At 41.9% G+C, this 143,505-nt stretch overlaps 8 protein-coding genes across 12 annotated transcripts in view; 6 read left to right on the top strand and 2 right to left on the bottom strand.

The window, feature by feature from the left end:
- rspo1 (R-spondin 1) overlaps positions 1–7,491 on the bottom strand; it is a 15,744-nt gene extending 8,253 nt beyond the window's left edge. Inside the window, exons 1-2 of the mRNA XM_079561846.1 lie at positions 7,297–7,491; positions 1,554–1,858 (exon numbers count right to left, since the gene is read on the bottom strand). Of these exons, the coding sequence (XP_079417972.1) occupies positions 1,554–1,644 (91 nt within the window). The 5' untranslated portion in view covers positions 1,645–1,858; positions 7,297–7,491. The remainder of the gene's footprint in view (positions 1–1,553; positions 1,859–7,296) is intronic.
- A 19,330-nt stretch (positions 7,492–26,821) lies between these two features.
- Positions 26,822–34,908, top strand: gnl2 (G protein nucleolar 2). Its single transcript, XM_079561152.1, has 16 exons — positions 26,822–27,022; positions 27,272–27,356; positions 27,446–27,540; positions 28,466–28,605; positions 28,822–29,006; positions 29,086–29,152; positions 29,672–29,830; positions 29,908–30,021; positions 30,317–30,445; positions 31,136–31,240; positions 31,398–31,556; positions 31,687–31,794; positions 33,283–33,752; positions 33,974–34,062; positions 34,440–34,507; positions 34,593–34,908. The coding sequence occupies exons 1-16, from the start codon at positions 26,959–26,961 to the stop codon at positions 34,734–34,736; spliced, it is 2,181 nt and encodes a 726-aa protein (XP_079417278.1). The 5' UTR covers positions 26,822–26,958; the 3' UTR covers positions 34,737–34,908.
- An 18-nt stretch (positions 34,909–34,926) lies between these two features.
- dnali1 (dynein, axonemal, light intermediate chain 1) lies at positions 34,927–37,807 on the bottom strand. Its single transcript, XM_079561153.1, has 6 exons — positions 37,655–37,807; positions 37,159–37,280; positions 36,896–37,065; positions 36,491–36,669; positions 35,148–35,312; positions 34,927–35,057 (listed from the first exon to the last, which is right to left on the bottom strand). Exons 1-6 carry the CDS (start codon positions 37,733–37,735, stop codon positions 35,022–35,024), a joined length of 753 nt encoding a protein of 250 aa, XP_079417279.1. The 5' UTR covers positions 37,736–37,807; the 3' UTR covers positions 34,927–35,021.
- Positions 37,808–38,208: 401 nt separating this feature from the next.
- snip1 (Smad nuclear interacting protein) lies at positions 38,209–43,326 on the top strand. The gene is made up of 4 exons (XM_079560698.1): positions 38,209–38,476; positions 38,540–38,669; positions 40,692–41,266; positions 42,666–43,326. Exons 1-4 carry the CDS (start codon positions 38,319–38,321, stop codon positions 42,949–42,951), a joined length of 1,149 nt encoding a protein of 382 aa, XP_079416824.1. The 5' UTR covers positions 38,209–38,318; the 3' UTR covers positions 42,952–43,326.
- A 505-nt stretch (positions 43,327–43,831) lies between these two features.
- On the top strand, positions 43,832–60,359 carry LOC306966949 (mitogen-activated protein kinase kinase kinase 5). Its single transcript, XM_079561809.1, has 28 exons — positions 43,832–44,247; positions 44,325–44,464; positions 45,297–45,484; positions 45,617–45,785; positions 47,031–47,137; positions 47,290–47,460; positions 47,528–47,640; positions 48,434–48,593; positions 48,748–48,898; positions 48,980–49,084; positions 49,225–49,274; positions 49,383–49,478; positions 49,993–50,077; positions 51,234–51,367; positions 51,669–51,796; positions 54,008–54,144; positions 54,305–54,410; positions 54,495–54,652; positions 54,922–55,120; positions 55,193–55,364; positions 56,176–56,341; positions 56,804–56,989; positions 57,076–57,181; positions 57,871–58,090; positions 58,224–58,339; positions 59,364–59,464; positions 59,541–59,617; positions 60,211–60,359. Exons 1-28 carry the CDS (start codon positions 43,911–43,913, stop codon positions 60,305–60,307), a joined length of 3,975 nt encoding a protein of 1,324 aa, XP_079417935.1. The 5' UTR covers positions 43,832–43,910; the 3' UTR covers positions 60,308–60,359.
- An 11,015-nt stretch (positions 60,360–71,374) lies between these two features.
- Positions 71,375–106,155, top strand: map7d1a (MAP7 domain containing 1a). 2 transcript variants are annotated; one of them, XM_079562360.1, is made up of 18 exons: positions 71,375–71,775; positions 83,492–83,686; positions 86,298–86,366; positions 89,395–89,558; positions 90,055–90,166; positions 93,231–93,338; positions 93,729–93,851; positions 93,927–94,072; positions 94,165–94,295; positions 94,715–94,935; positions 95,260–95,533; positions 95,956–96,136; positions 96,946–97,050; positions 102,091–102,141; positions 102,219–102,273; positions 103,337–103,409; positions 103,689–103,924; positions 105,467–106,154. In XM_079562360.1, the coding sequence occupies exons 1-18, from the start codon at positions 71,706–71,708 to the stop codon at positions 105,475–105,477; spliced, it is 2,325 nt and encodes a 774-aa protein (XP_079418486.1). In that variant the 5' UTR covers positions 71,375–71,705; the 3' UTR covers positions 105,478–106,154. The 2 variants fall into 2 exon arrangements, with proteins under 2 accessions (XP_079418486.1, XP_079418487.1); XM_079562361.1 differs by lacking the exon at positions 93,231–93,338 and having other exon boundaries at positions 105,467–106,155.
- Positions 106,156–126,774: 20,619 nt separating this feature from the next.
- thrap3a (thyroid hormone receptor associated protein 3a) lies at positions 126,775–136,438 on the top strand. Of its 4 annotated transcripts, none has more exons than XM_079561263.1 (11): positions 126,775–126,893; positions 129,772–129,889; positions 130,930–131,760; positions 131,926–132,489; positions 132,561–132,733; positions 132,924–133,035; positions 133,583–133,667; positions 134,159–134,337; positions 134,409–134,571; positions 134,653–134,781; positions 136,160–136,438. In XM_079561263.1, the coding sequence occupies exons 2-11, from the start codon at positions 129,780–129,782 to the stop codon at positions 136,352–136,354; spliced, it is 2,541 nt and encodes an 846-aa protein (XP_079417389.1). In that variant the 5' UTR covers positions 126,775–126,893; positions 129,772–129,779; the 3' UTR covers positions 136,355–136,438. The 4 variants fall into 4 exon arrangements, with proteins under 4 accessions (XP_079417389.1, XP_079417391.1, XP_079417390.1 ...); XM_079561265.1 differs by lacking the exon at positions 126,775–126,893 and adding an exon at positions 128,585–128,834; XM_079561264.1 differs by lacking the exon at positions 126,775–126,893 and having other exon boundaries at positions 129,731–129,889.
- Positions 136,439–143,259: 6,821 nt separating this feature from the next.
- Positions 143,260–143,505, top strand: part of sh3d21 (SH3 domain containing 21) — a gene marked incomplete at its 5' end in the record, with an annotated part of 8,369 nt that continues 8,123 nt past the window's right edge. The window contains one exon of the mRNA XM_079560697.1: positions 143,260–143,263. Within this exon, the coding sequence (XP_079416823.1) occupies positions 143,260–143,263 (4 nt within the window). The remainder of the gene's footprint in view (positions 143,264–143,505) is intronic.

Here is a 143,505-nt window from a genome sequence, read left to right as displayed (position 1 = left end):
GCGGTTTTGTTTAGATTGGTTTGCTTTGAGTACATCAGCGGCTTGGTTTAGTTTGAGTACCTCAGTGGTTTGGTTTAGTTTGGTTTAGTTTGAGTACCTCAAAGGTTTGGTTTGGTTTGGTTTAGTTTGAGTACCTCAAAGGTTTGGTTTGGTTTGGTTTGGTTTGGTTTAGTTTGAGTACCTCAGTGGTTTGGTTTAGTTTAGATTGAGTACCTCAGTGGTTTGGTTTGGTTTGGATTGAGTACCTCAGCGGTTTGGTTTAGTTTAGTTTGGTTTGGTTTGGATTGAGTACCTCAGTGGTTTGGTTTAGTTTGAGTACCTCAGTGGTTTGGCTTGGTTTAGTTTAGTTTGAGTACCTCGGTGGTTTGGTTTGGTTTGGTTTGGTTCAGTTTAGTTTGAGTACCTCAGCGGTTTCCTTTGGTTTGGATTGAGTACCTTAGCGGTTTGGTTTGGTTTGGATTGAGTACCTCAGTGGTTTGGTTTGAGTAAACAGCTTGTTCCTCCGTTTTGTAAACGAGGAGCGCCTCCAAGTGGAGGTTTACCATCTTATTTGGCAACACAGACTGACACAGTGACCAATGGGTCGTCATCACCAGCAGCTGTGCATAAAAACCCACTTTATTCGTAGAACCACAGCTGATGGTGAGGGTCGCATTACAAATGAAATGTTCTTAAAGAAAGTAAAATCAAACCAGATCAGATTTAATCTATTCTACTTGATTTGATTCTAGGCATGCATTACGTTTCTCCAGCTCAGTTAGATGACACATGTTCAAGGTCTCTATTTTTAATCCATTGTTTGATTCCATTTGCTGAAGCTCTGCTTGGTGTTGACCAAAAGCTGCCTTTGTGTGAAGGAAGAAATATTTCAAAGCTAACACTAACACCAGCAGACAAGAAGCTTGATCTTTGTGGTTGCACCAGGTCCAAATATGCTTCCAGCAACACTTCACCCACAGAGGCGAGCTGTAGAGTAGCAATGCAGGCACAAGAAGTGGATTTGAAAAAGAATCCATCAAAATCCTTTTGCAAAGAAGCCTAATGTCAATATAAGTTCAGAACAAACTGACGGAGGATGGAGTGTCCAGACCGCACTATATATCACTTGAAATTACTGTTCATACCATCAGTATGTCAAAATGAATTAATAATTCTGCCGATGTGCTGGAAGTGGAGCTGAAAGGTGATGCCGTTGACAGTTGCCAAAATCATTCGTCAGACTCAAGTCCTAAGCTAACATTCCTTCAAAATGATTTTACTCAAATAGAAGGAAAAAGTATTGACCTATCAATGAATGCTGCCGACTGTGGATAAAGCGGAATTAAACCCAAGTATTGTGTAAAAATAAATAAATAAACCATACCCCATACAATTTAATTAAGCTTTTATCACTTACAGGTTTACTCACTGTCTAAAGAGTAACCAAACAGGAGTACTGTGCCAATCCATAAAAGCATCATAAACAAGCATGCACAGTGGCCTTCCTCCACCTCCGTGCACGTTCCCTACACTATCGGATCAAGCCGATATGTGGCGAACACTGCAGGACTCACCCCGTCTCTGGCGTCGGACTTTGTAGAGCCTGTCACTGAGACCCATGGAGCTGAGGAAGACAGTCGCCAGCACCAAGAGTCCTAGCTGCATAGTCTCTGGTCGGGCCCCCCTCAGCACCGGGCGATCAGCTGACAGGGCTCTGTGATAGTTCTGCAGTCGTCCGTGGTGGCCCACCCTTCCTCTCCTCTGTCAGCCTGGATCTGTCTCACTGTCAAAAGGGGGGGATGCAGCGCTGGTTACATGTCCAAACAAGCCCCGCGGCACAGTGAACCTTGGCACTAGAGCGAGTGGAGGAGAGCTGGGGCTGGGGAGAGAGAGAGAGAGCGAGAGAAAAAAGAGAGTTGTGGTGGTTAAACTGTTTGCGCTCACAATAATAGGCAAGAGGGACACTGCGTATATCGGAAATATGTAAGTGCACATAAAAGTGTCTGTCACAAAGCAATGTTATTTCGTAAATATGTTTTTAATCAGTGTGGGAACAAAGCAGACTTATTTTTTATTTTTGCTGGTAAAAACAGGAACGATATATCACTAGAATGTTTTTGTACTTTGACATTTATAATTCACCAACTATTGCTGTTTTTAACAAAGTAGTCCAATAATGACTCACTCTAGACTAGTGATTCTCAAACTGCATACTTTAATCCTGATATTTTAGAGCTTTTTCAGGTGGTATAAAGGTCTGCAATTTTAGGCTTTTTTTTAAATTAAGGACAACAGAATCCAGTTTAGTTTTGTTTTCAGAGTGTGAAAAGTTTGAACGGCACTGCTCTCGGCCAAATGAAATATTGCTGTGAGATTGGTTAAATTCAATGATAAAGCATGATGAAGATAACTGCACACATACAAGTCCTGTGAATTTGAAATCTTATTTCTTGGAAGCGCTCCTTGAAGGGGCCAGCTGACAGTCCAATGGGGAAGCTGTGCAGAGCTCTCCACGGTGAGTTTATTTACTCTTACCACATAATGAGTGAAGATGTCAGTGACACCTTAGAGCCGCAGTCATATTTATAAGACAGAGCCAGCAGAGCGGCGCGGCCAGTGTTTCAGCACCTGTTTGTTGGCGAGGTGAGCGATGGCTGGAGGACAGTGTCTTCCAGCTCTGAGTAAGTCCGGACCAGAGCCAGGGCCTCTTTCACAACAGAGCACTCCCACCAGGACAGCGCCCAGCCAAGAGCCCACCAGAGCCCCTCACTATCTGCTCTCGTGACACTCCCATACCGCAGCGAGGAAGTAACAAGGCTGAGAAATGGTCAAAGTCAAGTTAAGAGACAAAACATGATAATTGAGGCACAAGTTTTACTGATTTTTTAAGGTGCTCTGAGAAAGTTTTTTGCCTTTTCTGCTTTATACACTTAAGACCCAATAGTTTAACAGTTAGTACAGCTACGATTCATCGTAAAAGAAAAAAAAAATCTGCAGATTAATCGATTACCAAAATAATCTGTGGTTGACTTGCAGCCCTCATGCTCATCCAAGTCAATAAGAAAAATCTTCAACCTTTGTTAGTAGTAAATCATTTTGTTAAATGAAGCATAAAATCAACCTGCAAGACCAACCTGCAGCACTCCATCGCCTCATCTCTAACCGGACCTCACCAATCACTCAATCATCACTTCATCTCCTCTGTGACAGCCAATAATCTCAGTAGCATATTCCTGCTTCAAACAATCATTTCCCCTAATAAGCCCCCTCATTCACTTCCTCGGCCATTTCCCAGCTGTGCTGTGACCCTCCTCCGTCCCTCCGCCCTCCGGCCTCATCTCTCCTCTGCTTGTCGAGGCTCGTCATCCACTGGCCGCCTCAGACGTCATCCTCTACCACCAACAGTGTCCAAACTCTCCTACATTCATTTATCGCGCCCGTGTATTTCATACTGTTGATTCACTGTCTTCCGCCGCAGTCTGAGCACCAAACCTGATTAATTCAAGATTCAAATGGCCAATACTTTGAGACAGAAACTGTAAAAATCCCATGGACAACACACCAGTCACTAACAGAACAATAATGATTGCAGTAACTATTTTGGGGAAACAAAGCAGTAGCCCCACAAGAAGATGTATCATCACCACAGAGAGTACAGCAGCACATCTCTACAAAGCCACAACCACATTTTTGATGACTGCGAGGTCAGAATCCTAGCCATGGACAAATGATTGTGCCTTTGCTGGGAAATAGAAGCTTTCTCTCAACAAGAATGAAGTGTTACCATTTCATCTGCCGGAACAAAACAACAATAACCAGGGCATAATCCTCCAATATGCCTGAGATGCTCCCTAGGTCAGATCAATAAGCCTTTTAGCTAACAACAACCAGTTTCGGGAACCTACAGGGTGGAGTTGATATTCACCCCAGCAAAACAATTTGTTTGGTTTGGAACAATTCGTAAGAGCAAGGGAGTACTCATATCCAGAGCACTGGAACCACATAAGCAGAAGAATGCTTTCAAATAACAGGGGGGGGGAAAGATGACAACTTAAGCTTTTCTACATTTAAGGAATTGTGACAATTGGTGTCTCTGCGGCTCTGATTTGTCAATCCTGCAAGACGTTTGTAAGCCAAAGTGGACCAAGAATTTGAGTCTTAAATGAGGACGTTGAAAGGAAACACAAAGAAAGAAACAAAGCAATGCCCAGGATAACTCTGCGGCCAAGTGTGACTCATGTTGGTCAAGTTGTTTGTCATTTCAGGAAAGAATTTGTTTTAGTTTAAAGGTTGGTTTGGCACAGTGCTGGTGTTTTAACATGAAGTTGTAAGTATATTGCGCAAGTCAATCACATGGTTTTTGAGAGTTTGCCTTTAATACTATATTTACTTTATTGATTTTGCTGACTAAATACTGACAAAATCCAACCAGATTAATACTCTTACTGGCGTCTAATGACAGCAATAACTAACAAAGCAAAGTGACAGTGATTGGCGCAGATATAGCAGCCACTGGTCGCGCAATTTTTTCAGATTTATTTGTGACACACCCAGGTATTTAATATGCTCAGAAATGAATTGTCGCTGAATTGCTTTATTTGTTCTCTCAACATATAAGCAATAAAACATTTTTGCCTGAGGAACAGTTTTGTGCCAAAACGTTGCATATTGAATGAATATAATATGACAGTGTGCAACTTATTTTTGAGGGGCTGCTTTCAAACCGGGCCAAACTGAAAAGAAATGCTTTCTGACTTTCTTCTGGACTTTCGGATTCTGATGTTTCTAATCAGAACAACTTTACTGCACCTACAAAGAGGTCCATTGCCAAAAAGTCCTTATGAAAATAAGAAAAGTACACATACTGTACCTAAAGTAAATTACAGTCCCTTTACTTTTCCACTGTCAAAAGTCTTCCTTCCGACTCTTGAATTGCGCTCCCATTCCGTGCGCAGTTGACCACATTGGACCGAGCCCACTGAAACTAAGCTGGTCTCATGAAATAGTCATCAGATTAAATTGCCCCCTTTGTAAGTCCTAAGTTTGATCCATCAATTATTCACGTGCTGAAAGGGAGCTCCCACACTGGGAATTTATCGAACTCGAGAAGGTGCCACAACTCTGAGCTCAGAGTTACTAATGCAACCTGTGCAGTGCAGGGCTTTCTGCTCCTCTGAAAGAACCGACCTCCGAAAACCAAGCTGAAATCAGCTTTAGATTTAATGCTTTCATTCCATCTAAAAAACAAAGCAAACACAAGAAAACGAAACAGTAAATATTAACCAGAAATAAACTGATGCTGGAACTGGAATGATCCGTTGAATTTTGGTTTAGAGAGTAAGTCACAAATACGCACACCTTTTTGTTGTGACAGATTTGATTGCCAACAACATCACAAACAACTACTTGCGCAACTTTAACAAATGTTGTGTGTGGAATAATTAAATTCAAATCTGGATTATATGTCAATGTCAATGTCAACTTTATTTGTATAGCACGTTTACAACAACACTAGGCGCCCAAAGTGCTTCACATACAGGTACACAATATAAGATTACGGTACAAAACAACAAGAGAAGCACACACAATAGAGTTATAATACAGCTCAACTCGAATTGAACGCCAACGCAAACAGATGTGTTTTAAGGGCAGTCTTAAAGGTTTCTATGGTTGGAGCAGCTCTGACATTTAGGGGGAGACTGTTCCAGAGTTTGGGAGCAGCCACACTAAACGCTCGATCTCCTCGCGTCTTTAAACGCTTCCAATTTAAAATAATCAATCATCTGAGCCTAAAATCTTGGTTATTAGAGTCAGATACCTTCACCAGTCTGGTTAAAAAACAAACTCAGAATCTTACTACAATAATACTTGTTTTTATGTCGGTTGTTCAAGCTGATTTGCATTGCGGGTGAAGTGTCTCCTTGCAACAGTATGAACGAGGTTGTAACGTGTAATCATCTTGTTGCTGGGTGAACACTCAGCCTCAGCCGCTCTATATATAAAATTACATATTTAACAATACTTCAATTTTAATTTTTCATTCCATTTTTCCACATTTAAAAACGAGGTCACTTGTGTCATATACCCAGTCACACTGACCCTACTGTTGCTCACAAAGCCTTTTGGATGACAGGCGAAATATCCTACACTGCAACTACAGAGTACAGACGATGACTCAGGAGCCTTCATCTTGCATTGGTGTCTTGCTGCTTGTAAATCGGTCGCAAGCACATCCAAGCCCTGTGTTGTCCAGCGCCGGCCGCAGTGAGAAACTTGGAGCGAAGCGAGTGGGAGGTGATGGTGTAGCAAAAACAGAGGGGGAAATGAGGTGTTGATTGGTTTTATGTGGAGGCAGAGTACGACACGGCTTGTGCATGCAAGCATCCCGAAAGCTGGGGTCCATTATTGGCTCACTGGGGCTTAGGAGAACACCGGCGGGCTGTAGATGGACCGCACACGGATCACAGAGACCAACAGGACTTCCTCTGCCCCCCGGATTACAGGCAGTCAGTGAGGTCAGAACCCAGGGGCTATCAGCAGGGCCTTCCTCAGATAAGACATAAAGAGACTCATACAGTGTGTTCAGCAAATGGCTACTTCAAACTTATCAAGCCTGACAATGACCTGCTCATAGGCCACTGTCCTCTACAAGATACAGACCAACTGGAATACCACGGCAATAATGTAAACTCGCTATTGCTTTTTCATTTATGGGGTCTTTCAAATAAAACAAGATAAACAGCCCAAAATATTTGTACTTTGCAAAATGTTCTTCATGGAGATCAATGTTAAAATGTAAGAATTACTTTTATCCTCCTTCACATAATCGTGGTTCCACAATAGGCTACATCGCATTTTGCCATGAAATTGTAATTTCATTCAACCCCGGGTTCAGCTGAAAGTCTCATGTTGACGGGTGTAGCTTCAGAACTCAATCTGAGATCAAATCAAAGGAAAGGGACTGAGGCAGAGAGAACAAACAGGTCAACACTGATAATATTTATTCAATTAAATCGAGTCATTTGGATTGACAGTGTGTTCGTTGTAACATACTCTCTGCGCAGAACGTTCCCTATTTCTTTAAGTGACTGTAATTATAATTACACATGCATTAACCTACTATGTAGGCTGACTGTAGTCACCTTTGGATCTTTGTTTTTCGTTCCCTTTGGAACGTCAAAGTGGCGCGACCAAATTCAAGGCAACTAAACTGCCAACATCAGTCTAAAAGAAATGGACGGATGGAAAAATAGAATAGTGACGTCTTAAATAGCCACATATTTTGTCATTTACTGCGAAATAGTGAAATCAACTCACCTGCGCACGTGGCCCGTGCGTAACGGTCCACGGTCTTAATCAGAGAAAAAAGTTCACTCTCCACAAAGATCCGAGCAACCACATCTTTAACGTCTCCAGTGTCACTATGAAGGCAGATGCTGCGGGAAACATGGCACCAATAGGTCAGGCTACATGTCGTCCAAACCGCTGACTTTGTGCGTGTCTGCGCAGCCCTCGTAGGAAGGTCCACTCCGGAGAGAGGCGCATCTGACTCTGAGCTGAACGCACGGAGCGTGAATATTTGCATCCGAAGCGCGCGCTGCCAAAGGCCAACTCAAGTCCCGCCCCTCAGACGACTTTATAAAGCACAGGCTCCAACTTCATATGCACTTCGTGTTAAAGGCCAGCCTCACCTCAGTGGCATTATTTCAGATCAGAGCAAAACAGAATTATAATGATATTTCAATAGCCAATACTGTCGTTATTTTCGCAAATTACAAGAGATTTCCACCCAATATCCTAAACATTGTGGGGAAAAAATATTATCTTGAACAAAGTGAAATATATATATATATATATATATATGAAATATATTGATATTGAAATAACCTGTCATTGTGTTTTTGAGCAGGACACTTCATCAGCTCATACGAATGTTTTATTTTTAAGGAGTGAATGAATGAGTGGTGATCAGAATGGCCACAGCTGCACATGGGCAGCCACTTCTTGGTCTGGTGTGTACCTTTAACTTGGGCTCAATATAAATGTAATTTCCATTTTTAGAAAAGATGCTGTATCATAAAGCAGACGGCTTTGTGAGAGGATTATCCAACTGCGGCGCATAGCAGCTGATCCTTGTTCATATTTCATCCGTTTGGAGGAGGACTACTGGATAAACATGGGCTCCTCTCCTTGCGCTGAAGGATTTATCCTGAGAATGAGCCTGTTTGTTTTTACATACTGTCGCCAGCAGCAGAAACGTAGTTCAGATCCCTAAAAACAAACATCAACCATTTTATGAGGTTACATTCGCAATTTTACCAGTGTGATTATGTCCATCCATATCTGTAGATACAATAAAATCAGTCATGAACAGGTAAGGGTTTATGAAGTGAATTTATAATTAGGGAAGAAATATATTGAACGATTATGAATGAATATATATTGTAATAAATCGTGCTTTTGAATGACTGCCTCCATGGCCGGCCAAGTATTACACCCATGGCAGCCGTAATCCATAGTCAAACACAGTCCTTCACTATCACTGACGGAGAAGCCTGTGCATGCAAGGCTTACAAGCTTTATTAAAGGTAATAATTTCAGAAGCAGCTTACAGCCAAGGACAGTTATGGGCAGTGTAACAGATGCAGGACTGAGCTTTTAAGGAGAGACCAGGGGATTGGCCATGACTAATGATTCAGGACCACAGTGTTGAGACTCGGCTCAAGAGACGTCAGCAAAGGCAATCGGAATAACCGTCAAGCTAGTAATTAAAAATAATACCACTGTCCCACAACCTAAACTTTAGCTGACTTAAGTGTTTTGACACAAACTGAGTGTGTACATTTCCTGCCATTACGTCGTCAAATATTAACACAAAACAGTTCATGCTGAAAGGTTTGTGTTTGTAGTTTTGAAGTATCATATTTTCTTTTTGTATAGGCCATAGATATATTTGTCAGTTCTAATAATGAAAGTAATGCGTAAGCTTCAGTACTGAGGTTTGGCTAGTAAGCAGGCATCCTCACTTTGCTTATTCAAGAGGCACAAATGCTTTGTTTAGAGTTGTCTCGGTGCATTTATGCTTGATTTGGTGAGAAGACACTGCACAGTGAGTATTTATGTACTTGCCGTTGCATTATTCACAGTGTTAATAATCCCATGTATTTATAATAAATGCTTGAGATTTGCTGCTTTTCCTTTTTAGTGACGAGTTCCAGATCAGACCGAGGAGGGTGGGCAACAGGAGCTCAGATGGCATGACCAGTATCCCGGCTCCGGCAGGTGCAGACTGTCATACCTTTTGGGCAACACTCTTCATCCTCCTACACTTTGAGGGAGTGGCTGGTCAGTGTTACAGTAGCTGATGGCACAGACTGACAGCCTCGCTTAGTCTAATCCAGTGCAGCTGTGGCTACAGTAACATTCATAAATGAATAATATATTGTAAAGTCTAAAAACAATATTGTATAAAGTTGATGCCATTGCAGATAGACTCTGTACAAACCTCAATGTGAAGATGTGGTTTTATAATGTACAGTCAATAATAAGTTGAAGCATGTGGGACACTTGTGCCGGCAACAGGATTATGACGAGCCAACCAGTGTTTTGACAACATTTTTTTAGTATTTTAGTCGACTAAAATATCTGGACATTTTAGTCATAGTTTTAGTCTCATGAGAAACGTTTATTTCGTTTTAGTCCAATTTTAGTCGTCAAAAATATCACTTTGACTAAAATTAAGATAAAATATTTTAGTCGACGAAATTAACACTGGAGCCAACCTAACCAAACTGCACTTGGTCTGTGTCATCCTCACAAATGAGGCCATGAAACACTTGAGCGTCTCAAGGCTACCATTTTATTGGCCTGTCAGGCCATGTGCAACAATCATAAGATGGAGGAAATTTAGTTTGACAAACAGCAGGCAGCAAAGAAATGTGATTCCAAAAGCTGGCAAAGTGGATGGCCCGTGCATGCACCGAGGATCCTTTTTACAGAGCAGTGTGTTTTGAAAATGTGAAAAAACAGGCCTCTGACCATCAGTATTGAGACATTGCTTTTTTTATTATCTGACTTTTCTTTTCTTTGGTGGTGATCGACGATAAGATAAACAAGACCTACAATGAAGCCGCTGAGCCGCATTCAGAGGCTGAGCTGAGCTTGTTTGTAAATAATGAAGGGTGAACATCAGTAAGTACATGAATAAACTATTAGTTAGGCCTGTTTCCTTTGAACCTGTTGACACATGAGAAAATGAAATCCTGAATCCTGAAAAATGAGAAAAAGCATCCCAGTCTCAGACACATCCTGCCAACATGTGTCTGCCACACTTGTTCTCAAATAAACCATTGGAACCATTTTTTTTAACCTCAAATGTCATGTAATCTATTCTTCAACTGAATAGGGACAATTTATATCTGCGCGCAAGAGTGGGAATTTTTCTTTTGGACAAGTTTCCCTCGGCATTAACAGATTGAGCAACATTAGCTCCAAATGAGCGCTGCAGATGTTCCAACAGCCTCATATGTGAAACAGGTGGAATGTAGCATCGTGTTCGTGTTACACTTCAGTTGTTGTGGAAGCACCATAATTACGGATGTATTTGCAGGGAATTCCTTTTCACAAGAATGACCATTTGTCCAACAAAAGCAGATGTTTAGAAAAAACAATGAAACCTCAGAACTCAAATGGGACAAATCTCATCGAGCTCAAAATCCATAACCCATCCCCCTTTTCTAACAAGCGAAAGGTGTAGAGGCACATTCAATAGTTCCAATTCTCAGTGGTTCTTTTGCTCAAGATGTAAAGATACAAATAAACCATTTCTAAATTAAACTCCAGCATTTTTACAAAGTCAACCGTCCTGACCCAGTGCTCTGGCATCAGCAGCACATTCCTGATTTTACGGCCTATTGCTGTCAATTTTTGGATTTGAAAAATAGATCAGAAAAATCACCTGTCATCAGCAAAAAGAATTACTTATTTTTATTTCACATATGTGCGAGAAGTGTGTCTTTGATGAAGCGTCTTCCATCGCATCAATCTGTAAAAGGCATTGTGCGCAGAAAACACATCTTTTATTAATGATGCTGCTTTGAGTAATACTTTGTTTACTCAAAGTATTACTGAATTTTTTGGATTTGAAAAATAGATCAGAAAGATCACCTGTCATCAGCAACAAGAATTACCCTTTTTATTTCACATATGTGCGAGAAGTGTGTCTTTGATGAAGTGTCTTCCATCGCATCAATCTGTAAAAAGCGCAAAAAACACATCTTTTAATAATGATTTTGCTTTGAGTAATACTTTGTTTTGGGTTTGACACTTTAAAAGCTTTGATCACAACCTCAACCTCCTTTTCGTTACAAATCATTTCATGTACACAAGGCTAAAGCTGAATCTAGAGTCTCTTAGTCCCTCAGATGCTGCTTAAATGCTGGACCTAATAGATATTAAACGATAAAAGTTGCATTATTTAGGCCTTGTTTTATTTCAAAGGTGAGCCTTGTCGGTGCTATAAAGCTGCAGATGTGCTCAGGCTTTTGCGGATGAGCCTTCAGCACATAAAACAATCGTTGTATGGGATTTATGTTAAATGAATGGTGACGGTTAAAGTGGTCGCCGGTTACCATTTAGCCCATTGATCGTAAAAAGGAACATGTGAACAGACAGGTTGGCAGAGCGCGTTTATCATAACCAGCCAAAGATTTCATCTGTTATCAAGTAAAGCCATTGGCGCGGCCTCGGGGCCAACAAAAATTCATAAAAATGTGCTTTGTTTTCTGCGTAAAAGTATAAGGGATACAATGACTTACCAAGGAACTGTCCCATCTTTTAAAGGTACATATTTATTGGAAATTCACCAAAACAGTGACGAAAGGAGACACGCTATGAGTTCCGATTTACATCCTTGGTGTTGACTGATTCTGGAGAGGATTTTCTTTCCTTCTCTGTATTGAATGTGCATGACTTCCACAGCTCTCAGACCTCTTATTGTTTATGCCGCTCTGTTTCTGCTCCCACAGATGTGCTGGAACTGTCCAGGGTGTTAATCAGCAGTGGCTCTGGGGCTGTTTTTTCCCTCAGAGCTGTGTGAGGAGAGGCCAGAGGCTAATGAGGTCAGAAACACTGAGACGGGGCTCGTACGGATCCTGAGTAAACATAGGCCTCTATGACTTGCAGATACAACTGTTTTGTTTCCAACATGACACCCATTATCCAATATTGATCCTATAACAAATAGCCTTCTTTTCAGTAGCTTAGTAACATGAAGGTATAGCGTGAAATGTATTATGAGGAATAAAAATGTGAATAAATGTGGATGTAAAGGACAGTGAGCACATCGATGGGGATGTGGATTCAACAAAAAGAAGTCTCTTCAAGGATCTGTACCAAACACATGTCGTGAGAAAATCAGGAAAGTTTGCGTTTTGTCTTCATAAGAGCTCTTTGTCTGCCCTGAACAAGGCTGAAATATGTCCATGCTGTGTCCCATGTTTGTTAATTATATGAATAATTAAGGACTTTTAATAAGCCGAACCTCTCCTGGTTGGCCCGCTGTCTGGACGGAGTTCTCTGCTCAGCCACGTCTTCCACAGGGGCAAGTTTTAGCCCCACCACAGAGCTGGCCTCTTATCTGCTAAAAATCGTCTTCCACACTTTTCAAATAATAAGATGCTTTTGAATGTGATATTGCTATTATGGTGAAGTAGCGTATCCTACAGGTCCAATGGAAGTGTTCATACTGAAAAAGCAAAACATAACGGAAATTGAATTGGATGGACAAATGAGCGTTGTTGTAGTTGCTGGTCTATGATGCTGCCTTCTTTAATTTAGTTATGTATGGGAATTGCCTGTACATCTCCCTGCCATCATCACGAAGTAAAACACAGTGGAGCGTTGTAAGATAAACAGAAGATTTCCCAGAAGAGAGCTGTCTGTCAGTGTCACACAGCGCCAATGCTAATTTACTACCTTGCTCTACATTGCACACCTGCGGAGAGGATGTGCACTGTGCCCATGAATACACTGAATAGTTGAGCGGAGCACACCGATCTGCTGCTCGCAGCATGTACCAAGGCTCTGTCCTCATGTCACCTCGGCCAGTTGTAGACAATGGGAATTGTTGCTTTCATTTTTTTCCTCCGAATAACAGGACCACAGAAATGGTGTTAGCGGCTATGGACAAATTTAGGCTTTGGAAACAACATGGTGTTCACTAGTGGATCGAGAGCTTATACTTGTCTTCACACAAGAAATGTTTCAATATAAAACATGTGTAAAGATTTTACTTTGAGGCAATTCGATCTGGCTTTTCCACCCCAACTCTTAGCAGGCCATCTCAGGCCCTCAGTGTTTTTCTGTTATGTGAAGATTTGATCCAGGCTCAAAGGATCAAGCAGCATTTTTGGGATCAATTGAAACAATGAGTCAGAAGAAGCAGGGTTTAGAGCCCACCACCACTACATTATTATACTTTTTGGGAAGTTGAGTAACTTGAGGTAGAGGTCCTTTAACAACATGATAAATGACAGTAAGTACATATAAATCGGTGGATGTGGATGTTCTGTAGATTCTGGCTATGTGTTGGCATCCAATAAAAGTGCCTTGCTTTCTTTTATTCTCTGTCACACATTAGGGAGGAGGAGCTCTGGGTTTCTCATCTAAATAGCTTTTTTATTGTTAGGTCACTTTCTACAAAGTTATGGCAAGGCTCAGTAACTGTCAGTATGTTCCTGAATATATACTTATGGATGTGAAATAAGGTCAAGACCTCATGTTTGTGTTGTATTTAACAAATAACATAAAACAAACTGAACATTTAATGAACATTCTTCCAAATCTTTCAGCGAAACTATTTTCCGTATAATGGCCTCACAGACCAAGAAATACAATAAAATTTAAAAAATCACATGATAGTCATTCAGAAATGTCCAGTGTCATGTTTCATGTTCCTGATTGAGGTAGACATGAAATGATTAGTAAGTCACTTCTGCCAGAACTCTAAATGCGATCCGTCTCCCTCTGGTATTTAGTACTCACTGGAAAAGTATTTCACAGAACACATCTGTGAAGCGATTTATCAGTGACATTTCTATTTATTTAATAAAAATCAATTGTTGTACATTATAATTCCACATCCTAAGAACCAACAAAAACTCCCTTTATGTGTAAATAATTCATTGCTGAGCCATTTAGTTAATGTCCTGTTGGTGAGCATACTTGAAAACACTTTATTTTACTCGACCCTTGACACATTGTACCTGCCAACTTTAGTACAATGTAATGTGCTTTTACAATGTGTTATAACTTGTACCAATGGGCTACATACACGATGGTATAATATGTATTTGTAGTTTTGAGGTGAACAAGAGATACTTGAGCTCCTGCTCTTCAAGTACCGATCAATCTACGTTCCCACCCTCACCTATGGTCACGAGATTTGGGTAATGACTGAAAGGACAAGATCGCAAATACAAGCGGCCGAAATGAGTTTCCTTCGCAGGGTGGCTGGGCGCACCCTTCGAGATCGGCTGAGGAGCTCAGTTACCCGGGAGGAGCTCGAAGTAGAGTCGCTGCTCCTTCACGTCGAAAGGAGCAGCTGAGGTGGCTAGGGCATCGGTTTCGGATGCCTCCTGGCCGCCTCCCGCGGGAGGTGTTCCGGGCATGTCCTAGTGGGAAAAGGCCTCGTGAAAGGCCCAGGACACGCTGGTGAGACTATGTCTCCGAGCTGGCCTGGTGTCGCCTCGGGGTCCCCCCAGAACAGCTCGAGGAGGTGTAAAAGCGGAAGAAAATGGATGGATGGATGGAGTTTGGAGGTCTTACTACAGTACATTATGTGCCTCCAAAGTACTAATACACATTATTCTATTGTTATGTACAACATAGGTACAAGTTATACAGATTGTTACAAAGCAGATTACATTACTAAATTTAGTAACAATGTACAATGTATCAAGGTCGTGTAAAATAAAGTGTAACTAAACTTGCCTCAAGGTACAGCATCTTGAATATCATATCATGAACTTGAAAGAAGACACAAACAGCTGGCCTTTAATCAGAGAACAGGTTTCTGCAATACATGTTTATCCAGCTTCCATCAGTCATCCCAGCCCTTATCCCTGTTTAAACTCTGTTAAACCCACCTGTTGCAAATAAATGACAACCTTTTGGGTTTGGAAAACCAACACCAAATAAACACATTTTTAGTATATTTCATCTCATTTGAAACCCAGATGTTAAATCTGGATGAAAGAAAGACACTGAACGTCTCTTTTCACATTATACCATCGTAACAACTGATTTGGACAATGCAGTTCCTAACCTTTTGAAGCCTTTCAGAATGTTCTGCTTTGTTTGTTTTATTCCCATTACTTGCTAATAATGACTTTAGAAAGTCTGTGACCTATTTGGGTTAAACACAAATGAATATTTAGTTTTACCCATCTACAAATTGCTCCCAGGCCAATCATTAAGATACAGTGGTGCGGCAGGAGCCCGACCCTATGGAGGGTCAAATGGCATTATTAGTGAAGTAGCTGTCTGCCAGTAAAAGTTTGATGATGAACCAAAAGATCACTTTGTATATCAAAAGTTATGGCACAGTAGACAATACTCTAAATCAAATGTTATGCTCTTGGAGAAGAATGCAGGAAGGATGCCATCATTGTGGCTGGTTGCTCAACATCTGTGGTGTATTTGAATGTGCCGTGTGAAGACAGGCAAGATTGAGTGTGTTCTAATTACTATACAATTACTTTGGATTACACGCTTTGTTTTAGATACTTAGGATCCAGGTTGTAGAGAGTCATATGAGCTAAGACTGAACTTCACACCTGTAGACGACTCTGTAGACACTTTTATCCAAGGAGTTTTGAATGACATTCTTTTGTTAGAGACACAAAGCCTCTTAATATTACTGTCTGGTTGAATTCCATTCATTTTACTGCAGAATATTTCCGTTGTGTCTGAAATGAACCTTACCCGGTCTGTCCCTGCAACAGAGAGAATCAATACATTTATTTGAACTCCTACTTGACTCAGCTGGTTCAATGTATTTAACAATTGAAGTTTCACATGCCCTGGTGTTGTATCTCTTCATTTGAAACGCCTGTGCTCTGTCTGTTGGATGTGGTGACACGGTCAAGCCCAGCCTATGAAGAAGCTTCAGGTTTTGTTGTGAAGCATCACCACCGTCAAAGTAAAACATGATCCTGTTGGTTCAATGTTTTTGGACTCTCAAATGTTGTTCCCATCGGAGCTCACATTTGGCTTGGGTCTGACAGGTTTCTGTGCAGAAGAAGTCCAGTAACAGAACATCGCTCGCAATCGTCACTCTTCATACCTCGCTGTTGTTGTGGGAGTAAAGTGGAATCCCCAATCGAATTCATTATAATTCATTCATGTTGGTTTATGAGTTGAATATTTACAATGCAATGCGATTGATCTGTAGAAAATACCAAAGCAGCACTGGAATTCTGCCGCCTGAAGGTTGGCACCACATTCCCACTAAGGGGGCACACGGAGTTCCCATGTGTGTTGCTGTGATCCAGTATCATCAATTCTTGTGAAGCAAATTCAATGTAAAGCCTTGAGGAAGGTGGAAGGGGCTCAGACTGAGGAGGCGTGCTGCACACATTGCAGCGCTCTACATTCCTGAGGCGCAGGAGGTGCATTCACACATCCTATCTGCTCACTCCATTGAAATATTTTTGCAGAGTTTTAAGTGCTTCTTAATTTTTCACACTCTCCTGCCCTTCCAGCTGATTCCTTCCAGATGTGCTTCGCTCAGGCTGCGTGAGGAAGCATGTGAGAAGCATTTTCCACGACACCTAAAACACTTAGGATCAGTTTCACTTTCCCAAACAGATAATGTTCGAACAATAGAATGTTTTGCACAAGTTTGGAAAGACAAAAGTGGGTTTCGAATCAGTGCGGTGCCTGCTTGCGTTGGCGTGTCTGACATTTTGGAAAAGGGGGTTCTGCAGAAAGGACATTGTGGACACAGGAGCTGCAGGTGCAATGATGCAGAGTTTCCGAGTTTAATCAGGAATGTGATCTTGACCATTTGTTCTGATGTCGCGTCATTATTTTAAAGCATCAATTAAGATGTTTTGTTTCGGACCAACACACCATATTCGAGAAGTGAGTAATTTGCTGTACTTACACGATTACTAGGCCATTAGTTACGCTGAACTTTGTATTACTGAAAACTCCTGCCCTGTATTCTACCACAATATTACCCGTAAGGGGAGGAGGATTCAGGGAATATTGGAAAGATTAAAGGATCTGTATCATGCATTTTAGCCATTTCAAAGGCATTTATATGATAAATTGTACTTCTACCACTGTGGAGTACTAATTTTTGTGATAAATATAAGTATTTTCTGGAGGTATTTTTCAAACCCGGAAGACTAGATGCTTGGATTCAGTTAATTCCGCCCCTCTCCCCGAGTTGATGCAGCCGATGAAACTTTTGAAGTAGTAGAAATAAAAATATCACAGCAAAAAGTGGAGTTACTTCACAATGCAGTTATAAGGAGTTGACATTTGCAACACAGCTTCATAAATGGCCAACACACACAAGCTAACACGCGTTTTGACTCACCACCGCTCAGGATGCTCCATCATCGCTGGTTATAAAAGTTTATCCACTTTGATTCTGGCGAAGGTTCACCAGGCATCCATCAGTGAAGTGACAGTCACAGACAAAGACTATTCTGGCTTATAGTCGCTGAATCCCGGAAAGAAATTCCAACTTCTGGCGAGTGTACTCTTCTTTAGGAAGGTTGAATTAAGTCCTGTCCTCCCGTACCCAAACGCGCATTTTCGGCATGACATTAGCGTTAGGTAAGAAAAAGAACAGGCGTGTCCAGAGTAGGTTAGAAAGAGCTCCATCTTCACAGCTTTCACTGCAAACATGACATCTGTTCAGATGCTCAGGGGTGCGTTTGTTTTCACTGCATGAGCAGCACAGACGCGTCGGGCACTTCCTTTTTTTTTTTTTTAACGACAGAAATAATGAAAAGGCTGTTTTACAAATTAAAACCAGGCTGTAAGGCATTACATTACAGACGTCGGGCTCTTCCTGTTTGTCACAGCTCATTTTCCAGCAGAGGGCGGAGCAGCAGCTGAATGAAGCTAAAACCCAATCTGGGGGTGTTTTTGATAAGGAAATAGCTTAACAACATGGTTAAATGCTCCAAAAAGTCGATTTTGTATGATAAAGTTCAGGTTAAGATAGTTGAGGGAGCGGAGTCACCAGCGGGGCTTCTCTGACTCTGAATATACACACGTCAGTAAAACATGCATTTCTCTCAGCTCTGAGTCTGTGGGAACCTGTAGCTTCCCCGTTCACTACTGTATGACATAACTGTTTACATTTGACCACTTTAATACTCACAGACTCAATGAGCTCTGGGTCACGACGGACGAACGGCCCCTGTGGAACTTGCTGTAACTCGCTGGATGAAAAGAGACCAACTGGCTGCTGCGTTTCTGCTGATCTCCTGCTTCCTTGGATGACCACAAAAAACACACAGCAGCATCACAAACGTGTCAAAATCACCTCTGAGTTCAGGAGAGTGGAAAGCCCGATCAGAGAAATCTACACCCAGCCACAGCCAAGTTAATGGTGCACAAATGATGGAATGTTTTTGGAGGCAGGTGAGGCGTGAAAGAGCCCATAAATAGGCTCCCAGTCTCGGGATTTGGAGCGAGTTAAGTTCAACGTTATACGCGCACATCAATTTCAGTGCCTTCATTCCTGCTTCCTGCAGACGGAGTGAGAGGAAGGGCAGCACGACCTCAGTAACACCAAACTCTAACAGGCTTAAAAGATGAGACCCTGAAGACCGCGACGTGTGCCAGCTCAAACATTGGATCGAGTTAGATTGTTTAATTTACAACCTTTTAGGGCCACCACAATGAATTTGGAGAATTGGATTGGCTGGCGTTTTAGCCAAAACTGCAATTCTAGTGTTCTCTTTGGGTCAGTTCAAGCTAATACTTAGACAGAATAGCCAGTGTAATTATTTCCCTGGAATGAGACTGTTCCCCTTTCAATGATTCACGCCAATATAAGTACCATGATGTCGCTATGCTGGCTTTACACAGACTTACACTGGACAAAGTTAAAAATCCCACTCAAAAGGCTAATAGCATTAAAGTCTAATTACACTCCAACCATCCAGCAATGCTATTTTTCAGATGCTCGAAGACCATATTTGAATCTTATTTAGTTTTATAAGAGTTTACTTGACTGGAGCTGTACTCTGGGAACCACCAGGAGAACCCTCTCTGAAGTTCTCAGGGCTGAGATGGTTCATACGGCTGTAACATGTCAGAGATGTACTTTGGTGCTAAACCACGAAGAGACTTGTGCTCAAGCAGAGCTGTTTTAAATAATATTCTCTGAGCGACAGGAAGAGACCAAAGCACTGGGCTAATATGATCATATTTCCTGGCTCTGGATGTACTGCAGCAGTCTAACCGCTGGTTTAGAGAGGCCATCAAGCATATCATGCATTCACTCTCCTTACTGTTGTTACTGTCTCATATGATTAGAGCTGTGTTCCAAAACAGTTTTCAAGTGAATTTAACTTAGCCTACTAGTAATTAAAATGACCAGAAACGTTGGTCATGTCGTTTTAAACATTGAGAATGAGTATTCTCATTTCAAGACTCAGCTCTTCAATTCAACTGCCAGTCAGCTTGACTGTGGTGCGCTGATGTATAGACTACATAAGAATAATCCTCTAACAATCACTTTCCTCCTGTACCACAGACCCTCCCAGTGGCAGGGTGCATTTTTAAGTCCAGCATATGGTCTCTCTTGGAAACAGACTGTGATTAGCTCTTTATCCCTCTCAAATTTGCACCATGGCCATGGCCAACCCAGTAGGCGACCAACCGAGTGAACATACGGTTAATTGCTTTTCATTTTTGGATTTCCATAAGATGTATATCTGGATAAACAAGCAAATGTTAACAAAAGTACAAAAAGCTTCCCAAGCGTCAATTATTCATTGACCTGAGCAAGAATTGCTTTCTTTCTTATCCAACTACTCCACAACCAATTGGCCCAACAGCATGGAATAATGGCCAACGTTGGGGTTACTGGGAGAACATCTCTGTTGACCGACCTGGTGTCCTGTTTATGCTGAACAATACTGAATCCATCTGTAGTCTTGTGTAGTTTGCATTGTCTTAACGTATAATCTGATTTCATGGTCACATATTGTATGCAGCACAATGCTCTCAGAAGACCACAGGGGACTCTGTGAGCCCCACTTTCCACAACATGCAGTTTATGTAAAACCTTGTTATACAGTCCCCCTCTCAGTCAAGAGCCAATATCTGCTGTGTTTTCTCCACACTGAACACACATTTGGATAAGTTTGTCATCGACAGAAAAAGACTGTATGTTGCCAAACCACAATGCTGGCACATGGATAGGAATCTGCATGCTAAACGGTCCAACTTTTCTCAGTTTTTTCTCTTTTACAAAATGTTAATATGTGCTATTATAACTAAACACAGGTCTAATCATCACACAATATTTGAAATCCAGGTGTTTTATCATTAACCACAATGGCACATTGGTTAGGTACTCACCTCACAGAAAGACAGTTTGATTTCCTAAGGTTTCTGCACAGAACTATCCTTCATCTCTCCTGACACAGAGTGGTTCATATGGTACAAAATAAAGCCTTTTTCAAGTAACTTGAGTTCTCTCTATGACCAGAAAATAATCAGAAATTCTGACAGGCGTAGCTGTTGCCTTAAATATGTTCAGAATTGCCGGAGAACTTTCAAGAGACTGCGGAGTCTATGGGTCAGGCTGTCAGGAAGCTGAACTCTCTCCTTTCCTTGCCCTCTTTCCCTCTGCTTACACCTACAGCTACTATATTTGAGATTTCAATCAGTCTGCACTAAGGGTTTGAGAATAATCTATATTCCTTTTTCTCTATGTTTCATGTAGCATGCAAGTGCATCTGTGACATGTCTTTGCGTCTTCACTGGCGGCTGGAGGTCCATCAGACCCACCGGGTTCATCACAGAGCAGCCCCTGTATTCATCCAATGCCCACTCATCTGAGCTGGAATGAGCCAATGCTTCCTGATCCATTCACCTCTATGTAGTGAAACTGTTGCCTCTTTGCCAGTGGCTTCTCCATATGTTTGAATGTGACATTGTGCTCCAAAGGGGCTTGTTCAGTCACAGTGTAGTTCTCACGGAGCTCAGGTCGAGCGAGTGAGGTGCAGCCTGTGTGGCATCTCTGGCCTGTCGCGGTGCCAGCTGCAGTTCAGGTGGTCCTCTGCTCTCTTTGATCCTCACTCAGTCACCAGTGTGTGAGTGTGGTAGTTCGGGGTGCGTTACCCCTCCCTGCCTATAAAAGGCCACTACCTTCATCCGCACTTTCCCTCACCTGACCTCCCACCCCGTGACGTCACACGCTGGCGCAGCTGTCATGGCGGCGAGACTGGGGCTCCAAGCTGTTTGGGCACGATAAGGCGCACCGTAGCTTCTGAGGGCGTCAAGCGCAGTAGCTCGAGATGGTGGCGCGGGCATCGTGGGTAAGCGTTGGAGCAGTCTCGTGGTTTTGAGTAACTTGGCGTGTGGCTAACGGCCCTGTTCTTTCTAGTCTTCGGCGGCTCGGGGATCCTTGCGGCTGTTGCGGGCCAAAGGGTGGCGCAGCGTCGCTCTATACGTCTCGGTATGTCCTTGGTGTTATGTCTTTGTTTATGTGCGTATGTTGCCTACTCATTTGTATGTAAACTGAATGTATCCATGTTGTCCAGGCTTCTGCTGGCGGGAGTCTCCCCCTTTTTCCTGTGTGCACTGGCCTTCGGGTGCACAGTTTGTAACCACTGGACTCACTAACGGACTGCATTTTTGTTTATACCCAGTTGTGAATGGGATGTTGCACCACGTGTCTTTAACGTCAAAGTCGAACATATATTTTAATGCTGTTTTATATAGCAGAAAATAAATTAATCGAAGAAACGAAACTTCCGTCCTGTAATCATGTGTTTCTGTCACTTCAGTCAACGAACCTGCGTAGCCTTTTGGTGTATAGAACAAAATATTTCTGGTTTAACCAGTGGCGTTGTCATGGATCGAACATAATTGTATAAACAAATAGCACCATCGCCCTCACTTGGTCACATGAGCGCTCGCCAGGGGGAAACAGTAGTGCTCCACTTCCCTTTCAAGCCATGACCTCAGCATGGCTCACGCTGCTTTGAGGTGACACAGACCTCCGAGTGTCTGCTGCGCCTATCGAAATGAAAGGGCAGCAGATAAGTGATTGAGACAAACCGTGTGCACAAAAAGTCTTTGGAGCAGAGATGAGTGCCATTGCCCACCTCCGGGGAAAACTATGCCCATTTAACTCGAACTAATTGTTGGCAACGTGGTCATGGCACCTAGCCCAGCCGACACAGACTTAAGATGTTCGGGCAACAGTGGTTCAGTGGTCAGAGCATTTGGATCGAGGTGGACTGTTTGCTCCCAGCTCTACTACTGCTATAGTATCCAATACCTTTGTAGTACACAAGTGAGTGAAAGGCCATTGACTCAGGACAGAAGTGGCGATACCACCACAGAGTTTTAGTGATCTGTTGTTTCATCAACTTTCTAAAGCAACAAATCATTGTTTAAATTATTGGTAGTAGTTGCTCTTAATTTTAGCCACCCCTGTTAGTCACAATTCACTGGCTTATCTGAGGAAAGGAAATGTCCAAAGGCAGCTACCGGTGTGTCGTGGCAGGTTGGCCTGTGTGGACCAGATGCCCCGATTGATCCCTCTGAACTCACCACAGCTTTGTCTTTGAGCGAGTTTGTCTTGGATCAGCTAAAGACAGGGCCGCTGCCAACTTCTCTAAACAAGTGCTCCAACAACAGCTAACAGGTTTGGCAAATCAGGAATGCATGGAGGTATTTGGGCAGTTTACTAACAACTACTCCTAACGTGCGCAAGTGATTATTGTTGCTGTAGTTTCCACCTGCTTCACCACAGATAATCTTATCAGCTAAATACTAGCTGGTGGTGGAATGTTCTATTCAGGTAGGAAGAAAACAACTTTATTTATTGAAGTGCACATTTTCACAAATGAAACCCCAATGTTCCACCAGAGAAGGTCAGGTCATTTAAAGCTAGAGCTCAGAGCAAAGGAACACATTTAAATGTTTAGCAAATTGGATGGAAGTAATTACCCATAATTTAACAGTCACTATATAAAAGTGCAAGAACTCATTAGATTAAACGTGTTGTGATGTCACTGAGCCAGTGCTAAGCTGAATTTATCTTTGCTTATCTAAAGCCAAAATGGTGGTTTACATGCCAAAGATTAGCGCTCACAAACATCATTCATTAGCGGCATCTCCCACCAGCGGTTGCCAGATTATACAATGATTAATGTGGTGCGAGCTGCGTAACCACAGCAACCCTGCAGCTGAGAGGGATTGGAGTTTTGATTAAAAAAAGAGGATATGACGCACTCACTTATTCATATTTATATAAAGAATAACAATATGACTTCATCTCCAGCTGCACCAGCTGCTTCATCAGCTTTCGATTGAATTTCAGATTTATAGATCCCCGGCATCACTATAAAGACTTTCCCAATGAAATGTGATTAATACCTCATGTAATTGGCAGATGTATTTTGTTAGTGGCAAAATAAACCAAGGGTGCCTCCTATCAGTATGACGGCGTCTTTATGGACAAGTTGCTTCATCAATCTCTTCCTAACAGAATTAGGTAGATGTCGACGCTAGGGTGCATGTCAGTAAAACTGAAACTGAAACAAAGGGCTTCATTTGTCAAGTTGTTTGTTGAAAAGGTGTTACTGAGTGTGTGCATGGACCATTCTGACCCATGTGTCTTTGGAGGTTAGGGAAACTGGAGCACCAGGAGATGACCTGTGCAGACAGAACATCCACACAGACAGACCTCAGCTGAGAATCAAACCAAACCATTGAAAGATGTGACATCAAGCAACAATAAGACATCACCAACACTCTCTTCATATTCTCTGAAATCACTAAAGCTTTGGATCACATATCTTTTAGATATTACATTTTTCTGTTATGATAATCATATTAAAAAAGCAAAAAGAGCCTTTTATTTCTTCCACCGCTAAATGTGACGTTTCAGGTGCCTTTTATCAGACAGCGGCTGCCCGAAACGTCATACCCGCTGTGAATAAAATACAGTTTTGGGAGCTACTTAAGTTAGACATTAGTTCAGACACATTTTTGATCATCTCATCTTAAGCTTGTGGCCCTGCAGTTTTTGTATATGCTTTTATAGGATATTTTACTTGTCGACTACTGAAGACAGATAGTGGATTAACGACATCTTAGACAGCTGAGAAGATCTCTGACCAGTGCTGCGTCCGAAACGAGCAGATTGGTAAGAGGTCTTACACCAAACTGGATGTGCGTCAGCGTCCGCCATGACAAGATGCTTCTGAATTGGTCTGTCAGTTAGGAAGTAGTTAGGAAAAGGAGCCTCGATCCTAACTATCATATAGCCACTTTAGCATAGGGACCTCTGATGCTAACTAACCGGTGATTAGGAGCTATGTGCCATCCCATAAGCCACTACGCCAAATCCCCCCACCCCCCTCGGCCCCACCCTCGAGTGATTCATGCGCAACCACTGTTGATTGACAGGAGCACATAAGAAAACTAATAATAATAAAAAAATAAGATTCTGCACAAGCCACACTTTATAAAAGTGACAAAATCCATGTTGTCATCACCATAGCTCAGTCACGTGTCAGTGTTAAAGAGCCGCCTCAGTAAACAGACTAAATGCTTTTGTTTTCATTTAGTAGAAACTTAAGCCACATGGCTCATTTGCTACTGTAGCTTTATGAAACAGCTGTTGAAATAAAAGAACACGAAAGGGAAATGTATGTATGTATTTTGTTTGGCCTGCACTACACCAATAACTTTAAAGAAGAAGACAAACAGCTGTTTGTGATGTCACTTCCCCTGTTTAAGGACGGACGGATTGTTCAAAAAGCTGCTGAAGCTCTAGTTCACAAACTGCACAGATCTAACAGTTGACCCCGTGAAAGGTTAAGGAGTTAGTTGCTAGTGTTTGTGCTTAGAGGCTACAATTTGATGGTTTCAGACGCAGCCCAGATCTCAGATGGGTGCCCGTGAGGAGCTCAAGCACACAGTTGGAGCCCAGTGTAGAGCCACTGCTCTGCAGCCACTCTGAGCGTAACAACAGATCCGGGGCATGTCTCATCAGAAACACTAGTAGGTTAACATTTGATCTACGACTATGACATGTTTCATTCAAAGCAGGGTACAAGGGTACGCTTAACTAGAAACTGAAAACTATTTTGGAACAGGAAAATTGCCTGAACTTTACTGGGTATATTTCCCAGTACACACCATTGTCACTCTGTCTTTACAAGCCACACATCTCTCTCCACCTCACCGAAACAAAGTGCTGATGCAAAGTTTTTCACATCAAATTTTCACATCATCTGTCCACTGTTCTCACTCCAGTGCCTTGATGGGAGGCCAAAGAACATTGTGCTCTACTGTCCTCAGCTTTTCTCCTTTTTATATGCCTTTATGCACTCAATGAAAAGCAGAATTATTCCATGGAATATAATTGCTCCTAAAACTGCTCGTCAGTTGTCTTGTTAAACTTTGATTTCCTTGTATGTGCATGAGAAAGGACTTGCTGTTTCACCAGTCTGGCATGACTTTCCAATTGTGAGATTATAATGTTATATGAAATATAGGCCTTTTTTTGGTCTTTTTTTGCCTTTTGTTTGTCTTTGATTCTTGGTTGCACATGTGCTGCAAATTAGTTTTGTTTTTTCCTTTTCCAGAGGCAATCCATTATGCCCTGCGGTCTGTCTGTCAAGGGTAACAAAGATCTCCGGGGCCTGTTGTTGCATACAAATTATTAACCAATTATTTGATTTTTTTTTCCAACAGCGATAGAGCACTGTCTAATATGTTCTGTCATGTGAGGGAAGGTCACAGGGAGTGCAGCCAACCTGTTGCTCCAGCAGCTGTAAAACGCACAGTGTGTTTGTGAGGGCACAAAGAAGTGGACAGTCAGTGTATTGACAGAAGGGCAGACTACTACTTCTTTATTAAAGGAAAATAAAATACTTAAAGATGTCAGTGTAAATTAGATACTGGAGTCAAAAGGATATGGTAAACATTGTTACTGTTATTATTTGAGGTGAAAGAGTTACATTCTGTGTATGTATAAAGTAACATGAGTATAATTAATATTTTCTTAAATCATTTATTGCTGTGTAATGCTGATGCTTTCTGTTCCAATTCTACCCTGTATGAGGCTGAACAGAGAACATTCCTTGGTCTGTGTGTGTATAAACTCAGTCCTGTGGCGCCTTCAGACCTCTACAGTCTCTATTGTCTGTCTCGCTTACCTTAACACTGGACCACAAACTGAGAAACATTATATGAGCAACATATGGCCTTTACAATAGCATATATTAGATTAACTAATTTCAAGCTTATTGATCTGAAGAACATTTAAAATGAAAGACAGCAGCACGCAGTCTGCTGTTTGCAATTTGTGTTGCGCCCTCTCTTGGAACTAAACAAAATAGCAGGGCCAAACACTTAACATTATTCGTGTTTTCTTTTATTTACATAAATGTGTTTGAACAAATAACAATATAGCAAACTTGTCTAGTGGTTATTCCATGCTTAGTTTTAGTTTACACTCACTATATCTTTTAGAAAATCCCAATAAAAGAAAAAGTCGGATCGGCTCCTGATTGGTTCACCGGCTCAAGCGCGTCGCCGCTTTGATGACGTCGTTCCTGTTTCCCCAAACTGCACGTGGACGAGGCACAGTTCGGAGCAGATGGAAAATTCATCGACAAAACTGACGCTTTAGGAACATCCGAGTTGAGATTTCTTTTTTAGATTTTCTTGGGCTTTACCCGCACAACAGCAAACATGGTGAAGCCAAAATACAAGGGGAAGAGCTCCATAAACCCCTCCTCGTCCAGCAGCAACCCTGGTGAGTTAGCTGTTAGCATTAGCACTGCTGTTTGTTTACAGCAGATGCTCGCTGTCAGGATCAAAATTGCTGTTGTTTTCCGTTTTGATGCGTGTGCAAAACGCTACGGTTGTTAAACGCTTGTGTATACATGTGCCTTCCCAAATGGCACTGTTATTGTCATGGATTGTGACATTGGTAAAGAAGAACTACAGCGTATTGGACACATGGATAACAATAACATATTTACATGGTGCATTTGTGTTGCAGACCGAGTCAAGGGGGCTGGGGGGGGCAACATGAGGGACAGATCCACCATCAAGCGTCTGAATATGTACAGACAGAAGCAGAGATGGTAAGTCACTCACTTGACACTGTAAGGCAGTCACTTTACATGGTCTGACTGTGTTTTCTGCAATTGACACATGTGTGATAATCTCATAGTAATAAGCTGGGGAAAGTCGTCAGACCTTTGCAGTACCAGTCCACAGTGGCTCCTGGAACTGTGGCCAGAGTGGAACCCAACATCAAATGGTTTAGTGAGTTTTCTTATGCATCTTTTACTTGTCCTAGTCCTTGGTGAAATGTATGCTCATATTGAGTTTGTATCAAATGTATTTTGCTGTAGTTACTGAGACCTACATTTGAACACTGCATGGACAAAAAGTCTCCACCCCAAAATAAAGTCACACTGACTTTTCTAATATTTTGTTAGGCTGCCTTTAGCATTGTTTAGAGTGCACTAGCATGGTTTCAATGAACCGTAAAATGTCACAAAATTGATATGTGTCAATTGTTGTAGCAATTACATTTATTAGCATTGTATAGCACTGAGAAACATCAAAATTGTATATTTATTTTTAGTTTCTCTTCATATTTTCAGTGGGGTTAAAGGCCCTATACCTGTTTTTATTTTTTATTGCAAACAATGAAAGAGGAAGCCACTATATTAACATGTTACTTGTAGTCCAAACTAATTCCTAACTTTCCTAACATATTTGAAGCATCCAAATTTGTACCGGAGACGAGTTCATAGGCAAATGTCACAACTTGCAGGGTCACTTTTCAGGGTCACGTGCACAAAAATGTTGGAAAACTAGCCAGAAAGTTTAGGAAGTGGATGCTAAAGGAGGACTAAGCTCATTTTGTTCCATTCCTAGAACTAAAATCAACTATAGTGCCTTTAAGGTCTGGACTCTGGTGGCCAAACGAAATAGAAAATTGAGCCTGATGAATCCTGTCATTGTCATTTTGAAATATGCCCGCGCCATCACAGCCATTTAAGATGTTCATTTACGTTGTCAGTGGATCTCAATCTTTAAGCACGTAACGTTACTTAGTGCGCTGTAATGATTCCAACAGGAGACTCTAACCTATTTGCTTAGTTCAACTCAGGGGGTGACTTTTTGAGTTCAGCTTACAATGGTTGTTCTAACTTTGACGCTATCGATGCTTTTATTGCAGCCAATACACGTGTAATTAAGCAGTCTTCACTTCAGAAGTTTCAAGACGAGATGGGTGCGATACAGAAGAACCCATACCGTGTGGTGATGAAACAAAGCAAGCTGCCCATGTCCCTCTTACATGACCGAGTCAAAGCCCATGTGAGTACGCTGCACGTTTCACAATATGAAAGCTCAACAAATGATTTACTTGACGAATGCAAGCTCTGCTACTTAATCATTCACTTGATTTAGTTCAGTGCTCTAATTTAAATATTATTTTCTTATATAAAGTCCTCATACATATGTTTCAATTTGTTTTTGATACTGTTTGTGTTTGGTGCTTTTTTACTGAACCACTGTTTCCCTCTCCCGCAGAATTCTCGGGTGCACATTTTGGATACAGAGGGTTTTGAGACTACATTTGGACCCAAAGCTCAGCGGAAGAAGCCTAATCTGGCGGTTGATGACATGAAGAACCTGTTGGAGCAAGCCGAGGCCTCAGCCGAGAGCTACAGCGTCGACAATGACAAAGACCTGGTTACAGAAGACACTGGGGTCCGGTAGGTGCCAAACCCTGTGCGACTGCCCGGGTAAATCGCCATGTCATTATGCGGTTGAGCTAATTGAATTCTGTCACAGGGATGAAGCACGAGAGGAAATATTCAAAAAAGGCCAGTCCAAAAGGATCTGGGGAGAGCTTTACAAGGTATTCTTTCCTACATTTTAGCTGCATACAAGGCTTTGTATCTTTTACTGATATTAGTATAAGCCTTAGTCTTAACACCGGGCTATGTTTAGTTACGAGTGAGTAGAATTTCTTTCCTGATCGGAGCTCATAAGTTCACCCTCCAACAATTTTGTGAAGCAATTTTACCAGAAACAGATCCTTTACCCTCAACTACAGATGAAAGAATTTAACACATAGGCAGTGTTCCAACAACGTAATCTATTTTTGATTTGTTTTGAAACTGGCGGGATAATTACATTAAGATGTATTACCAAGGGTACGCACATTGTATTGTATTAGAAATTGAAACCCCAAATTGAGGGACAAATCAAAGAATAACATTGCAGACATAGCCACTAAATTTCCTGTTGCTTTGTTATGACATCACACACATCTATTGGAAACACTGTTGCGGAAATGTTAAACATGCCATAAACTATAACCATGAAGGATTGAAGCGCCGCAAACTTCAGTCAGTGCTTACTTGCTTATCTTTAGGTCATCGATTCATCCGACGTCGTCATCCAAGTCCTGGATGCTCGGGACCCCATGGGAACTCGCTCTAAAAGCATAGAGAATTACATGAAGAAAGAAAAGCCCTGGAAACATCTGATTTTTGTATTGAACAAGTGTGACCTCATCCCCACCTGGGTCACGGTGAGCCATCACAGTTCAATACTATTTTAGGAATTTAGCACGTTGTCGTTTATAATCCTCCTGTTTTAATCTTGTAGAAACGGTGGGTAGCCTTGTTGTCCCAGGAATACCCCACTTTGGCTTTTCACGCCAGTCTCACCAACTCTTTTGGCAAAGGCTCTCTCATCCAGCTGCTCCGGCAGTTTGGAAAGGTAAACCTGACCTTTTATTTGGCAATTTGATGCTATCTGCATGGAGTCCATTTTCAAAGGTTTGAACCATTGCCTGGGAAATAAATCCTCTGTTAATAAACTTTTCTTCTTGGCCAACTCTTTCCACTTTGAAAGAAAAGACGAAAAGAAGTCCTTTGTCTCTGAACTAATGTGAAAAGTTTGTTCTGCGCTTTTAGCAGAACTGAATATCTTTTTGGACCTGGACTGGTGTAATTTTGCCGCGCTGCGTGAACTGATGAATAGCTGAAGACTGTTTGTGCTTTGCCCCCCACAGCTCCACACAGACAAGAAACAGATAAGTGTAGGTTTCATCGGCTACCCAAATGTGGGGAAAAGCTCAGTCATCAACACGCTGCGATCCAAGAAGGTCTGCAACGTGGCCCCCCTCGCTGGAGAAACAAAGGTAATGCGCTCGACTCCAAATGCGTTCTGTTTTTGATCAACGAGAGTCGATCAAACAATCCAAAGTCCTGCTGTGTGTGTTGCCTGTAGAAAAGGCTTTCACTCTGATGCCTGAAGCAGGGTCATGAGGACAAGAAGAGTAATCTCCTTGACTGGGTGTGTTCTTTTCCAAAGCTGTGAATCTGAACCAAGCAGAGGAATCTGATGGGCCTTCGTCCAGCTCTCCTCCAAATCCTCATCCCATCTTCATAGTCCCAGGAAAATGTTTTTACTGTGCCATAGTCAAACATCCCCATTATCCTCAGCTAGGCCTTGGCTTTGTTTTTGTTTGTCTGAAATCATCTGCATCAAATCCACGCAACTAAGAAAGTAGCAGAACTTTCCAGGAGCCAAAAGGCAGAAATATAGTAATATAAAATGCTGTGCAAGGCATGCGGATACTACGAATAATGTTGTGAATGTGCCATTGCCGGATTCAGCAAACAAAAAACCCGAATAGTCACTAATTTTTTGACACACGCAAAGAAAGACAAAGACCAGTTGTAGTGAAATGGAAAGACAGTTTTCAAAGTTTGTATGAATATTGAGTTGGACAGAAAATAACGTTTGGATGCGTGTCTGTGTTTGACGCTTTGTTTTGTTCCCAAATATATCTTGGCTGTCCCTGTGACGTAAAGCTCTCTGTGTACAGGTTTGGCAGTACATCACGTTGATGCGACGGATCTTCCTCATCGACTGTCCCGGAGTTGTGTATCCGTCAGATGACAGCGAGACAGACATTGTACTCAAAGGAGTGGTAGGTTTTTGTTTTTTGTTGAACTGTTTATCCGTAAAAAAGTAATGTTGGATTTACATGCTTTGGTTTCGCAACAAACCAGTGCCAACAATCTGCTTTCTGCGTAGAGTATTTATATTGAAACCAAGTGTCTAAGTCTGTCTATTTCGTGATGTAGGTTCAGGTGGAAAAGATCAAAAACCCAGAGGAACACATTGGGGCAGTGCTTGAGCGTGCCAAGCCAGAATACATCCAGAAGACCTATCGCATCCCCACATGGAACTCTGCAGTAGACTTCCTGGAGAAAATGGCACTTAGGACGGGAAAACTATTAAAGGTGGAGAAAACGTGTTGAATAAAGTCTCTTTCTATCCTCTTCAATCTAGTCCACTTTGTAACACCTGAAGTAGCTTGTGTTATCTACTGGTCAGGCACTGATCCTCACACCGTAATGTTTTATTATTCAGGGCGGAGAACCAGATCTCAGCACAGTGTCCAAAATGGTGCTGAACGACTGGCAGAGAGGACGAATCCCGTTTTTTGTCAAACCTCCTGGACTGGAGGGAGATGAGGAGGTTAGTTGAACTAAACACAGTATTTAAAAAAATCAGATGTTTCATTTGAAAGTGAGATTGTATTCTGTTACTTACTTTTCAATCGTTCCCTCCAAAGACTTTTCAGTGAATACAAGGAGTAATGGGGAAGAGGATAATTTTGTGTCAGTGGAAAAAGGCCGCCTAGCTATTTCACCTTCTTACTTAAAATTGTTACAAATCAGTCATAATGCACAATTCTGGGCCCTACAGGAAAAGTAAATGCAACATCTCTTCTCAATGACGATGCCATTTTGTATTTCTAAACCTGTAATGCAGAGAAAAAATAATAGTCGCAGGTTTGTTTATTACATGGTTTTCAATCATAGCTTTCCTGTAATGGATGCCATTTTGAGAACATTTGACAATTTAAACCACCAACCTTTTTTGTGTTGCACAACTAACTTACTTAGTTTACAGGATGATCAATAAAGCTACTAGTCAATAAGTAAGAATACAATATGTTGTGTTCAAATAAAGTAAAACTACTATCAAACTCGTACCTAACTAGGGCTGGGACAAAATATCATCTTTGCATTCCACTTTGTGATGCAATGCTATGTATCGATAGTCTCGCCAACCAGACTCCGCTTCTTTACAGAAGAGGATCTGGCAACACTCCATTGCGCGCTTTCAAAGGAAGCGACGCAGCGATATGGAGCCAACCGACCAATCAGAGCAGCTCCCTGAACGGGCGTCACATTGTTGCGCCTTTGTTTTGTAGTTTTTCAACACAAGCAACCACTTCACGTAATGCTCCGGTATGCTTGTGTTCTTAAGTTTTTCTGACATAAACGACAGAAGTCATTTACTGAACTCCGTGTGGCAGGAGCGCCATTGTTAATGTCCGAATGATACAACTTTCTTGATGCTGTTTCTGTCGTCACATCCGCTATGTTCTTATTGGCTGTTCTGCGCTTCGGTTGTCCCACATTAGTCCCGCCTCAAGCAGTAGCTTTTCTACGACAGGGTCGCCAGACTAGTCTCCTAGTTTATTAATTAATAAACATCGGAGATTAGTCTGGATGCCAGGCTAATGTATCGATACTTTATCAAATATTGCAATACTTTCAATACTCGTGTTTGACATTTTCATCACACACTTATTTGTTTTTCAGTACATTTTGTGTTAATGCACTTTTCAATCTTAAAATGGTATTTAGTTTATAAACTTTAGACACATGACTGTTTTCTTTTTACACATTTTAAGGTTAACCTGTTACTTATCATAATTGCTTGTATCGCAATACGTATTGGATCGCCCTCTGAGTATAGTTATCAGCTTGTGACAAAAGTGTATCGTTCCATCACTATACCCAACCCAGCTAAATGTCAATCAAATGCTTTCCTTTGATAATATTCCAAATACTTCACCTTTTTCAGATGTAATTCCAGGCACCACCTACTTACAGTCAAACCAATGGCAAACATGACAATTGTTCAAACTATTGTGCCTTTGTTGTGATTCAGGGAAAGATGCCTTTACCAATCGCAGGAGCACCGGAAGCTGTGAGCGAAGTGCAGGAGGAGCTGCAGGACAATGTTGAAGCTGTGCCCGATGAGCTGGCGAAACTGGAGCAAAGGAAGAAGGAAGAAGTCCAGAAGATGCTCGCCAACGTACGGCAGAACTTCGGCAAGATCAATGTGGCGCCCGAATTCAACGAGGAGGACCTGGTTCCCGTGGAGATGCCCGACCTGAACCTGGATGACTTCTCCGGCTCCGACAGTGAGGAGGAGGTGGAGGAGGATGAAGGGGCAGAGGAAGAGGGAACTAACGCTGAACCCACTAACGGCGAAGTGGAGCAGTCGGCTACCCCTCAGACTGGCAAGGCGAAAAGCAACAAGAGTTCACGTGAGGTCATCCGCGTGCTGGACGAGAAGATCGCCAAGTACAAGCAATTCCTGGACCGGGCCAAGTCCAAACGCTTCTCCGAGATCCGGTCAGTGCGCCCACAACCACAGCGCATTGTTTTACTAATGATGTGTGTTCTGCTAAATTGTCAAACAGAGAGGCCTTGCGTCGTAGGTGGTCACTAAACCTGCCGGGACAGTCACAGATGGCCCCGCAAACTTAACTGAATCATAGTTCTTTGTCGGCTTTTAAACGGATTGAAATGATTGCCTTGTTTGGTCATGCTTGACTGTCTTTTCTTCTGGACAGGATACCTAAGGCCCTCTCCGACGAGGCTTTAGCAGACATGAAGAAAAAGCAAGAGGCAGCCGAAGCAGCAAAGCAAGCACAGAAAAAAGGTACTTTAGGTTTTTGTAACCAAACCAAGGTTCCTGGTTAAATAAACGTTAATTGTAATCAATGTTTAAGCCAAAACAAAAACATGGTAATATGAAGCATTACTTTAGTGTTAATAGAGGAGAAAACATTTCTGTCTTTGATGGTTTATATTGGTTTAAGTTTCGTGTTTACTGTATATTAGATTTCTAAGTTGCTAATTTATATCAAAACAGCCTAACAAAGGCTTATGTATGTATCTTATCAATTTTGGTTATTACAAGTAAGAATCTTTGTATCAAAACCACAGATGACAAAAAGAACAATGTGTGTAATTTTGAATTTATTTGAAAATTTGACACAAATCCAAAATATTGAGAGTATAACAATTTCATTACAGCACGAAATAAGAAGAGGAAGGCTGATGATGATGAGCCTGCTGAAGCTCCCAAACTGTCGTCAAAACAGGTATGAAATTAGATCCAGTATATGAAAGAACCTACCCATTTATGACCTAAAGATATATTGTAAATCAATTCTTTTGTCTTAACAGAGGAGAGCAATGGATCGAGCAAAGAAGGAAAAGAAAGTGGGTGTGCGCTATTATGAAACGCACAATGTGAAAAACAAGAACAAAAGCCGAAAGCAGCCCCCATCTGCTACAGACGGCCATAAAGCCAAAAGATCAAAGCGCTAGACTGGATAATATAAGACACAACTAATAAATCCTTATTTAATTCAGCTCGGGAACTTTAACTGGTAAAGACGTGGGTCTGCTTGATGCCTTAATTTTACTGTAATCATTTGCAGAAGGCTAGGGCTTTAGCTTTTCTGCCTTTAAAATGTCTTCTACCAATGGGAAACATTATACTGGGTTGAAAATGTTGTGAAATAATAAATATACAGTAGTGTCTACTGTAAAAACAAAATGTACAGTTTGTATTGATCATGTTGAAGATGAAATAAAAAGCAAACTTTTCTGTTAATTCTTTGCCGTAGTTATTGATTCCAATTGGTTCTGAAAATATAACAAAGAAATTGAACATAATTAGTTTTGAAATTAAAATATATACAACCAAGTCTTGGATGAATGAAGAGACATGAGCACCTTGAGCTGCTGGTTGGTCCTCTTGAGAAAGTTGATCTCCTCCGTGAGCTTCTTCTCCTCTGCCTGGCGCCGCTCCGCTTCCCTTTTCTCGATTTCATCACAATTGGCCTTCTGTTCATTTAGCTGCTTGATTAGATCCTGCTTCTCTTTCTCCACTTCAGCAACCTGCGAGATTAAGACAGGTACATGAGAAAAGGACAGGACTGAGAAATGTAAAATTGTGAAAGAACAGTGCCCTCTGCTGGTAAGGAAACGGCATTACAGCATTTCAAGAGATAACAGGGTTTCTACAGGTAGCTAACCTGGCTAACACCAGGCTGCTGTGTGCGCTCGAATTATTTCGAACTGCACAACAGCCTGGGGACCATGGCCAAATCTCCGGTGGATTTGGGAACCAATCACAGAGCGAGGAGGGACGGCAAGACGATGACGCGCTATTCGATATATGGAAGCTTGTAGTTTATTTACGGATAATTAAAAAAAAAGTTTATTTACGGATCCAACATGACAGCAGCAGACACGATGGTATTTTTTGATCAAGCTTTAGACCTTGTTCTAAATAATTTAGCTCAAAAGTTTACAGCGGGTACGTCATACGTCATCTCATACGATGATACGATTGGCTGGGGCTACGTGCAGACGCATGAGACTTTTTTTTTTTTTTGTTCGTATCGCCCAATAAACGACTATGGACGATCGTAAACCACACCTCTCCTACGAGAAAATGAATTGGTGGTCCCCAGACTAAATATCACTTGTGATTTTAGTCTGGTGTTAGCCAGGCTAACAGGTAGCAGCAAGTCAGTTGGATGCTTTTAAATGCCATCTTAATGCCCAAATAAAATATTTTCAATGCCACAAATGTTGACACCAAATATTGAAAAGCAAATTGGATGGATTTTTGATTTGACTTCTATGACAGAAATAGCTGACTTATTTCATTTAATGGCTGTAAGAATCCAATTTAAAGATTCTTAATGATATTTAAGGCCTTACATTTGGCACAATTCATTTAACGACTTTTAATGCCCCACGGAATCCCTGGATACGGTCAATTGCAAACTACTTAAAACAAGTGTGTGCTAAAAACTATAAGTGGGGCCCATAATTAGACAAAAGAAGTGTCGGTTGGTGCCACAATAGAATATTTATGGCAAGCATTCAATAACTAAATATGTATGAATTGTAATAATTGTCCATATTGTAATAGATGAAATATGTGCAATATACTATGAACTTTTTGGGCTTGCCTACAGTCAGCATCATCACTGCTTTCCATCAATAGCAAGCAATAGTAATATAATTAATCAACTACAATGTGTGACTGTTTTAACATGACCCACTCTTTTCTCCATGTCGGCCGTTCCGTGTTCTGACAGCAGAGCCTTCCTCATGCCGAACGCCACGCTGCTTTCATACAGTGTCTGGTACGCCGCAATGGTCATGTTGATTTCCTCCCGCACTCTTAACAGCAGCAGGCCCCTCTCGGCGCAGTTTATGGTCACTTGTCTGATCAGCTCATCTGAAGAGGCGAGGCAAAACTCATTAAGACGCACATCCAGAACATCTCCTAAAACAAGGCGAGTTGCTGAAATAATCTCTTAACCGAGTGCATTTTCTCCAGTTCGGCTTTACCCAAATCTAAACGCCTTTAGAGCTTTTAGATTTGGTGCTCGGATAAGTATCGCAATTACAATATCTTTTTTTTTTTTTTATCATACAGCACTACAACTAAGCCTCTCTCTTACCAAAGCACTGTGAGTAGATTTCTCGGCGTATTGGGCAGATGCCTGTGAGCCTGGCCTGCTTTTCCTGCAACTTTTCGTCCAGTTGTTCAGTTAACTGCAACACATCTGCTCGTGTACAAGGGGCAGAGGAGACGTACTGCACCCATACCTGGGTTCCCTCTGTCCATTCTCTGTGGAATTAAAAGAAAAGACAAAAAAAAAAAGCAATGTTAGTCTATTTTACGCTATGGCCATACCGTTTGATTTTTTGAAGTATGTCCTACCTGGGAGGAAGAATAGAATTAAGAATATCTTCATGTTCACTGCTGTCTGCTTTTTGTTTGGGAGGAGGGGGGACAGGAGAGGTATCTGAAGATTGCTGGGGGCTCACTATGTAGTTGCGGCCCTAAAAAAAAAAAAAGAAAGGGTTAGAAAAAAAGCATACACAATTTACATGGGCTGACAGTTTGGCCTTCAAGTTGTTATGGCTGCCCTGGCAAGAGTATACAATAAGTTATTCACTCTTTATGCTGTAGTTAATAATTTAGCATGGTATAATCATTTTAAGATTTGTTATATGATTTTCCCTAATAAACTAATAGAGATTTTAAAATGCAGAATAAATACATACATACATAGATAGAGATAGCGAAACTGGTCACAAAAGCATTTGGACTCAACAGTTTAGGTCATGATTTGACAATGGCAGATTCTCACGTTAACAGTGAAATTAACGTTATTGTTTGCCCTGACTGACTTCCCGGTGCTCGTAAAACTCACCTTTGGAGACGTTACCCGTGAGCTTTTGCTGACCAACACCGGGTTGTCATACTTGAGCAGAGATTCTGCCGGCGGTATCATGTCGTGTTCATAAAAGTTATTACCGTAAATGTCAAATAAAAAAAAAGTTTTAAAGCGTCGGGTGCAAGTTTGTCGATGAACACAACACACGGAAATGTGGATGCGTTACTATGGCAACGGCGTTTTTGTGTGCCACTTCAGACTTAATAAAATAAAATAAATATATATTTTATTATTGATCCTAAACAAATCGTGACAAGTAACCTACACATTGCAAATATGTTTAGTATTTCGGTGATAATATAATATGATATAATATAACATTATATTATATACTATATTAAAAGACTTTATTAATTTACCTAGATCTGTGGGTTAAACGTGGAAGGTGTATGTTTGTACCGTGGATGTATTGGAGGAAAAAAAAACGTTTATTTTTACAAAACCGTTTACGCTGGTTTTGTAAAATGAGCTAGGAACCAACAGCAGCAACACAGGAACCGCGCCGGCGACAATTATTTACGTACCACGGGAAGCGGAAGCACGTGAGCTGAACAAGAGTGGAAGTTTGTTGTTTTTTTCACTGTGAAGATTTTCGTTTTCGGCGATGATTGTTTAGTTTATATCGACGGAATCCTTCACAATGAGCAAAGAAAAGCGACACCATAGGAGGGAATCCCCCGAACGGGCGGCTAAAGTCAGAATAAAGCAGGAAAACGTGAGTCCTGTAAGGCCCCAGAGAGCGCGGCGCTCCAGGTCCAGCAGCGGCAGCGGCAGTCCACCGAGAAGAAGAGCTAGCAGGTGATTACAAGAACGCTATACAAGTGATATGTTCTCTGCGAGTTATTAATCGTTGTTCTGTAGATCTCCCGTGAGGACGAAGGAGCAGACCTCGGGAAGGGGCCAGGGTTCCGCCGCCGCCAGCAGCAGCAGCAGGTCTCCCAGACGCAGAAGGAACAGTCCCCAACGAGACACCGACGTCTCAATAAAACGCGTGAGTCAATGTTACGTCAAAATCAATGAAATAAACTAAAAATAAATGCTGATGACACTTCGGTCATTAATACATAACCTTTAGAAAGCATGCCCTGTGTCCCGTTTGTTCTTTGTAAGACCTCTGAAATCAGACTCTTCGGTAATGATGGCAAGATGAAGCCCCATGAAGCATTGAAGCCTCACAGCCAATTGCATCACACATGGTTCGAAGCATCAAGGTGCTTTATTTGCTCCACTACGCCATCATGTGGACAACAAATGTATCAATCGATCAGTAAAAGTTTGTTTATATAGTACTTTACAACAACACCAGGAGGACCAAAGTGCTTCACAGAAAGATAAAAACATTTTTTTTTAAAAACACACCAAATGTTTACAACCTGGACACAATTCAGTGTGCTCTAAGTATTAAAGGAATAGGCCACCGTTTTTACATACTGATATATGCTCTTACCTCACTTTAGACATGTTAATATATCCCCGTCTGGTCTTTGTCCGTGCGCTCTGCCAGGCAAACGGAGCACATACGCAGCCTCTCCCACATGTCATATAGCTCCAAAAAAGCTCACGATAGAAGCTACCAAGCTCTTCCACGTGTTCCCTATTTAAATAAAGTTACGTGAAGTGTTTTCATGCGAAGTATATTTACACAGAAATGTAACGTGTCGATTTTATAAGCAGATAAAAAGGGGGACTATATTGTGAGGCGTAATGATACGAGGAGTAAAACGTCCGCGCAGTAACTCCTAAAGACTTCCCCCGCTCACTTCCGTCAATAACCTTTAGGAGTTACTGCGCGGACGTTTTACTCCTCGTATCATTACGCCTCACAATATAGTCCCCCTTTTTATCTGCTTATAAAATCGACATGTTACATTTCTGTGTAAATATACTTCGCATGAAAACACTTCACGTAACTTTATTTAAATAGGGAACACGTGGAAGAGCTTGGTAGCTTCTATCGTGAGCTTTTTTGGAGCTATGTGACATGTGGGAGAGGCTGCGTATGTGCTCCGTTTGCGTGACAGTGCGCACGGACAAAGACCAGACGGGGATAAACATGTCTAAAGTGAGGTAAGAGCATATATCAGTATGTAAAAACGGTGGCCTATTCCTTTAAAAGCAAGTTTGAAAAGATGAGCCTTTAATCTGGATTTAAAAAGGGACAGGTCCATAACATGCTGAGTGCTTACAATAAATGGTGGGGGCTGAAAGACTAAATTTGCGAATTTATAGAGTTGTGATGGAAAATGTGCTTGTGTTACTTTGTTTATGTCCAACCCAAATACACAAAATGTCACTTTTGTTTTGAATCGCGCTTCAAACCCGCGAATCATTTCCTGAATTAGTCACGTGTACGGCCACTTCCCGAGGCTTCGAACGCCGCCACACACGTGATCAACACACGCATCGATACGCGCTTCAATAGACACTCCTCTAGATTACTCGGCACACGCTTCGAAACCTCGACACGATCGGCACATCACTACTCTTCGGCTGATCTGTGAAATGTAATTATTTGTTGTTTACTCTTAAGAAAACACCAGGAAACTCACAATATTAACTTGCTATACTGATAATATTACTGAGGTTTTTATCCCCTTAGCCGAGCACTTTTTCTCCAGTTCGGCATCACTAAAATCTAAAGGCAAAAAAGTGTCAAAAGAGCGACAAAAACGTGCCGGAAAAGCAACAACAACGCAATAAAATAAGCAACATAAACACAAGACTAAAGAGTGATAAAAAAGCAACAAAAAAGTGGCGAAAATGCAACAGAAAATGATGGAAAAAAGTAACAAAAACTACAATAAAAGACAGAATTGTGACAAAAGAGCAACAATAACATGCCAGAAAACACACGAAAAAAATCAACAAGAAAGCCATGAAAGCGTTAAGAAGATGACAAATAATGTGATGAAAAAGTGACCAAAACCAAAGCTAAAACAACACAGTTAGTGTTACTATTGAGGTTTTGTTCCATATTAAAGCCTGATTTCACCTGCTTTTTTTTTCTCAACAGGAGCGAAATGAACATCGCGGCGGTGGTGATGAGAGGAGGAGAAGAAATGACCAGGGAGAAGAGAGGAGGAGCAAATGGGAGACAGACAGGTCCCGCGGCAGAGAACGGGACAGAGAGCAGACCCATGAGCGGGACCGCGGAAGAGAGAGGCGGCGAGACAGAGATGCGTTTGCCTCTCAGCACGCTGAGCGGCAGCAGCACGATGAGCGGCGGAGGGACAACCGTCAGAGGCGCGAGGAAAACCCCGAACAAGAATTTGGACAACCTGGAGAAGAAGAAGAAAGCAACGGAACAGCTCCTCCCGCCGACAAAGAGAAGCCAAACTTTGGACTGTCCGGGGCACTCACAGAGGACACCAACACATTCAGAGGAGTGGTGATCAAATATAACGAGCCACCAGAATCCCGTATTCCGAAAAGGAGGTGGAGGCTGTACCCCTTTAAGAATGATGAACCTCTCCCAGTTATGTACATTCACAGACAGAGTGCCTATCTACTAGGACGGCAGAGAAAAATCGCCGATATCCCCATTGACCATCCATCCTGTTCCAAGCAGCATGCCGTCTTCCAGTACAGGTGACAATAACACATCATTTGAAACTATTTTGGTCAGTCAGGTAAAATTGCACATTTTCTTGAGGGATTCCTGCCATTACTAATATTATTTTAGCATTCTGAAGTCCATGCTCTCTGGAGCTGTGCAAGGCAGTACATGATTCTTTGGCATTTATTCAGAAATGTTGCACACGGAAAAACAATCATTGTTTCACTCGCATCCTAGAACTGGTCTCACTTCAACAATCCTTACAGACACTGCACTTAAAGGAATAGGCCACCGTTTTTACATACTGAGATATGTTCTTACCTCACTTTAGCCGAGTTAATATATCCCCGTCTGGTCTTTGTCCGTGCGCTCTGTCAGGCAAACGGAGCACATACGCAGCCTCTCCCACATGTCATATAGCTCCAAAAAAGCTCACGATAGAAGCTACCAAGCTCTTCCACGTGTTCCCTATTTAAATAAAGTTACGTGAAGTGTTTTCATGCGAAGTATATTTACACAGAAATGTAGCATGTCGATTTTATAAGCAAATAAAAAGGGGGACTATATTGTGAGGCGTAATGATACGAGGAGTAAAACGTCTGCGCAGTAACTCCTAAAGGTTATTGACGGAAGTGAGCGGGGGAAGTCTTTCGACATGCTACATTTCTGTGTAAATATACTTTGCATGAAAACACTTCACGTAACTTTATTTAAATAGGGAACACGTGGAAGAGCTTGGTAGCTTCTATCGTGAGCTTTTTCGGAGCTATGTGACATGTGGGAGAGGCTGCGTATGTGCTCCGTTTGCGTGACAGAGCGCACGGACAAAGACCAGATGGGGATATATTAACTCGACTAAAGTGAGGTAAGAGCATATCTCAGTATATAAAAACGGTGGCCTATTCCTTTAAGTGACGTGAGCCAATCATCAGCTCGTAACCTTTATTATAAACAAGACTCTTCAAGTTATTCGATTTAAGCACGCCGCCCGTTTGGTATGAACTGGTGTGCTGTGTGGCAACGGCACCAGCAAAAATGCACACTCAAAAAGATCTTTGAGAGACCAGATGAGTTTACGCAACAAATCCCGTAAATTAAATGGCAAAAAAACGTAAATAAAATTGATCAATACTAGCTCTCTGGTGTCGATATGAAACTGATCATGTCTGTGGTATTGATTTTATCAGTATTTGGATTGATCTACATAGCCCTAGTGCACTCTGCCAAAATAATAATATACATAATTTGTGCCACGGTGGACATTTAGTCTGTAAATGTATACAAGTCTATTAATGTTTTAACGGAGGCAGTCTCAAAATGGAGATCTTTTAACAGTATTGATATTATACAGAACTGTTGAGACAAATCTTACATACAAATACACAAACCCACAATTAACTTGAGCTGACAATGTCTCATTCTGTCTTTCAGACTGGTGGATTACACTCGGAAGGATGGCACCTCTGGCCGCAGGGTGAGGCCATACATCATTGACTTGGGTTCTGGCAATGGCACCTACCTGAACAACCAGCGCATCGAGGCCCAGCGCTACTACGAGCTCAAGGAGAAGGACGTGCTCAAGTTTGGCTTCAGCAGCAGAGAGTACGTCCTGCTGCACGAGTTTTCTGACACCAGCGAGGTGGACTCCAAGCAGCAGGAGGAGGATGATGAGGACGAGGGAGTTGATGAGGCAAACAATGATGAAACTGAAGATTAGCTCTGAATATTGAGTTTGCCAAATTCATGGTTGGTTAGCGTACTCTGTAATTACTTTGTGCTTAAACCTGCCACCGCGGTCTCAAACAGGACTTCTATTTCTCAGGTTGTGTGTAGTCTGATAAACAGTTACAGCAGACTGCCTCTGGTGCCACATAAATCAAGTTGTATATTTTTTGGACCTTGACAATGTAGTATGGTGGACTGGAAATTATTACAATTATTACATAATTATTACATATTACAATGTTCATTGTACATACTGTATGGAATGTAACTGTTATTGTTACTTTAGCCTACATACCAAATGTTCTTGTTTGTGTTGTAGCCTTTACATTTGTGTCCCTTCACAGTGAAGTGTGTATTTCTGACTTTTATTTCAGTCTACATGGCATTGGTAATCATGTTTTTTGTACTGTAAATAAACCAGTGGGACATTTTGAGTGCTTGAGGTTTATTTGAATTGAGATAAAGCAATAGATGAAATATGATTACATCCCTTATATACACAATAGGAATGTCTTATGTTGAAATAGGAAGATGAGTTTACTCAAACATTATCCTCCGGCTCTTGGAACAACGTGTAAAAAGTGTAGGTGTATGGTTAGGATTTGAAATAGTTTGTTAGCAGCTCCATAATGGCTAAACTAAAAATGACATTACCTCCGTTGAAATGCAATTCTTGTTTACTCAAGTTTTAAATTCTACAATGTGACTCCTGCAGACTTTTGCGTTCTGCTGAGTGTTTCTGAGCGGCGCTGTATCGGTTTCTCTCATGTTTCACGAGAATGTCAGGAGGCGGAGTGTGCACCGGAGCAACAGGGCGGGCCGTGTGTAGGCGCTTCCCTGACGGGATACGCAACGAGAGGAGGCGGTGACGACACCTGGGACATTTCAGTAACTCCACTGTCTTTTCCCACTTTTCTGTGAGACATGCGTTAAATCAAGAAAGTTTGCAGAATGTATACAACGGAGCGGAGGCGCATGAGCCTGCGCGACCACAAGAGGAAAGACCCAGTTCGGGTCTCAACTGCTGCTGGAAGTTTGTGGCAGGACTCTTTGGCTCTGGAAGTCGGCTCTAGCGGCAAACAGCTCGCCTCTCCACGGACTCGAACGAGACCTGTGTCCGTAGCCTACATCGTGAACGAGGACGCGTCGGTGCCACAGACGGCAGAGAACCTGTCCCTGAAATGTGTCCAAGAAGCATGCGCGGACGCGAGCGCCGTTTTCACTACAATATCGTTTGAGCGGATCTCTCTCGGGACCACTGACATTCTGGATAGCTTCTACAACTCAGGCAAGTGCAGGCACGCTGACAGGTATGACCCGCGGCTGGACTACGCCCTTACAAAGTGTTTTGCACGTCTCTTCCAGATGTCGCAGTGGTGGAGATGAGCGACACTTTCTGCCAGCCGTCTCTCTTCTATCACCTGGGAGTGAGGGAGAGCTTCAGTATGACCAACAATATCATCCTGTACTGTTACAAGCAGGACAGTGACCTGCAAGCGGTCAAGGTACACACATTGAAGTAGTTGTCCCAAAGATGGTTCCAGAGAACAGTATTTTCCATATAGTCTGCAAACTAACTAAAGTGTGTGTACAGTCACTCTGACCACTAGTGACCTGACTTGGGAGTGGCATGAAAAACTGCAGTAAGCTACCTGCACAGGATTAGTTCACAGCCTTGTTTACAAGTGCTTTAGTGTGAGTCCTAACGATTTGGTTATGAGGCCACAGTAGCTTAGTGTCCACTGCAGGTCATTTCCCTGTAGAGGCTTGACACCATTTACTGCAAACTCTGAAGTCTGAACATACAGTCTATTCATTGAATTATTTTAAACTGTTTATTAAAATATGTAAAAACAAAGACAACAGATTCATTCAGAGGCAACATGGAGCACTTTTTTGTGCTCTTACATTCCAAGCAAATGCCACATGGCCAGGCGATGATTTTCCTGTGATTACTGTGCATAAGAATGTTCTTTGCACAATGTTTTTTTTCTGCATAGAGATATCAAGACAAGATAGAACCCGAGTTCCTTCAATTATGTGCCAGTTTCTCTGAGTTGCATTGTTAAGTCCTAGCGTGGTGTGTAAGCCTTAAACAAAGCCATTTAACATTTCCTGTGCACACATGACAACTTTACATGCAATGTACAGCATTAGCATGCCTTGTGCATTGAGTTGCCTTACCGTACCTTGCCATTAGCTTTAATGTCGTCATTATCAGAGCGACTACCCTTGACATCATATTAATACTTGTATTAATGCATGGAGGCATGTCCCAACAACTCTGCTGTGATTGGATGCACAAACAACCTAAACCTTTCCATGTGCTTCCTCCAGGAGCAATGTGGCTGTTACACATTCATCCCCTATGTAGTGTCACCTCAGGGTAAGGTGTTCGCCTGCGACACCACCATCATGACCGGCATCAAAGAGCTGATGCAGCCCACCTTCCAACTGGAACCTCTGCTCACTCCTCTGGTGGAGAGGCTCGTCCACCTGCTCAACAATGTGCAAGTTCAGTCCAGGTAAGAAGTTTTCATAACATCGCGACATGCAGAGGGGATAATACGTCTTGATTAACAATATTATTTTTGCCAAACTAAAATGGTCCGAAAACCTGCCGAACCCACCACTGTATTACTGTTGTGTCATTGCAGTGAGTACTTCAGGGAGTCGATCAGGCACGACATCCGACAGGCCCGGGAGCGTTTCCGAGGGCAGGCTCTGAGCGAGGAGCTGAAGAGGATAGAGGCTCGACTGGACAGTGTGGACCTGCTCACGCCCGACATCGTCATGAACCTGCTGCTGTCCTATAGAGACTTCCAGGTGGGCATTGGGAGATGGGGAGTCAGTCCATGCAAATTAAGAGTTTATTTTTTAGGACAATGCTTTTTGAAATTATTTTCGGCAAGGATTTCCTATTATGATGGGACTGATGACTCTTTTTCTATTTTCTTGATTCTTTAACTGCAATGTCCAATATGTTTTCGAACCACTCTTCTCAATGTGTGATGAATCCTGACATTTATTTATTTAATTATTGGTTAATTTGGTCAGGACAGTGCATGTTAATGAACACGCCACAGCGGGCACTGTTCCTCCTTTATCTGAAATAAAATAAATAGGTTTCACTTTATTTTACACTAAATTTCCCTACATTTAGTCCAACGCAATCTGCTTGGTAACGATGTGTAATAACTTGTACAAATATGTAGTACATACACAGTGGAATAATGTACATTAGTACTTTGGAGGTATATAATGTAATAAGACACAAGATGCTCAGGATTAGGGCTTAACCTGCTACTTGCCGCCCCCGCATCAGTGGGTTAGAGTTAAGGTTAGGATCAGGGCTTAGGGCAGCGATCTCCAACCTTTTTACCTGGTGAGCCACTTTTACAAAACAAAACCAAGAGAGAGCTACTTATACTTCGAAGATGCTTGTGTAACTATGCGACTTTGGGGGAGTTTGCCCCAGAGAATTAGTCTTTAAGCTATGTCAGCAAAATTAAAGATATTGAATTTGACTTTGTCCTTATACTTTGCTGTATTTACCAAGGGTTTATAGATTCTGTTCAAAATGGATTTGGATATAAGTACTAGATTTGCGTACTGTAAATTGATTTGTCGTATTAAGCAGTATATTGTGGTACTTCAGTATTGTCGCTCGACATTGTCAGCCTTTTCCTTCATTCTTCCATAATTTAGACTTAAATTCAATTCAATTACATATCGGACTCAGGAAGCGGCATCAACACATACTAAATAACAACTGTACTAATTGGAAGAAAAGTAGAGGAACCAAATCTCAAAAAATGCAAATAATATATTTTTGAATAGTTACATATGTTGTGTCTATAAACATGTACATTTTTCCTCTTACACAGCCAATGGAAACATGCACTGTTGCTTTGAAAACAGTTTAAACCAGGTTGCTCTGCAGATTTGTGTCAAAGCCCTGCAGCGTATACGTTTGATCATTACCAAAAATAACACTGTACCTGTTTATGCGCTTCTATGAGGCGCTGCATTTCAGATTAACGACCCGACTGTTTCTCGTTTTGTTTTCAGGACTACGACTCCATGATCAACCTAGTCGAGACCTTAAACAACCTGCCAATGTGCCTCGTGGCAAGACACCAGAATATCAAGTTTCACTACATCTTTGCTTTGAACAGGTACCTGCCGAGATCTAATTAAAATATCATAATGGCTGCTCTTTGTGTGTCAGTCACGTCTTTCATTCCTTTGTTGGCGCCCAGCGTGGGTATAATATACATGAGGTTGGGTTCCAGGCGCGTCCCATTGCCATCTGATCTGTCTTCCCCAGGAGAAACCACCCGGGAGACCGAGCCAAGGCCTTAAAGTGCATCCTGCCCCTGGTGGAGTCGGGAGGGAAGGTGGCGTCGGACGTCTACTGCCTGTGCGGACGCATTTACAAAGACATGTTCATGAGCTCGGAGTTCACGGACCACCAGAGCAGAGACCAGGCCAGCTACTGGTAAAGAAGACGCTGAATTCTGCTGCAGCCGCACCAATGCACTAATACTTCTATGTTTCACTTAAAGGTATGGCAAAGCGTTTGAGACGGAGCCCACTCTTCACTCGGGCATCAACAATGTGGTGCTCCTGATGGCGGCTGGTCATGAATTTGATACTTCCATTGAGCTGCGCAAAATAGGTAACTCATTTGAGATGCAATTCACAGCGCACGTTTTAGACATGTCCAGAAACAATAATGCAAATATGAACTGATAAACTAGCACAGGAATCACAAACACTTTCAGCAGGTTAGCAGATGGGCGATGGGTTGTTTTGTTGTTTGCCGAGAACATTATATATTGCCAATTTTGACCATTCAAATACTGATTTCAATTGCAATTAGTCATGCATCTTCCTCATTTTAAGTTAATTATTTGCCTGAATAAATTAGTTGCATTTATGTAGGCTATTAAACATATGTGGTGAGAATGTATGCAAGCATGAACACAACATTTTATGCCCTCGCACTTTGTTTTAACCTCTTACCCCCTGCCTTATCCAAGTGCATCTTCTCCAGTTCAGCATTACCTAAATCTTCTGAAGTCTTTAGGCCAGTGTAATGCCTCATTTGAAAGCTAAGACCTAAAAAAATGATCTTAGCGGATCTATGTTCTCACGTGGTTGCCGTGTTGTCGTCCCTTTTTTGTATGACATTTTGTGGCACTTTTGTCACATTTCTATTGCTTTTTTGTGGCTGTTTTTGTTGTGTTTTCATCTTCGTTTTCAGCATTTTTTTGTTGCTATTTAGACGCTTATTTATTTCCAAGTTTTTAAATTTGGGAAGCAGCAGACAAAACATGCTCGGTGCAGATGGGGGTTAAGGGGTCAATTAGGGTTTCCGACGTCTAACCCAATGAATGTGTTTAGGGACTTTCAGGTTTATACAGTATATTTCGGTAAAATCCTTCTGTATCATATTCTTTGGTCTACAGGAGTGACCATTAACACTCTGCTCGGGCGAAAGGGCAGCCTGGAGAAGATGAAGGACTACTGGGACGTGGGTTTCTACCTGGGGGCTAACATTTTGATCAAGGAGCCCAGAAAAGTCATCGAAGCTTCGGAGAAATTGTACAGATTGAAAGCACCCATGTGGTAAGACGCATTCAGCAGCATTATCATCTCGTGTTAATCTATCCAGGCTTCATAAACTACAGCTTCATTATGTTGTTTTTATTTGGTAAACATGAACAGGAGGGACAATGATGTTTTTGGTTTAAAAATCTCTCGCCACATGTCTTTCTCCCAGGTTCATAGCGTCCATCATGGAGACCTACATCCTGTACCGTCAGTTTGCAAAGTTGCCCGAGGTGAGGACGCCAAAAGAGGAGACCATGGACCTCTGGATGGAGCTCCTCCTGCAGATCTGCAAACCCACCATCTCCAAAGACCGCTGCCCAGTAACGCGAACATCATTGCCATTGGTGTCCAGTGTAAACTCTTAAAAGTGGTTCACATTGTAAATCGAATTCTGTGTCTAGGTGCTTATCCTCGAACCAAGCAAACTTCTCCAGCCGGCCGTAGTATGTGTGAACGAGGAGGACGAAAGCCGCACCGTCCAGTTGAGACACATCTCGCCCCTGAAGGTAAAAGGATGTCATTCTCGTGTTGATTTATGGTTGAATGACTCTGGCTTGTCCATTCCCTTAATCCCTTTCCCCATGGTGTTATCACAACGTGCCTTTTATGAGATAGGATTAACAATGTGACCATAATGTTTCCGCAGAAAGGCTTGCATCAATGGACTTTCCCAGCCTCTGCAATCCGGGGAGTCAGGTAGAATGGAAGAGTCATGATAACAATAACAATTACCAAAGTATTATGTAGAAAAGACATTGGGCCGAAGTTCTGTAAAGGGTGAATGATACTTCTCTTTCTCGTCAGTGCTTCAAAAATAGATGAGCGCAGTTGCTTCCTTTACGTCCACTACAACTACGATGACTTCCAGCTCTGCTTCCCCTCTGAGGCCCATTGCAAAGGGTGAGTGAGTGTACAATTACTGTTGACTGAGAGCCAGTCATAAACACTACATTGTGAAAGTGAACTACATACAGTGGTACTACAAGATCTATACCAAGACATAATTAGGACTGAACAAAGACAAAGACCACCCTAAAGGAGGACAAACACCTGAATAAGGATTATACCTGTTTTGGCTGTTTACATTTTTAGGATGTCTGAAATTCCTGTTAAACATATAATTCTGCTTTTTCTGAAATAAATACGCAAACACACATGATTAACAATTGTTGAAAACATTTTGCGCAATTTGCGATTTTAAGGCTCACTGAGGCAAAGACAATGGTAATGTTCCTTTGCCTTTGCCAAGTCTTATGTAATCAATATGAGTCATATTTCCTCTACCGCCTTTAAGGAAATACCCCGGATCAGGACTTTCGACCTACATCCCACACTCCACAACTTCAGACTGTATTGTGCAAATGTTGTATGTCCTCCTATTACTGTATCAATACTATATTTGTCTTTCCTGTAGCTTCTGTGAACTGGTGAACTCTCTGCTGCAGCTGGCCGTCAACCCGGATCCAGTCCTCAACCCTCAGAATAATGGAATCCTAGAGGTAAAGTTACAGTCACCCTGCTCAGTGAGAACATCTTGTTTACGAAACATGAACATCTTTCTGTGGATACCAGTTAACAGACTTTACTTCCTGTTATTGGCCAGAATTAGTCAGGAAAATCTTTCCTATGTTTAAGTGCTATTAATAATGTTCAAGAACCCAAACACACAATTATGTTTGTGTCAAATGTGGCTCTGGTGCTGTGGCATTCCTTGTAGAAATCCTGCATAAACCACACATGAACATTCTACAACATGATAGTAAGTTTATATGACTTACTATTATGTTGTTTTTCTTACTCACAGTCTATGTAAGAAGAAAGCTAACTCATTTTTTGTAAATGACTTAGAAACAAAAACAAACATCTAATCTGAATTACATACAGGAGAAGTTTATTTACCATCGGTGCGGGACGTGGAGACATGAACTCGAGACATTGCGCTAGTCCTACCATTCAAGTCTGTCTATGCTTCCACAGAAAAGGGATACATACCCTCTCAGAGCGTCACACTGATATGCAAGCAAAGTGGCGCCAGAGCACCACAAGGCTATGACAGAGACAGTACGACTTTACAGCTTGACCCAGTGTGATAAATAGCGATATAATGTTATCCTCTAACAGTGTATAATGAGAATACTTGGAGTTAATTTATTCATTTTATCTTTTCTATTATAACTTATTACTTTAAGGTGCATTATGCGACTTTTTATGCAAAACAAAAAAGTAGATATTTGTGCGTATTTGACCTACTGTGACCCATTGGCTGTATTAGTGGTCAGAACTACGCCTTTACTTTTTACCACGGTGGTCTCTACAATGCTTCAGGATCAATTGTTTTGTAGGTTTTCTGGTGAGAGGGTCCGTTAGCAGTGAAAACCTTCCAAACACCATGAAAGTAATTGGCGTCGTGCTGACCACTCATACAGCCGCTGGGTCACTTCAACGTCAAATACACACAAACATCAACTTTTTTTCTTCATAAAAAGTCGCATAATGCACCTTTAATAACAATGTTGAATTCCTTATATAAATATCTCTCTGGTCAAACTACAGCTGTATTTCTGTTGTATGCATCACTGTTTGCTTGTCAAATTCCTCTTATTGCATGGAGCACCCCGTCCACAGACCCCTCATTCATTCTGTGTGTTCCTGTAGTACATCTACGAGACCAACGAGAACGGAGACAAGGTGGTGCTGGGAAAGGGCACGTACGGAGTGGTGTACGCTGGGAGGGACCTGAGCAACCAAGTCCGCATCGCCATCAAGGAAATCCCAGAGAAGGACAGCACGTAAGGCGCTTCAAATCCTTCTGATTCTTGTGGAATTCTTGTCCAAATTAGGAATGTATTTTGAATCTTTGAACACATGCGAATGCCAGTGGTTTTACGTGTCTCATGAGGGATAGATGTATCTTTGGATTTCAGTAAAATCTCCAGAGCGTTGATGTTTATGGAACATTTTGTGGTGGTGGAAGATGTTCTGTAAAAGCCGCAATGAGTGAATTAAGCGTGAATTCGCAGCATGAGTGAATGAACACTGTTCCAGTCACACTTGTGAGATCAATAAAGTCTTATGTTGTTTTATCTTCAGATATTCCCAGCCTCTTCATGAAGAGATAGCTCTGCATAAAAGACTCAAGCACAGAAACATAGTTCAGTATTTGGGCTCGGTCAGTCAAGATGGCTTCATCAAGATCTTCATGGAAGAGGTCCCTGGAGGTATGTAGTCTTTGGGAATACATGGGTAGAACGTTAAGGAAGTCTGCGTTGCACTGATGAGTGTCATATACAGGAAGTGGGTGTGAAGTGGCCTGCTGCAAACTGGGCTAGCATAACCCACTCAAATGTTGAGACACTAAAATATTATGTTTATTCATTCTTTTCTTTTTCCACTCAATAATAAACTAATTTTACTGTGCAATTTTGTGAAAGTCACTGCATCTCATTGAGGGAATGAGATCTTATTCTTTCCAGTATTTAAATTGCACCATAAATGCACAGGAAGTACGGTATAATAACTACAATCCCACAAGTCTGTGATTGCATGCAGGGCTTGACATTAAGTTACTAGCCATCAACTGATTTCATTCACCAAAACTAAAACGTATATTTAAAACTTCACTCTAATGTTAATTAGATAAACATAGAAAACCCAACCAAAAATAGAGTCACAGCTTTCCTTGGGCTTGTATTAAATGTATCGTTGTTGTTGGCTACTCAGCCTGCTGTAGTAGGACTATAGCAGGTTTATTGTGACAGAGAATGGGTGCAGCCTGTAGCTAAACTGAGGCAGGAGGCTACAGTCCATCCAGACCCATATCTCCTGCCACATCAACAGTTTTTTCCCCTCCACCATCAGACTAATGAACGATAAAAAGACCCAATAACTCTTGGGGTGGGAGTCAATAAGCTTGTCTTCTTCCCACTCCTTTTCAAGCTAGTATATTATTATTTTTTCTCTCTCTTTTGTGTCTGTGTTGTGTAGCTCGAAATAAAATATATCAAAACTCTGTATCAAACTCATGAACATAATAACCTGTTCCAGCCATTTGCACTGCTCTGTTGCACTACGTGGTCTGTCCACAGATCTGCTGCTATCACTTAATGCACCTGCACATCTGTGAATGCACTCACATTGTTGTTGTCTTTACCATTGTTTCAATGTAATCTTCTTACGCATGCCTTTATAGCCTTATAGCTTACGTGTTATATGTTTTATGTTTCATGTTGCACAATCGACGAGAAAAAATCCTAGTTGAACCAGACTCAGATTCAGAAAACTTTATTGGTCCGAAAGGGCAATTAATTTGTAGCAAACCTCATAACAGAACATTGCACAAACACATCACAGTCACTCACTGTGTCACTCCCAACAGTTCAGACAAGAGTAGATGCTCAAGAGAGCAATTATTGTCCATAACAATAAAAATAGGGTACATTTCAAAAGGTCTATGTTACTTGATAAACACACTCCCTTCAGAATTCAACAGTTCAGTGACAGGGGGGACACAAGAGTTGGAGAAATAATCAGATTTCCAAAAACATACATAAAAACGATGTCCCGGAGGCATGAGCATGGAGAGGCTTCGTACATAAAAACAATAGGAGATTCTGGTCACATGCAGTATATGACCCACAGTCTTCCCATAGGGACTGTAGGTCTCTTTGTATAACTCTATTGATTTTAGAGCAGATTTTGACATTGTTTTGCAGTTTATTTTTTATCTTTTACAGACAAACCCTTGAACCAGCAAACAAATGAAAAAGTCAAGAGGCTCTCTATGAAACACAGTGTTTCCCACACATTGACTAAACTGTGGCGCACCGCCTCTGAATCAACACCGGCCGCCACATATTGCGCGTCGTACAGCCGCAGTGGTCAATTTGGCTGCAGGGGTATCATTTGGTGCAGAAGTGCTTTTCTTTCAAAAATATGGACATTAAGTGACCCCACACTTGTGAGCTTTTATTTGTTATAGAAAAGAAATGTAAAAAAAAAAAAAAAACAGTACATTTGTAATGTGCTGTTTTCCAGATGATTCAAAGCACACACAGCAAAAGAAAATGCAAGAGTGTGTAAAGACAAACTTGTGGGATTGTAGCTGTAATGTTGGTTGCAGATTCATCTCATCCCACACAAATACTGCAATTTCTGTACGTTTATTGTGCAATATAAATACTGAAAAGAATAAGCTTATTCCCTTAATGATATGAAGTGACTTTCACAAAATTGTTACATTATTCACTTTAACTTGGTAAACGGATACACAATTAAATAAGTAATTTAGTAGTAATTTTCTGATTACTTAAAGTCATTTACTAGTAAAACTGATGAACTCAGTTTCTCAAAAGTGGCTAGAAACTACTTATGGTGCATCCATCCTGTACTTGTGCAATATTGGCATGAATCTTTAATTTTTGTTCCTGTAGGAAGCTTGTCCTCCCTGTTACGCTCCAAATGGGGTCCGCTCAAAGACAATGAGGCAACCGTTATATTCTACACCAAGCAGATCCTGGAAGGACTGAAATATCTTCATGACAACCAGATTGTACACAGGGACATAAAGGTAACCTAACTCTGAACACTGCACAACCCAAACACAGTTTTAAAATTCATACAGTGGCAATATGTAATTTTGTTTTCAAGTTTTTTTTCATTTGAATGCCATTGTAGAAGTGAATGAGCAATCCTGTGAGGTTTTTCCATGTTCTTTATCCTTTCAACAGGGGGACAACGTCCTTATAAACACTTACAGCGGAGTTCTTAAGATTTCTGACTTTGGGACGTCAAAAAGATTGGCAGGAATCAACCCTTGTACTGAGACATTTGCTGGTGAGACGGTCACAGTAAACAGTGGTCAGCCTTTGGGCAGTGTACTTGTATGCTAAGTGGCGAACTTACGGATTTCATTTCTAGGAACACTTCAGTACATGGCTCCGGAGATCATAGACCAGGGACCTCGGGGTTATGGGAAACCAGCTGACATCTGGTCCCTGGGGTGCACCATCATCGAAATGGCAACAGGCAAAACGCCATTTCATGAGCTGGGAAGTCCACAGGCAGCCATGTTTAAGGTAATGATGCAGCGAGGTCTGGTTTAGCAACTTTATCCATCGATTTCAAGTGATGATGGAGCTCTAGAGTAACATTTTGCGTTGGCTGCAATAATGCACCTAATACTGAGCACCAGGACATACATCATTTAGAAACCCCACTTCAGAAATGCCCTAAAAGCATCCGACATTTCGCTCCCAATTGTAATTTTAATCTGAATGCTGTTACGATCACATACATATCGTGTCATACTGTTATTACAGTTGTGTATGTTTTCTGTCCTCTTGAGGTCGGCATGTTTAAGATCCACCCCAAGGTCCCGGAGTGCATGTCTGACGGGGCCAAAGGCTTCATCATGAGATGTTTTGATCCTAATCCAGACGACAGAGCGACCTCCACAGAGCTGCTGGCAGACACCTTCCTCAAGTCCCAGAGGAAGAAACAGAGAGCGTCTCTAGAGCATGAAGTTACTGATGCTCTCTCCGCTTGTGAGGCTCATTTGTGTTATGCTTTGATCCATGTAAGTATTTTATTTGACCACCATCTTGTTGCGCTCTCAGCTGACTACCAGAGGAGCCTTTCTGTGCCCGTGTCCATCCAAGTAGAGGATGTTGAGGATTCCTACTCTGGCTTTGTGGACCTGTCCTGTTCTCTGGACCTCAGGAGAAGCATGTCCTACCTCAAAGTCGATGAAATCTCAGACAGTCCCACAAGCACCAGCAGCTTCCTGTCGTGAGTAAACGTGAAGCTTTTCATGATTGAGCTTAATTGTGCAGGCATCACCTTATTGTTGAAGAACAAACACGCAGTGTGGTGGCAGGTGACAAAGCAATGGTTTCCTGTTTATGCAGTGCACTGATGCCAGTCTTTTAAATCATTGTATCTTGACACATGGTGTCAAGATACATGGTGCTGAGTAGCTCTGAAAAGTAGCTCGTAAATAAACTGAAGTTTTATTAAAGGGCTTCTTTACAACTGAGTGCACAAACACCGAAAGTGTATACAAAGCTTTTAAATGGTTTGTGCATTGTATTGTTTGCCAGTAGCAACGTTGGAGAGTAACTAAATACATGTATTTAGAATACATATTTAGAATACTCAGTCTGTGTAACTGTATTCTGGTGAAGTTACTCTCTCATTTGAGGGTATTTAGAATACAGTTACTTTCCGAGTATCAAAGGGATGTATTGCAGTTAATTAATAATTAAATTTCAGTTTCATATTCATAATATATTCATAGCTCTATGTTATTTGGGCATTTACAAAATGCTTTCATGCATTCTGAATTTGTGACAAATAAGATCATAACAGTTGATGTAACAAGTGTAGCGGCATGTTTTTAATCATACGCCGTAAGTAATCAGAATACAGTACTCTGATTGGACAAAGTAGTGGAATACATTACTAAATACATTTTAAGGCAAGTTTTCAGGATTCTGTAACTTAATACAATTTCAAAGTATTCTCCCCAACACTGGCCACTAGTATGTCCATAAGTGGCTTCTGCTGTCAAGTGTTTCCATAATTTGATTCTATTGTCCAGGATTCCCGATGACACTCCAACTGACTTGAGCAGCCCCTGCTCCACAGGGGAGAGTGTGGGTCTGTTCATGCTGAGGAAGGACAGTGAGAGGAGAGCAACTCTGTACAGGGTCCTGACCGACTACATCAGCCTGGTGGTCAGCAACATCCAGGAGTCTGGGCTTCAGGTCATTCACACCACCATAAACCTATATATCTATGTCTTGTTATGTATTTAACAAGCATTGCGATATTATGCACTGTATTTTGTGGCAGACATTTTTGAGAATATATTACAATTACTAACTGTCAAACTATGTATCTAACCATCCAAGTTGGCCTAAATAGCACATTATTTGCATATTATTAAACAAGTATTTTTTTCATCCATGAGTAGTGGTAAAAGCAAAAAAATAATAGGTACCAAGTAGGGTAATCTGTTGCTCGATTGCCCCATAGTAACCAATGTTGCTCCATAAATACTGGTCTCATTCAGTAAAAATAGCTTCAGTCAGACTATGTTCTTGTTTTCCTTCCCTTTTTCTCTGAAGCAGCCTAATATGGTGAGGCAAAACATTGGCAGGGAATAAACTTGCTGACTTTGCCAATAAAACGTCCATGTTAAAATGTAGATCTTTTCATCTTCATAGAATGGGGATGGGCCGTTCCTTTCTGCTGACGACATCAATGATCTTATTAGCTGCTTGCGAAACAACATCCGCTCCCCAGACCGGAGGCAGCTGACTACTGGCCTCCTGAACCTCCGGAAAAAGCTGATCTCGGAAAAAGTACCCCTGAACAGCCTGCAGGTGGTGCTCTTCGGCTTCCAGGATGCGGTAAGTGGGAGTGCACGGCAGGTCACAACTGGCAGCATTTGAGGAGAACATTGTTTTGATTTTTTTCCTCTCCTCTGTGTCTGTAGGTGAAAAAAGTCCTGAGACAGCAACAGGTGAAGCCTCATTGGATGTTTGCTTTGGACAATCTGCTGAGACAGGCTGTACAGGACGCCATAACGGTTCTCCTGCCAGGTACTGAGGAAAACTGACAGTGACGCTTTAAAATCACCACGGGATGGCTAAAATGTATGGTGTGCTTGTTGAGGGAAATTCTCCAAGTATATTGGCTAAATGCTTAATCCTACTACAAACAGGACTACTGCAATAACAAGGAGTATTTTAAACAAGCCCAGGAATATCAACATTTGGTTAAGGTTAAGGTATACTTTATTAATCCCCGTAGGGAAATTCATTCTCTGCATTTGACCCATCCTCAATGCCGCTGGGGCGACCTGTAGGAGCAGTGAGTTGCCAGCGTGGGCCGGCGCTCAGGGACCCATCTTCATGATGTGCAGCCAGGCTGTTTTTTTTTTACCTGCCATATAAACACCTACTGCTTTTATTAGGTCACACCACTAGTTTGCTGCTTGTGTAACGTTTCACCATGTATTTACTGTATTACTATATAATCAGCATACTGTACATTTGAATAGAGACTCTGAGACAAACTGGCGAAGGACATTTCAATAGAGCAAAATAGATCTCTGTGGACCTTTTCTTGAAAAAGGCTTTCTGTTCCCACTTTGCTAACAACATTTATTGGTTTGGCGGAACAGTTGTCTTGTTTATTCGCTGCATTTTGAATTATGCGGTCAAAACATTTTTTTCAAAATACATTTTCAGTTGGCATCATCTTAATATTTTGCCTGTATTTATTACAGATCTGAAACTGCAGTTACAGTCTTCGTTTGAGGGTGAGGACAGCAGCAGTCCTGAGGATCTTCCTTCAGACCTAGATACTCCGATAATAAGCATTCCTGGCCTGCAGGGGGTGCAGTTTGACTACCAGCCCTCAGCTCCCAATGGGATCCCCAGCCCCCCTTTAGACACGAACTGTCCCCTCAGCGAGTCTTTGAAGGAGCTGCGGCTAGAGACAAGCAGGTAGATTAACCTAATTATAATCCCACAGCTCCAGTGTGTATTCTTCTTCCTCCATTGAAGATAAGGTGGTGATTAACATTAAGAAATACAGTGATTTTTGCTGAGTCAACAGCTCTTGCTGTCTGTGTTGCAGACTTCTGAGGCAGCTGAGTGAGAAGGAGAGAGAGTACCAGGAGTTACTGAGAAACTCCCTCCAGAGTAAACAGGAGCAGATAGAGGCACTGAAGAGCTCAACAGTCAACACTCCTGGTAAAAAGATAAGGATGTTCAGTGTGTTCAGACATCAACAGTGAGGAGGAGCTCGAATGCACAAGCCAGCAAATCATTATATATTTGTCAACTGACTATGCAGACAAACTAATACTTGCAAATATATTAAATGAAAATGATATTCTCTATTCTACAAATGTACCTCACAGTGATCACTTGCTAATATTTCATTTTAAACTACTACCTTTTCTTTTATGGTGGATTTTCAGGTGCCGGATTCATCTGACCATTTTATGCATTATTCATTCTCTCTAGAGCAGTGTTTTTCAACCACTGTGCCGTGGCACACTAGTGTGCCGTGAGATATTGTCTGGTGTGCCTTGGGAAATTATCCAATTTCACCTAGTTGGTTTTTTGAAAACAAATGCATTATTAGCCACACATAATGCACCGTTTTCGAGTGTCTGTGCTGTCTGATCGGCAGAGTAACCATATAATACTCTTCCATATCAGGTAGTTAATTTCTTTGAGACAAGAGAATTAGTGATGCATTGAGGTATTGTGGCTAGTGAGACTATACAGTGTTCCTATTCAAGACACTTTGATGAGAACGACTGAATATAGGCTACAGAGTTAAATTTTCTGCTGGTGGTGTGCCTCGTGATTTTTTCGATGAAATAAATGAGCCTTGGCTCAAATAAGGTTGAAAAACACTGCTCTAGATACTTAATGGTGTTTAGCCAATCTGTGTCTATGGCCCTTCCGGTCACTCATCTAACATTCACGTGCAAAGTGGGTGAATGAATCACACCTTCAGTTTTCTAGTTAATCCATCGTTGACACATTTCAAAATTAATAACTCGAGGTGTAACACGGTCTAGATTGCTTCTGCGTTACTCAGAGCCACTTGTGGTGATTGCGTTTCTCCACACTTGAACAGTGAATCCCTGCCACTCCTTGTCTGCAGGCTCGAGTTGACTCGGATGTGCTCAAACTTGACTCTTCTGTTTGGATAATGATTTTACCACTGTCTAGTTCTTTAACGTCCTTTGTGTCTAAACAGTGGATGACATTTCAACTCCCCTGAACAACTCTTCTCCTGAGGCGAGGGCTATGGTTCGCTGGCTCAAGTCCGTCCCTGTGGATAAAGACTCTATTGACAAGGTAGGGATTAGTGATGAATGTATGAGTATACTGTAGGGCCCACTCCTTGCTTCACTCACTGTGCTGTTTTCTGTAGCTGCTGTCTCACGAGTTCTCCTTAGATGTTCTGCTCGGCTTGGCCTGCAGGGAAGATCTGACGTATAGTGGCATAAGGTGAGCTGCCGCTGCCCGTTTACCTCACAGAGCCAGTCAGGCAGAATCAGTGACCATATAATGATGTATTCAGTATTTCTGGATTTTAAAGCAGTACAAAGTAACACTCATGCCACTAGAGGCAATAAGCGCCACTGCAGATGTTGCGTTTTTTTACTCATTAATTGTCCGTGAGCGTAAATACTACTCTGACAGAAAAGACAAAGGGAGAGAGGGATATTGTACATCCAGTTACACAATAGAAACATTTTTTTTCACTCAAACTTGGCTCTAAATACGGTTTGATTGGTGCTAGCCCGCAGTTAGCTTTGCCTGTTAGCCTGTTAGCCTCTTCGTTGTGTTTCTATTGGTGTGTATTGGTGACTCCGACCCGGTGCAGCAAAGTTGCAATTGTGGTGACACCAGGGGGAGATGAAAGACCCCCCAATCATCCCATTAACACTTGTATTACCCCTAGAGGGACTACGGGAAGGATTTATTAAGATGAGAAAACAAACACTGATGCAGTTGAATTAAGAAAAAAAAAATCCTGCGTACATTTTAAGGTAAAGTGCATGTCATGAAGTGTCATTCCACGTTTCCTCTTCTTTCAGAGGGGGCATGCTGTGTCGACTCTGGGCGGCCATCTTGAGTCACAGAAGGACACAGCTCAGCACTCACAGCGAGGAGAAAGAGGACGGCGGCTCCTGATACTGCTCACCTTCCACGCGCAAGGACACGTTTATCGACAGGTCAACGCATACAGGCCCGACTGACTTACAGCGCGGCGTTCCCTTTCTACTACCGTACTCGCATGTGTTGCATTTAAAGTCCGAATACATTTCTATTGTATGTAACTGTACAGCAAGAATAACACGTCTTTGTATTTTAAGCAGTGCCTTTTCTGTATTGTAAAAACTTAGCTGGATCTAAGTTTATTTAAGATGTTTATGGGTAATAAAGGGATTGCACGGTAGAGCCTGGAGTTTGTTTGTGAGAGCAGCGGGCGAGGCGTGCACTGGAAGGAGTGATGATGCTGGTGACTAGCCTCTGAATTCCTCATGTGTTTCTTCATCTGTTTTTACATTGTTGTCATCGCCTTAGAAACAACTACGCAGCCAGTCGAAGGGAAGCTGTAAACCAAGCTGCTTTTCTGACTAGTTTTGCCCATGTCAACTGGTCACACAATGTAGCGCATATTTAGATTATTTTACTGTGTGTGTGTGTGTGTGTGTGTGTGTGTGTCCTTATGAAGTTAAATGCGTCTCTGCTCATATACACTTTTCCTTTTCTTTAACTTTGTAATCAATCAGAAAAAACAGAATCCAAACTTGCATTGATGGAGTCTCTTTCCCCCTATCTGGAATTATATGATCATATTTTGAAATCAGAAAACCACCAACTGAACACTATGTGCATGCCAATACTGGTGTCATCAAAGGAATTGGCACAAAGGAGAGATTAGGTTTGCCCTACATATGTCCTTGATCTTTAACAGTGGAAATACCCCATGTCGGTGCTCCCGAGAACTGCTGAACAAAACTAAACTAAACTGTTGGTCATATTTTTGCCAGTATTCCCCATTGCCTTCAATTTAGCTTCTGCACTGCAAACCCCCCCCCCCCCCCCCCCAAAAAAAAAATCAATCTTGTCATGCCTCGCCCTCAGTGTCCTTGAACGCAACCACACTGAGAATTAATCACGGTGATAGCTTCAAGTCCTCCTTCTCCATTCATATTTCAGAGCATCAGTTATCTAATGCGCTAGCTTAAAAGACAAGCGTTCCGTGTTTGTAGTCGCATGGCTTTCTCAATGTTTCGTCTTGAGAAGATCTTAAGTTGTATTGTCTTTGTGGTTGTAAGCCATGTTAAAAGTATCGCTGCCAGAGGGGATTGTGTGATGGTCTTGGGGAGGATTGAGGACACCGCCCAGGGAGGCCCACAACCTCAGGGATTACAAGGCTCACCCTCTTCCTTTCCGGCTCCTATTAGCGCACACTAACCCCTTTTGTACTGGTTTGCATCAGCATGGAAGTATTTCCTCTGCAGTGCAGGATCACTGTATGGCTTCAATATCCTAATTTTGAGTGGATTGTGATCATGCCTCAATACACTCTGACTAGTGCATTTGCATTTTATCTACAAGTGATAAAAACCCAACGGCGGAGTCTGACCTTAATACTCCACCGTGCTTACACACTCTGGTGACTATACACTTTTAATAAATTTGCCGAAAATGATTGGTATAAATGAATCAGACCAAACACATGCAGATGTCACAGTACATGAAGATGCAAGGGTTTAAAGTGACCCCTGGAATCGGCATTTGCACAAACTTTGACTCAGCATCGCATCATTACCGTCATTTCTTACACAATACTCGTGACAGCAAAAGTTTGTTTACTTTTTGACCCATTGCAGTTTGGTCTTGCTCTGCACTTTGTGGTGGAAAGACCCTTCATAGCCACAGCTGCCACCAGTTCTTTCAGATCACCACGATACAGCCTATCCAGGGGTTTCAACTGATACATGATACGGACTGTTTCCATCAAATTAACCATTCATCAAACCAACATAATCCATCTTTTGAATGGTCGAAGTCTTCAAAATGGCCCCCATGACTGAGACAAGGTCATGTGACCGAAACCCTTGATGGTGGTTCCAAACCTGTTTCGAACTGTGAAATGGCTGCAGAGAAACACATCTCCAGAATCCAGAATCATGATGAGGGAAATCCACCTTCTGACTTAATAGGTTTTAAGCAGGAGAAGTCAGAAAGTTTATCATTGTAATGATCTTTTTGTGTCAGCCCTTCATTTCATTATTGTTAATGGTGGCACTATACTCTCACCTCACACCTTAACGATGAAACGGGTTTGTCTTTCCATGTTAAAACAAATGTTTAAAAACCTTTTCTACCGGCATGAGTGCCTCAGACTCATGTTGTTTATGCCACAGTCTTGGCTTTGATCAGCAAGTCTATTTGTTGATGATGATTTAATCAAGAAGGTTCGGGGTCAATTCCATGGCCTGGCTGACCCTTTCCCTGTGGACTTTTCCTGTTCTCCTCGTGTCGGGGTGGATTTCCCTCATCAAGATTCTGGATTCTGGAGATGTGTTTCTCTGCAGCTATTTCACAGCTCACAGTTAAATGCTCATGCACTCTGTTGAAATAATGTGTAGCCTTTATGTAGATCCTGGTGGCTTAATGTAGACCCATGGCAATCTTATACACCTAGACCAGACCTTTTAAAGAAAAGCTTCAGTATTAGCACAAACCAGACACAACACAGACATATCACCACACGTTACATCTGGACAGAGATACCATCCCCTCACTTTAGCCTTTGTTGTGTAGAATTAATCCTGGCAGTAATCCAAACAACTAATCTGTTTCTGCCAGCCTACATGTGTGTTGGTATGTAATACTGTATATGGCGCGTGTCAGTTGGTGCATATAATGTGTGACAGAGGTTCAGAGGTTGACCCAAAGACCTTTCACCTGATTACACATCCTCTAAAGCCACCGTCAATCCTTAAAGAAAATGTTCAATAAATTTGGCGTAATAAAAGAACAGGCATAATTGTGTTTGACCCAAAACAAACATAGCTTTACTATAATTGGCACATCTGGGTTTAGTTCCTCAAACTTGAACTCATCAAACTTGTGTTGAAAGCCTTTGAGCTACTTGGAAAAGTCCAGTCATATGGTTTTCAGATGTGCTGCACACCGGCTTCTCTCCGAGGTCAAAATGGTTCAACGTTATTATTACGGCTCAAACCCATCCTGCACAAATGTATTGAGCCTTTGTTTACGGCAGAAGCTTCGCGTGGTGAAGGTTCAGAGGTCAAAATCTTTGTAACATCATAAATCTCGCCCAGAACTATTTATATGCAAATGTTTACAAATTTTCATACAGATGTCTAATGCGGGGAATTAAAGAGGTCTAAGGTCAGACAGTGGTCAGCTACTAATACTCTTCTTATTCTGTTCACTCTTGGTTTCTGTCACCTCGACGTGGATAGACAACAAGAGATTCTGAGCATATAATAAAAATATGGGGCCAGATATCTCCTTCGCTGCCACAATACACAAGAAAAGTGCTTAGATAATATGGTAAATAATATGCAAACTGAGAGCTTGAGCGTAAAAGTCAAACATGCTCCAATTGTTTTCTTGTTATCTTGAGCTTTTGGAAGCAAATGTGCAATATTTAAATCAGATTTTTCTGCAGTCAAAGGAAAGCAGCACCATCTGCACCGAGATGAGCTAGTGATGTTTTCTGTTCCCGTTCCAGTCAGGTCTGAGGAGACAGTGGCTTTAAAGGTACGTTACGGAACTTTTTATGCAGAAAAAAAAAACTTGATATCTGTGTGTATTTGCCTTTTTGTGACCCAATGTCTGTATGGGCTTTATATTCGGACACGATGGCCTCTGCAACGCTCTAGGATCAATAGGTTGTCAGGTGAGCGGGTCCGTCAGCAGTGACAATCTACCAGAAACTTTAAAAAACCTTTGATCAAGGAGCATTGTAGAGAAAGCAAAGGCGCTATGCTAGCCACTCATACAGCCGCTGAGTCACTGAAAGGTTAAATGCACACCAATAAAAACCTCTGTACACATAAAAAGTTCCATAAAGCACCTTTAAGAAGTACTAGAACTACAAGCTTCATGTTAATGAATGTGCACGATGGCACAGCGGTTGGCGCTCGTGCTTCACATTTACAAAGTCCCAGGTTCGATCCCCACGCCGTGCATGCTCTACCTGTGTTTCCCTCACCACTAAAAACATGTACAATAGGCCAAGTTGAGTGAGTGTGCTTGAGAGTGCAAGTGGCGGACAACGGATGGAAATTATTATTGTCCATTGACATGCTCTGTCCCGACCAAATAAAGAAATGTATGTACATTTTAAAAAAAAGAATTATTTCCAGATAAGGGACTTTATTAAAAAAGAAACATCTCTACTTGAGAACACTGGGGTTCAGATTTGGAAAAGCTGTTTTTTGGATCACGCGAAGTGTCAATTAGTTTGTATTACAAGACATTGAAACATAATTGTAAGCCTGGTCTTCCATTGCTGGCTCATGCCTGGGGAAGAGAACTGGACATTGATATCACAGAAGAAATGTGGAGCAGTATTTGGAACGCTGCCAAAAAAATTACTATTTGTAATCGCTCGTGGGCTTTGCAACTTAAATTACTACATCGAGCTCACTTGGCCCCAAACCGGGTGTCCAAATTTAAACCAGGCTCCTCTTCACAGTGTCCTAAATGTAAAATACACGAAGGCAGCCTCACACACTGTCTATGGTCATGTACCAAGATCCAAGGATACTGGGAGTCGGTTATATTTGAAATCAGGAAAATTCTTAAAATTAACATTAATCTTGATCCACTTTCTCTTCTCCTTGGCTTACCAAATCGGCATATCAGCAACAAATATAGTAAAAAATGGTATAACATTCTAACTTTTTGTGCCCGGAAGAACATTTTATTGCAATGGATTTCTCATAAGTCCCATACTGTTTCTGGATGGAGAAAGCTTATATTGGAGTATATCCCACTTGACTTTCTAACATGCCTGGTCCATGTTAAGACGGATATATTTTATCTCATTTGGAAACCTTTTTTGGACTACACTGACGAACCTGTGTCCACCATTCTCTCCCGTGCATTAGTCAACCTCTAAATAGACTGTACATGTATGTGTGCGTGTGTGTATGTATATGCATATGTATGTGTGTGTGTATCTGTGCATGTATGTATACATATGTATGCATACTTTTTATTTTTATTTTCTTCAATATGTAAGCTCCCCCCTTGCTGTGTTACTGAGCAGCTGTGTGTTGTTATGAAAATGAAAATTAATAAAAAATATTTTGGAAAAAGAAGAAAAAAAAAAAAAGAATTAGACACTGACTTACTCACATATGCACTAGTACAATGAACAGTGTCATACTCTTGCAAGTGAAGCAAGTAAATATACACAATGACGTTACACCTCTGCGTGTCTTGCTAAGTGTCTGGCCAAAGGGGACAATGTCAGGGCGCTGTGTGTTTCGCAAATTGATGCCAGGGGTAGGAAAGATTGGTGTCATTCCTAGTCCAAAAACAATGAAGGGCCAAGTCTCCCCATGGTCCCCATTTTCCACAAATAGTGTCATACAGCATGTGAGGTCATAGGGTCTGGAGCTCCACTCATAGGATTTTTATCCTAAGGAATAGACTGGTTTGACTTGAGGGAGTGTTGATATGTCTCTTGCGCGCAATCCTTTATCAAAATCAGAACAAAAATAGCCTAAATAGCCTATCTTCGGAGTCGGCTTTTCCCCCTGGGCCTGACATCGCCTTCCCCATCTCAAAACGTTGCATAAAAGCAGCTCTAATTTAGAAAAATGTTCCCCCATAGAATGAACAAATGTAGAGTCGCACTTAGACCAGCCAGTGCGGGTTTAACAGTGCCACTTTCCTGATTGGTCTTAACCCCAGGCCTCTCAACAGAAAGTTTCCCTCTCTCAGACACAACCGCGGGTCAAGGAAAGGAACTCCCCATCTCATTCACGCCTTTCCTATTGGATCATCCCCCCCCCCTCCTCTCGTTTGTCCGGGCTGCGGGTTGTCATGGTAATTAAAGCAGGAGGGGACGGGGGGCTATTATTGTATGGGCGTCGGGTATGGTGCAGCGGAGCGCGCATAAACTGAGGACGCGCTGGAGCAGAAGAGAGGTGGAGGCAGAGGAGAATAGTAAAAAAAAAAAAAAGGGGGCCCGCGGGGGATAGAGCCAACTCCACGTGTTGGAAGTGAGAGCACGTTTCGCCCACATTACGTCATGGTCCGCCCCAGCCTGCAGAGCCCGCATTCAAACATCGTGCCGCCGCTGCTGCTGCATCAGAAAGGCATATGAGGCAGAAAGATGGAGAAAAACGGCCCGCGGTAAAAGACACCTGTTGTTGTGCCCCGGCACGTCACGTGACTTTGTTTACCAGCGCGCTGGATGGCACATGAGCAAGACGCTTATGTAATTGGGGATAATAATAGTGCACATCATAACACACGAGACAAAGTGATTATTGGCCGCCTATTGATTGGCCTTTGGTTGCTGTTGCTAAGGACATCACCACACTGCTCTACTTACGTTCTTTTTTTCTTTTTTTTTAACCGAGCACATTTTCTCCAGTTTGGCTTTACCCAAATCTAAAAGTCTCAACAAAAAATAAAAAAAAATAAAAGGGACAAAAAATTCCACCAAAAAGTGACAAGAACACAAAAAGTAACAAAAAGAAGCTATAAGAAAGACGAGAACACAAAAGAGTGATGGAAAAAAAAAATCAACAAGAAAGCCACGAAAGAGTAGAAAGGCAAAAATCCAAAAGTGACCAAAACATGACAAAAGGTTAGGATCGGTTTTGTAGGTCTTAGCTTTCAAATGAGGCACTGCACTGCCCTATAAGCTGTCCAGTCCAGAAGCTTTCAGATTTGAGTAATGCCGAACTGGAGTAAATGGACACGCGGCTATAGCGCTTGTGCTTCATAGCCAGAAGGTCCCGGGTTCGATTCCCACCTGGACGGGGCCTTTCTGTGTGGAGTTTGCGTGTTCTCCCCGCGTCTGCGTAGGTTTCCTCCGGGTACTCCGGTTTCCCCTACCACTAAAAACATGTACAATAGGCCTGTATGAATGAGAGTGTGTTTGAGAGTGCGCATGGGGGACGACGGATGGAAATGAGCCAAGGCTACAATCCGGTGTGGTGTGTTTACATGCATGAGACCCATCATTAACACTGTCCCGACCAAATAAACAAATAAATAAAGAAGTTAAGGCATGGGATAAAGAGGTTAAAGCAAGGACGTCAGATTGCGTAACCCAGAACCCTCAAAAAGCCAAAATATTTACTGTGCGAACAACACTTTGTACCTTTAAGAAAAACTCTGGGTGTGAAATATTTTAGTACTTCAAACTTTAGTTATAGAATTATTTTGTATCAGTTGCTCATGGCAAACTGATTCTGATTGCACTATGACTTTATGACTTTATTTACTAAACACAAATGTATATGCTGCACTTGTAATTCAGCATTTATAACAACTTCAAAGGCTGGGAGATGCAAAAGGTATCTCTATTTACTTTATTAACCAGACCAAAAAATATTTATATTGTTATCCTTGCATTAGAATAGAGAAGCTAAAACTGGAGCCTTTTTTCATTGCTTTAGTCATTTGCCCAATACTGTATATTTTTCAGTTGTATTCTCTTTGTACCAGGCACCAAATTCTCTCAACCTCTGCACTGGCTGTCGGCGAACTCGTATACCTGTTATAAAACATAAAACAGCCGTAGGATTTCTGCATTAACTTGAAAAGCGTGCGCCAGAGCCAGCAATTACTCGTCTGTTGAATGCTGCCCTCCAATGCATCAAAACCCTTTTAACTCCAGACGGCAGCGGGGCACACAGCGAGGTAAAGAGGGAGATGTGGATGATTTAGTAGAAACAGTGGTCCTTTTCCCAGCTCCCCGAGGAGATGCACAAAGAAACAGGCCCCTCTCCCACACTTCACCCCTCCCTTATCCCGCGGATGCACCCAGAACGCATGCTTTTTTTTTACACTCCGCCGTGTGCTCAAGAGCCTGATGAAATCATTCTCCAAGCACAAAAGACTACAGGATCATAGATTATGTCCAAGTCAAGAGTCTGAACAGGGAAAGTTGGACCTTGTTGACGTTGGTACATCTCCAAAGCTGACTTACAAAATAAAATAAAGCGTTGTCTATCAGAAATTATGACCTTTTCTGACAACCTAATCCCCTACTGTGCTATTTCAGTACAAGTATATTGTTTTTAGAGTTTTGATCCACCCTTCCTTTCACAGCTCCACCCTCTTTCTTTAGTGCTGCTGCTCTCGGCTAAAAACACACATGGGTTATTGAGAAGTCTATAAGACAAGGCTCTATGTTCATGGGACATTGTGAACATTCCTGCTATTGTTACTGCATTACGAGGCTGAGGTCTCCCTGCCTTTCACTGTACATGACCTCTGCTCTCAAGCTGCTGGATCTCTTACAGGGATCACTGAGCAAGAGGTGAGAAGGGGAGGCAAAGACCCATACAATGAAGTCGGGAGATAGATGAGTGTGGCGGAAGGAATAGTTAGGGATTGATAAACTCTGCCGCTTAGATCCTGACAGGTAGAGATGATGGGAGAGAATGAAGGGCAAGTGGTGAAGAGGCTGAGGTGGCAGATGGTTCTGCTGCTGGAGTGGAGCTGGGGCAGAGGAGGGTTGTGGCAAGTATTTGACCTAAGAAAAATGTGTCTACCTGGATGACTGTTCTGATCTGAGGTTGCTGCAGCTGGTCAGGTCTAGGTTCAGCAACACTACTGTATGTGCCCAAAGAATGACATCAGCTGACTAACTGAACATCCTGAAAGACCAGATCCTTCCATCACTGGATTTATTCGTCCTATATGGCATGGGCATATTCCAAGATGACAGAGCCAGGATCCATCGGGCAAGAAAGAGTTGTTCAGGGAGCATGAAAAAGATATCATTTTCACACATGGATTGCCACAGAGTGCAGATCTTAAACCCCACTGAGAATCTTTGGGATGTGCCGGAGAGGACTTGGCGCATGTGGTCACACTTTCCCATCATCAATACAAGATCTTGGGAAAACATTAATGCAACACTTGATCTTTTGACAATGAAGCAATGCCAGTGACTGTGTGACCGTTTTTTTTTTTTTTTGGTGATGACATTTTTTTTGTCATGCAATGTATAAGTCTTGTATGAATGGCCTGTGAGTTACAATGATGGTTGGCGTAAATTACCATTGTGTCCATTGGTAAGACACTTTACCCACTTTTTGTATCAATGGTCATTTTCCTTTACTGAATTGAATGGGTACTCTTTTCCTATCGGTAAAGTGTCAACAGGCATATACTAAACAGTAACCAACGTCAAACAGCTGAATAGACTAATATGAACTTGTGTGTTTGTTTGTTTGTATACTTTATAATATTAGATCTACAATATTAGATGCCTCAAACTGATCAAAATGTCAATACTCTGCCAGTATTAAAAAAACGTTTGCACCAACAAACGCTCAATCTTTACAGTGATGTTTTGCACTTCGCTAAGAAAGTGACAACTGTTTCTTAAGGTGCAGGATTAACTGAACTGGGCTCTGCAGCTGCGGCGTACAACCTGATTTTCTTGAAAGCAAAGAAAATAAGCAAAGGAGTGCCCTGATCTGGTGTGAGGTCAGGTGCGCTTTGAAAGACAATGAAACCGCCACCAACCCTGCACACTTTGGAGTAGCGTGGACTTTTGTTGAACACATGTGCGTGTCTTTGGATGAGTGGGAATGTGCACATATGTTCTCTCAAGAGAGCCAGGTCAGGCTTTTAGAGTTGGGAGAAAGAGAAAGAAAGACAGGCTTAAGGAGAAGCTTTGGGGACGATCGCACAAAAGGACAACTGCAAAATACTTCAACCACAAATTTAGGATTTCATTACAAAAGCATTTTTTGCACTTATCTAAAGGTGCAGCATATAAGGGCCCCTTAGTTAAATAAATTCCTCTCGGTTATAAGCTTTGATCATTTACATATAATTTCACTATAGTTGGTATGCACAGAATATACACATGTGCGCCCATGAAACAAACCACAAGAATATAAAAGGACTATTGGGGGGAACACATTAACTTATAACAATTACATTTTAGACCACATGCCCCTCCCCCATGACTTGAAACCCCCACTTTCCAGTTGCAGTGACAGGTGGCTCTTGGGGACGGGGAGAACGCCACTCAACAGCTGCACAAAGGATCCCACTGGCTTCTTTAGACAGAGAGTCCCCCCTTAAGTGTGCCGACCCCCACGCCCCAAAAGCCAGACTGGTCAGCAGAAAGGCACTGACGCCTACAGGTGGTGCAGAAAGTGGAATCATATCACCCTATATTTCAACAATGTAGTATCACATCACCACATGTTTAGTTAATCCACTGTGCCAGACGTCTGTGTGATGAATTTGATAGTCTTATTAGAAGTCAGTTAAGATGTAATGTAATGTAATACAGCAACAATAGTTTTCTCTGAGTGAAACTTCCTAAGTACACGCATTTACATCACAAGGCGCAGTGAACTCGCATCATTCATTATGCAGATAACCCCCAGCAATCCCACTGAGTGCATTTTAACCTCCCTCAAGTATTTAGCAACACTTACTCAGTAGGATTAAGTGACACCACTCCTACGACATAGGCAAGTTTCAATATGAGTGTGCTAGATTAACTCAAAGGTAGGGGTGAAATGTCATCAGATTGTCTAATTTTGCTTTAAATGATCTAAATGTGCACACTGGGCTGTAATGACAATGTACTGACTGTGTGGGCTGAAGAAAAGTATAATAAAGTATTATGCAAAGAGCTACACAAATACAACAAACTTGTTAAAAAATGTAAAATAAAAAAAGAAAGAGTACAGATCACTCTTAAATGGAAACAAAATAACTGCTTGGAAAGGCTGCAAGGTTGGTTTTGGAGAGAACCATTGACAGAAGGAGGGGGATCAAAGTTTAAACACGTGGAATAACACATATTTTGATATAGATGTTCATTAATGTGACATTATATGCGGATGTGTGTTGACTTTAAATACATTTCGTGAAGATTCCTGAATGCGACGACGTTTACGCACTCATTGAAGAACAACAGCCCAAGGAAGCGCACCCCCCGCTCTGTGATAATGGTACGGCCCGCCCCAGAGTCCGGCGTGAGCATCTGCGCCAGCCCAACATCAGCTGTGCGCTCGACGAGACGGAGAGGGGAGAGAAACTCCGCTCTCCCTTTGATTTATCCTTTACAGCTTCTGTGTGCAGCAATCCCACAGTTTCGCCAGAGCCACTGCGGAGTCACCTGGACGCACTTTTCTGTTTTTACAACCAGTCCGGCTCGCTGTTTCAAAGCCATTTCGACGTTTCTGTCCGAGGCGACTGCGGGGGTGAATCTGCAAGTGGAGAGTGACTCGGGCAAGTTTTCTCCACATTGTGCCTGAGGAATGAAAGCGGCGCCGGAGGGAGGAAAGAGCCCCAACTCGCTCGTTTTTTTTGAATGAACAAAGGCGCTGAAAGCCAGGGCACCGCATCCGACATGGAGGAAAACGCGCTGCCGCCAGCAACACGTAAGTTTGGCTCAGTGTAAACGCATTGCACTACTTAGAAAAACGCTTGCTCATCTTTGTCATTCGCAGCTTTGGCCAACTGTTTACTCCCACGTAACTACGGTGTTGTAGCCTAGCCTCGAAACAAATGAGCCTGCAAATGTCTTTTCTTAGTTTTCTATTGGAACATGCTATTGCGATTGGCTGTTACCAAAGTTAAACACATGGAACGATTTTTACGCACGCGTTTTTGTGTGATAAGGCTGTCAAAATAATAAATATTCTTTTGATTATTTTGGCTATTTTCACTACCAGGTTCATCGAGATGGACCTAGATGTTTGAGAACTGGCCTGCTTCATTCTTATGATCAATGGAGATTGACAAGACACTAATTCAATCTACTCGCGCTAACCATAACCCTAGCGTGTTGATCTGAAATCCGTGTGACACCATCAATAATTTGCCAAGCACGGGCTGGCACAGCTCACGTGAGGCTGTATTCATCAGCTGATTGCGTTTTAGCACACAGTCCGGTCTCCATAGTTTGAGATAACACAATTTGATGAGGTAATGCACTGACCCATCCCCCTATGCTTACTTACATGCTTCCTGTTATGTTTGGATCACCACTAACATCATGCATAGTCATCCATGCCATCCCTCCACTCTAGAAGCTGCTTTGCCAGAGGTTGTTTGCTCCTTCTGCAGGTGCACATAAAAAATTTGTGAGCTGTGGTGCAGAGGATGTGCCCCCTTTTTTTTTTTCCTCCCAATGGTTTTCCCGGATTTATGAGTGCACTGGTGGGATCTGACTGGAGCACACTCGGCTTCATCAACTTTGAAGGTGTATTGTGGCAGGAAATGCAACGGTTGGATCCGTGCCAGAGCCGAAGCGGTCATCTGAAGAGCCGTGGTGTGATGTCGACAAAGCTTTATGAGCAGAGCACGCAGCTCGGCCCCTGAAATAGATGGACACTCATACTGTGTGTGTGACCTCCATGTGACAAGTGACAGCTTCCTTCCTGCGCTCCAAAGGCACCGTGGTGATTTTTGTTTTGTTTTTATTCCGTTAGTGCGGCCAATACAAGGATGAGATACGGCAAGAGAACCCCTATAGTTTACAGTTCATAACAAGGTCAGATAAAGGACGGCGGCAGAATGTCAAAGGTTTGAGTCTTCAGCATGACACAAGTCCAGAAACATGTTGTAAAACCTGCTAACCTTGAGATTTAAGAAGTGTTTTCCAAAGTCTTATTCTAAAAGACCCAGGATCATGAAACTTAATCCGATTCAGATTTGATTATGACTGTGATTGTGTTTGTTCAAGGCAATAGTGTTGGACCTGTTGCTTTAGAATACTTTGTCTGAAATAATCTTAATCCGTCCCTTATTTCTGCTGCTCAATCCGATGTGACACCATTTAGCTGTGTTTGTGTAACTCAACAGCTGAGAAGAGAAACACTAAAACATTATTGAAGAACATGCAAACATTGTTTTCTTGTTCAACTTTGTGCCGTATATTCTGTGACAAGAGCAACTGACTACACCGCACTTGGACACAAGGTTTGGGCAAAACTCCACCCGAAAGTTCGTCATCAACGAATCTACAAACAGGAGAAACAAGATCGTCCAATGGGATTATACACTTGAATTTCTTGAGCAAATGTTATAAGCAAAGCAGCGTGAGACGAAAGGGAAAAATATGTGCTTATTAATTCATTCCGAGTTGTGTAGAGGCAAATGTTGATCCTTCTTTTGAATTATTGATTTGATGTGAAATGGCGGTGTTTGTTCTGGGCCCAGGTTTAGGGGCATTGTGAAGTTTGAGAGCTGAAAAAGACTTCAGAAGTATCTGACTCACAAAGGGTCTGTCTGAACTCTTGCCAGCCGTCGAGTTTTTTGTCTGAAGCACGGCTTTTGAACAGGGGCACATTTGGTATTGTTTTGGCTGCACACATGTGTAGACTTTACTGTAATACTCGTTTGCTCTGGAAAAAAAAAGATCTGTTTCATTTATGTTAGTCAAAAAATGTACGCTAGCAATGTGAAGAAGAAAACAATCAAAATAGTCTAAAATATAATAGTCTATAGTCTAATGTAAAATGAATAGTGTACCAAGGAGTGCTATTTTATATTTTCAGAACTAAATTCTGTTTGTAAAGTTGAATAACTGAACTTGAGTGGAAGTGCATGTGCAGAATTCTTGCATGGACAATCCTAAATGTGGATAAACAAGGATGCACTGCCCACACGGTGCATTAAGCCGCTGCAGTAGCTCTCAGATGTTGTAAATCTCACCATCCAGACACTCTGCGGTCACTTGGGAGAACATAGAGCTCTTAGCCAACACTTCGACAAGATAAAAGATGAAACACAATGCCGCTAACCTGCTCTCACATGCTATACTGTCATGTGGTATATAGCCAACTCTCTATATCATAAACTTGAAGATGAGACATGATTCATTTCTAATGCCTAATGCCGTTTCAAAGCTGATCACGTGCTAGTTCATAGCTAATGACTTTTCTTTTGTGACATTAAATTAGTCTCCTCCAAATCCAGGCAAGCTGTGACCCGTCCCTCGTGGCTACAGTCTTTGCCACACTTTAAACGAATGTTCATACTTGCTTTGAAAATGAATTTATGCCACTTCTGTCTTCCTTGAGGCTAAACCTGTGGACACCTTTGATATGAGATCCACCTTATCTTACGTATAGAGCCAATTAGAAAATGCCAGCCTGCTCAAAGGCACCAGAAACAAGCAACTGCAAATCTAAATTCGACTGGACTGGGTTGTTTGCTTCTATCTGCAGCAGCTTCTTCATGCTCTTCAAATGTATGAGCGGTAACACAGAAGCTAAAGGCCTACAAGGACTACGACACCGAGAGGTATGTCTGAAGATGGAAGTGAAAAGTACTGCACCCATTCAACCCAGCCCACTTGGCAATAGTTGAACATCTCTGCTGCGATGGAAAACTCTGGAGTTTCTGAGAGCCCACATGAGTTACTAAAGAACATGTAAGAATGTAAACAAAAAACACATCCAAAAGGAGGTGGAGCTATTTGCACTTTTGCACATTGCTCAGATTGTGGATCTTCCCTTGTGTGAAGTACAATCAGGCGCTCATCAGACACAGCTCTTGACTGTAGGATGTGGCCTACTTAATCAGCTGTACCTCGCTCTTCCTGGGACACTGCAGGAAGGACACGGGCGAGGGAAGTGGCGATCTGGAGCAGCCGGTTTGTTCCATGTCTGAAAATATCCCAGACAGACGGCCGTGCACTTCTGCAGTCACCCGACCAGCATGAGCTAATATTAGACATTTAAAGGCCACCGTACCTCTGTCAAACTACATTGTACACACTATTTTGCAGGTGGACCAAATCTGTAGCACCAACATAGAATTAGCGAGTGATGTTGCAGGGATTGAAGCCTGTCATTATGGAACCGAACATAGGACGTGGTTGTAAGCAAAGAAAACCAAGAGCATCAGTGTGAGCGAGTAATGAAGATGGTGGTGAAGAGTCTGTTGATGACTGTTTTTGTAGCTAATGTTGGTGGAAATTTGATGACGAGCAAAGTGTGTGGTCTGACTCGGACAAGGACACACAGTCAGAATGTCAACATGACTGTACTGATAGAATGTGTCCCGCTCTGTTACCGACATCTATTGATTAGTCCCTGAGCTGCTTTGACAAATGGCAAAGGACATTTGGAAATACTCCAGGGGTAAAAGAGTACTAAGTAGCATTAAAGTGGGGAATTTTCTGCTTGGCTGGACGCTATGACCCATTTTGTATTTTAGGTAACACAAGTTCCAATTGCTCTGTTCACTCTGTGAATATGTGTTTCAATAGCTATTTCCCACTTTCTATATGATAACTTTCAATGACGATTTTGTTGGATTGTCAACTTGTCAAAACAAAACAAATTGTCATTATCACATATGGATATTATGCAATATATCCATATTTTCCATGATATACACTGCCTGACCCAACAAAAAACACACTACCTGGATGTAACGAACTGTTCTTGGTCTACGTTTTGCAACACCATGCACCCAAATAATGAGATTAGTTGATTACTTGAACATCCTGTATGACCAGGTTATTCCATCAATGAATTTCTTCTTCGTCGATGGCACAGGCATTTTCCAAGATGACAATGCGAGGATTAATCACGCTCACAGTGTGAAAGACTTGTTCAGGGAGCCCGAGACAACATTTTCACACATGGATTGGCCGCCACAGAGTCCAGATCTGAACCCCTTTGTGAATCTTTGGGATGTGCTGGAGAAGGCTTTGCGCAGTGGTCACACTCTCCCATCTTCAATGCAAGATCTTGGTGAAACATGTATGCAACACTGGATCTTGTGACATTGTAGAAGATTATTGAAACAATGCCACTGCGAACGCGTGCTGTAATCAAAGCTAAAGGAGCTACAACCAAATATTACAACGACTTTTGGTAACTTTTTAATAACTTTTTACAATTCTACAGCTTTTGTTTTTCAAATTCAAAGGAACGGAAAGATCAGAACAATATGTAAGTGTATGTTGTATGGTTTGGTAAAATATAGCAATAATGTTGTTATAAGTTTATTCAAGACAGTTTGAATATCACACATTTTTTCTTGTATGGAGCTGCCCTAGTTTCCGTACTGCATGTTATGCATTCTGAACATTATTTCAGGGGCTTTTTGTTGAATATAGCAGGTAAAAGATAAAAAAAAACAAAAGAAGGTTGACCGTACCTAAAGCCATACGGGAATCTCATGGATGCAGCAGAATAAACATGCATCAGTGCAGATGATGTCATGCTGTCAGTTCCCTGCCCCCAACGGGATATCATGCATGGGTTGTCAGGAGCAACAGAAAAGCATGTGCGCTATGAATGGCAGCTTTTGGCATCCAGGAAGTCACGTTGTCCTGTTGTCAATGAGTTTGTTAAATATACTTCAGTCTTTCCGAGCTACCCAGACCAGGGATTTGTTGTCAGATTCAGGTTGATGCTCTGATGTCTATTCATGCACTGCAGTGATGAAGTGCAGATAAATTAGGGCTGGGCGATATGGCAATTAATACGATTTGTTGAGACAAGATAGACCTTTTAAATGAACCTCGACTCATACAAAAAGAATGCTTCCCACCCCAGTACCATTTAACATGCACACACAATCCAAATGAACTAATTTAAACTCCAAAGCAGGTGATGTTACCGCTATACACTGGCAGTAGACCTGACGATAATTGAGAAATGACGACCCATTGGATCTTTTGCTGGAGTGAGCAGGGAATAGCTAAATGCCGACCACTGTGCTCTGCCGGGGCCAGGTGAAGGGAACTACGCAGCTCCACGCCGCACAGACATGAGCATTCACGGGCCAATTGACATGCCACGGACCACGGTCTCCTGCCGCTGTGGACACATGCTGAATCCATCACGAGGCTCGTAAGCCCGGCCTTGGCCTGAATGGTTCTTAAATAGTTCTATCATGCAAGATAAACCAACCAATACGCAATCAGGTAGTAGTCCCGACAAATCAACATAACCTTCTGGGAAAGGTTTATGTTAGGTATCTGGGCTGTTTTTGTTGCTTATTGATCCGGCGGTCCTTTAAAAAAAAAGAAAAAAGCCAAAAAAAGCAGAAGAACCCTCCCACCCACATGGGACCGGGTTTGGCTTGGAGTCAGGACTTGCTGTTTACTCTGTGCTTCCTGTGTGTCTGGGCCCCTCTCGCCCTCTTACATCACCCCATTGGCGGCGTAGGGGACAGAATGGGGGGTGAAGGGGTGATGGGTTTGTGGTGGAAACGGGGGGGGTGCAAGTTCGCGATGAGGTAGTTCATTAGCCTCTGTTGCATCCCAAATGAGATCTGTCCTTTTTTAAATGTCCCTTTTGTTTCGCTTTACTTGCCGTTGCTTTTTTTGATTCCCATCCGCATACCTGTCTCTCTCGCTTGGCTCGGTTGGTGGTCCGCCACACTTGGTCGCATCTATTTTATATGCCGCGTAAAGAAAAGGGCGTCATAAATATTCCATGCCTTGCCCTACATTTCCACCCCTCTTGCTACACTGTCTCCGCTCGTGCAGATGCCACAGAGAAAACAAGGCGTTCGTAATCATCCTGACTGCTCATTTTAAGGCCTTCTACAACCATATCAGCTGGCACTTTGTACTGCTTTTTCACAGCTCCAAAGTACCGCGCGCTGGGCTGTGCTAATATGTAAACAAAGTCTTTAGACTTTGCTGGCTGCCCTGTCATTCTTTGCAGATTGTGTCACAGTGAATCATGTGTTAAGTTGGACGAGATGCAAGAATTCACACGAGTCTGCGAGGTTCACGGGTAGGTAGGAAAACATCTGTGTTATGTGCAATGCTGTCGGACTTGTCACAGTGCCAAGAAAAGAGGCGCCATTCCTTGCAATATTTTTGGTAGCGTTTCTTTTTTGTTGGTTTTTGTCAAGTTTACTGCCATTGTAATTGTAGTGTCTTGTGTTCAACAAGTAATTCCAAAGAGTATGTCCTGTATGCGATTCATTATCTTGCATTCAAATGAACCAGATAGGCCAAACAGAACTACGGTATTATTTGCCAATGAAAACATTCAGTGAAACATTTTAAGCTTTTGTGTCGACCACTCTTATAATATGCCGTAACAGGGTTTCTGCACAGCGATTTCTTTTGTATTTTTAACAGCTGGCCCAGTTTTAAGCCTCCATTTATAACGTCATGTACTATCAGGCATTACGTTCAGGAGTAGTTAATGGAAACAGCTTTGACGGCTATATTTTTGTCTGACTTGCCTCCGACTGTGAAATGGCTCTGACCTGCTGCCTTCGCCTCCTGCTCGTCTTTGCAGCCGGTTATGAAGGACGGCTATACCATTTTTTTTAACGGTGTGTTATTTCTCTGCTGACGTTAAGTTCAGTGCCAAGGCCTTTGTGTGACACCTGCAGCAGGAGGCCTCACAGACAAACAGGATGGGGCCACCTGCACAGTGGGGACGGCACTTTAAAGCCATCACCATATTGGGATGCCTTGGATTCTTGAAGTTCCCCCATGTCCCACTTTTCGTGCAGTATCCCAGCTGAACCCACTTGATATTGTCATTTACATTCCAAAAATAATGTAGAAATGAGTACAATTTTCTGAAATAAGTACATTTGACCCTGATTTGTGTAACTCATCTATCCATTGGGCAAGTTTTTTTTACACTTTAAGAACAAATATTTCATTATGTTCAACTTTAGATAAAGAAACATCATACTGCAGGAAAATTGTGAAAAAAGTGTAGTAATCCTCCTTCCTCAGTTCTATATTTCTTCTGGTTTGTAAATTTGGATCAATACCCCTCCTGTGTGATGGAGTCCAGCCATCAGCTCCATCCTGTTGATTAAGATTCAAGATTTCTTTATTTGATTTGTCCAGAGGGATAATTGTCTTGGACACACAGGCTACCACTTACAAAAATATGATGACATGATGAGACGGACAGTGAACCCATACGATGTAACACAAAACTGTTTCCATCACAATATTACCGCTCTGCATGTGCGTCATGGAAACTATGTTTTGTTTCACACAAGCAGAGCGTTGATGTGTGAGTTACCCAAAAACTGGATTCCAACTTGGTAAATGACTGAGTATCGGCTACATCCTGAACCCAGTGTCCCCTCAGTAAGAAATGCAGAACCGAGGACGCCTCTACTTGGTTGAGACGTCTTAAATCCTAAACAATCTTGTCCAAATGACTATTTTTGTCTATGCGACAATAGAAAACTATGAGCTTACACAAAAGCACAAATTTAGTTATAGTGGTTGGAAGCTTGAGAATGCTTTTAGCACAATCAGCTAGAGCCAAGTTGAGCTGAGCTATGCTGCTGACTGTTATACCTCTTCTCTTCCAATATTAGGCTGCATCAAATTGACTTTCCGTGTCCCGCCGAAGTGCAGGCTCCAGCAGCGCTCAGTAAGTTTGGGTGCATCGATTGTCCATTTGAATAATGTAGGCGATGTCAGAACAGGGAGGTTAGTCTAATGGCTTTTGGCTGGAGGTATCCACAGGGTTTGGCACTGGCGAGACGCTGCGGTGTAAATATGCAATAATGATAAGAAGATATTTATGATGTAATACATGCAGCCTCTGCTCCTGTGCTGCGTGAGCCCAACTGGGACATCGCTAGTTTAGATGATGGAGCCTTTTGTCTTTTATACAGTAGATTAGCCACTGGATGTTGAAACCAGGGATTGTGTGTTACTGCTCTGCCCTTGGACACCTGCCACCTCGTAACAATTTTTCCATTATAGTAGAGGTTTTACAAGTTGTCAACTAGACTCTTCTCAGAGGCTTCTTTTCACCCATCTAAAGAAATAGCAAGTTGGATCAATGTATTAACATGACTGCGGAATACTATTTGAGTTGTCGGGGACATTTCGAACAGTGGGCTGTGTACAGTGGGCTACTTGGAATGAACAATTCTGGATAACTGCAATTCCTCTTCCGAATATTGTTTGCGGAGGACAAATTGCATAAACATTTGTAGCTTTTTTTGTTTGTTAATTACAGCCATACTGATCTCGCAGCCCGTTACGCTTATCTGATCCCAGAACCCATCCTGGCCTGAATCCAAGTTTTCGCCAGGCCTTATGTCTCGACAGCGCCAAAGAGCATCAATATTTCCCTAGTTTGATAAAAGCAGCATTACAGTGACTTGCGTTTTCCCATTAACATCGACTCCAGCCTGTCCTCTCAATAGTCAGCTTGGCTCAGACTCTCCTCTCTGCATCAATCCGGCCTTGTTCCAGTCCCCCTGCCGCGCTGCAGCCGTCCTCTCCCTCAGCGTTCATCCCGTCCCCCGGAGAGCCTCAGGTTCCATTCGGTATTCACTGTCACTGCCACCGACATGAGACGCTACACTCCGATCTCATTCCCTCCATCAGCGACCGCGCACACATCGCAGTGATCATCTCCCCCGGACCCCCTCGGTCATGGCAGGCTCCTGTTCCCAGGTGGATGAAAGTGCTCACAGAGTATGAAGCGACACAATGCCTGTCTGTCAATGGCGCACTGTAAAAATCACCGACTCACTGTGCCTTATTTGCCCCGAGGGAGCAGAGGGAAGTTCGTCTCGAGTGGTGAAATTAAGACAGAAGTGTTGGATGAAGCTCGGCCGGTGTGAAATAACGCCTGGAGTAAATTGCATACGGATTTCAGCAATAAAATTCCAAGCATTTCTGAAGGACTCGAGCCAACCTACATTGTAACATCATGCAGAGTTTATGGAATGTGAATTATTTGGGGATTGTTACCTCTCAAAATGCCAACATGGTAGATTTGCATGGCGGCAGAAACACTGAAGAACAATTTGCCTGAGATCATTCTGGTTCTGATTCTAGATTTTTGCTATGGCCATGCACAGCAGCTGATTCATCTTTGTACACTCATTATGCATCATGGGAGCAAACCATGAGGTAACAGCTCCCAACACAATGAAGTCGGTGAATAATATCAGTTTTGTGTACTTCCTTCCTTTTGCTATTGTCACATTAACTACTTCTGGAAATGGATTCATGTGGAACAACAGCAACAAAGACTATCCCGGAGTCAGTGTTCATCTTGTTCCAGTAACAACCGTCTGGCTTCGGTCGATCTTACTGCTGACTCTCCTATCTGCCTTGTAGCTGTCATCGCCCTGTCCTGGCAGTCGTCCCGTTGCCATGCACGAACCACAACAATGGCCCCTTCTCTGTCGGACTGCATCGCCGCTCGAGGAATGCCCGTTTAATAGTGGCGTGCTTTGACAGTCGACAACGCACGGAGTCTTGCCTACCAGCTCGACTTCATAGACTCCCTCTTGCTCCGTCGGGCTCGGGTCATCATCTTAACGCAGCACAATGCCACCAAATGTTACTGGTGACAAGAGTTGTAGTCTGACCTGCTTCGACGGCTATTCACGCAGACCTTTGTCCGCAAGTTTTTATTTATTGGGCTCGAGCCCAGAAGACAGCTTGGGAAGACTATATAGCCTGTATTCATGCCGATGTTTATGGCTTGAGAGGCACGGCATACAGTTACACACTCCACGGACAGCTATAATCAGTCGCCTTTGAAGTGTCACAAGATTGGTCTCGCTTCTCTTCAACGCTCCTTAGCTCACAGGCTTCAATAGGACAATGTTTGCCGAGTAAATCTTCCACGCAGTCGCTTTTTTACGGCGCGACGGCTCCCTACAGGCCGTGTTGTTTTTAGCAGAAAAGCCGGATAATTTACAGCATGTAGCCCCACTTTTATATCTTCACACTTTAGGCACAAGAAATCGGGCTTCTAAACGGTTCCACAAGGGAGCAGTGATGAAGGGACAAAGCCCAAACGTCCCACCCACGAGGTTCTTTGTCGGACCGTCAAAACTTAGGCCAAAGCGCGGCTAGATGCAGAGATGAAGCTGCTTGCCAGAAGGTTCACTATATGCTTTAAGCTCCGGACGGTCTAGATCTCGGAGAATTCAAATGAGCGAATAACATAATCTGGCAAGTGATGCAACTTTTCTTCCAAGCGATGCCTGACTGGCTTTTGGGAGGAACTGATGCTGGTTTTTGCAATTCGTCAGTGCAGTGTGCCAAAGTTAAATGAGTGCGGTGGTGTGCCAGGAGGAGGTTTGGATTTACTGGGGCGGTCGATTATTCAGTGGTGCAATGTCAATGTGGCAGTGGGCACACACCTTTCTTTCTTGCTCGGTGTAATTAAGAGGAAGCTGTCTCTTGCTAAAGCATATATCGTGCAAAAATCCTAATCTTGGTTCGTAACCCCCTTCACCAAGCACATTTTCTCCAGTTTTACCCAAAAATATACATCTAAAAAGCTGGAACTGGAGAGCTTACAGACTAGTAGCCAGAGAGTAACACCTCATTTTAAAGCAAATAATGCAATATTTATCCAAGTTTCTTCCTTGTCTTTGTTATCACGTTATAGTCTTTTTTCTTGCATTTTTGACTGCATTTTTGTCACGTTTTTTGTTGCGTTTTGGTAGCATGTTGGCCACATTTTGTTTTTTAGTGTAGTAACTGTGATTAAGCCACAAAAATGTCAAAAAAGCACAAAAAAAACACAATGAAAGCTTGACAATCATGACGAGGAAGAAGCTTAGGTGGGATTTGTAGGTCTTAGCTTTCAAATGAGGCTTTACACTGTTCTATATGCTGTACTTTTGGAGTTGGGAAAAGCCGAACTGGAGAAAATGCACTCGGTTCAGGTTGGGGTCAAGTGGATAATCTCTTATCTCCTCATAAAATACACCTTTCAACTCAAGTAGCACCAGATCAGGACTTTTAATGACAATAATGTTTTAGCCTAATTGTTTATGCAAAAGTACCAAGGGCTTTGATATTGAAATTGATTCCATAGTCTGCCAAATGTGTCCCAAGTATTCGAATGAGTGGTTGTCATAATTCTAGGCAAATGTTGCTATGTAGTTTTATTAGGTCCAGTTTAATGAGTCTTGAGCCTGATCTCATTTCATTTTCAAAAAAAATTCCTCAGCCCCACCCATTAATGTACAACACATACATGTACAGTCTGTATTCTGGCGGAAGTTGGCGTCATACTCTATGTATCTCACTTGTCTGACACATCAGCCTTAGGAATGAGGGCCGACTGGTTGAGTGTCACCTCTCTGCTTTGTTACTTTGTTTCTAGTTTCTTACTCGTCGCCTCTGCCTGCTTCTTTTTCTAGCTCCCGCCCCAGACCTGACCGTGCACCAGAGCAGGCCTGACCCCGAGGGGGAGAGCAGCCCCCCCACCACAGAAAACACCCCCAGAATGGACACCCCCACAAAGAAGGACCGCAGACTGGAGACTCCTACCAAAGCAGACGTCATCTCCCAGTCCCCAAGGTCTCCAGCATCACCTGCCCTCAGATCCCAAAAAGGTAAGCCGCTTGGCCGCATTTGTGCTGCCGGAAGGAAGAACAGCTAATGGATTCTGAAATGGTTGGACTAAACGGGCAGGTCTGCTAATGCTAGCTCTCCCGAGGTAACATGATGCTTCGGTATTGGAATAATAGTGACCACATGCTTTTAGAACGGAGGCCAAATCCAATCATTGGAAAGTATTGGAACAGTAGCTGCTGTGAGAACATCATGGCGTCTGGCTCAAGGTTTTAGGATGATTTGATAATTATGACAAATATAAGCCATGTTGATAATTAACCAAGCATCTCCCAGAGACGGGGACTCCCTAAACTCCCAGCATTTTGCCCAAGTGGGTGCAGTTTAGCAGGAAAGTGTTATGATTACTCCACCATGGTGAAGTTTAAGTTTAGGAACAGACAGACTTTGGGTTTGACGCCTTGTTATAACAGAAAGTTTATAATCTGCTCAAGACTTGCTCTTCCTATGATTTAGCAACACAACAAAAATGTAAACATAAATGTCTACTTCGCAGTTTGTAAATGCTGAACATTTATGACGCCCCCCGGAGGATGTCAAAAGCCTGTTCATTTTGACATTGGATTACCAATGTACCACCTCATAAACTCCTTGTGGTCACTGGCTACTAACAAAGCCTGCAAACTGGAAGGAACATGTTGAGGGTTTTGGGAGCCTAAGCCTCTTTTCTCCCCACTTTATTCTTTATCCATTAATCCATTTACACTGACTATGGCCTTTATTTCAGCTACAAGAGGCAAATCCCCATTCTGCTCTTGTATTATGCCCCCTCCGTCATTAAACCTATCCGCTTCAAGTGTGTTTTGCGCTCTGTCTCATGCTCCCAAATTACAATCCCCATCTCTCTGACTCCCTTACTCCTTGTCCTTCAAGTTTTGTTACCACAGGGTCGTAAATGTTATTACTTTTGAGGTCTGCAGCACCCTGAGCAGTCTGGTGAATATAGAGTGCACCTAATGGCCCAGATCAGTGATTAAATGCGGGAAGAGAATAGAGGACTATCCACCTCAAGCAATATTATTTGAGTATACAATATCCCCAAGATTCTCAGGCTTCCTATATAACTTTATTATTATTTGCAATGCATCACAAAACTAATAACATATTGAGATGCATACAATAAAACACATAACCTGTGCATTGGACAGCAATAACAGGTGACGTAGCATTACACAAATTAGCATGAAACAAATCAGTAAGCTTTCAGTCTGTGTTTTATAATAGTGGTCAAGTAAACAATATCTTTTTTTTCCACAGTTTTTAGTGTGACTCATCTGATGAATTCTCCCGCCTAAATCATGCACGATTCGTGTGCAATATGACAATGATATTCTTAATGGGAGGTGGGCGTTTCTCATCCAGTTCTAAAAATAATGTGGGGGCTATGAATATTGAATACATGTGGTTCTCGAAAAGACTTAAAGACAGAGCTTCCATATCTATTATTCATTATCAGCTAGAAATAGACTTAGGGTCGCTTAGATCTTGTGTGTGATAGCATTTACTGGTAATATAGGACCCACTAGCACCTACGCTTGAGTAAAAAACAACATTCAGAGCCATATAGCCTATTTTATGTGACATCCTCAGATAGTGCTGTGTACCTGCAATGTCAAAAACAAAGCTTGTGCTAACTGCGGCATGTTTGATTCTGCAAAAACAAAGCAACAGGACACACAGACTTGTTTTGATCACTATTCTCACGAAATATACAGTTTATTCCACATTATATTATTTTTTTCCTGGAGTTGTAGAGCGCCTGAGCTGTTGTCTGGTTGGAGTTATGTGGCTAGTATGTTTACAGTGTGTCATCGTGGTTTCTGACCTTCAAGTGATGTCAGCGAAAAGTACAGTGGGGAAAGTATTTGGTCAGTTCCCCATAGACTTTCTGTTGGATTTCGGCCAAATCCTTTTTCCCCCCACTGTATCTTGGGGAGCTTTTGGTTTGATTCTTTAGTCAACATCAGTCTTTAATAATTATCGAGGCAGTTCTTGAGGTTCTCTTGTATCAGTCTGTACTCTGAGGCCTGTGAAGGAATGCGGGAGTAGAGTGTGGGAGTAGAACAACTAAAGGAGACGTAAGGAAGCACATCCCTCTCCTTGTTTATTTTTTACAGTCGGTCGCGCAACAGCCACGTCCAGATGCCGGAGCAGAACGAGTGCCACATGCTGCAGATTTGAAGGAAACTCAAACAGGCCGGCTGTGGGATACGAACAGTGCAAATAGTGCTAGTTTCCTGTCATTGTCATTGTGGTATGCAGTCGCTGTAGGATTGGGAAGCCACCCCATGCACGGACAAAACAATTATGCAATCACAAATGGAGATAACGGTCGAACGTCGATATGAGGTTCACAAAACGCTCACGTGAGAAAGAGCAATGACCAAAAATGGTTTTCTGAATAAAAACAAAGGGCCTTGCTTTGAGTGCACTGTGTTTATTGTACTTTTACAATAAAACATATAATTTTACTCATTACTTCCTCATCAGACTCAGCCGTAATGTTTTTGTTTTGCTTTGTGTGTCAAGTGTGTACCTTTGGTCGGTTCATAATCATAAATTAATGACAAATTTTCTCCCATGTTGTTCCAGACATTTTCAAGTCAGAGGAGAGGCAGAAGCTTGCCAAGGAGAGAAGAGAGGAGAAGGCCAAATATTTGGGTAAGCAGTGAGACATGGTTACAGAGCTCCCCCTGCTGTTGGAGTGAAAGACACTCATAGCTGCAGAGACTATCTGATTGTTTTGAGCCACCATTTTGCCAATGCCAGATAATTAATGCTTGCGTGATGCTTTAGCTTACAGCACTAAACCCTTTTGTGTGAATTTAACTGATAAAGATCACGCGAGTTTCACGCTATGTGACGGCGCATGAGTCCTCAATGTTACCAAACACACGGCTGATACACAGTGATATGGCTTAAACACTGGTTTGCTGCTTTGCATGATTGACAGCTGCTTCTGTCTTTTCTCTCACTCCTTCCCTCCACAGAAGAGCTCAGCAAGTTACAAGGTAAGAAGCCACTTACCTCGGTGCATGTGGTGATGGTCCAAAGAATGCTTAAAGGGACTATACCTCATTTTGAACCTTTTCAGTCAAAATGTGACTGTAATATTATTTTTCTTTACCGTCACTGCCGTCCTTAAGAGTCACTATGTGAAGAAAAAGGTGAACCCCTTTTTGTCACATAGTGACTATTTGGGTTGACCATACACAACATCAACAAATCATAATACGGTGCAAACTTTACGCATCAGGCTGATTTTTTCACAAATTTTACAACATACTTTGATGAGGCAAACATGATTTTACCCCACATAAAGAAAGAAATGTCAGGTATAGCTCCTTTTAAAAAAATCTGTTGTAACTTGTACTTTATACTGGTTTGTGAAGTAACAATTACTAATGAATCACAACGACAGAGCTAATTCACATTTACACTTCCTTCTTGATTTAGAGCTCTTCTGTATGTTACTTCTTTTTGGGGGGTGGAGAAAGGTATTTATTCTAGTATTCCAGTATTATTTTTGTCTTGCGTACCCTGTGCCGGTTAGTGCCCCGTTGAGTTACCTCCACTTCAAGGACATGGGCAATTGTGATCAACTAAAACTGCAATTTATTAGTGAAAATATGCATAGAGTTTGAATGAAAGCTAAAATACTCTCAAACTCAAACATTGTTTTTTTTAATCCAAATTATTATTTAAATTGATTTTATTTGTAAATAACATTGGAGTACCAGTCCTTTACTATGAAATGATTCCAATAATTGCACACTGCTGCATTGTCTCATGAGATTGAGCACAGAGAGTGTGTAATTCGTGACCTTTTTTATGTTGTAAAATCCTCATTCCTATTTCTTTAACTCTATGATTCAATGTACCAGAAAATTAACGTTTGTATTTTTGCTACTGTTTATTCTTCAGTAGTGTCCTCAGAAGCACTGTATTTTTCGTATACATAGCAATTACATCTAATATAATAAATAGAAGTAGTACAGACATACAACACTGATGACATGTCATGAAGCGCTCAACACTGCCCTGAGTCTGACCTGAACTGCAGATGCCACAGAACACTTATAGGTTTTTTGTAGATGTTTGAGCCACATGTTACCACAAACCACGATGACTGTAATCTTCAAGTGTATGTTTACATTCTACAACTTCCCAGTGCGATAAGTAGATAGTTTGGTATAGCTTATTGTAAACTATATACACTTGAATGATCCGTATTGTGTGATGAGAGTGCGGCCGGTTTGACACACTCGATCCAGAGGAGTGGTTTTAATTGGGTGATCATGGGAGTGACAGATGGGGCGGCGCTGATCTGATTCTCCCTCAGACTTGACCATAAGATGAGAGCCTTCTTAAGCTCGTGTTTACAATATCAGCTGAGAACGCACGGATTATCGACCTTCGGCACCAGCGTTACCAGTTCAGTGTAACTGGAGGCACGAGTGGACACCCTGCCACACCGGATAATGTCCGTGCCCCTTCGGATCTTTGACAAAATGAGTGTTTAGCGAGGTATGGGGGTATGCACACAGCTGTAGAGAAGCTGCAGTCTCCCCCCCCCACTGTGGTACTGTACTATGAATACTTAACGGGCTGAGGCTGTTCTTACAGCTGATGATGATGATGATGTTTAATGACAGTTACTATAAGAAGAGCTATGCTTACTCTCTGTAGCACATCTCCCGTGTGACTGACATATTTCTTCTACCAAAGCCTAAAATGCACATAAGTTCAGTTTTAGTCATGATTCTCCTAGTTAAGTAAGTCCATTTTAGCAGTGGCCCTGATTTAGAGTTTAATAGAACATACTAGATTGAAATGTTTTAGTAAAATGTCACAATAATTATGATATCACTACATTCAAGACAGAAATCTGTTATTCTATACTAATGTATCACTAAACCACAAGTAATGTACAATTTCACCAGTCCACAGAAATATAGACTTTTTCACAAAAAAACATTGTTGGTTCATTAGAGACTAGTATTGAGCAGCGTGCAGCAAATGTCGGCTACATATAAAAACAAAGTCAACTATGTTTCCTTTTCACAAACATTCGGTGATTTTCTTGAGCGTGAAATCTCCTGCTTCCAAAGCTGTGTTACTGGAAGGGTAAACACGAGGATTCTCTTAAATCAAAGCCATGATGCCGGGCTGAAGCGAGGCACGCCACACACTGCTGCGTGCATTATCTTTGCCGCAAGGCGTTGGCACTGAGCTCGTCGGTGTAGCTCAGCTTTCTTAGTTCCTCCCTCAAATAAAGTCCAGCAGTGCGCCTTTGCCTTTCAATAAATCTATGCCCCGTTTGCCTTCAGCGTCTGCGGCGGCGCCTCGCCACAAACTGAGATCAATTGCTTTTGCTGTTTCACGTCCTTCCGAATGAAGACGAGTCCAATTCTTCATGGCGGTTTTCCGTGTAGCTTAAGAAAATACGAGTGGGAGGCACAGTGCGGCAGCTGTAGAAAGAGTCTTCATGCACTGCTCCAAATCCCATTTCCATACACAAACGTCTAAGGCTGGGCTGTATAGAAGATGTTTGAGGTTTAATAGATGCTAACATGTAGGTGTGCTGATAACAATCACTTCTTTTGACTACACATTAAGCAGCTGAAGTGTTGTGTGTTGAAAGTCTTCCTGTAGAGTTGTTTCAATCTGAATTCTGGTCTTTTGTCAGCGGCTAAAAAGAACCAGTGGTTGGAGAAAGAGGATAAGGCGAAACAGCTGAGGGAGCAGCAGCTGGAGGAGCGGCGCCGGAAGCTGGAGGAGCAACGGCTGAAGACGGAAAAACGCAGAGCGGCCCTGGAGGAGCGGCAGAAACAAAAGCTGGAGAAAAACAAAGTAAGAAAGACTCTGCTGTGAATGATGTTGATTAGAACCGAGCACACTTTCTCCAGTTTGGCTTTACCCAGATCTAAAAGATGAGCAAAAATGTGACAGAAAACGTATCAAAAACACGCCAAAAAAGTGACAAAACGGCGACAAAAACATGATGAAAACGCTACAAGAAACGATGAAAACATGACGAAAAAGTGACAAAAAATGTAACAAAAGAAGCCACAAAGAAGTTTTTAGATTTGGGTAACACTGAACTGGAGAAAATGTGCTCGGTTCAGGCGGGGGTTAAGAGGTTAAATGAAATTCCTTTGTATTTTTTATGGGGATCTTCTTGATAACGACAATTCAGTGTATCTCGGTAAAGTCTTAGTTTAAGCTAATGTGAAGCTTTACAGTAAATAACAAAAGAGCAGAAATACCACCGTTTCCCTATTTTATTTTAAACTTCATTGCTTGTTTTTTTTTATTTGTATTTTTCACCGTTTTCATTCTCCGACAGGAACGCTATGAAGCAGCGATCAACAGGTCCGCCAAGAAGACGTGGGCAGAGATCCGGCGGCAAAGATGGTCCTGGGCTGGAGCGCTGAGCCAAAACTCCAGCCAGAAAGAAAGTGAGTGCGCCGTGTAACACAAACTATTCTGAACGCGTCTTAGTAACTTAAAGGCCACAACCTCCACCTTATTACTGCCAGTCTGCGAGACACGAACGGAGCACGAAAAGATATGCCACCAAACTAGCGTTAAATAGAGGCAAGACTAAAGTATTTTGTTTCTCAAGCTTAATTGTGTATGACCTGGAGTGCCTCAAGTACCACGTCACACTGTTTGAGAACCACTGCAGATCAATAGGGCTGGGTACTGTTTAACGATACCATTGTAAAAAAAAAAAGACCGGTATGGAAAAAATTAAAGTATTGAGAGCAGGTGTCGAACCAAATCTTCTATCTTTAGATCAAATTTTTGATGCTGTTGGTCCACGGCATTAAAGGGGCTAGATGCAAGTTTGCCATTAAATACTCACTACTGCCATCTTAGGTCATACGTGTAACTGCACCTTCTATATTAAAGGGGGGGGGGTATTATGCAAAATCGACTTTTTCAAGCTTTACATCACGTTATTATGCCATTCCCTCATTAAAAACATGCCTGAAGTGTTGCCTTGGCACATTCACGTATTTTTGAGTAATCTGTAAAAACTCTGATGGCGGCTATTTTAGGGATAGGTTTGCCTGAGTCCTCCTAGGAACGCCCCCACCTCCTGGAGACGCCTCCGAGCTTTCGTCACCAGCCGAGTAACCAACCACTGCTCCTCAGCAGAACCCCCTCCCCACTGATGCCACAGACAGCGTGTGGAGGGGGCGTGTCGGAAAAGGTCAGAGGTTCTTGAAGAGACAGAGGCCTATTTCAAGACATTCACTACAGCCATTTTGAGAGAGCACTTTTATACAAGGCAGTTATTCTAATGTACTGCATTTACAGACGAACAGAAGGTTTCGTCATCATTGTAGTGTGATATAGACTGGTGCTATGGGACTGAAAAAAACATAATACCCCCTCTTTAAGCACGTGCATGACAGCACTTGCGACCGAATTAACACCTTTTTGAGTGAAAGTGCAGGATGTGGTGGCAGGTCTGGGCTCATTCTACACATTAGAACATTGCTGGAACATGTAGGGGGAGGAAAATACATTATTTTAACATTTAAATTCTGTATAGTCCCTAGTGACTTGGTTGTTTCAGCTCAAAGAAATGATTTCCCCCCATTTTCAGCCAGTTAATTTCTTTCCCTATCTTGCCCATCTTTTTGCCCAATGTTTGCCCCATTTTTTCAAATTTTTTTTCTTTGTTTTGTCCCAATTTTATCACCTTTTCCCAATTTTTCCTTTTTTTTCCTATTTTTTTGTTTTTTCTATTTTCCCCAATTTGTAACCCAATCTATTCCTTTCCTTTTCCTCCATTTGTTCTGTACTTTTGCCCCATTTAAAAAAAATATATATAGTAATTCCCATATTTTTTGCACAATTTCTCCCAAATTCAGGGATCGGTATTGAAAACCGAGTATCGTTAAAATACTGGTATTGGGGGAAAAAATGTACCAGTCACCCAACCCTACAGATCACACTGACACTCCTGCTGAATGCTGGATTTACCCTCTTCCCGTTGTATCTGTTGCCCATTTCTTAGCGTAGATAGACGTCCTGACACGGCAGACCATGATTACAGCCCCTCTGCTGTCGCTGCAGTGCAGACCAGAGCACAGTCGTGTGTGAACTCTCGTGGCAACTTGTTGCTGTTAAAGCGTGGTTAGTCTCATCTTGTGCCACATAATCGCCTCTGCCATATGCCAAGGGAATTATTGACACTCAAAGCAATCTCGGGGCCTGCCTCTGCTGCCGCTAGCACACTGTCTGTCCAAACGGATGAATGGGAAAACACGCTGCTCTGGAAAGTACATTTTCTAGGAAATGCCCCAAATCCTGCATCACTGGACAAGACGTCGAGTTTCATCGCAGAGACATTACCCAACACTGTCTGAGGATGGTGTTGGCTTGACTGGAGTTGCTTAAGCATATGTATGATATAACGGAGCGAGACCATGGAGACCTTTGAAAACAAACATTAACATTTTAAAATCAATGTCGATTAGCAATCCACTGACGACATTTACAGTATTCTGGTTCCATAACACAAAGAGTCACCGTACATTACATTTCAACACCAGGCCATTCCTTTTAACCTCTTAACCTCCACCTGAACCGAGCACATTTACTCTAGTTTGGCTGGAATAAAGTGAATAAAAAGTGACAAAAATGTGTGACGAAAACACATCAACTGGAGCCAAAAAGGGATGAAAAGGTGACAAAAATGTGTGACGCAGTAACAAACAAAAATGCCAGAACAGAGCTGCAGATAACTGACAAAAAGTGACGTAAAAGGGACAAACAAGCGACACAAGAGCAACAGAAAGTGACAAAAACTATGGAAATGTGGCAAAAATGTGATGAAAACCCAACAAAAAAGCGACGGAACATAAATGGCAAAAAAAAAAATCAACAACAACGTGAGGAAAAAGCTTCATTTAGAGTTAGCCGTTACACTGGCTGATAGGATGTGGGTAAAGTTGAACTGGAGTAAATGCACTCGGCTAAGGTGGGGGTTGAGTTGACTTCTGACATTTTTAAGTTGCATTTAATTTTTGGCTGTGAATAAAAGAACAAACAATTAAACAAAAAACATGTACATCTCTGTTCGTTGTGATTTTGCGATATATTGTTGTTTCTTTAGGCATTTTGCATCACCTAATATTGCGATACAATCATTTGGCGATATATTGTGCAGCCCTTGTTCATCTCAAGTACAGACAGTAATATTTGTCATGGAAGTATCTTATTCTCTATGATTATGCTAACATAGCCTGTTGGTATGTTTGTAGTTTATACTTTGCAGTGCGTGTTCTGTTTTCTGTCCATACAGTCGCGCAATACTTTTTTTTATTTATGTTTCTCGGACTCATTATTTCCGCAGCATGTCGGCCTTACACAGTATTTACCGAGGACTCATTAGAGCGTGACTTGTGACGCCACTGTAGTTCCCCTTTTTCTCTCTCTCTCTCTCTGACTTCGTCTCTGTGTGACATGTGTAAACATCTGTGTGGCGCTCTGTTGGCTTTTTAGGCAGATGCTCTGTGTCTACGGTCAACCTCCCCAAACACGTGGACTCAGTTGTTATAAACAAGCGTCTCTCCAAGTCCTCGGCCACACTTTGGAACTCCCCCAGCAGAAGTAAGACAACACGTGGGACGTCCCGCCCTCAAAAAAAAAATGACTGTGTCCATCATTCTCCCAAATCCAGGAACTTGTCTTTTTTCGTTTTGAGTTGCTCCCTCCTTTTCATATTTCATTTCCTCTTTTTGTGCCTGGTAATCGAGGGCTGTTTTTGTCTGTGACTTGTGACTTCTGGGCTGTGATCTACACTGCATGGGTGTACCGTATTTTAAGTTGTGTGCACATTCATTTCATTTGTGGTGATGCCATTTTCACACCTGGCGTGTTCCTGTTCGTACATGGGTCCTTTTCTTCATAATTTGATGTTTGCCACGGTGCAATTTTCTGGCAAGGGGTTTGTGTGCCGTGTTTTGACGAATTGCAAATAATACGAGGTTTCCCTGACAGATCGCAGCCTCGCACTGAGTCCCTGGGAGAGCAGTATTGTTGACCGACTGATGACCCCAACGCTGTCTTTCCTCGCCCGAAGCCGCAGTGCCGCCAGCGTCCTGACCAGCAGCAAAGACGGACGTAGGTTCACCGGAAAGTAACGGGATGTTTTCCGTGTGGATTGTTTCAGCAGCATGTCCCCAACTGTCTCCTCAGATTCTCCTCTGTGTCCTCGCTCGTCCTCAGCCAGTCCCATGACCCTCTGCTCCCACCAGCCCCATCACCGCTGCTCGGAACGCTGGAGGATCACGTCCAGCACCCCGGACATCCTCCAGAGACAGCGCAGACGTAGCTCCACTCCGGTGCGTCCCTCGGAAGTTTCACTTTTTGTTTGCTGTTCTCTGGGAGTTCTCGTCATTCGTGCTCATATGTGACTTTTTCCTTTTTTTTACAGATGGATAAAAACAGAAAAGAGAAGAAGGACAAAGAGCTGGAGAATGAGAAGGAGAAAAGTGCTCTCAGTAAAGAAAAACTTCTCAAGAAAAGACAGTCTTTTCCCAGTATGAAACACAAGTCAGACCTGAGGTAAGATTCAGCTCCAAGTAAGAGAAATCCATTTGGAAGTACATATTTTGACCCCATGTGCCCCTTTGCCAGTGCCATAGTGACTACGCATTATGCACCTTGTGAGCCTGAGGTCAAAGATTGCGTCACGCTCTGAATGAAATAAGACACAAATAAAGAAAGGGTCGTAAAGCTCTCGGTGCTGGAGGCAGATTAGAACAAAAAGCATCCTTTTATTTGCACTTCCTGTGTATGGCACAGCGACTGACCAATGGCGCGCTTCACAGATGATGTCATGTTTTGAGAATAGTGTCTCGGGTCACGTTTTCTTAGAGTGCACCGAGTGTTCTGAAGCTGTCATGTGCCAGTCTGCGCTGAATGCGTGAGAGATGTTCCCGGCTGGGGTTTGTCCTTCACATTGAGTCCTCTCTCCATTACAGTCCCAGTCCTTTGTCCAGACAGCGGCCTTCGTCTCCAGCCACACCCAGAGGCAGGACAGCCTCTCCCAGCCCTGCCGCCTCAGCGAAGAGCAGTCCCTCCACCCCAAAGAGCCGGCCAAAGAGAAACCGGACTCCTGCGAGAATAGACCACCGCACGTCCTCCCCGGCCCCTCTGCAAAGAGTCCGAGAGCCCAGAAGGTCTGCCACACCAGAGAGGAGAGGTTTGTGAAGACCCCACGAAGCACTACCAGTAGAACAATACACTCACATTATGTATATACACAAATGATGCTTAAAAAGTCGATTCTTATCAGGCTTAAAACGGCATGAAATCAGGTTAAACCACACACAGCTTCACTTTATTCTCTTGAGGATGAACTAATGTTTATTCGTGCATCACCATGAGCCAAGTTAAATCAATGCTAAACATACTTTGTTTTCAAATGCATAATCTGCTTTTTGATGGGTCATTTAGTAGAAATGCTATTACTTCAAAACCTTTTCCTCGCAGCACATTTTAAGTAACACTCTTTCCTCTTGATCAGGTTCCCCAGTCGCTCCTGCAGGAACTGTATCTTCAGCCGCTTCCACACCGCCACGGTTAAGCACCCCCCCGGTGTCCGGTGGCAGCTCCTCCTCACCAGAGCAGACCCAGCCGACCCCCACTCCCTCACCATCTCCTGCCCCAACATCCAAACCGATGGCAGGGACAAACGACCCGGAGGAAGCGGGGCGCATCCTGGCCGAGAAGCGTAGGCAGGCCCGCGAGCAGAGGGAGAAAGAGGAGCAGGAGCGGCGGGTACAAGAGGAGAAGGACAGGTGTGTGAAGTGTTAAAGGATTAGTGTTATTAATATTGTTTTATGGATAAAACCTGATAACCCAGTAGATTATTCTCATACTTCGTCTTAGATTTATTTCGGTGTTAAATCAAAATTTCTCGGAAAAACAAAGACATTACTTATTTCCACTGCAATAAGTTTCTCAGAGGTTCTTAAATTTTGATCCGTGACACTTTGAACTGCGTTTTGGCTGAAATTGTGCACCCATTTTTACTCAGAAGTTGCCAGTTGTGTCCAGTTCGCTTTTGAATATCACTGTTTCCATTCATTACTCTGTTTGATGGAATGTTGGCTAATCTTAAGAAATGGAAAAGTATTTGGGCATTAGTATGGCATTAAAAAGTATTAAAGCTGACATACTGCTTCCTGTATGAACCCTGTATTTGTTTCGTGGCGTGTAGGATTGAGAGAGAGGAGAGATTAGTGCGTGAGGCCGAGGAGAGGCGCCGCCGGGAGGAAGAGGCCCGAGCCATGGCTGAGGAGCAGCGCAAGAGGGATGAAGAGGAGCGTCTGCAGCAGGAGAAAGAGGCCCTGGAGAAGGCCAAGGCCGAGGAAGAGGAGAATCTACGCCTCCAGAAACAGGTGGGAAACATCTGCAAACCTGAATATTTTTCATCTCTCCAAATCATATCCGCATAAGAACCTATTTTTATGCATACGTTTTGGTTTAGATTCCCTTTGAGGCTATCGCTGTCTGAATATGTTCAATTAGAGCCCTTCCAGATGACCGGGTGTGACAAAACTCAGTCATGTTGGAAATATTTGTAATGTCCTTGCCCTATATATGGCTTCAGTGTTGAATAAATAACACAATCCACACCACAGGGCCATAAGTGGGAGAGAGGCCTGGTGACAAAGATAACAGAGGAATCAATGAGCTAGATAAGTATCTGTGGGGTAAAGGTTAAAACAAGGACATAAACACCTTTCTGTCATGAACTCTAATGAGGTATTTGAGCGCTCCATTTCTACTCATAATTTAAAGAGAATCTTAGCTATTAATTTCAACCAATAATGTTATCTGATAAAGTACTTTATTTCCCAGATTTTTATATAACAGTATTGATTTCTGCTGTGGTTTTCATAACACACCCTCTGCTACCCCCTTGTGGTCAAATCCAGAACTTTCCCTTGCTCTACACATCGATGACAAATATGTTATATGTGTCTTTTTCAATGAATGAATCAAAAATAGCATCGTTACACCGTACGTTTAAGAAAACATTTGTCCTGTGGTTGTAAACAATAGCCGGACCACAGGAGCGCCACCACGCCCGTGCTACAAAAAAAATAAAAAAAAGGCATGCTATTTTGGCTGAGCGTTTTCTTTTTTTTCCCTTCATTCCGCCGGCATTCTCAAGTTGTGGTTGGGTTTTTGGATGTGTTTTCAGAAAGAGGAGGCCGAGGCTAAAGCCCGAGAGGAGGCGGAGAGGCAGCGTCTGGAGAGGGAGAAGCACTTCCAGAAGGAGGAGCAGGAGAGGCTGGAGAGGAAAAAGGTACATGAGGGTGTTGGCTTAAAGGGGCAATACCCATTTTCTTTTTCTGTCTTGGAAAAGCAAAACCCATTTTAGCCACTAGCAAAATATTATGTCGAGAGATCATTGTGCGCAGGCTGCACCGTCATACGAACAATGTGTAGCTGCTTGCATAGTGGTGCAGCGGTTTGCCCTCACAGCAAGTCCTGTCTTCTATTCCCAGACTGGGCGTGGCACTAAAAATACAAGTTGTTATTGTAAACCTAGAAGTAGCTCTGATGCGGTGTTAGCAGGTGAGTTGCAGCTCCCTGAAAGTGATGAAACATACCAAAACACTCAGAACAAGGATGTTATGCAAAGATATTTTAATAAAAGTGTAGATAGGAAATGAGGCCCGTTGACGTAGCAAACGTGGCGGCCATCTTGTGACTGGCCAGCAAGGCTAACCCCTGAAAACAACCAAAGCTTAACCAGAAGCAACATTTTCACTCAACGACAGAATGTGAGTTATACTCATTGTTTGTGATTCGTTTATTACTTCTAAGTCTAGGTAACTCAGTCAGGACATCATTTCTTTGAAATGTCTCGTTCGTCGTGTTGTTTATCCGTTTTAGCATCGTTTTCTCCATTCATTCCCAGGGTCCAGTGGTTACCCAGACAGCAAAATACATTCAGACCGGTTCCGGGCCAGACCTAGCAGTAGATCTGGCCCAACTCCGTTATCCCAACCCGGGCCTTTGTCTTTTTTTCCAATGGCCCAATACCGGCATGGATCCGTTTTACGGATCCGGAGAGAAGCCGGGCCAGAGCTGCCCCGGATCTTTCAAAAACTTGCTACATCCGGTACAGTTCCGGTGCAGATGTTCAAAACGGAGGCTATTTTTATATAGATCCGGGACGGGTCTGGTGCAGATACGTGAAATGAGTGTTGATTTTAGCATATTTGGGACGGATCCTATCCGGATCTGGCCATGTGTCACAGAATCTGTTTTAAATCCGGTTCAAAGGTGTAAAACGGATTACAGTCTATGGTAAAATTAGCACACACACACACACGTATATTCATGTAAAAAATAGTTTATTTCTAAACAAGTCGTGCAGAAATGTATAACATTTACAAATAGCATAATTATGTTGAATCACATAAGTTAGCAACAAGGAATCTTACACAAAATTGTCTGTATAAAAGTATACAAGAATTACTTTCATTAAAATATATTGCTTTCGTTTAACTGTTATGCACATAATTAATAATTATTTATTTTGTTTTACAAAAATATTCAAGTAGATTGAAATAACTGCAGGCTGTAACGCAGGCTGTAACAAAATTGCAAAAACTCTTTGTTTGGAACAGAAAACGTGTAATATGCTTTTCAAATTGCTACATGTTTCTACATGCTGTTACATACACATGTACGGCAAGTTTTGAGAAGAAACTGTGCATTTGGATCATCATTTTAGTGTTTTTTGATGATCTTGCTCTCTAAAATTTGTTTGGCTTTACCTAAATCTAAAACCTTCTCAACTGGAGCTTACAGCCTAATAGCCAGTGTAGTGCCTCATTTGTAAGCTAAGACCTACAAACTCATCTGAACTTTTTCCTTCTTATGATTGTCATACAATTCCTTTAATGACTTAATCCTTTTAATGTCCCCCAGAAATAAGATTGATAAGCCTAAAGCCAATAATAAAGAACACTGCAGTGGACTATGTTGTAGCTCACAAAGCAAAGCTCAAAATCTTTCCTCACCAGTGTCCAAAAGTCAGCCCTCAGTCTCTCAGTGATTCCAAAACCCAGTCTTTACAGTTCTGTTGCTCCAGAGGAAAATTCTTTCTCATTTTTTCATCAGGAACAGCATTTGGTTCAGGGCTGCCAACACAAAAACAACAACACGCGTCAGACACAAGACATGTATTGGACAAAGGCAAACAATGTCCATTAAATATCACTTACATGTTAAGTCCAGTGTGTAGCCTCATGGACAATCACAAAACATCTTAGTCCAGATGTCGTCCGTCTGAATCCAGCTTCAGTCCTGAACATGTCGGGCATAAAAAAATAAAAAATAAAACTACACATATATTGGATGTTGTATGAGTGTCTATCTTTAAAATAATTGATTTTGTTCTGTGTTTCCTTTGATGAATCAACTGATTTGATGCCCATCTCAAAGGGGATTGGGGAAAAGAAAATGGGGGGGAAAAGTGTGCTATGCCTGTATACTGATAAAATTGTAAATGCAATAATGGCATCACACCAATAAGAAAAAGTTCATCAAAAAAAGGACAACAAAAAAGAATTGATTTTCTCATAGTATTTTTGATATATAATGTACAACATACAGTGTAAGCAATTCAAAACACAAGTTTGGTGACTGACCTGTCTTGAGTGATTTTTCATTGTGGTTGCTCCGGGTTCCTAAAGGGACGATTGGGGATGAGTGGAATCCAAACAGTGTTTCAGCTTTTCATGCAGTGAGCCTGCTCCACCTTTATATTTGGTCCTACAAAACCACAATGTTACAGAGAGAGTGTTATAACAGTAAATAACTGCAGTAATTGTTCTCTGATATGTTCCACTTACATGTAAATGAAGTCCACCCAACGTCCGTGAAAACCTCAAATTATGTACAAACCTGTAGAGATATAAAACATGATTTAAAAAAAAGTATAGTATATTAGACCCATTGGTCTCACGTAAACGCCAGGAAAAGAGCCTCTTTAACAGGATACACGGCGCACAGGGACCCGCAGACCTACAAAAATGAGCATTTAATGGAGTAGTTTCAGATGAAGGATGTGGATCACACATTTGCACAAACGTTAGCGGCCAGAACAGCTATCATGCCCTGAAACAAATGCGAATCCCGGACAGGACCGGGGTGCACTTTTAGTTTTGTGTTCATTCAATGCTAAACTTTTGACTTTACTGTCTAACAGTTGTTTTGTGAAATCATTGTGTTACTTGTGTTCTGGTTCACATTGTAAATACGGGGGAAACGGGGGAGTTAGCGCGCGCCTCCGGTAGTAGTTAAAAACTGGCTCTTCAACTGATCAACTGTAGACACACAATATACGTTTTGTATGATTTCCATTCAAGTTTTCTAACAAACAAATTGTATGATTTAGTTACATGGCCTAAAAGCCATAAATGTTTTACGTCTAAAACAGTATAGGATGAAGACTTACCCAGGAATGTGGCGAGTGTCCCTCGGTGCTGCTGAAGGACTGTGAGAGTGATCCCAACTGATCCCAACTGATTAAACGTTTAAAAAAAAGGAGTAACTGTCAAACAATTTGAATTTGGGCTCCTCCGGTTTACGGTGCTGCTCCGGAGCTGTTCCGAGTCGGTGATGTTGAGGGTGCGCCAGGTGGCCAGAGATCCGGTTTACGCTGCTGCTCCAGAGCTGTTCCGGAGCTATGATTCTTATAGTGGGAGTAAGATCAGTAAAACGAGTCTGATGGGGAACTGGTTCAGATCCGCAATACGGATCTGATTCCTAGGAGGATTTGGCGACTTGAAAACGGAGCTGGCCCGGACCTAATTGCTGTCTGGGTAGCGTTACTGTATCTCTGTCCCATGTTCAATACTGTAAATATTGCTCATGTCGTGTTCAAAAGTACAGAAATACAGTTTTAAAGTCGGAAACAAATGTTATATTTGATATAAATAGAAGTGAATAATTTAAAGTGTTTGACTGAGGGAAATCCATGAATAAATGGAGCTAAAGTTTCTGCATCCTATAAAACTGAAATAACATTAGATAAACTGCAAAAACTTTATTTTCATACCAGATATGACATAAGGTCAGTCACAATGATCAAAGAGTCACGAAATAACACAAAATAGATCACAACCGTTTGAAGGAAATAAGTGGTGTTTCCATTAGATCACGTTGCACTGGTTTAGAAGGGTCAGTCGAAATATGGCCATTCGTTCCAACGTTTTACTATGGCCATGTCCTATCTAGAGTTTTATTAAATGTCTTTGATATTATGGATGCAATGGGAAAACTAGGATGCACCTTCGGCCACATGAACAGTTAAAATGAAGTAGCCCCCCCCTGTTAAAGTTTAAAAACGGGAAAAACATGGGTATTGAAAAATATAGTTCAGGTTGTTTTATAGTCAGTGTGGAGCTGTCCATCTTAGCTCAGAGAATCTGATATTGATATCAGCAGTGAATGTTGCAGTTTACTAGCCATGAGTGAAGGTTTTATGCTATGCCCGCTGTAGTCCTGCCCTTTCTGTGGCTTGACATGACAACCCTGAAACCAAGATGAGCGGTGTATTTAGCTTATCCAGGATGAGCTGTCTGCATGCCATAATTTAATGGGGCTTAAAGAGCTCCAACGTCCAACTATATATACACAGTCATAATGGAGGTCTCTACGGGCTGATCCCTTGACATGCATGCAGTTTGGGGACCATCTCCTTCAAAGCGCGCCACCCACTCAACCATTCTTTCCCCTCTTCTCATATTCTCTCCATGTGTTTAAAAAAAAACAAAAAACACCCTCATTGAGCGTGCCAAGCCTAGCTCCACCAACCAAAATCCTGGCTCTCCGCTGGAATGATCCCACAGGAACAGCACGTCCTCAGCCCAAAGACTTGCACCACACGGGATCAGAGCTATACCTGCCTTAGAGGCCACCAACTGTGTCCGAGCAAAGTTACCGGCAAGTGAGTCTTGCAGCTCAAGATAAAAACAGTTCAGTGCAGACGACATGCCAAAGAAATGAGTGTGAGATGTGTCTAAAAGTCTTGGATCTTATAAATGCTCTTCTTTTATGAGTGGCAGCTGCATTTGTGGCTCTGTGTCCACGGGTAATGGTGCAAAATTTGCCTAAGAATGTGAAAACAAATAAAAAGCAGCAAGCACACATTACCACAGTGGTTCTCAAACTGCGGTATGTTGACTTCCCCTGTCATCTGTAATTTTAGACACTAGTTTTGTCACTCTACCAGCCCAAAACACCCTGCTACGAAGACATTTTGCTCTAAGTTTTGATGGATTGTTATATTATAAGCTCAACAACACATTCCGTTTTCATCTTGCAGCGTCTGGACGAGATCATGAAGAGGACACGTAAAACAGAAGGCGGCGACAAGGTTTGTTTTCATTATGACTGTTCACAAATTGAGTCAATTTCTGAGAATATTAAAGCCGGACCTTCCCCCCCTCACAGTCGAAGTCGCCCGCGGTCGCCCAAATCCCAAACAAGGAGGCAGAGAGTAGCAAAGGTAAGCACTCAACGTCTCGCACACAACGTCATTATCATTCTGCTGGAGCCTTTAATCTGCCTGAATTGCTTCCTGTAATTGACTTAATTCAAGCCTCCTATGTAGCCAGCGCAGACATCGGCCCACTGTGCAGCAAACCGGCTTTTGAATCTCACTAACTAACTATTCACCAAAAATGAAATGATCCTGCAGCTTTAGGAAACAAAAACAAACAAATCAGATCCCCAGCTCTCTCTGCTATTGATCTGACGCTGAGTGACTTCTGATCTCTTCCATGTGTGCGGATAAACAGTCCATGAGGATAAACAGTCCACTTCAGCTGATATTTGTTGCACTTTGGAGGAGGACACTCTGGGCATTTTGTATATTAAAGCTATTAGATGATATCTCGGCCTCATTTCCTGTCCAGCTGCACACAGAGTTCTTCTTCAGTCCACAATAGGACCCATGTGTGAGCTTTTAGTCCAAACAGTGGGAGACGAGAGGGCTCTTGCAACTAGAGCTCTGTGTTGATATCATGACGAATCAACACATGTTTACCTTCTATGCTTTGCACCAAAGAAACATTATTTATCTATTGAAGATAGGACCGTGCATAGTAACTAGCATGAGTCCTTCCAAGTGCACATGTAAATAGGAGGTATAAAAGGAGATTCTTTTTGGCAGTATTGCTCAACCTAATTGTCTGATCTGAGCACTTATAGTGAATAGTCCATGTCTATTTCTCGCTAATATATTGGTCTATTTGTCATGGGCAAATTGCTGAGATGTGGGTGTTCTAACCAAAATGCCGGTTTGCGATGAAGCTCGCAAAAGCAGGAAGACATTAGGCCGGCCGTGATGTGGTAAACGGTGTGGAAAGCTGGTCTCAATTCGATTTGGGGGCGTGGCGCGGTGGCCTAACCACACACACTCAGCAGCTCTGAGTCAGGGGGCCCTTCAGGACAATACGCTGTTCTTTTCTGCCCAATAACTTCAACCTGTAACTGTTTAAACCAAATCAGCGATCACACTGAGGAACACACTATGAAGTACATTGTAAAAGCATGTTTTCTACCTGCAGATGATCAGCGCGTGACTGAAGTGAATGTGCCCAACCATAAGACCGAGAATGGACAGATCTCACATACGGAAAGGTAAACAGAATGCTACTTCCTAGCGCTTATCTTTGCAGGAGTTATAGTCTCTAGAGACCACCGTGCCAAAGTCCTGTCAGTTAACCAAAGATGAAGGCCCCTGATATTCAGGACTGTTCCATTGTTTCAGACCTCAGTGGAAAAATGGGGCCACTGAAAGCGGATGTAGACCCAGAGTGGGTTTTCTCTAGTGATTGTTTGTTCGTGAACTCTTTTTGCTCCTGTTGAGAATGACTCACAGCCCGAGCATAACTATAACCATCTTCTACTTTTTTCTAGCACTCCAGTCAAAGTAGTGAATGGTGTTCAGCCCACTCGACATGAAAATGGCCTCTCTACTAAAGGAGATTCGGCCAACTTTGAAGATATCATTCAACTGACTAATCACGGAAATACAACCAATGGAGGGCTTGAGAAATCTGAGGGCAGCATCGCCACCAAACCTATCCTGGCCTTTGAAAGTGACGAGTCATTCTTGAAAAAAGCCAGCGTCATGACGCCGCCCCCTGTGACAGGTAAACTTCACTAGAGCAACAGAACAAGTCATTAAAGCAGAACCTTTGGAAGCAATATTTGTATTGTATTACATACTTTCAATCTTTGTCAAATGACCGGGGAATGAAGGGGGAATGTGTGTATTTGCCAAATGCAAATATATATTTTTATTTACGTTTTATATTTAACTAGGTCTCATTCATGAATGGGCTCTTAAGAAAAACTTTGCAAGTACCACTTTAAGAAGTGTCGGTTTTGTATGTCAGACTTAGGAAGCAGAATCCCTTCTTAAAAAAGAGATGCCTCAAATTCACAAACTTGACACTACGATCATGTCTTAAGAATTATGTCTATGATTTCATGTTATTTTGTTTTGTTTGTCCTATTACATCATAATAAACATTAAAAAGAACACTGTTACAGTTTAATCTATAAATGGAATAATCTGTAGAAATATGTTAATATGTCCAAATTTAAAAATGTCCGTCTATTTTGAACATGATAATAATTTAAAACTGTGAAAGAGTCCTCACAACTGTTCTAAGGATTTGTTCTTCCTAAACAAAACTTTCAGCTAAGAACAAATTTGTTGAATTGGTCATAAATGGCCCTTTGAGATCAGCATGTCTTTTACAAAGGTGTCTGGACTAAGGGTAAGAAACATTTGCAAAGTTACTTAAAATAATTATTTAAACATATTTTTATATAAATACTTATGGAAATGCTAGTGCATTACTACAGTATGTGCTGTAGACCTTGACATGAGGCAACAACAAACCTAGTGTATCATGTGCAGGTCATCACCCTCTAAGTACTCGTACCCCCTGCAGTTGTTTGGCGTACCCAAAAACCTACACATGGGATGTGGAAGGAATAGTGTAAAGGGACAGATGATGAGGGGCAGTTATCTTTGTACTGATGACAGCTTTTACTCAGCAGCCCCACTTACATGGGCTGGCAGCCAAGCTGAAAATTCCGAGAATGGCAAAGGTGATGCGGTGACTCTCTACTGTGTGCTGCAGCCAAGGGTCAGAAACATAACCCCAAAGTAATCACGCACCATATCGAGCCACACTCATCCCCCGCCCAGAGGCAGCGTCAGCAGCACTATACTGTCACCCTTCCTGCTAAACCTTAGCCGTCACCTGTTAAGTCTGAAGACAAGCCAGCACGCATAAATCATATTCAAAGCAAACACTTACTGCTCCGGCCAAGAGAGTTTCCCACTAAAAAGCAGTATTCTGCAACTGGTCACATGTTACTCATATTGTAATTCATATATCACTTGAAACAGCAGGGGGATTCGTAAAGAGGCTATATCAAGAAAACAAAACAGATCCTATGTAACTGTATTTGACAGTTCAACTTGTTTAAAGACCTGGCTCTTTTAATTATTCTCATTGTACTGTCAAAGAAACACTGAACCCTCTTCAGAATTCAGAATTTCTGTAGATCTTCCAAAAGAACTGCAAAGTGCTTTTATTTAATTTATGCACTTTGTATGCACTGTATGTTCTCAGTTCTTTGGCTCATGCTCTGACCTGTGATTCTTCTCTCCACAGAGGTGCTGTGACCTACTCCAGTGCTCAAGTGTTTTCCGCCTTAGGCCTCGGCCCGTTCCCTGCTCTGTCTGTTGCTCACATGGGACGTCCTCTGACCCCGTGCCAATCTACACTTTTACTGACATGTTCTCTGGGACGAGAGCAGGGAGCAAAGAGAGGAGGCAGCGCACAGACACATCAGGACTGAGTACTGTGGGCTCCTCACGGCGTGGATAATGCACCTTCCAGTCTCATTCTATGTACACTGCACAGACTGAGGTATTATTCCTTTGAGCTGAACATGCAGCTCTTTCATTATTTAAGTAAGAGATGCCTGGGTACATTTTGTGAATAAATGTAAATGACTTTTGTATCAGACAAATGAGGGACGTGTCTATAGAATCATGTTGTTGGATTTTTTGTTACTGTACTCAGTATTTGTGATTTGAGCCCTGGTGTCACACACACGGCTGTGTATAAGCTTTATCTCACTGACTTTGCATAAACAGGTGAGATAACATGAACACTAATGTGCAACTTACAGCCTGGAATGCTTACATTGTCTGCATCACTAATGAAAGAGGCTGTGTATTCACTCTGGTAGTTACTAAATGTCATTATGTTCCACAGAATAATGTTGGAAATGCTGGCGTGTGTACATGCTCTAAATACGTATATTTTAACGTGTGCTCCTGTCAATTGGAGAAGTAAGTTTTATTAAAGACTAGCATTCCAGTCTTTCTCACTTCGTTGTATTTTGTTTTAAGACTGACTTCAAAGATTTAAACACATGTTTTTCATTTATTGAGGTTGCTCACTTTCAGGTTTATTAATCCGAAACAGATGCACAGATCGATGAGAAAATCTTTTTTTTTTTCCTGAGTTCCTCTTGTTTACTCTAAAGCTCATTGGTGAATTTTCTAGAGGAAGCACTAGCTCTCGACAGTCACAAAGGACGTTGCACATTAACTAATGTGCAACAGTTTTAGAGCCCCTGCTAAAGGGCATCACGGTTGATGGCCAAGCTTGCCAGATAGTCCCAATATCAATTTCACTTGAAGTCTCCATTTACTAGCTCCCTCCAGGGGGTTCATGCCACTCGGCCCGCTCCCTGTTCCTGTTTTCTGGAGCCATGGGCGGTCTGGCAGTCTCTCAGTGTTTCCAGCCCTCCAAGCAGCTGAGGCGGGTTTCGATTTATGTTACCTTAACCAAATGCTACGACGTGCCGCGCCAATCATCGCGGGGGACTTGGTTTAAATGTCTTAGTACCAACAACTGCATTAACATGACTGATTGGCTTTTAAAATCTTATTATTATGATTTTTATAGAAGAAATGTACAAAAGTCAGTATGGCAAGAACACCATTAGGGTTTTAGGTTTATTGAAAACATTCAACTTGAGACATGCAGCTTTTCTGTGTTAAATTTAGCTGAGTTTTTAAAGAGACACTTACATGGCTTTAGAAATGTTATAAAGGTAATATCAAATTATACGACTGTAAAGCGCATGTAAACTGATCGCTTAAGCTCCAAAAGTCATATCAACTCATAATTTAATTACTGCTTGGACAGGTGAAAGAGCAGCTGCAAGAGTGTGATTACAAAAAACAAAAAAGTGATGCCTGATTTAAATGGCCATTTGGGGGTTAGTTGCGCCAATCATTACATTTGTAGGAATTTATTTAAAAGCAGTTATACATTATGATTAATCAAATTAACTATAATTGTATTTTACATTTTAAACATTTTACAAATGCACATTTTCTGACTACTCCCCTAAATATACACTTTACCCGCCCCATAACAGTGGGTAAAGCTGCTGTAGAGCTGAAACACGGTGCACACGGTGCACTCCTAAGTCCTGGGTTTCTTGAGTGCAGGCCCCAAGTATTTGCTGAATGTCTCTCCTCACTCTTCACCTCCTTTCACGCTGCTCTGTCCTGGCCAAAAACGCTCACAGTCCAAGTTACAGCGGCTCAACTTTTTTTCTAATATTTTTAATGTCAAGGACATGGTGTAGTTGCAATATCTATTCATTTATTCTTTATTGTGAATATAATATGAGCGCCTTAGTTGACTGTACATACATGCATATTTTTGTACTTTTTAAAGGTTTTTTGGGTGAAATTTGAAAGTATTTAAAGGCACATTGTGTAACATTTTGGATTACACTGGTGCCAGTAATACAAAACATGCTCCTAGTGACCAGCTAGACACAGATAATGTTATATTTGCAGGGGGTAATCAAAGAAAGGATTTGGACCAGGACCTAACCTATTTAAGTCTCATATTTGGCTGCCTTTAGTCAACATCTCCATGGAGACGAGTTGGAGGCGTTCCCCAGTAAAGTTACAGCCAGGTCTGAGGAGAGGTGAGCCGCTCGCAGCAAAGACACACTTGTTTTAAGATATTTTTAAAAGATAAAAATATCAAATAAAATAACTGCTTGTATTTTATGGGTGTTGCGCTTTTAATGTTCTGCGTAAACCCTGTGTAATATATGTGTAATGTCTGAATGCACCTTCCTTAGATAACTATTGAGTTGAGTTCCTCACAGGTGGCCACTGTTGTTCTGAGCTGTATAGAAGCCCCAGCAGGGGGTGCAGCACTGCAGCACAGATGTGACTGAACATCCCAAAACCCTGGACTCCTGCCTGCATCATAAGAACTATTCAGGCTCAAACCTAAACATCCGATTCTTGCTTTGTTTAACACGAGCTGCTGCATCAGGGCAGGCCCGTGTGAGAGCACTTTCCTGTAATGTGTGGCGCTGAGTCTGAGGTGACTTGAAGATTAGCGGGCACTATTTTTAGGGACGTGTGTGTAAGTGAGGGGGGTGCACTGTTGCAGAACAACGTGTGCCTAGTTTGTGTCTCAATTCACACAGAATAAGAAGCGACACGGAGAGGGCAGTTGATCGTGAAGTGTGGTCAAACGTGTTACAGACTCAGTGACAGGTTCTCTATTGTGAAGTAGGTGCAAGCGCAGCATGGTCACTGTGAAATGTCCTGAGAAGTGAGCTTTACTTGCAGTTGAATTATTCCATATTGAGTGTATACTTCCAGGTATGCTCCAAAGCTGTAAAGCAGGAAAAACTCTGGGAATAGTTTGCATTTTGATTCACAACTTCAGATATTTGCCAAACTATTTTTACTCTATTGAAAATGTGATGTTCTCTAAGCTCTGGGGTCACCAATAGACGGCCTGGGGGCCAAATTAGGCCACCAAATACTCCTGTCCAGGCCGGAACAGGCCACCTTTTTTCCATACTGAGATATGTTCTTACCTGAGCTTAGGCCAGTCGATGCGTACCTGTCTGGACTCAGTCATGCAAAAAGACCAATGGTGTTGTTAGCACCAGTAATATCTTCACTTTGCTGCGCGGACATCGAAGGTGTTATTACGCCTTACAATATAGTACCCCTTTTTATCCGAAAATCGACATGTTTCATTTTGTGTGACTATACTTGGATTGTGTAAATGTTTACGTAAGCACGAGCTTAATATAGAACCTGCAGTTCCACGTAAGACCTGAGGTGGCAGTAGTGAGTATAAAAATGATCAACTTGCATCTAGTCCCTGTATGAGAAGTATTTTTTTAAGTGAAACAGTAGGATATGACATTTTTTCCATTATTACATGTTGAATAATTTCAGCTTCCATGACTGTTGAATAATTTCACAAGAGCTGGCCCCTACAGTGTGTATGTTGAGGGGAGAAAAAGGTAACTATGCCAAGCTCATGCCACTGTATCCTGCATAATATTTATAACAGTATAATGTCCTACGCATGGTCTGGAGTGTACACTGGTGTCCGGCCTATGGGAAGTTTACATTATATCACTGCCCTCACGAGATAAACAGCCCTACTCCTGTGTGACATATTTGAGCACGCTATGATTAACTGTCTCCTCCACGGCACACGTTCGCTGTTGTTTCTGCCATAAATCTTCGTACTTGAGAACAGAGAGGAATGTTGCAAATGTCATGGAACGGCGAGCGTCCCGTGTGTTGTCCGTTTTTGAAAAGGCGGGGGTCACAGCATGAGGCCACTTCAGCACTTAAAGATATAAGACCACCGCAGCTGAAGTTATGCGGACATCACAGCCATCAAAGCTACTTAGCACAGCCTCTGCTCAGTGTTTATGCCCCGACCTGTGTTCTCCAGCCGGACAGTTTTATCTGCTCAGCAACAGGCCCCTCTTCAATCAGGCAGCTGCTCTCTGATGGCAGAAATGAAAGGCCAAACTGCGAGCCGGTCTCCTGATCCCTTTTCCGAAGCTGTTGGGGCAGTACAAGCTCTCAACAATCCCCCAGGGAGACGCTAAAGTCTCAGTTTCTCTGCCTCTATCACTCACTGTTTGGACACTGGGGGCTGTTTGAAATGAAACATAGGCCTACAGCTGCTGGACTGTCACACACACACAAAAAAGAAACCCTTGATGATGAGGTCTGTGTTGCTCTAGTATTTCTAATGCGGAGACTTGCTTCATTGCGAGGAGAGGCCATGCAGAGTTGGCGCACGCTAAGAGAAAGTGGGAACAGATTTATTGGAGCTGCTCGCAATTGCTTTATGGGTGCATCTGCCTGGCACCGCGTTGGTATTGAAATACCTTTGTTCACAGCTCACAAAATGGGGTCCAGAATGACGGTGATGATAACAGAGGGTTTTATGGTCTGTGGTGTTTACCGGGACAAATCCAGTCTGTTCCCATAAAGAGCTGATGTACCTCTATCAAAACAGATAGGATTTTTTTTTAAGTTGTAAGTTCTTGTTTCAAGTTGATATGCTCAAGTATAAAGTAAACCTTAGCGCTTTAAAAACTGTTTATATACCACAGAAACAAAATGGCTCTAATTTTGCTGCAAATTAATACTGTATGTATAAAAAGAAATAAGTTCCCACCAAGAAAAACACTGTGGCATTGTTTCAATAAGCTTCTGCAATGTCAAAATATCCAGCGTTGCATTCATTTTTCACCAAGATCTTGCATTGATGATCAGAGAGTGTGACCACTGTGCAAAGCCTTCTGCAGCACATCTCAAAGATTCTCAATCTTTGAGAGCCAGATCTGGACTCCGTGGCCAATCCAGAATGTCTCGAGCTCCCTGAACTGCTCTTTCACAATGTGAGCCCGATGAATCCTGGCATTGACATCCTAGAATAAGCCTGTGGCAATAGGGAAGAAGAAATCCACTGATGGAATAAGCTGCTCATTCAGGATATTCAGGCTGATCTCACTCTTTGGGCACATTGAGTTGCTGAACCTAGACCTGACCAACTACAGCAACCCCGGATCAGAACATGTTGGTTAAATCCATGTGGACACTTTTTTATTCTCAATACATATCCTGATTAAGGAAAAATAAGTTGTTGTTTTTTCCATTAAGATGAATAAAGCTCAGGGAGAGGAGACTTCTTATACAGTAAATAGTTTATACTAAACCTGTGTATTGTACCTCACAATAAAATGCATGTTGAAATATTTTTAATTTTGGTATATTAAATGAATGTTCATCAATTATTATTATTGGAAGTAATTCACAGTATACTGTTGATATGATGAATCCTTTGAACTGCTCTGAAAATGCTTTATACTTGAAGCTTAAGGGACCATCGTATTCAGTAAAAGATTTGACATTAACATTGGGGGTTCTGGCTGGATCTCGTGTATGTAAAGCTGAAGAAGGAACGGCACCTTTGGGACTTATTTTCAATGGTCTGCTGCCTTTTCACGCTAACACTGACAGCTTTAAAGCATCACTGCCAAAAGATACAAGCAGCACAGGCAGCCTGGCTTTTACCAACCTCCGTGTTCAGTCATTTTCAGTTCAGGAGATACAGTAAGCCGAAATGATCCCTGTTGGCTCGCAGCTACTGTAAAGGCACTCAGAATGCTCAGTTTTCATTTTGTTCTATTTAGAAGAAAAACTGGAGGAGTACATTTCAGCTATGCCTGAAGGGGAAAGGGGATCTTCCTTGGCAGTGCGTCGTGTTTGTGTTGGCCTATGGACCAGCCCCTAAAGTGTCCAGTGTGACGGTGGAGGAACCTCTCTGCACTAAAATGTTGAGCGTCTGTTGCTGCGACACGGTGGAACATTTCAACAACAGAAGCAACAGCTGAAGACCACTGACTCATTCTGTTCCACTGGGATCCTTTGATTAATAGTTGGAAATTTTCTGTACAATCTTTGATTTATTCTCTTTTATGGCAGTATGGAGTATGATGGAAGTTAAACTACTGTAGTTCCTTTGGGAAAAACATTTTGCCAAAGACAGTTCCATGTTATTTATTAATTTATTTATTTTGCAAGGACAGTGCATATTAACATAACAGCTCAACTGTAAAATATGCCAGAGTTAGTCCTCGGCCAGATGTACAGTAGGCACCCTGGAAATGGGTAAAACAAGTTGATTATCACGTGGTAAAATACAATAAACATCACATTTGCTGCAGCAGCAGGAATAACACATCAAAACAAACATGCAACAAAGAGTTCATGCGCGACAGAGCTTAAGTGAGAATGCGGGAGGCAACATGAGGAAGCACAAGCAGGAGTTCATGAACAACTAGAGTCAGTTAGATAAAAGATACAGTCAATACAGATTAAAAGCTACAGTCAGTTAAAATAGGTAAAAGGTCAGGTAAAAAAGAAAGTAATCATTAAAATGCAGCAGCATTAAGATTAGATAAGAAGGACATGCAAGACGACTCAAGGAAGCGGCGGCAGACGTTCAGTGCTGGCACGTTTGTTTGCTAAGGAGCCAAAGTTTTAATGATGAACGGAACATGTTACAACTATTGATTTCTCTGATTGTTGTTGGGATGTTGTTCTTTTGAAACTTTAAAAGAGAAGGCTGACTGACTAAACGCAGTTTTCATTAGTGGAATGACACAGTCTCCTCTGGATGTTCCTCTAGTGAAGCTACACTCAGAAATTCACTAAGAGGTGGAGGAGCAAGGCCATGAAGGATTTTATATGCTAAACACATATTTGTGAACTTGATAAGATTTTCCCAAGTTAATAAATTGTATTTTGACAGAATATTGCAGTGATGAAAATGACGTGGTTTCTTTTCCAGAACTTGTGTTTGTTTGTATAGGGACTGTATTGGTTTCATGGTGTGGTTGGCCTGGGACTAGCTGGTTACTAAGCCTGCTCTTCATTTGTCCTACTATGGAGAGCAAAATAGAGGGTCATTTTAGGCACACATTCACCCATTGTTCATTGGGGGTTTGTGGGGTGAAAGACGGCATGTGTGAGACAGACAGAAGATAAAAAGAGTGATGCAGGTCATTGGTGTTTGCATTCCCCGCGTGCGCTGTGTGTGGATTTATGTGTTTGCACGTCTGCTGAGAACAGGGCTGACACATGTGTGATCACATGACACATGGGAACAGCCGCCCAAGAGCAGCGGCGGCGACAACAGGGGCCCTCAGGGGTCAACAGACGGTGACAACGCATTTAGAGGCAAATACAGTGAGTTTCACCTTAGACGCCACTGCTGGGAGCATATGAAACAAATACTGAAAATTCATTTGCATGACCTTTATAAAAGTGACCCCAACACCTGCTTGTTTCAGAGAATCTGTTAAAGTGGGGCTTTACATTTGCACATACTATTTACATAAACCACTGTCTTCAAATATATGAACACACTGTACAAATTTGTAGAAAAGTGTACAGAAAATGTGAGTGACAGTGATTTATTAATATAAAGATTCATTTAAAGACTACCCATTACATTCAGATACATGGTCAGATACTTAACACTATTGTTGTTTAGTAGTAAGTCCTTCCCTTTCAAAGGGCAAAATGTGTTTTTATAAAAGTGTGTCTTAATAAATTTATTTTTGTTTTTACCAATAAAGGCCAGTCTCTGTACTGTGCACCATTTTATTTCTCAGTTAGATCAAGATCTCATAATCAACGCCTCTTTGTTAAAATGTTAACTGATAAAGTATGATTGAAGTCATGATTCCCTAATGCAATGCGTGCATGCACAATGTTTGTTTGGCAGATGATGCTGGTGGTGCTGATGCACAGAACAGTAGCAGCCTTTGTCCCAGGAGCAGAGCCACAGCTGGTTCTCACTTGACAAACGGAAAGTCCCTTTCTGCATCACTGTGCTCATCCTTTTTCATATTCACACTCCTTCCTTCTCACATGTGAGTGAATGCCAGATTGGCAGCTCGAGCACTGCTGGCTTGGACACTTTTTTCTGAAAAATGTCGTTCTGTAGATACAAAGAAGATTGATTGTTTCTGGTGCAGACTGCCTCTGATCTGTCATTGGACATTCCTGTGGCTGATGCACAGAAGGTCACCAAGTGGATGGAGATTCTGTCAACTGCAAGCAGTTTCCGTACTTATTCTACATTTTAAAAATCTGTATTGTTTTTCCTTCATTCTGGCTTTAGACTAACAGTTTATAATAGACCCCTTATATCGACATTCAGTTCCACTATGTTAATGAACTCCTGGCTTAGATTATTAACCAAACCAAAACCAGTCTCCAAAGTCAACCATTAACCTGTAAATAATCTGAACAAAGCACCACTATGTGAAACTGCAAGTCATTTTCTGCTCCATCCTACGGCCTGATTAAAAACAAACAGCAGCTGCAGGGTCTTTCACTGAACTCCCACCTGACGGCAGCTCCTCATGGGCCACAAGATCACATTTCCGTCGTGAAGAAGCACTCACATAGCTGTGCCCTTTGAGTTTTAAAATTAAACCGACGGCTCACACACATCACAACGGCACCTATGGTGGTTTGTCTGTCAGGAGCCGCCAGCACTCACGCTGCACGTAACTCATATGAGATGATCTCAACAGAGGTGGCAGAAGACATGGAGGTGAAATCATGTAGAATGGATGTATTCTGTACACCACAAAAGTGTGAGATCAATATTTCTGACAGTGGAGAGATGACGGTGGCTCAGGGGGTTTGGCAGGCGTCTTAACTGGGAGGTGGGCAGTTTGAACCTAATTCTATCCAGTTTATACTGTTGTTGTGTCCCTAAGCACACTTTTCTCACCATCTGTGTGGTGTATGGGAGCAATATTGAATGACCATTGGTGCTGACTGTTTCAACAGATAGTCCGGGTCAGAAGTGGTGACTGAAACAACCTGAGTTGAAGAGTAAGATATTAATACTTATGTGTTGACTGATGCCTGTTCAAGAAAAGTATTACCACATTTCCAATATACCCAAGCTGTACATTGTTTTAGATCACCAAATTCTGACGGTTGGCATAAATGAAAGCGGAGTCAGCACTGCTAGCACTTTTTAACTTCTAAAAGTTTTGACAAAATGATTAACAAACCCATGTGTTGTTGTGTCAGAGTGGGGACGGGCTGCATTTGCTGACAGTTTTTGTATTGAAGAAGCACATTGTGTTCCCATGATGTTTCTTCTAGTCTGATCAAATCCATGTTAAATAATCCTTTTCTAGCATAATAAGCTTCCAGTAAGTTGCTAGAGATGTTTCAAGTGATTCTTATGAAGCCGCACACACCGTGATACCTGTAACTGTCGGTTTATATCAGGCAATCTGCACAAGGGAGGATTCCTTTATTTTCCTTTTTCAATAAACATCTTGCAACCCAAGATTACCACAGTGCTCCCCACAGTGTTCTTTTATCTCGAGGGGGAAAGGCTCTAAATCAAGATTGTGTAAAGACAACAACCTCAACAGGCTTTGGCTGTATAAACTGCGTGAGAACAGGTAATAACAGCAAGAATGAAAACTGCTGACCTCCATCAAGGGATCCTGTTTCACAGTGAAATACTACAAACCGGAGGCAATTTTAATTCAAGGCTTTATTGTTAAATCTAGAGAGCAATCAGTAAATGAATGAATTTTCTGTGCGACTGTAGACTATTTTTGTCACCCAGAGACTGAAATGTATCTACCGGCAACAGTTCATTTAAGGCAAGACGGTTATGTTATGTCCACAGGCAAGATATGAAAGCAGGACAGGGAAGCTTTCGCCACATCTTGAATTTCAATGAGATTCAGAAGACCATTCACATTTCTGGGTCTCAGCCGAAGTCCAAAAGGCTTTCAGAGCTTTATCATTTTGAGGCCGTGTTCAGCGCAGACCATGGTGGCTGCAGGTTTTGGCTGCTCGACGACAAGTGATTTACACAAAACGCGCTACACAATGGAGTCCAAATCCAAAATCCGAAAGACGTACGTGATCATGGATGCAAATGCTTTTGACTTTCTTGCGTCTGTCGAGCATGAGGCAATCTCTCTGGCTCTGCTTAAATGCGTTTGAGGGTTTGAAAAGTGTTTTAATAGGTGCAGAGCTGCCATAATTTCAAGAGGCTTTTGAGGTCTTCCAATGAACCTGATATTTCATCATTCAAAGCTGCTACTTGTTTATGGGAGGGACAGTTTCAGAGTGCCTTGCGAGCTCACAAAGGTGTAATGTGTCTCCATGCTATTCTTGCAGCTAAAGGCTTTCGGTGGCTTCCAGCGGTTCGGCTGACAGACATTGCTTGGCTCTGCCCGACAACAGTCCCCCGTGTGAGTTCAGCCCCTGAGGAAACTGTAAAACGTTTTCCTGGTTGAAAAAAAAAGAAAGAGGGGGAAAAAAGAAGCCCTTAGAGATGTTTTGGAACAGGTTTGACACGCTGCTGTTCTTTGCATTACGTCGGGTGTAAACAGTGTATAAGTCTGCAGCTAACATTAGACACAGAAGAGGTGGGGAGAAAAAAAAAAAGGAAATACCACTTAGAACAGAGTCTTGGAGGAGCACCAAAAGCCACAAAAGTAGATCGGGAACCAGACAGTCCTGAATAGAAAAGGACAGTCACATAGCTCTTTGTTTAAACCATTTTCATTGGCAAAGGACTGACCGGGCACAAAAGATTTGCACAGACAAAAGTGCAATAACAAGATTTTCCAGCTTCTGAAAGGCAGTCCAGTCTGAGCTTTTTTATTTTTTATAGTTAAACATAAGAGTATTGTTCTAAAAAGTCAGCATCTCTGCTTAAGCTGAAGTCGAGTAGTGGCTTTTCGGAAGTGGATGGAAAAGTTTCTCTCACAGGGCAACAGCGGAAGAATAAAAGTGAGCATGTTCCCCAATTCACCTCCTTTTTTTTTCTTTTTTCTAAATGTGTCACTCCTGTTTTGGCCATTGACTGAAAATGCAGCCAGTTCATTCTTCACACCACAGAACTGAAACAATTTCTCAACCCTGCAGAAAAGAACAAAAAAAAAGTCACCGGCGAATTTTAACTAACTGTTATGATAAGGTGTTGGTGCAGTTGGTCAGGCCTAGGTTCAGCAACACTTTCAGCCGACGACCTGAACATCCTGAATGACCCGGTTGCCCCATCAGTGGAGTTCTTCTTCCCGGATGGCACGGGAACATATTCGAAGATGACAATGCCACGATTCATCGGGCTGAACGAGGGGCTCAAGGGGCATGAGACATCATTTTCACACACGGATTGGCCACCGCAGAGTTCAGATCTTAACCCCAAGATCTTAGTGAAAAATGAACCCAACACTGGATCTTTTAACATTGCAGAAGCTTATTGCGTGCTGTAATCACAGATAAAGGTGGTCCAAAGAAATGTGACCTTTCTTTGTGGGCACGTTTTTTTTTTGGTCAGGCTATGACTTGACATGCTGCGGCTTTATTATTTCCTCTGGCTGCCGCCTGCCAACACACAAAGTACTAAACAACTTTCTCTCGGATACTCAGATTACCTCCAAGGACAATATCCATATCGTATAATATCCATGGACAATAGCACATGCCAGTGTTGAATGACCTACCCACAGTGAGTGAATGTGTGGGCCTGAGCTACATCTTCCACTGCTCCCTGCATGTTGCTCCAAAGGCATTGATCCTGACAATTTTGATCACTCTCCAATACCCCCATTTGAGAAATCATACACGATTAGTATTTAACTCCTGCTGTTGAAAGGAATTCCCCCCCAATGCAGGAACATACATGGCTGACAAATATTGGCAGCACATGCAGTGGTACCCAGCCGGTCAAACGTACAGCAAAAAGAGTGGATGTAATGATGCCTATAAACACATCTGCTGTGCATAGTGTACATTCAAACAGCGTGCCCAGCTGAAACACAAGTAGTCGTTTTATGCTTTCTTATGACTGCCACATAATAAAGGTCCCAATCCACGTCGAGGGACCCGGGATTCTGTGATTTTATTTTAGCACCATTCCAGCAGCTGAACCTTATATTCAACGGCTCGCGTGATAGGCGCAATCCCCACCTCGGCTGCCAAAGATAGCAGTGTTGTAATAACAATAGCCTATAGCTGCTAATGGGGCCATAACAATCTGATTAGGAGGATACTGTACTTACGGACAAGACATAAAATCCCAGTTGGTTTTAAATGGCCATAACTTGTTGGAGCATTAAGAATGAATTTTCCACTTAGGCAAATTCCAAGTAAAAAAAAAATGAGGAAGAGCTTCGGACTTTTTCCAAGTCGGTCACCGTCTTACCCAGAGCCCACTGTATGCTTACCAAGACTTTGTTATTGTCATTTGCATACAATTGCCATTTTTGAACTGGCTATAAATAACATGGAACTAACTTGGTGTGGGAACTCAACCCTGTTCCTTCCAACGAGCTTTGCCACAGTGATGTCATGCTAAACAAACTTTTCTGATAAAGCAGTAGTATAACAGAGATAAAATATTTTAAGTTAAATCTCTATAGACCAGTAAATCATCTTTAAGTATGTTTTTGTAATTTGTATGGCGCTCGAACAGCAGCAGTGAGTCTGGGAAACATTTTTTTCCCCTTTTCAGTTAGGTAACAGTGAGAAAAGGAATCAAAGCCAGATGCGTCTGGCGCGTTGGACTTGTTGGGAGCAGCTCCAGGAAAAGAAATGACCAAAGTGGGCTTTGAGTTCTTCAGCACATCTCTCTGATGGACCATCAGCGCAGTTTACAAGTCAGAGCTGATCAGGACCATTCAGACAGAACTCATGTTGCTTCTCAAAAGAACTGCAAAAAGGAGATTATCTTTATCATGCACAAAACAGTATCATTTTTGGGCCACATTCTGCACTTCTGTCCCTCAGCAGTGATTATATGGCAGATTCATTCAAGCATCACATTTGAACTTAAATATCGGAGTTGGTCCTATTGAACATTTCCCACTTTAAAATACATGTTCATTCTACTGCATGCAATACATTCATTCATGTTTGCTAAATCTTAGGCAAAGAAACCACAAACAGATGCACATTTTTTGATTTGTGCAGAGGGGCTTTTGGACAGCTAATTCTTCACACAGTTAAAGATGCACAATGTCACTTTTATGCAAAAAGAAAAGTTGATATAAGTAAGTATTTGACCTTTCAGTGACCGAGTGGCTGCTTGGGTGGTTAGCTTAGCGCCTTTACTCACCGTCCCGGTGGCCCCTAAGACTCTCCATGATCAGTTGTTTTTAGGATGGTAGGTTTTCACTGCTGATTGAACCGTCTCCATGGTTATGCATACATTTCCTTCTGAAAACCTACCAGAAATCCTAGAACACTTGAAATAAAATTGATCCTGAAGCATCAGGCCACCAGGATGGATTTTTCTTTGACATAAAAAGTTGCATAATGCACCTTTAAATCAATTTTAGGCAAATCACTCATCAAACCAGGAGAAGTTAAAAATGATTTTTTATAGTTTCTTTTTTTCATACTACTTCATGCTAATGTCCTACTTCCATTTTTTTTTTTTTTTTAAATAGAACCCTGTTTAGGTGAGAAACTCTCAAAATGTCACAACACAAAACACAATAATGTATTACCCCCTCTAATAGAGCCACCCACAAAATTTTAATTTGATTGAAGCATAATAGCTTCACCATTACCGGCCAACTTGAAAGAGAATGTGAAAATAATGGACACTCCGTGATTATGGGCGTGTCCCTGTGTGCCAAAAATGTATGTTTTTTTATTGGAACCCTACTCCTGACACAGACTAGCTTACAGCTTTGAGGCTATACGAGGTCGGTAAACAGATAAATATCCCCCATTCACTTCTATTATTACAACGATTCTGCCAGCTCAGCTAATTTTCTCAGACTAGTGTGTTTCTGCAGGGCTTACAACCACACAATTGCTAGCAGATTTTTCTTTGCCGACCCAGTGGATACAAATTTCGTCTCATGTCTCAATTTTTCAGCCGCTGCCAGTGAAAAAGACGTTTACTTGAAGCAGTGAATCCCAGGACGCGATACAATGTAAACCTTTTTTCCAGCAACTTCCTGGACAATAACATAAACAACATGTGCTTATTAGCGTGATGATGCTAAAAGACGGCACACTTGACGGATCCACTTTGCTGTAACAAACAAGAGGGCTTTTCCTTTAAACTGAGCTCTGAAGAAGTTATAAACTGAAGGTAGAAACCACAAATAAAGGCTCATTGGTGCTTCTGCAACATCTTTCAAGTCAGTCTATCATTTTACTAAAACACAAGGACGCAAGGAGTTACCACTGAGGAATAATCAGAGTGTGGGCAAAGCAGCGTGTGATGAAATGTTGTTAGTGAGTTGCTAACCAGTAGCTACAGAAAATAACCTGTTGCTGTTTTGAATATAAATGACCGAGTACATTCGCTCCATCTGAAAAGCCAACCCTGACTCACTTATGTTTATGTGAATCATACGGTGTTTCTCCCTGAGGCCATAATTTCCTGTTGACACGTAGGTTACTTAAAATAGCATATACCAACACAGAAGACCAGGCAGCATAAGAAAAGTTAGCATTGTTTCACCAGGAGTTTTCCACTAACAATTGGGTGGAGCGTTGGGATAGTTGTTAAGGTTAGGGTTAGGAATACATGCGTTTCAGATGACATCACGCATAGTTGAATTAGAATTATGCAGTACTACAACATGCAACAATATCTCTACTCAGGATGAAAATAAAAGACAACTGATTGACAGTGGCATTTGTACTCGTAATCATTGCTCAAGGAGATAACAGTTAAAACACGTCCCCAGAGAGTGCACCAGCATATGTAGCACAGGCGTAGCAGTTCAGTCTGTCGAGCCACTGCAGGATTTACTAAAGAGCTGCTTCACTCCTCAGACTAAATTAACCCATCAAAGAGGAAACAGAAAACCTTTCTCTGTAATGTTTACAGTTTGTCATGTCAACAAAGTCTCAGTCTGAGTCAGTGTTTAAGCTGCTCAAGACGTTAGCATGCTACTGGTTAGCAACTGCTAACTATTGACAGTTGATTCAATCAACTACCAATGGCTACAACACGTTAAACAACAAATCACATCTATGAACGCTGAGGAAATACTACAGTAACAGCTCAGCTCTGACCTCTGTCATATGTTGTAGCCATGGCTAGATTTTTGGATGTTTGGCGCATTGAGTTGCCGTGTGTACGAAATGCGCGGTATAAATAAAGTTGCCTTGCCTTGCCTTGCCTTGGAGTGTGGTTCAATGCTTTTCTTGGAGAGGCTTATCGTGTTGAAGCTAAATGCTAACCGGTAGCATGCTAACGTTTTGAGCATCTTAAACACTTACTCATTGGTATCTTCTTGAGCAATGATTACAAATACATCAAAATGCCACAGTCAATCAGTTGCCTTTCACTTTCATTTTCTTGAGTAGAGATAGTGTTAGGCCTACATGTTGTAGTACTGCATAATTCTTCTTAAGCATTCAAAATGGCCACCATAACAACAAAGGTCACATGACTGTAGCATGTAACACAATGCTAACGCAGGGTATAGCCTTAAGTTTCCTGTCTGTGTTTTAATCCTATGGAGAGTTAGCTGTGTTTTGTCAAAATAAATACATATGTAAAAAGTATGTGGTAAAATAGCAGTTACTGGATAATCTGTGTTTTTTACGTTGAAGCAAAAAGCTAACATCAATGCGAACAAATGCTAAAATAGCATCACAATCTGAACAACTACTTAAGAAAAGGCTAGAGGGTTATTTCCTATGTTGTTGTTTTTTAATTTCCGTTAAAATGTTGACAGGAAGTAGATTTTTTCCCTGCAGTGGCCAACAGGAAGTTAGCCAAAAAACATACTGCTCACAGAACCTATTGACCCCTCATCAGTTTCTTCCCCTGCCATCATGCAAAACAACTCAAATTTGCAACCAGCCTCCAAACCAGTTGTTCCATAACTAAGGTCGAAATGAACGCATTAAAGGGAATAATTTTGTAAAATGATCAGTACAATGATCACTGGGAAGAAATACGCATAACCGTTTATAGTGGATGAGTTGTTCCCTGACTTATGGGCAGCCAGAAGCCAAGCGTTTTTTTTTTCTTCTTTTTACTAAAGTGACTCATTGTGGTGTTCCAAAAGCATTCCTCCCTCACTCTCCAATCCTTAGCACTTTTATGTTGAATTTAATGGAGCATTTTTAAGAACAGTGTAATTTTTGTTAGGTTTGCGTGTGGATACATAATAATGTTAATGTTGGTAATGCCAACCCCCAGGAATACCAACAGGAAGAGATCATTTATATGATCTCTCTTTAATTTATCCAAGGCCAAGATTTCCACTAGAGTGATATTTCATCAAATCATTGAACAAACTTTCATTTATTTAAGACAAATCTTGAATCCTTTAACCCAGATGGGTGAATAGCCGGTCTATATGTTTTCAATATGTTGACCAGCTATGAGGGAAGTACATCATTTCTCCAAACTTCTTCCTGGATTATTTTTGCATGATCACAAAAATCAATTTATGTCCACAATTCTGCAGTCACGGGTCATCTTTGCAACAATGCATTTGAACAAAACACATTGTCTCTTAGTTCATCCAGTACATTTTTTAAGTATTAAAAGCTCTAAGCCCTTCCAAATTCCAGTCATTGCATTCAGGTAAATTGATATTTTCCCTATAAACATTTTCAGATAAAATGAACAGGAAAAATCCCAGAATCCTCTCAGGTGTGTGAATATGAAATGTACAATTTATGACAGAGTTGGCCACGTCGCCACTGGCCGTCTCCTGGTGATAATCTCAGGTTCCCAAGCATCGACTGGAACGCTAACTGAAAGTGAGCCCGCCGACAGCCTGGGACACTGACTGACAGCTCCAGGGGATAAACTATTACAGGGTTGGTGGATTTACAGTGACAAATTTTATCCCAACTCTGGTCTGGGTAAAATCTGTATTGAACAGAGACGTCAGGTGTCTCACTCACTCCAAAACAGGCCTATATGAACTGCAGATGGAAAAAATGATCAGCGTAATGTTTTTTTTATAGTTGTAACCAATCGCCAAAGGTTCTCAAAGGACTGAGCTGTGCCCAGTGGCTCTGCCTCAGCTGCTCTCCTTCATAAAGATCCTGCTCGGGGGCCTCTGTCTGCCCAATGGGATGTCTCCTCTGAGACGATGGTGCAGCTGTGAGAGAAGCTAAAGTGTTTTCCTCACACCAGGCCCTCCCATGTGAATGTGACATTCATAACAGATACACAAAGAACAAATAGAACAAGCACAAAATGGAACAGAATACACAGGCTGGTAACTGTATGCCATGTGGAACACAACATGATGAGGTACTTTTCCAATCTGTTCAGTCTCATTCCCTTGGGACACCTTTAGATGGCTTTGTAAGACTTCTCTTCAGGCAAACTAACAGTAAGAGCTCTTTTGTCTTCTATTGAGCAGCTGAAACCAACTACACAGGGGAAATGACCACCAGCAACTTACTGTAACAATCTGGAAAAGGTAATTCAGGTCTCAGGGCAGACAGAATTGGGCTTCAAGTAACTGCAAGTGAAAAATAACATGTCAGACATTTTGGAAAAGGACTACTGATAATCTGATAATTTGAGTCAATGTTAAATTAAGATCATCTGGAATTAACAAGATGCAAATGTGGTGCAGAGCGCAAAGGAGTGTGGCTGGAAACTGCCTTTGTCAGCCTCCGCGCACAAGCTGAATCACGCTGCAAGATCGGCTGAATACCACATCTGTTCACTGTTTTCAGAGTCAGACATGACATGATGTTGCCATAGTCACCTCACAGACCTCCCCATCATTACCGTCAGCACATCCATCTTACATGCTACTACCTCTCGGCAGGCCGATAGAATATCTGGCATGTCCCACCAGAGAAACTGTGAGGCATCAGTGGCCAGTCCACAGCAGGATCCGGTTCCCAAAGGCTGTGAAGCAATCAGGGCATGCCACGAGAGGTGCTGTGTGACCCCAGATACCTATTAGTCACTTTCTGCTTGATTATTAGCCATAATAATCCACCTCTGTCTTCATCTGTTTCTTGTCGAGTGCAGTTTCGAGTAAATCTATACAGCATCAGCATCGTGGTAAACGTTTACCACGTTGTTTGGCTGCTGAGGTAGTTTGATAATTTGAGCATCGAAGTCCCCTGATACTAGTTCATGGAGGCTCTACACCGAGAAAACTTAAGCCTCTCATTAACAAAGATGGTTCGGACTGAGCACATGAGCCAGCTGCTGCAGTGTGCGCCCATGGCCAGTGAGACGTCCTCTTTTATCATCATATGTTCAAGTCTATTTAGGTCTGGCTGCTGGCACGGCCTCCAAGCGGAGGATTAAGAACCAAACTTAGTTGAAAGAAGACGCCCTGTGGGGGAAAGTGATCACTTGAGAAAGAAGTGTGACAGGCCAATCGCTGTTTAACACAGGTCAAAAAGAGATGGCTTCATAATCATCAGGAGGGAAATCAGGAAGCTTGCGAAAACTCAAGCAAAAATGTCATTATTGTTTCAAATTCCCATTTCAAAACATTAAAGTTGAAATGAAATGGCTACAGATATATATTATTCTCCAAATAGTACTGTCAACATATTTAGGATTATCTCACTTTTCCCTTACAGAGCATGAGCTGTGGCAGTTTATGTTAAAGGCTAAATAGCTGATGCTCATTATTACTCTGAAAACTTTACATTGAGGTTTGTAGTTCGCAGGCTGAGTTCATCCTAATCTTTCCTGTCATTGATTTTAACATGCAAGAAAAATGTCTGACCGCTGTCTGTAACAGATAATCTGAAGCCTTTGAGAGAAGTGACCATAACTCAATCCAGTTAACTCTGAAAACTCTTCTCCTGCAATGCAACATAAAACGATTCATGAATTTGTAAAGTGACTTGAAATGTCTCGAAAAGCCCAATATGTGACCGATAGCAGAGGACAGAGGATCCATCACGGCACCATCCCGGAGAGTCACTTACACAGACGGCATTAGTAAATCTGTATACTGTGACATCTTGGCCACATTCGCCGCTCTTAATAGAACCCTGCGAATGATCAAATCCATTTATAAGCCCTTAAGATTGACATTTCATCTGGGGTTCATGCCTTTTTCACGCTGCTGATGCAGATAATTACGGCTAGAATTCAAACCACGTAGAAACACAGAGAAGGTGATAATTGGCCCTGGATAGAGGTCAGAGAACTATCTGGAGGCACACACACAACTGTCCAGCAGCAAAGGGCCAACAACAATGAGCAGATGATATTTACTAAATCAATGGTGGGGCATCACAGTAGAAGGAAAAACACAGGATACATTTACAGTAATCAATCACTTATTATATATTACGTTTTAAACTAAGAGATGACGAATTTACAGATGATTACAAAATGTTCTCTTCAAGAATATGCAGCAAACACAATAGGTTTTGAGTCTATTTAAAAAACAATTATAATATTGTTGCGCAGCCATATTTGAGAGCCTAAGTTCTAATAGCATAGCACAAAACCAGGTCTTTGTTCACAAATACAATGATTCAGCATAAAAAGGGAAGTTTGAAGCTTCAAACAGATGGCTTACGTTAAAGATTGTGCAAAGGATTTGGCTTTGGACAAATCAAAAACACCAATGCAACCACTGACAGGAGGGCTATGTCTGAACAAGTTCTTGTTGCAGAGAACGGAATATATAACGTAGAGTAAAACAAACGGAGAAAAATAAATAAAAAAATACAGAATGTGCAGACAACAGGGAGCTGGAAACTTTAGACGGTCGTGGGATTTTCTTTTGTTTAAAATCTGAAGCTCATCAGACATGTCACGGATGAGATAGATGACTCCAACAGGTGGGCGAGACTTAAGTCTGTTATCCGGGCGTGCTGGGAGAAAAGTGGTGTCAAAGGGATTGCCCAAAATAACTACCTTGGTGTCTGGATGGTGCCGGTATCAACTGGGCTAAGAGGCAAGAGAGATGGGAAGGGGCCAAGGAAGGTGTTCACACTGAGCCATCTCCAGCAGAGACACGAGGCACTGACAGGGGATTTGTATCAGTAACTTGTGGGAAGATACCATTGACTTGACCCAAATATCGGCCTATGGTGTTCAACCATTGGGATTTCTGCACATATTTGTTCATGTATTTATTCAGGCAATCACCACAAGTCTGGTTAATGTTAAAAGTGTACAGTAACATTTCAAACAAACTCATTTTGAATAGGTTGAATGTTACAGTATTATCCTATGTGTCGACAGTATGCTGGCTGTATTCTATGGAAGCAGTTTTGCATTATGTAAAACCTATTTTGAAACAATGAACAATCGACAGAAGCATCTCCTCATACTGACAGATGATTATTATTATTTATTATGTGTCTTTGTTGAAGTTATTAAAGTTGTTATTATCATTCAGACCCGTGTTAATTTCGTCGACAAAGATATTTAGTCTTAATTTTAGAAAATTGGACTAAAACTAATTTAAAAGTTTTTCATGAGACTAAAACTATGACTAAAATGTCCAGGTATTTTAGTCGACTAAAATGAGACTAAATAAAAATGAAAAGGAGAGACTAAAATCATCCAAACTTCTATTGACCGTCTGAAAGAGCCTCAGATCATGTAAATTCTCTGCCAAAGGATCAGCTCTGAGCTTTGTTCATGTGGAGCAGCTCCATGAAGCAGAGGAACAAGATTAAATATGATTATGATGAATATTATAAATGCAAAGTCGACTAAATTCGTCTTAAATTTAGTCGACTAAAACTAGACTAAAATTGAAAGATTTTTTCGACTAAATCTCGACTAAAACTACGTTACATTTTAGTCAAATGACTAAGACTAAAACTAAAATAAAATATGTTGTCAAAATGAACACTGATTCAGACACAGTGGCAATTGCATTTTAGAAATATCTGACCACTCAAACTTGTGTCCTTTAATACGCATTGTCATAAAGGGATATATAGTGTTGTTCCACACAATGCGTAAGATGTTTTGGAAATGGAAAGCGGAAGGACACGCGCGCGTCGAGGAGCGAACACGCCCCCTTCTCTGTGCGCTCCACTCGCAGCGCACTCACACGGACCCGACGGCGCAGTTGACAGAAGCCGGGCACAACAAACACACACAGACCGAGCATTGATTTGGGAGAATTGGGGGTTTTATGCAACTTCGGTGAGTGACTTGGATGCGGCGCAACACAACTGAGGAGTAACGTGCAGCTCCGGTAAGAGCGTTTTGGATTTATCCCCCACCTCCTTCAGATGATTGTAGTCAAATTATTGGAGACTTTTCCCTCAATTTCAAAGTTGTGTAGCCCATTGGTTTGCTTGTTTTATTTCGTAATTCCCTGGCTGTAGCATCATGCTAATTTTACTAAATGAATATACTGTTGTGCGTGTCTCCAAGTTAGTTATCTCCACATGTAAAACAGCCTGTGCCCCTGACGGTCAGTATGTTCCTAATGAAGTCTACGCTGTTAAGAAAACTCCAGCTGAGCAGCGTTTTACTTTTGTGACTCTAGTGGCAGACAGATGTGGTGCCTCTGCCTGACTTGTTAGTTGTTACAGTGGCCTGTAGGAGGATGCAGACGATTTTCTTGGACTAGGTCTGGGAAATATTTTCCATCACTTAGGTGCTCTGTAGCCACTAACAGCTGTCTCTGGAGCGGGTGAAGGTGATGCATTTTTGCTGTTCACAGTATCTGACAGTAAATTGCAGGCCAGGGGTGATTTACAGTAGCTTCTTACAAGCAAAGGTGGGAAGAAGAGCCAAAATACTTACTCAAGTAAGAGCAATGTTACTTTATAATACTTTTAAGTGACAAACTAAATAATAACTCAAGAAAATAACTTGGAGAATATGTTACTTAAGTGCTGAATACCATAAAATGTTACAGTAGTGATATACTGTAAATTATTATTATCATATTATTATACTATAACAAAACATACGTTATTATTCCCAAAGAAACTACCATAAATTAAAAAAATATATATTATGAATTATGTAAGTCAAAATATACTGTAGGTTATGTATTTTATGCCATAATGAAAATGTGTCACTTAAAGATTTACTCAGTGGAACCTGTAACAAGTAAAGGTACAGATATTGCATTGTGATATTACTAGACTAGACGAGTCAAAGTAAAAAAGTACTGTATGATAAAACACCTGCACACCAAGGAGTTACAGGTACAGGTACTACCCGCCTCTGCTTATAACGAAGTGAATCGAATCCCAACTCCTGCAGGTGCAGCCAGTCATTGTGTCCTTAGACAAGTCACTTCACCCATCATGCCTCAGTGAGTGAGTGGTTTGTGGTTATCAGAGGTGCCGATTGCACATATTGGTCGCCTCTTCCATCAGTCTACATCAAGGCTGCCGTGTGTAGAATAGCAGCTCCCCACCATCAAGTATGGGATGAATTGATAATACAAGATAAAGAGTATTTGAGTATCCAAAAGAAAAGCGCCAGATAAAACCATTTGAAATGTATAACGTGTACACTAATGTATACACTTACAGATGGGTTGTGTATGCGTGGTGTGAGGATGTTCTACTTTGTTTTCCAAATTAGCAATGCAAATGAGGCCTGCAACACTTTATAAGACTTCATTTGCCAATTGTGTGAACATTTTTGCTGTGTTTTGAGTTTGTCTGCTGTTGTTTTCCCCCCAAATCACAAAGTCATTGATTTGGTTTTGTCCCTTTACTTTAGATCCTGTTGCTTTACCATCTGCGAGCCTAAAAAGGAAGCAATAATTTATCCTGTGTGAAACCGAGCTGCCACGAAGTAGCTCTCCATTAACTTCCCTGGCATGAAAAGCGTCTTGAGCGAAAACCAAAAACAGGGCTGGGGCATTTCGATAAGCATTGTGGCCGTGACAGTTGCAGTGGCTTTCTGAAATAGGGACGGCAGTCTCTGAGGGCACATATAGATAGCGACTGTGGTCCCAGCTGCCCCTGTGGCATCCCGCTCCTAATGATAGGGCCCGCTGATTGAGGCGGGCCTCGTCTCTGGGCTCTGTATCAAGTTGCCCATCCATTGTTGATCGGAGCTTTTATTTAACACGGAATAAACAGGTGACGCGGATCATGCAGTTGCCATTTGGAGTTCCAACAGCACTAGTAATCTACTGCACTTCTGCGCTCGAACTACCCACACTGTAAGCAGCTCTTTTGAATATGTTTTAATATTTCCTGTCTTTACAATACTGTATACATGCGGACAGGACGTTCTGGTACTTTCAAAAGTTTATCAAAGCGTTTAATTCTAATATGTTCTTATTTAAATTGTCCCATTGCCTTTTAGCCCCCTGTATCTAGATGTAAATATGTGATTCTGTGTTTTTCATACCTCGTGTTGCCTGTTCTTTTTGGCATAATGTGAAAGGTAAATAAATAGTTCTAATCTATACAGCACTCGAATCCCTGAAATGTGCGTGTGTGGCTGCGTTTCCACTCGATCGCACTTCGAAAACATACAGTCTATGAACATGAATGAAATGAATGTGACATAAAAAAAAAAAGAAAAAAAAAAAGAAGCCAGTCATTTCTCCAGCAGTAAGCGGCCGGTCTATATAAATAACTCCCATCTGAACGCCATTCTTGCGGTGTTAGCAGTAGGTCAAATTGGCAGTCGACTGAAGCTCAGGCCCCTCAGGAAATGATTCTCTTTGTGCCAAATGCTACAAATCTGTGGGACTGAGAAGTTTGAGTGGGAAGTTCGCAGAGCACAGGAATGAGGCTTGTGGGTGGGGGTAGGTTGGGGAAGAGCACACTTTCAGTTCCTAAAAAAAACAGCGGCACATGCACTGGGATCACCGTGCGATAGGATGTAGAGCACAGCGCCTCTTTGTCACGTTCCCAGTCTTATCTATTCAAATAGCTTTTACATGTTATATATATTGGAGTTATTTTTGTTGGAAAGATATGGAGAGGTTGCAAACAGACTGTAACTGAGCTGTCATGACCAGAGATAAAAACATCTTTACCTGGAAGTCAAACTGATTCACACTTTTTTTTTTTTTTGACACTGTACCGTTTTGTGACGCGCCCGTGACTGCATTTGCCATATTGTCCCCTTCTCTTTCTCCACAACAGTTGCAGCGATGTCCAGATCCGCCTCGAGGTCCCGGAGCCGCTCTCGATCCCGCTCAAGATCAAGGTCCACTTATCGCTCCAGTCGCTCACGATCACGCTCAAGGAAGCATCGCTACAGGTATTTTATCGTCATCAGGTCATTTTAATTGCCTTGTTTAAGTTTAAGTCAACCTCTTAACCCGCGCCTTAACCCAGTGCATTTTCTAACGCCCCATTTGAAAGCTAAGACCTACAAAACTCAATTAAATGGATCGTTTTCCTCACGTCGTCGTCACTTTTTTGACATTTTTGTTCCATCGCATTTTTATTGGGTTTTATCACCTTTGAGCCACTTTTTTTGTTGCTCTCTTTGGAGTTTTTTGTTGCATTTCCGTCCCACATTTTTGTCACTTTTTCATCACATTTTCGCCGCTCTTTTGTTGCTATTTTGACACTCCTTTCAAGAAGCTTTTGGATATGGGTAAAGCCAAACTGGGGAAAATGTGCTCGGCTCAGGTGGGGTAAAGAGGTTAATTTAAGATACTCTTGAGTAGTAAGTGTGTTTTACTAAGCATGAACAATTTTCAACTCCCTAAAGGGCTATGCCAGTAACAAACAGAAAAGCACAGGCCCGTCTATCTAACTGGCAAACATAGGGTCAAGAGAGTTGAGTTCTTTTTTTTTTCTTCACTCTCAAATGTTCCATGTGACTGTGGGCTTCAGTAGCGCTGCTCGCAGCAGACAGTCTGCAGATCACTCATTCAGTGTGCAGCGCTGCTCTGAGCACTGCCTTCTTTACGTACCCTTTTCCAATGAAAAAGCACAAGCGGTGAGTTGCTGTTGGCTTTGATGCTGTTTGCATTGCTATGAGGCATGTTATTTGTACTTGGCGTGTACTTAAAGCTTCTTCTTTCTCCAAGTCTTTAAACAACTTAAAGTGTTTGAGTTTATTTTGAAGTTGTCTATATAGTGTGATAGTTATTTTTACCACTTTCATAGCCAGTCATTGTCTTCTCTTAGATCCTTACACTAAACAAAGGAGCACGTGTTCAAAGGAAAGTGCTGAGACAGTCCGTAATATAATCATAAGAGTTGTGTGGTGCCCCCATGTGGAAGCTTAACACTTAACATAAAATGTGTGGGACAATAGATTTTAAAATTAACTTCTCTCTCTGTCAGTTCTCGGTCTAGGTCAAGGTCTAGGTCTCGGTCCAGATCCCCCTCCCATAACCGGGACAAGAAGTACGGCCGCTCATACCAGAACAACCGTGAGAGTCGGGGGTATCACCGGGGCTTCAGGAGGCCATACAACTACAGAGGTCGAGGCCGTGGACGCGGATACTTCCAGCGCGGACGCTACCAGCGAGGAGGCGGCTACAACAACAATAACAACAACAACAACAACAACAACCGTCACAACTGGAAAAATTATAAGAAACAGCACCAGAAACAATCACGGGGCCAATTCCACAATGCCCAAAGGTGCTCCAGAAGCCCTCCTCTGGGTCAGTCCCACCGCTCTGAACGATCCTGCACGCCTCTGTCCAGGCACTCGCAGAACTCCCTGTCCCCGTCGCACTCAACTAAATGCACTCCTGAAACCCAGCTCTCCAAAACTGTGCAGGAAGAACAGTCTGCGCAGCACCTCATTCCGGAGAGAGAGAAAGTGGTGGAGGCAGTGGAGCAGGTCGGGGTACTCGCCACAGAAAATAACGGGGCACACGATGGAAAAAATGGGGGAAATTGGATCCCGTTAACTGAAGTTAGCAGCCCAAAGAGAGCCAATCCTCTCAGCGCCTGTGAGGGAACTTCAGCCCTGAGCACGCAGTCTACTACAAACAGTAATGGCATGAGCAATGGCGCCATCTCCCGGAAAAATGTGAGCAATGCTCCACTAACAAAGAAAATTTCTCCAGACAGTCTAAACCCTATGCTCTCCAGCTTTGACATCTTCTCCACTGAGGAGTACTCGGATGGAGATAAAACAGCCCTGTCTGTTGCATTCAGAAAGTAAGGCCTATTTACTTTTTTCATAGCCACAGTCATGTTTTTATTTCTTCTTAAAATACACGCTTTTACAAATGTTTTGTTCAAAAATGACACCTTGACATCATTTGCCACGTCTTTTATGATCTATAAATGTTCATGCACAAATAACCTTTTCTTATTGTTTAGGTTTTTGGAGGAACAAAGTAAAAGTGCAATAACTGCATGGCAGAACGGCACCACTCCTGCTGAAAGCGAAGAACTGAAAATAAATGGAAAAGAGTCTCCACTCAAGACCAACTCAGACTCCAGGAAACAAAAAGAGGATGGCACTGAAAGGGATGGTGTGGATGATGGCAAAATGATGAGATGTCATTCAAAGCCATCACACAGTGAGTGGCTCAATGGAGAAGCGCTCCCTGATAGTAAGGCTGCTGAGCAGAGCTTTGGGAAATGGCACAATGCAGCTCGTTTGGTCAACAGCGGTCTTGACCCTCGGAATGAGAACCCATGTGTCAACAAAAGTCCAGAAAAAGCTGCAGCCTTTGCTAAACTGGAGTCTGTTCAAATGAAGGACTTTTCTCCTGAAAGAGGTTTTAAAGCCAAAAGGCTGGCTATAACCCCTCCTGTCCCCCCTCCTATAACTTCACCAAGGAGGGGCAGAGACATGTCCACTGAAGAGGACTTCAGTGTCGTACCAAGAAAACAGGAGGCCACTGTGAGACTGAATTTTCCTTCTGATGGTCTCCTGAGGTAAATTGGCATGTGTCACAAATAGACAAGTTAAAACCGCTGTGTATTACATCCTTTTGTGTCACTTTCAGCTCTTCTGATGTTTTAGCAAAAGAACGGCAGCTGTCTCAGGATCTTGTGCAGTCGTCTAAAAAAGAGAAAGAGTTTCGCTCCATCTTTCAACATGTTCAGGCTGCTCAAGTTCAGAGAAGTTCATCTGAGCACTTTGCTCAACACATCGTGACTATTGTTCATCATATAAAAGGTGAGTTCCTCTTCTATGTCTGACATTGTTTTCCTAAATACATTATGCACCGTATTGTGCACTCTTTACAGGTATATTTAGTGCTCTGTTGCATCTGAACACACTACAAGAACAACATAGACCAATATTCACGGCTGAATGGAAAGTGAGAGCTCCTTTAAAGGCGAGTTTCTTTGTGATTTTCCTGCAGCCCAGCACTTTACCTCTTCTGGACTGACCCTAAATGAGAGGTTCACTATGTACCAAAGACAAGCTGCAGAGAAGGAAATGATGAAACCAAGAAAAAGTCCAGAAATTCACAGGTAGTATGGCTTTATCTCCTCTTATAGCCGCTTCAAGCTTGGCTTCAGTTAATAAGCCATGTTGCCCATACTTTGCTCTCATTTCTGGCATACGTGGAGTATAAATAAAGTGTTTGGGGGACAAAGTGCCTTTGGGTCAGGGTAAGATACTTCACCTGCCATGTCTGCTGTGTTTGCACCAGTGGAACAGTCAGTGTATATGTGTCTGTGAACACACTGATGTGTTTACATCATATGTCTGTATGTTTATGAGAATATTCAGCCCATACTCAGCACTTGGGCGGCACAATATATCACAAAAAATATTGTATCGCGATATTACACAATATATCGCTACATCAACTAAGCTTTCATTTGACTGAGAATTGAAAAAAAAAATGGCAAAAACAAACTATGAATTGAACTTGTAAAATTTCTTGTCTTGTTTTGGTCCTGATGGAGTTTTTATTTATGTCTTCTTCTGACAAGTTACTTCAGTATCGTGCAGCCCTACACAGCACTGTCCCCACCAAAATAAACAAATCTAAACAATATTTTGTTCTTACAGGAGGCTTGAGGTGTCACCAAGTGCATTCAAGAAACACTCTCAGATTTTTGAGGCGATCAAAAGAGCAGAGGAAGGCATTTACAAGGTGACTGAAACCTTTGCAGTATGAAATCAGTGTGAAAAACAAACAACCAATAAGTGAGCCATCCTCTAGCCTTGAGGCTACATTCCCTAAAAGCCTGTGGCTTTTGTTGAATGGGAAGGTCTGTGAATGCTGAATTCACAAAGACAAAACAAGGCAGTTGTTTGTTACCTGTCACACGACATGGTTCGTTGGTTTGATTTAAAGAGGGCAAAGGCCTAAGCCAGGCTAATGCTACACATAAGGAAGCTGCTGTGCCCTTGCTGTTCTAAGGAGTCTGAGCAAAAGACTTTGTAAGTATTTTTGAACCTGAACACCTAGACAAAACCTGTTTTCTATTGCCAGACTTTCGACTTTCAAACTACACAATAGGTCAAAACCAAATGGATAATGCAAGTGAAATATTTGTAGTTAAATGCATGGCAGACCACAGTGCACCATGAGGCTAATCCAAAGTCTATCCACGACAATGTATTCTGTTCTAACTTGCTCAGGACGTTCATGAACCAAGCAAGGGCGATCCACTAGACCTTCGTGGGGACATTGAACGACAGAAAAATTACACCACCCATCATCGTAACAATGACCCCGAAGTGCCGAAAGCTGCTGACTATTGTGGGTCAAGTGAGGAGAAGCCTGCGCAAATGTTTTCCAAGTGCCTCCAGAAATCACTGTATGTACGCCGACTCCAGTCACGCCGGTCGTTGTCAGTGGTCCCTGTATTTACTGTTGTGCTCTTTTTAGAAAAAGCACCAAAACCCGATCCCGTTCATCCAGTTCATCGTCATCGTCATCCTCCGAGCCACAGGACGATGTGTCCCCTGTGAAGACTGAACAGGGGTCAAATAGAGTCAAACTAGATGCCAAGGAAACCCCATGTGACAGAGGAAGGTCATATGGAGCATTTGTAAGTCGGATGTGCTTAAAATGATGGATTTTCCACTGTTACACTATGACTTTCTGACAGTTTTGGTAATTGGCTCAATAGCAGATTCAAATCCGTGGGCGAAGCTGGAGCAGAGGCAGTGTTCGATGCAATTCTAAAGACACAACTATAGCTACAAAAAAGGATGACCGGGACCCAGAATACACCCCAAAAAGCAAGAAATACTACTTGGTAAGAACACAACACTTCCCTGATGTTTTGCAGTGGTCATTTCTCTCTCTTGCGCGAGGCTGATGTGTGAAGCTGAGGAGAAATGCACTTAAATCAGCAGATGGAAAAAAGCTTTATTGAATCTTACTGAGAGCCTATACAAATGTATCCATTTTGCCTCGTCAGAGTAGAAATCCAAACAGTCATTGATAATAAGTCCTTTCTTTGCTCAAAAAAGAGAAAATAAAGCTAAGCTAGTTTGGATACCTCCACACCTGCTCCGCTCCAGAGTGCGAGAGGAGCTGCTCTGAGACCACCGGTTTCAGTCGGTCCTGGAGCAGCTCGTTGGTTTGGACTAAAGTGCAGAGGTCGGATTCCCTATTGGCCAGTTGACATCGGCAACCAATGTGGAGCTTCAACTCCAGCTTTATTTTTAATTTTATTTCTAATACAAGTACTTATAAACAACCAGACATCGTACGCATGCCTTCATAAGCTTGTATTTGGAAAAAAAAAAAAAGTACAAATTCCGTATAAAACAAAAGTAGTACAAAATTAACACATAAATAAATCAACTAATCCAAACTAACCGTATGTGACCCTAATCCCAACGTTAAGGATAGTGGAGTTTGACAAACTAACCCTAGTCTTACCATAGCCCTAACCTTAAGGATAGTGGAGTTAACAAAAGGTGTCTTTCAGGCGTTAGTATGAATCTGACCAATCAGGAAGTCGATGACAGTGGAGGCGGCTTGAGAGTGGAGATTGCTGGGCAAATGTATTAGAATGTTTTCTATTCTATTCTATTCTAGATTGAAGGGTGTAGGAACCTCACCGTGGAGGCCTGCAGGCAGGACCTCTTGTCTTTAGGTCCAGAGACTCTTTAGGTCGAACTAAGCAGAGCCAGTGTGCCACATTTCTTTGTTTACAAACAATGAAAGGGATCCTGATTCAACGAGTTTAAGCACTTTTAACAACTTTCAGGAAGAAATACTGTGACGTAATGTAAAGTAGTGTTTCCCAACCCTTTTTTTTTGGTCTTGTGTACCAGTGATGTCCTTCATTTATAGCCAGGGAACACCTTACCTCAAGGTGCTGTTGTGGTCAACAAAAATCAGATTTAAAAAAGCTCAAATACTCTACTTTACCACAGCACAAAATTCAAATTAATGATTCTTTTAAAATAATTTTTCGATATTCAAATTCACCATCTTTTTTATCTGTTGTAATTCCAATAGATTCACAATTGATATATAGACTTTATAACTAACACACTAATGTCTGCTTTTTGTCTAGTAATTCCACTTCTAGACAAAACACAGGAATAGGGCCTTTAATCCAACTGTCAATGCTTTAATCATAGATATTTACTGCAATTGCTTTTCCCCCGTTCCCTCAGCATGATGACCGAGATGGAGATGCAGATCCCAGGTGGGCAGACACAAGAGGTCGAGGGCGACTGATCTCCCAGAGAGGAAGAGGGAGGTTCATCATTCGCAAAGCCAACAGCTACAACTGCTCCACATGGGCCCAGGTCAACAGGGATCAAACTGGCAATGAACAGGACCACAAAGAGGGCACTGAACGTAGATGAACTATGGACCTCTGAGGTTTCCATATAGCATTGTGACAAGAAGCACTGTTTAAAGGCCCTGCACCTGAGTTTTCCCTTTTTCAATCGGATTTTTGAGTTTCATTTTGTCTGTTGAAGTGTATTGTCTTGGCAAATGTTTGTGTAATATAGAGACCGTTGAAGCAATATGTGCCACATTATTGAGATTTTCAGTCATCGTAAACGTAGTAGTACTTATGATGAACGCTTGTTGGGAAATTCCAGAACCCTGATTTGTGCTCTTCAACTCAACTTTAAAAAGACTTGGGATGTTAGGATTGCCTTGGGAAACATATGAATGAGTTGTAACCACAACTCATTTCAGTTTGAAAACAGGAAAATCGGGCACAGGGCCTTTAAGTCTGAGTTTTAATACAAATAGCAGGACTTTGTGTACCTACTGAAATAATAGACCGATGTACTTTGAGTTAAGTTGTCAGTGTAGTATGATGTTGATTAGGGTGGTCCTTATCTCAATGAAAAAAATAAAAATGTTTTTTTTGTTGCTCCCACCATCCTATCAGGTACTACCCCATTAGAAACCAATTCCTACCAATTATTTTGCAGATCAGAGTGTATTTAGGGTATGCTCAAGCCGGTTGAAGTTAGTAGAAACAGAGAAAAGCAAGAAGACTGTGTTGTGGCGTCGTACGCGCTCAGTATACACAGCTGTCAAGGAATGCATTGAGGCTTTCTATCCGGAGAGACGAAGATGGGCCACGCGACATGCTCTGTATGAACAGGCCTTAAAATGAATGTCAAGTCTATGTGTGATCATTTAAATTTTACTTAATTATTATCCCTGCATATGTTGATCGTGGGATGCACCGATAACACTTTTTCTAAAACTGATATGAGTATGAGTACTTTGATATAAGTACTTGTCAATACCCATATGAGTACAAGGCATTTTCTTTTCTTCATACTTTTTGAAGTGAAAAGACGGTTTATAGTGCTTCTGGGAGGAGTACCATCACGTGGTATAACGTTCATGAAGCCAGGTGCCATACACCGTGCTCTTTCATGGCACGGCTGATTTACACACTAAAAATGTTTATATTCCGATATGCTGGCTTCAAACTGACCAACAGAGAAAGACAAGAACTTGGCAACTTCTGTGTGTTGGGAGTATCAGCATACGTCAAGTCATGGTTCCTATCCCATGGTTCCCCGCAGGTGACTTGCGTCTGTTGAAGCTCCTCATCGAAATCGGCTCATCATTGTCATTGGGTGCCTTCAAGAAACTTTGTGGTCACCTCTGGTACCTAAGCGAAGAGTTGGTGGCCCTTGCCTTTTTTGATCCAGAATTTGATGCAGCTGAGAAAAGGGCTATGATTAAGCAACTAAGTCACAGTGCACAAAAGGACCCTGCAAAACGAATTGCAATCAACCAGTCCACAATAGGCCATAACAGGCTTGAGGGATTTTGGTACCAGCAACACATGCAATTTCTTTAGTTTAGTTTAGTTTAGTTTATTTGTTCATTTGAGCAGTTAAAATTCTGCTCAAAAGGAGTGGGCCGAAGCAAAAGCTTATAGACGCCCACCCCGAAATAAACAATTCTTTCTGCAATTTCTTTGAGATTCTTTACTCCCCAACTCTTTGCTGGCAACAAGTCCAGATTTGGGAATCAAACGCAGACTATCTGAAGAAGTGGTCCACGAACTTCGCGTTGTCAACGATACTGCCGAATGAGGAGTCGCACTGAAGCAGGAGTACGATGCCTTGATTAACAAGGATGAGAAACAGACACAGTTTGTCCTACAGGTCGTCACAAAACACCGCACACTGTATCTCGATTCAATGAAGGCAACAGTGATCAAGGGTCTTGCTTCCACATCATCAAACGACACATAGAGCGGTGGAGCTATGAACATCTCGCAAGCAAACTATCACTGACATGACATTGCCAATTCTTGAGAACACTGCCTATAGCTCTTTAACTCATCGACTGCCAGTCATTTTCAAATCAGAGAGCTCCCCACTGCAAGGGGTTTGTCAGGATTTTGACTGTTTTTTCAAGACCCACAGAAAATGTAGGTCTGGGTCTATTTATTTATGGTTTATTTGGTAGGAACAGTGCAAGTTAATGAACAAGCCACACCGGATTGTAGCCTTAGGCTAGTTTTCATCCGTCGTCCCCCATGCACTCTCTCAAACACACTCTCATACATCCTGGCCTATTGTACATGTTTTTAGTGGTAGGGGAAACCGGAGGAAACCTACGCAGACACGGGGAGAACATGCAAACTCCACACAGAAAGGCCCCGTCCTTGGTGGGAATCGAACACGGACCTTCTAGCTGTGAAGCACAAGCTCTAACCGCTTGTGCTTAGATGTGCTACCGTTTTGTGTCAACACAAAACCCACCAAAAGAAAGATTAGACTCTCTTCTTTCATCTAAAAAAAGATTTTGTTTGTACCTCTTTCCATTCTTTAGTAATCGTCCGTAGAAAATAGGTGAAATCACCCAAAATGCTGTTTTCTGACCAAAAAGCTGAGAAAACGAAAGAGCAATGCTGCCACCTGGTGACTCAATAAAAGAACTTGTAGTTCTTTTATTGAGTCACTAAGTGGCAGAATTAGGCAGCACAACTAAGATTTTAACTCCAGACATGCTCAAGGCTTTCCTGCAGCTTTTCCCATTGAAAAACCTAATTGACGTCTATAGACGTCACTGGCAGTCAGCGATTGGATTTCAATTGACGTCTATAGACGGCATTGGTTAATTACTGATGACTTTAACAAGCACTTTAATTGTCATTCTTGTGTTTAACAGCAATATATATTTTAACATGAAAACATGAACATGTTTGTAATTTCGCCTATTATTGAAGCTTGAGTCGCTTTGAGCATACCCTAAATATTGACCAATCATGGAGATATTTGGTACCAACTAGTTTCTACTAAGGGAGAATCTATTGGGAGGGTGGGAGGATGAAATTTTGAAAGTCAGAATTTAAGGACCACCCTAATGTTGATAGATGCAGGTGTCATTGTGTGTTAAGTGTCAAGGTAGGGGACCAAACTGTGTAAACAACATACTGATGCCAGCAGGTGCCAGTGCAATGTGTAAAGTCGTGACTTTTTTTGATATTGTTGCTTACACAAGCCTCTGTCTCAAGTGTGACTGATTTTAATGGAAAACATACAACGCTTCTGCACCTGGACACATTTGGGTTATGTTTGTACATATTGTTTCTTTGAATTTCTATAGAAATTGCTTGGCACTAATTTAATTGTAGTTTAATGAATGGTGATTGGTTTAAGCAATGGTTTTCATGGAGTTTAAAGAATTAAATAATTTTCGATAGATTGATGCACATTATCTGAAATGTAATGATGTCTTTGTGAAGTAAAATCTATTTTAAAGCTGACTGTTGTTATTAATGTGAAATGCAAATATGTACTATGTACATTTTTAATTGAAAAAGATTGAAATGATGCTGTGAGGTGAAAACCTAAATAATACTAGAAGGTAAATCTCACATAATCACATCTCACATAACTTTATTTCAACACTTGCAAGGAGCTGTCACATGTTCGCCTCAGACTCTCGTGCTTTGCCCCATATTTTTGACATTTTGATTTTTGTTTTTCCTCTTACAGCTCCTTCAGATCTGTGCTGTGCAGATCCATAGCTCATTGAGAAGGATTTCAAATTCATGGAGCATTTTCTCCTCCGCCAGCTCATTGGAGAGCTGCTCCACCTTCTCCAGAGCTCTCTTCAGCTCCTCCTGCCCCAAAGGCAGGCTGTGGTCTTCTTTAGAACTACTCTTTGTGCACATGTGTTCCTGCTCATCCGTGCACAGGCTGGGGTTTTCCTCCTGCTTCCTCAGCTCTAGTGTCTGTTGTATATTGTCAAACCGCACAAACGTAGTGCTCTCCAGTTCACCTGAAAGCTGCTCCACCTCAGCACCTTCCTTTGGCTCCGCCCTGAACAGCTCCTCAGGTGTTGGGGGCTGGATGGCTGTTTGGACCTGCACACTGAGCTGTGAGGGTGCAGCCTGCACACTGTTGATGACTCTGTATAATGTGGTTACACAGAGCGGCGTTGTTTTGCCGGATCACGGTGTTTTGCCTGAAGAGGTCCTGGTTTTCCTTCTTCAGCTCCTCATTTTGACTAAAGGGGGCGCTGTTGTTCTCTGATATAGTCCTGTTGATTCGCTGCAGCGCCTGGTTGCTCAGGCAGAGAGCTTCACAGCCTTGAGTCAAAAGCCTTTGATCTTGTGAACTCATGTCCTGTGCTACTGTGCAGGGCAGATGGTCAAATTGAGCAGCCATGGTGATTCCCATAGATTTGCAATATAACTCTTGACTGGGAAGCTACATAAAAATCAGGGTATCCAGCTCTGTTGAGATTGTGTCTGCACAAGAACACGTGTAAACTTTTAACTCTGATTATTGTGATTTTTTATTTTTATTTACTTTAGTCATTTAACTTTATACATTTATGATTGTTAACGTTCATGTCAACTATACTATCGTCAGGATTGAAGTATGAACTGATTAATTATTACTTTATCAGTGGATGTATCCATATACTGTTGGCATGCAAGATAAAATAGAGACAGTGCAGTAGTTATACAAAAATAAATACATTTTATTATCATTATATTATTATTAATATTATTTTTATTTCATTTATTTATTTTTATTTAAGTGATAGATATTACATAGATGATGGACATCAATTATAAGATATAAAGTGCATATTTACATAAGTGAGGAGGACACAGAACACAATAGAAGAGCAAGTGGAGTACATATGGGGAAGGAGGATTGTACGTGATTAGATGAACTAAGTAAAACTAACAGAACTAAATAAAAGGAGTATGATCATGAAACCCACCTTTTCTCTTAATCCTCCCTCTTTTTTCATTACTCTAACTTTACACAGTTAATATTTAAATAACACATTTGACACCATGTTGATAAAACAATGAACACAATTATAAATATGTCTTATAATATAATGTATTATATTATATTACATTATATTATATTGCTTAAACTTTTACCCAGCTTTCTTTCTTTCTTTTTTTGGGATGTTTATAGTTTCACTTCCTCATTGGACGCTGACAGGAAGTGATGTAGACAGAGGCAAACTGTCTTCATTTCATTTCTGCTTCACTGAAATAAAATTATAAACCTACAACCAATGTTGCACTTTAAGACATGTCACATGAAAACTCTGTATTGAGAAACAGGTTGGAGGATATTACTGTCTGAATCTGTCATTAGTTTTTCATTTTTTTTAATCGCACTTGTGAAATGTGATTAATCGTGATTAATCGCAGTTAATTTGGGGGGTTTTCCCCATAAATATGAAACTGTGGATATTTGTTAAAGGGGGGGTATTATGCAAAATCGACTTTTTCAAGCTTTACATCATGTTATTATGTTACTCCCTCATTAAAAACATGCCTGAAGTGTTGCCTTGGCACATTCACGTATTTTTGAGTAATCTGTAAAAACTCTGATGGCGGCCATTTTAGGGATAGGTTTGCCTGAGTCCTCCTAGGAACGCCCCCACCTCCTGGAGACGCCTCCGAGCTTTCGTCACCAGCCGAGTAACCAACCACTGCTCCTCAGCAGAGCCCCCTCCCCACTGATGCCACAGACAGCGTGTGGAGGGGGCGTGTCGGAAAGGGTCAAAGGTTCTTAAAGAGACAGAGGCCTATTTCAAGACATTTGCTACAGCCATTTTGAGAGAGCAATTTTATACAAGGCAGTTATTTTAATTTACTGCATTTACAGACCAACAGAAGGTTTGGTCATCATTGTAGTGTGCTATAGACTGGTGCTATGTGATTGAAAAAAGCATAATACCCCCTCTTTAATGAAATGTGCAATCGGTAATCAAGTGCTTTTAATGTAAGTGTTTTATGGTGGCAAGTATTCAAAATGAACATAATTATTAAGAGCTAATAACCGGGATCTTCAGACATTTCTTTAAGGATTGATGAGTCACTTTTTAGAGACATTTCTTTGGTGCTGAACATTTTGGACAGAATCTGCAAACTTTTAGGTTCATAAAGTAGAGGATAAGCACACTATTTGTTGAAATAGGATAATTAGACATTAATTGAATTGATTAATGTGATTAATCGAGGTTAATTTTGACAGCCCTAGTTTATATGTCACTATAGTTTATAGAGTTACATTGTGTTTGATGTATATGTCTCATTTTCTACAAAGCTTTTCACTGCATTGATGAATATAATTAGATTTAAAAAATGTCTGAATCTCAGTAAGGACTGACAGTTTTTATTAGTCAGTAATGATTAGTGCTCATTTCAGGGGCTAAATGTGCTGAGCCTGGAATAAGAAGATCATACTTCATCATGTAGGCTAAACACTAAAATCCTTGTATTATGCTTCATTGATTTATGAGGACAGTGGATTTTTCTGTGCTTTGTTTACTTGACACACTGTTGCACACATGGTTCCACATTGTGCTATAAGGTTCATGTAAACACCGCATTGAACAGAAAACTGAAATATAAAAACCTCCCCATTGTGTTACACCAGATGACTAAATGCTACCGGAACAAAGGCTTTTACAGCTGGATTACGTCTGAACCATTTTTTTTTTTTTAAGTCATACTTGAGCTTTGTTCCTGCAGTAAACTTGTCTGACCTGTTCCCCTATGACTACGGTATATCTCCTCCTTTTTTTTTCTTACCCTCCTTCTCCCTCCCTCTCTCTCTTCTTCTTACCATTGGCTTGCCATGACTAGCCTCAGGAAAGTTGCTCAATGTTAATGTTTGACAACTAGGAAGAACATAGTCGGTCTATAGTAGAAGCTCTTAGCTCCTCTACTTTCTTTGAGCCTCTTGCAGCGTTTGAAAGCTTGGATAGATTCAAGGAAACAAAGCACAACATGGGTGAGTTTGCATGCCAGTGTTTTAAGGATATGTGGTACATTTTTGAAAAGGTGTATAAGTGTTGGCATTGTTGATTTGTTCACCCAACATTTGATAAAGCATGTATGTTGGACTAATGTACACACACAGGACAGGGTAACTTTACTTCTCAATGTATCTCAAGTGGGTCTCGGTGTACGTATGCAATGTCCTTGGGGTTCAAGTGTCAGGACATATCAACCTTAAAGCACAGTCGGAGCTCT

The sequence above is a fragment of the Gobius niger genome (genome assembly GCF_951799975.1).
Source record: "Gobius niger genome assembly, chromosome: 8".
NCBI classification, from domain to species: Eukaryota; Metazoa; Chordata; class Actinopteri; order Gobiiformes; family Gobiidae; genus Gobius; species Gobius niger.
This window is presented reverse-complemented; position numbering and strand designations above follow the sequence as displayed.

Bases quoted from the DNA above. Each gene is read 5' to 3' on its own strand.
- gnl2 (XM_079561152.1), top strand. From the start codon at position 26,959: ATGGTGAAGCCAAAATACAAGGGGAAGAGCTCCATAAACCCCTCCTCG. The intron at 27,023-27,271 runs GTGAGTTAGCTG...TTTGTGTTGCAG, and splicing joins CTCGTCCAGCAGCAACCCTG to ACCGAGTCAAGGGGGCTGGG. The intron at 30,446-31,135 runs GTAATGCGCTCG...CTCTGTGTACAG, and splicing joins CCCTCGCTGGAGAAACAAAG to GTTTGGCAGTACATCACGTT.
- dnali1 (XM_079561153.1), bottom strand. From the start codon at position 37,735: ATGATACCGCCGGCAGAATCTCTGCTCAAGTATGACAACCCGGTGTTG. The intron at 37,066-37,158 runs GTAGGACATACT...TTAATTCCACAG, and splicing joins AATTCTATTCTTCCTCCCAG to AGAATGGACAGAGGGAACCC. The intron at 36,670-36,895 runs GTAAGAGAGAGG...TCGCCTCTTCAG, and splicing joins AATCTACTCACAGTGCTTTG to ATGAGCTGATCAGACAAGTG.
- snip1 (XM_079560698.1), top strand. From the start codon at position 38,319: ATGAGCAAAGAAAAGCGACACCATAGGAGGGAATCCCCCGAACGGGCG. The intron at 38,477-38,539 runs GTGATTACAAGA...GTTGTTCTGTAG, and splicing joins CCGAGAAGAAGAGCTAGCAG to ATCTCCCGTGAGGACGAAGG. The intron at 41,267-42,665 runs GTGACAATAACA...TCTGTCTTTCAG, and splicing joins CATGCCGTCTTCCAGTACAG to ACTGGTGGATTACACTCGGA.
- LOC306966949 (XM_079561809.1), top strand. From the start codon at position 43,911: ATGTATACAACGGAGCGGAGGCGCATGAGCCTGCGCGACCACAAGAGG. The intron at 51,797-54,007 runs GTATGTAGTCTT...TTGTTCCTGTAG, and splicing joins CATGGAAGAGGTCCCTGGAG to GAAGCTTGTCCTCCCTGTTA. The intron at 55,121-55,192 runs GTGAGGCTCATT...TTGCGCTCTCAG, and splicing joins TACTGATGCTCTCTCCGCTT to CTGACTACCAGAGGAGCCTT.
- map7d1a (XM_079562360.1), top strand. From the start codon at position 71,706: ATGAACAAAGGCGCTGAAAGCCAGGGCACCGCATCCGACATGGAGGAA. The intron at 90,167-93,230 runs GTGAGTGCGCCG...TTGGCTTTTTAG, and splicing joins AAACTCCAGCCAGAAAGAAA to GCAGATGCTCTGTGTCTACG. The intron at 102,142-102,218 runs GTTTGTTTTCAT...CCCCCCTCACAG, and splicing joins AAACAGAAGGCGGCGACAAG to TCGAAGTCGCCCGCGGTCGC.
- thrap3a (XM_079561263.1), top strand. From the start codon at position 129,780: ATGTCCAGATCCGCCTCGAGGTCCCGGAGCCGCTCTCGATCCCGCTCA. The intron at 134,338-134,408 runs GTATGTACGCCG...TGCTCTTTTTAG, and splicing joins AAGTGCCTCCAGAAATCACT to AAAAAGCACCAAAACCCGAT. The intron at 134,572-134,652 runs GTAAGTCGGATG...TTGGCTCAATAG, and splicing joins GAAGGTCATATGGAGCATTT to CAGATTCAAATCCGTGGGCG.